Source organism: Delphinapterus leucas, unplaced genomic scaffold (assembly GCF_059928025.1).
Source record: "Delphinapterus leucas isolate spDelLeu-1000000601 "Yukka" unplaced genomic scaffold, BTC_Dleu_Yukka2 spDelLeu_asBTCV2_sq53, whole genome shotgun sequence".
Lineage (NCBI taxonomy): Eukaryota > Metazoa > Chordata > Mammalia > Artiodactyla > Monodontidae > Delphinapterus > Delphinapterus leucas.
In genome coordinates, this window is record NW_028322262.1 from 1,465,693 (window position 1) to 1,607,414 (window position 141,722).

The following is a 141,722-nucleotide window of genomic DNA, read 5'->3' on the forward strand; positions in this document are numbered from 1 at the left end:
ACACTGGACTACTAATAGTAGCAGTAGTAGCAGAAGTAGTAGCAGCAGAAGCAGGAATAGTAGTAGTATTTGCCATGCATTGACTAGTAGTAGTAGTAGCAGCACATAGAGCAGCAGCATCAGTAGAATTAGCAGCAACAGTGCTAGTAGTAGTAGCAGTAGTAGTAGCAGTAGTAGCAGCAGCCTGAGCAGTAGTATTAATAGTATTTGCCATTCACTGCACTACCTGTAGTAGCAGAAGTAGTATCAGAAGTAGCAGCAGCTGCGGTAGTAGTAATAGTACTAGTATTTGACATACACTGAACTAATAGTAGTAGTAGTAGCAGCAGCAATCAAATTAGCATCAGCAGTACTAGTAGTAGCAGCAGTAATCATCATAGTAGTAGTATTGGCCATGCGCTGGGCTACTAGTAGAAGTTGTAGTAGTAGTGGAAGCAGCAGCAGTAGAACGGACAGCAGAAGCAGTAGTAGTAGCAGAAGATTTGCCCTGCAGTGGGCCAGTAGTAATAGTAGCGGAAGCAGGAATAGCAGTATTAGTAGTATATTTGACATGCACTGGGCTAGTAGTATTTATAGTAGTAGTAGCAGCAGCAGCAGTATTACTATTAATAATATTTGCCATGCACTGGATTACTAGTAGTAGCAGTAGTAGGAGCATCAGTAGTAGCAGCAGCAGTAATAGAAATAGTAGTAGAATTTTAAATGCACTGGACTGCTAGTACTAGCAGTAGGAATAGCAGAAGCAGCAGTAGTAATAATAGTAGTACCATTTGCCATGCACTGGGCTAGTAGTACGCTAGTAGTAGCAGCAGCAGTAGAAATAGCAGCTGCTGTAGTAGAACCAGTAGTGGTAATTGTAGTAGTATTTGCCATGCACTGGACTAGTCGTCGTAGTAGTAGTAGTGGGATCAGCATCAGTAGATGTGACAGCAGCAACAGTAGTAGTAGCAGCTAACTTGCACTGCAGTTGGCAGTAGTAGTAGGACAAAAAGCAGCAATAGCAGTAGGAGTAATAGATTGGGCTAGTAGTATTGATGGTAGTAGTAGCAGTAGTAACAGCATCAGAAGCAGTAGTAAGAGTAGTAGTATTTGCCATTTACTGGACAAATAGTAGTAGCAGTAGTAGCACCAGAAGCAGCAGTAATATTAATAGTAGTAGTATTGTTGATGCACTAGTCAATAGTTGTAATAGTAGTAGCTGTAGCAGCAGCAATAGAAGTGGCAGGGGCAGCACTAGAAGTAGCAGCAGATTTTCCCTGCACTGGGCCAGTAGTAGTAGTAAAAGTGTTAGGAATAGAAGTAGAAATAGTAGATTTGCCTTGCAATGGGCTAGTAATATTCATAGTAGTAGTAGAAGTAGTAGCAGCGGCAGTAGTGGTAATATTAGTAGTATTTGAAACGCACTGGACTACTATTAGCAGCAGTAGTAGCAGCAGCAGCAGCAGTAGTGGTAATAGTAGTAGCATCTGCCATGCACTGGGTTAGCAGTAGTAGTAGCAGCAGCAGCAATAGCAAGAGTAGTCGTAGGTTTGCCATGAAATTGGCTGGTACTATTGATATTAGTAGTAGCAGTAGTAGCAGCATCAGCAGTAGTAGTAATAGAATAATATTTGCAATACACTGGACTAGCAGTAGTAGCAGTAGTAGCAGTAACACTAGAAGCTGCATCAGCAGTAGTACTAGTAGTATTAGGATTTACCATACACTGGACTACTAGTAGTAGCAGTAGTAGTAGTTGTAGCAAGAGCAGTAGAAGTGGCAGCAGCAACAGAAGTAGTAGCAGCAGATTTGCCCTGGAGCTGGCCAGTAGTAGTAGTAGTAGCGGTAGCAGATACAGCAGTAGTAGTAGCAGATTTCCCATGCACTAAGCTAGTAGTATTGGTAGTAGTAGTAGCAGTAGTAGCAGCAGCAGCAGGAGTAGTAATAGAAGTAGTATTTCCCATGCACTAGACTACAAGTAATAGAAGTACTAGTAGAAGTAGTAGCAGCAGCAGCAGTAGTAATAATAGTAGTAGTATTTGCCATGCCCTGGGCTAGTAGTAGTAGCAGCAACAGTAGAATTAGAAGCGGTAGCAGTAGTAGTAGCAGAAGTAGTCGTAAGAGCAAGAGCAGTAATAGTAGCAGAAGTAGCAGCAGTGGTAATAGTCGTAGTATTTGGCATGGACTGGGCTAGTAATAGTACTAGTAGCAGCAGCAGTAGTAGTAGCAACAGTACTGGTAATATTGGTAGTATTTGAAATGCACTGGGGTACTAGGAGTAGTAGTTGTATTGGTAGCAGCAGAAGTAGAATTAGCAGCAACGTCGGTAGTAGTAGCAGCAGATTGGCCCTGCAGTGTGCAAGTAGCAGTATTAGCATTAGCACTAATAGGTGTAGTACTAGTAGATTTGCCATGCACTGGGATAGTAGTATTGATACTAGTAGTAGCAGTAGTAGCAGCAGCAGAAGTAGTAGTAATAGTAGTATTTGCCATGCACTAGACTACTAGTAGTAGCAGCAGTAGTAGAGGTAGCACCAGGAATAGAAATGGCATAAGCAGCAGTAAGAGTAGCAGCAGATATGCCCTGCAGTGGGCCACTAGTAGTAGTAGCAGTAGCAGCTATAGCAGTAGTAGTAGTATATTGGCCATGCACTGGGCTAGTACTATTGATAGTAGTAGTAGCAACAGCAGCAGTAGTAGTATGAATAGTATTTGCGACACACTGGATTACTAGTAGTAGCAGTAGTACTAGAAGTCATAGCAACAGCAGCAGCGGTAGTAGTAATATTAGTACTATTTGCCACGCACTGTGCTAGTAGTAGAAGTAGTAATAGTAATAGCAGCAGCAGTAGATGTAGCTGCAGCAGCAGTAGAGGTAGCAGCAGCAGTGGTAATAGAAGTAGTATCTGCCATGCACTGGGTAAGATGTAGTAGTAGCAGTAGCAGCAATAGTAACAGTAGAGGTAGACTTGCCATGCACTGGGCTCGTAGTATTGATATTAGTAGTAGCAGTAGCCGCTGCTGCAGCAGTAGTAGTAATAGAGTAGCATTTGCCACGGACAGGATTAGTAGTAGTAGCAGTGGTAGCATTAGCAGCAGTCATAGTCATAGTAGTAGTATTTGCCAAGGACTGGACTACTAGTAGTTGCAGTAGAAGGAGCAGTAGTAGTAGCAGCAGCAGCAGTAGTAGTGATAGTAGTAGTAGTATTTGCCATTCCCTGGACTACTAGTAATAGCAGTAGTAGTAGCAGTAGTAGCAGCAGCAGCAGTAGTAGTAATAGTAGTAGTATTTGCCACACACTGGTCTACTAGTAGTAGCAGTAGCAGAAGCAGTAGTAGAAAAAGCAGACGTAGGAGTAGCTTTACTAGTAGTACATTCCGTGCACTGGGATAGTAATAGTACAAGTAGCAGCAGTAATAGGACTAGCAGGAGTAGTAGGACTAACAGCAGTAGTGGTAATAGTAGTAGTATTTGAGATGCAATGGGCTAGTAGTAGTAGTAGTAGTAGTAGTTGTAGCAGCAGCAGCAGTAGAAGTGGCAGATGATTTGCCCAGCAGTGGGCCAGTAGTAGTAGTGGAAGTAGCAGCAATAGCAGCAGTAGTAGTATATTTGCCATGCACTGGCTAGTAGCATTGATAGTAGTATTAGCAGTAGTAGAGGCAACATCAGTAGTAGTAATATTTGTTGTATTTGCCATGCACTGGATCACTAGTAGTAGCAGTAGTAGCAGCAGTAGTAGCAGCAGCTGCAGCAGTAGTAGTAATAGTATTTTTCATGCACTGGACTACCAGTAGTAGCAGTAGTAGCAGCAGTATTAGCAGAAGCAGCAGTAGTCGTAATAATCGTATTATTTACCTTGCACTGGGACTAGTAGTGGTAGTAGTAGAAGCAGCAGCAGGAGAAGTAGAAGCAGTAGCAGTAGTATCAGTAGAAGCAGCAGCAGCAGTAGAAGTAATAGTTGTAATGTTTGCAATTTACTGGGTGCAAGTTGTAGCAGTAGTAGTAGCAGTAGCAGCAACGGCAGCAGTAGTAGTAATAGAAGCAGTATTTGCCATACACTGGGGTACTAGTAGTAGCAGTAGTGGTAGTGACAGCAATAAAAGTGGCAGCAGCAGTAGTAGAAACAGTAGTAGTACTTGCCATGCACTGCACTACTATCAGTAGCAGGAGTAGTAGTAGTAGCAGCAGCAGCAGCACTAGTAGTAATAGTAGAAGTATTTGCCATGCACGGAGATAGTAGTTGTAGCAGCAGCAGCAGCAGCACTACTAGTTGCTGCAGTAGTAATAGCAGCAGCAGTAGTGGTAATAGTAGTAGTATTTGCTATTCACTGGGCTGCTACTAGTAGGAGCAGTCACAGCACTAGCAAGAGTAATAGTAGATTTGCCATGCACTGGTCGAGTAGTTTTGGTATTAGTAGTGGCAGTAGTAGCAGCAGCATCAGTAGTAGTAATAGTAGCAGTATTTTCCACGAACAGGGCTAGGATGAGTAGTAGTAGCAGCAGCAGCTGTAGAAGAAGCAGCAGCCGTAGTAGAAGCAGCAGTACTAGAAGTAGAAGCAATAGTGGTAATAGTAGTAGTATCTGCCATGCACTGGTCTAGCAGTAGTAGTAGCAGTAGCCGCAATAGAAGTAGTAATAGTAGATTTGCCATGCACTGGGTTAGTATTATAGATCATTGTAGTAGCAGTACTAGCAGCAGCAGTAGTAATACTAGTAGTATTTGCAATGCAAAGGACTGCTAGTAGTAGCAGTAATAGTAGAAGTAGGAGGAGCAGCAGCAGCAGTATTAGTAATAGCACTAGTGTTTGCCATGCACTGGACTAGTAGTAGTAGTAGAAATAGCAGCAGCAGTAGTAGTAGCAGCAGTTGTGGTAATAGTAGTAGTATTTGCCATGCACTGGACTACTAGTAGTAGCAGTAGTAATAATGGGAGCAACAGCATTAGAATTGACCGCAGCAGCAGTAGTAGTAGCACCAGAGTTGCCCTGCAGTGTGACATTAGGTGTAGTAGCAGTAGTAGCAATAGAAGTACTAGTAGTAGATTTGCCATGCACTGAGCTAGTAGGATGGATAGTAGTAGCAGTAGCAGCAGTAGTAATAATAGAAGTAGTATTTGCCATGCACTGGACTGCTAGTACTAGCAGAAGTAGTAGCAGTAGAATCAGCAGCAGCAGCAGTAGTAATATTAGTAGTATTTGCCATGCACTGGACTACTAGTAGTAGCAGTAGTAATAATGGGAGCAACAGCATTAGAATTGACCGCAGCAGCAGTAGTAGTAGCACCAGAGTTGCCCTGCAGTGTGACATTAGGAGTAGTAGCAGTAGTAGCAATAGAAGTACTAGTAGTAGATTTGCCATGCACTGAGCTAGTAGGATGGATAGTAGTAGCAGTAGCAGCAGTAGTAATAATAGAAGTAGTATTTGCCATGCACTGGACTGCTAGTACTAGCAGAAGTAGTAGCAGTAGAATCAGCAGCAGCAGCAGTAGTAATATTAGTAGTATTTGCCATGCACTGGACTACTAGTAGTAGCAGTAGTAATAATGGGAGCAACAGCATTAGAATTGACCGCAGCAGCAGTATTAGTAGCACCAGAGTTGCCCTGCAGTGTGACATTAGGAGTAGTAGCAGTAGTAGCAATAGAAGTACTAGTAGTAGATTTGCCATGCACTGAGCTAGTAGGATGGATAGTAGTAGCAGTAGCAGCAGTAGTAATAATAGAAGTAGTATTTGCCATGCACTGGACTGCTAGTACTAGCAGAAGTAGTAGCAGTAGAATCAGCAGCAGCAGCAGTAGTAATAGTAGTAGTATTTGCCATGCAATGGTCTACTAGTAGTAGCTGCAGTGGTAGCAGTAATAGAAACAGTAGACACAGGAGTAGTTATACAAGTAGTATTCTCCATGCACTGAGCTACTAAGGGTACAAGTAGCAGCAGTAGTAGGAGTAGCAGCAGTAGTGGGAGTAGCAGCAGTAGTGTTAATAGTAGTAGTATTTGCAATGCAATAGGCTAGTATTTGTAGTAGTACTAGTGGTCGCACCAGCAGTAGAAGTGGTAGAAGATTTGCCTGGCAGTGGGCCAGTAGTAGGAGTGGAAGTAGCAGCAATAGCAGTAGTAGTAGTAGATTTGCCATGCACTGAGCTAGTAGTATTGATGGTAGTAGTAGCAGTAGTATCAGCAGCAGCAGTAGTAGTAATAGTTGTAGTATTTGCCATGCACTGGACTACTAGTACTAGCAGAAGTAGTAGCAGTAGTATCAGCAGCAGCAGAAGTAGTAGTAGTAGTAGTATTTGCCATGCACTGGTCTACTAGGAGTAGCAGTTGTAGTAGCAGTAATATAAACTGCAGACATAAGCGTAGTTATAGAAGTACTATATTCCATGCACTGGGCTACTAAGAGAAAAAGTAGCAGCAGTAGTAGTCGTAGCAGCAGTAGGAGGAGTAGCAGCAGTAGTGTTAATACTAGTAGTATTTGATATGCAATAGGCTAGTATTTGTAGTAGTACCAGTGATCGCAGCAGCAGAAGTGGTAGAAGATTTGCCTGGCAGTTGGCCAGTAGTAGGAGTGGAAGTAGCAGCAATAGCAGTAGTAGTAGTAGACTTGCCATGCACTGGCTAGTAGTATTGATAGCAGTAGTAGCCGTAGTAGCAGCAGCAGCAGCAGTAGTAATAATAGTAGTATTATTTGCCATGCCCTGGGATAGTAGTAGTAGTAGTAGTAGCAAAAGCAGTAGAATTAGAAACAGTAGCAGTAGTAGTTGCAGCAGTAGTAGCAGCAGTAGTGGTAACAGTAGTTGTATTTGGCACGCCCTGGGTAAGTAGTAGTAGTAGCAGTAGCAGCAATAGCAATTGTAGTAGTAGATTTGCCATGCTCTGGCCTAGTGGTATTCATATTAGTAGTAGCAGTAGTAGCAACAGCAGTTGTAGTAATATTAGTTGTATTTGCCATGCACTTTACTACTAGTAGTAGCAGTGGTAGCAGCAGCAGCATTAGTATTAATTGTAGTTGTATTTACCATGCACTGTACTACTAGTAGTAACAGTAGTAGCAGCAGACGTAGTAATTATAGTAGTATTTTAAATGCAATGCACTACTAGTAATAGCAATGTGTTTGCAATGCACTGGACTTGTAGTAGTAGCAATAGTAGCTGCAGAAGCAGCAGTGGTAGTAATAGTAGTAGTATTTACCACGCACTGGGCTAGTAGTAGCTGTAGTAATACGAGCAGCAGGAGAAGTAGCAGCGGCAGTCGAAGTAGTAGCAGCAGTCGTGGTGATACTAGTAGTATTTGATATACACTGGACTACTAATAGTAGCAGTAGTAGCAGAAGTAGTAGCAGCAGAAGCAGTAATAGTAGTAGTATTTGCCATGCATTGACTAGTAGTAGTAGTAGCAGCACATAGAGCAGCAGCATCAGTAGAATTAGCAGCAACAGTGCTAGTAGTAGTAGCAGTAGTAGTAGCAGTAGTAGCAGCAGCCTGAGCAGTAGTATTAATAGTATTTGCCATTCACTGCACTACCTGTAGTAGCAGAAGTAGTATCAGAAGTAGCAGCAGCTGCGGTAGTAGTAATAGTACTAGCATTTGACATACACTGAACTAATAGTAGTAGTAGTAGCAGCAGCAATCAAATTAGCATCAGCAGTACTAGTAGTAGCAGCAGTAATCATCATAGTAGTAGTATTGGCCATGCGCTGGGCTACTAGTAGAAGTTGTAGTAGTAGTGGAAGCAGCAGCAGTAGAACGGACAGCAGAAGCAGTAGTAGTAGCAGAAGATTTGCCCTGCAGTGGGCCAGTAGTAATAGTAGGGGAAGCAGGAATAGCAGTATTAGTAGTATATTTGACATGCACTGGGCTAGTAGTATTTATAGTAGTAGTAGCAGCAGCAGCAGTATTACTATTAATAATATTTGCCATGCACTGGATTACTAGTAGTAGCAGTAGTAGGAGCATCAGTAGTAGCAGCAGCAGTAATAGAAATAGTAGTAGAATTTTAAATGCACTGGACTGCTAGTACTAGCAGTAGGAGTAGCAGAAGCAGCAGTAGTAATAATAGTAGTACCATTTGCCATGCACTGGGCTAGTAGTACGCTAGTAGTAGCAGCAGCAGTAGAAATAGCAGCTGCTGTAGTAGAACCAGTAGTGGTAATTGTAGTAGTATTTGCCATGCACTGGACTAGTCGTCGTAGTAGTAGTAGTGGGATCAGCATCAGTAGATGTGACAGCAGCAACAGTAGTAGTAGCAGCTAACTTGCACTGCAGTTGGCAGTAGTAGTAGGACAAGAAGCAGCAATAGCAGTAGGAGTAATAGATTGGGCTAGTAGTATTGATGGTAGTAGTAGCAGTAGTAACAGCATCAGAAGCAGTAGTAAGAGTAGTAGTATTTGCCATTTACTGGACAAATAGTAGTAGCAGTAGTAGCACCAGAAGCAGCAGTAATATTAATAGTAGTAGTATTGTTGATGCACTAGTCAATAGTTGTAATAGTAGTAGCTGTAGCAGCAGCAATAGAAGTGGCAGGGGCAGCACTAGAAGTAGCAGCAGATTTTCCCTGCACTGGGCCAGTAGTAGTAGTAAAAGTGTTAGGAATAGAAGTAGAAATAGTAGATTTGCCTTGCAATGGGCTAGTAATATTCATAGTAGTAGTAGAAGTAGTAGCAGCGGCAGTAGTGGTAATATTAGTAGTATTTGAAACGCACTGGACTACTATTAGCAGCAGTAGTAGCAGCAGCAGCAGTAGTGGTAATAGTAGTAGCATCTGCCATGCACTGGGTTAGCAGTAGTAGTAGCAGCAGCAGCAATAGCAAGAGTAGTCGTAGGTTTGCCATGAAATTGGCTGGTACTATTGATATTAGTAGTAGCAGTAGTAGCAGCATCAGCAGTAGTAGTAATAGAATAATATTTGCAATACACTGGACTAGCAGTAGTAGCAGTAGTAGCAGTAACACTAGAAGCTGCATCAGCAGTAGTACTAGTAGTATTAGGATTTACCATACACTGGACTACTAGTAGTAGCAGTAGTAGTAGTTGTAGCAAGAGCAGTAGAAGTGGCAGCAGCAACAGAAGTAGTAGCAGCAGATTTGCCCTGGAGCTGGCCAGTAGTAGTAGTAGTAGCGGTAGCAGATACAGCAGTAGTAGTAGCAGATTTCCCATGCACTAAGCTAGTAGTATTGGTAGTAGTAGTAGCAGTATTAGCAGCAGCAGCAGGAGTAGTAATAGAAGTAGTATTTCCCATGCACTAGACTACAAGTAATAGAAGTACTAGTAGAAGTAGTAGCAGCAGCAGCAGTAGTAATAATAGTAATAGTATTTGCCATGCCCTGGGCTAGTAGTAGTAGCAGCAACAGTAGAATTAGAAGCGGTAGCAGTAGTAGTAGCAGAAGTAGTCGTAAGAGCAAGAGCAGTAATAGTAGCAGAAGTAGCAGCAGTGGTAATAGTCGTAGTATTTGGCATGGACTGGGCTAGTAATAGTACTAGTAGCAGCAGCAGTAGTAGTAGCAACAGTACTGGTAATATTGGTAGTATTTGAAATGCACTGGGGTACTAGGAGTAGTAGTTGTATTGGTAGCAGCAGAAGTAGAATTAGCAGCAACGTCGGTAGTAGTAGCAGCAGATTGGCCCTGCAGTGTGCAAGTAGCAGTATTAGCATTAGCACTAATAGGTGTAGTACTAGTAGATTTGCCATGCACTGGGATAGTAGTATTGATACTAGTAGTAGCAGTAGTAGCAGCAGCAGAAGTAGTAGTAATAGTAGTATTTGCCATGCACTAGACTACTAGTAGTAGCAGCAGTAGTAGAGGTAGCACCAGGAATAGAAGTGGCATAAGCAGCAGTAAGAGTAGCAGCAGATTTGCCCTGCAGTGGGCCACTAGTAGTAGTAGCAGTAGCAGCTATAGCAGTAGTAGTAGTATATTGGCCATGCACTGGGCTAGTAGTATTGATAGTAGTAGTAGCAACAGCAGCAGTAGTAGTATGAATAGTATTTGTGACACACTGGATTACTAGTAGTAGCAGTAGTACTAGAAGTCATAGCAACAGCAGCAGCGGTAGTAGTAATCCTAGTACAATTTGCCACGCACTGTGCTAGTAGTAGAAGTAGTAATAGTAATAGCAGCAGCAGTAGATGTAGCTGCAGCAGCAGTAGAGGTAGCAGCAGCAGTGGTAATAGAAGTAGTATCTGCCATGCACTGGGTAAGATGTAGTAGTAGCAGTAGCAGCAATAGTAACAGTAGAGGTAGACTTGCCATGCACTGGGCTCGTAGTATTGATATTAGTAGTAGCAGTAGCCGCTGCTGCAGCAGTAGTAGTAATAGAGTAGCATTTGCCACGGACAGGATTAGTAGTAGTAGCAGTGGTAGCATTAGCAGCAGTCATAGTCATAGTAGTAGTATTTGCCAAGGACTGGACTACTAGTAGTTGCAGTAGAAGGAGCAGTAGTAGTAGCAGCAGCAGCAGTAGTAGTGATAGTAGTAGTAGTATTTGCCATTCCCTGGACTACTAGTAATAGCAGTAGTAGTAGCAGTAGTAGCAGCAGCAGCAGTAGTAGTAATAGTAGTAGTATTTGCCACACACTGGTCTACTAGTAGTAGCAGTAGCAGAAGCAGTAGTAGAAAAAGCAGACGTAGGAGTAGCTTTACTAGTAGTACATTCCGTGCACTGGGATAGTAATAGTACAAGTAGCAGCAGTAATAGGACTAGCAGGAGTAGTAGGACTAACAGCAGTAGTGGTAATAGTAGTAGTATTTGAGATGCAATGGGCTAGTAGTAGTAGTAGTAGTAATAGTTGTAGCAGCAGCAGCAGTAGAAGTGGCAGATGATTTGCCCAGCAGTGGGCCAGTAGTAGTAGTGGAAGTAGCAGCAATAGCAGCAGTAGTAGTATATTTGCCATGCACTGGCTAGTAGCATTGATAGTAGTATTAGCAGTAGTAGAGGCAACATCAGTAGTAGTAATATTTGTTGTATTTGCCATGCACTGGATCACTAGTAGTAGCAGTAGTAGCAGCAGTAGTAGCAGCAGCTGCAGCAGTAGTAGTAATAGTATTTTTCATGCACTGGACTACCAGTAGTAGCAGTAGTAGCAGCAGTATTAGCAGAAGCAGCAGTAGTCGTAATAATCGTATTATTTACCTTGCACTGGGACTAGTAGTGGTAGTAGTAGAAGCAGCAGCAGGAGAAGTAGAAGCAGTAGCAGTAGTATCAGTAGAAGCAGCAGCAGCAGTAGAAGTAATAGTTGTAATGTTTGCAATTTACTGGGTGCAAGTTGTAGCAGTAGTAGTAGCAGTAGCAGCAACGGCAGCAGTAGTAGTAATAGAAGCAGTATTTGCCATACACTGGGGTACTAGTAGTAGCAGTAGTGGTAGTGACAGCAATAAAAGTGGCAGCAGCAGTAGTAGAAACAGTAGTAGTACTTGCCATGCACTGCACTACTATCAGTAGCAGGAGTAGTAGTAGTAGCAGCAGCAGCAGCACTAGTAGTAATAGTAGAAGTATTTGCCATGCACGGAGATAGTAGTTGTAGCAGCAGCAGCAGCAGCACTACTAGTTGCTGCAGTAGTAATAGCAGCAGCAGTAGTGGTAATAGTAGTAGTATTTGCTATTCACTGGGCTGCTACTAGTAGGAGCAGTCAGAGCACTAGCAAGAGTAGTAGTAGATTTACCATGCACTGGTCGAGTAGTATTGGTATTAGTAGTGGCAGTAGTAGCAGCAGCATCAGTAGTAGTAATAGTAGCAGTATTTTCCACGAACAGGGCTAGGATGAGTAGTAGTAGCAGCAGCAGCTGTAGAAGAAGCAGCAGCCGTAGTAGAAGCAGCAGTACTAGAAGTAGAAGCAATAGTGGTAATAGTAGTAGTATCTGCCATGCACTGGTCTAGCAGTAGTAGTAGCAGTAGCCGCAATAGAAGTAGTAATAGTAGATTTGCCATGCACTGGGTTAGTATTATAGATCATTGTAGTAGCAGTACTAGCAGCAGCAGTAGTAATACTAGTAGTATTTGCAATGCAAAGGACTGCTAGTAGTAGCAGTAATAGTAGAAGTAGGAGGAGCAGCAGCAGCAGTATTAGTAATAGCACTAGTGTTTGCCATGCACTGGACTAGTAGTAGTAGTAGAAATAGCAGCAGCAGTAGTAGTAGCAGCAGTTGTGGTAATAGTAGTAGTATTTGCCATGCACTGGACTACTAGTAGTAGCAGTAGTAATAATGGGAGCAACAGCATTAGAATTGACCGCAGCAGCAGTAGTAGTAGCACCAGAGTTGCCCTGCAGTGTGACATCAGGTGTAGTAGCAGTAGTAGCAATAGAAGTACTAGTAGTAGATTTGCCATGCACTGAGCTAGTAGGATGGATAGTAGTAGCAGTAGCAGCAGTAGTAATAATAGAAGTAGTATTTGCCATGCACTGGACTGCTAGTACTAGCAGAAGTAGTAGCAGTAGAATCAGCAGCAGCAGCAGTAGTAATATTAGTAGTATTTGCCATGCACTGGACTACTAGTAGTAGCAGTAGTAATAATGGGAGCAATAGCATTAGAATTGACCGCAGCAGCAGTAGTAGTAGCACCAGAGTTGCCCTGCAGTGTGACATTAGGAGTAGTAGCAGTAGTAGCAATAGAAGTACTAGTAGTAGATTTGCCATGCACTGAGGTAGTAGGATGGATAGTAGTAGCAGTAGCAGCAGTAGTAATAATAGAAGTAGTATTTGCCATGCACTGGACTGCTAGTACTAGCAGAAGTAGTAGCAGTAGAATCAGCAGCAGCAGCAGTAGTAATAGTAGTAGTATTTGCCATGCAATGGTCTACTAGTAGTAGCTGCAGTGGTAGCAGTAATAGAAACAGTAGACACAGGAGTAGTTATACAAGTAGTATTCTCCATGCACTGAGCTACTAAGGGTACAAGTAGCAGCAGTAGTAGGAGTAGCAGCAGTAGTGGGAGTAGCAGCAGTAGTGTTAATAGTAGTAGTATTTGCAATGCAATAGGCTAGTATTTGTAGTAGTACTAGTGGTCGCACCAGCAGTAGAAGTGGTAGAAGATTTGCCTGGCAGTGGGCCAGTAGTAGGAGTGGAAGTAGCAGCAATAGCAGTAGTAGTAGTAGATTTGCCATGCACTGAGCTAGTAGTATTGATGGTAGTAGTAGCAGTAGTATCAGCAGCAGCAGTAGTAGTAATAGTTGTAGTATTTGCCATGCACTGGACTACTAGTACTAGCAGAAGTAGTAGCAGTAGTATCAGCAGCAGCAGAAGTAGTAGTAGTAGTAGTATTTGCCATGCACTGGTCTACTAGGAGTAGCAGTTGTAGTAGCAGTAATATAAACTGCAGACATAAGCGTAGTTATAGAAGTACTATATTCCATGCACTGGGCTACTAAGAGAAAAAGTAGCAGCAGTAGTAGTCGTAGCAGCAGTAGGAGGAGTAGCAGCAGTAGTGTTAATACTAGTAGTATTTGATATGCAATAGGCTAGTATTTGTAGTAGTACCAGTGATCGCAGCAGCAGAAGTGGTAGAAGATTTGCCTGGCAGTTGGCCAGTAGTAGGAGTGGAAGTAGCAGCAATAGCAGTAGTAGTAGTAGACTTGCCATGCACTGGCTAGTAGTATTGATAGCAGTAGTAGCCGTAGTAGCAGCAGCAGCAGCAGTAGTAATAATAGTAGTATTATTTGCCATGCCCTGGGATAGTAGTAGTAGTAGTAGTAGCAAAAGCAGTAGAATTAGAAACAGTAGCAGTAGTAGTTGCAGCAGTAGTAGCAGCAGTAGTGGTAACAGTAGTTGTATTTGGCACGCCCTGGGTAAGTAGTAGTAGTAGCAGTAGCAGCAATAGCAATTGTAGTAGTAGATTTGCCATGCTCTGGCCTAGTGGTATTCATATTAGTAGTAGCAGTAGTAGCAACAGCAGTTGTAGTAATATTAGTTGTATTTGCCATGCACTTTACTACTAGTAGTAGCAGTGGTAGCAGCAGCAGCATTAGTATTAATTGTAGTTGTATTTACCATGCACTGTACTACTAGTAGTAACAGTAGTAGCAGCAGACGTAGTATTTTAAATGCAATGCACTACTAGTAATAGCAATGTGTTTGCAATGCACTGGACTTGTAGTAGTAGCAATAGTAGCTGCAGAAGCAGCAGTGGTAGTAATAGTAGTAGTATTTACCACGCACTGGGCTAGTAGTAGCTGTAGTAATACGAGCAGCAGGAGAAGTAGCAGCGGCAGTCGAAGTAGTAGCAGCAGTCGTGGTGATACTAGTAGTATTTGATATACACTGGACTACTAATAGTAGCAGTAGTAGCAGAAGTAGTAGCAGCAGAAGCAGGAATAGTAGTAGTATTTGCCATGCATTGACTAGTAGTAGTAGTAGCAGCACATAGAGCAGCAGCATCAGTAGAATTAGCAGCAACAGTGCTAGTAGTAGTAGCAGTAGTAGTAGCAGTAGTAGCAGCAGCCTGAGCAGTAGTATTAATAGTATTTGCCATTCACTGCACTACCTGTAGTAGCAGAAGTAGTATCAGAAGTAGCAGCAGCTGCGGTAGTAGTAATAGTACTAGTATTTGACATACACTGAACTAATAGTAGTAGTAGTAGCAGCAGCAATCAAATTAGCATCAGCAGTACTAGTAGTAGCAGCAGTAATCATCATAGTAGTAGTATTGGCCATGCGCTGGGCTACTAGTAGAAGTTGTAGTAGTAGTGGAAGCAGCAGCAGTAGAACGGACAGCAGAAGCAGTAGTAGTAGCAGAAGATTTGCCCTGCAGTGGGCCAGTAGTAATAGTAGCGGAAGCAGGAATAGCAGTATTAGTAGTATATTTGACATGCACTGGGCTAGTAGTATTTATAGTAGTAGTAGCAGCAGCAGCAGTATTACTATTAATAATATTTGCCATGCACTGGATTACTAGTAGTAGCAGTAGTAGGAGCATCAGTAGTAGCAGCAGCAGTAATAGAAATAGTAGTAGAATTTTAAATGCACTGGACTGCTAGTACTAGCAGTAGGAATAGCAGAAGCAGCAGTAGTAATAATAGTAGTACCATTTGCCATGCACTGGGCTAGTAGTACGCTAGTAGTAGCAGCAGCAGTAGAAATAGCAGCTGCTGTAGTAGAACCAGTAGTGGTAATTGTAGTAGTATTTGCCATGCACTGGACTAGTCGTCGTAGTAGTAGTAGTGGGATCAGCATCAGTAGATGTGACAGCAGCAACAGTAGTAGTAGCAGCTAACTTGCACTGCAGTTGGCAGTAGTAGTAGGACAAAAAGCAGCAATAGCAGTAGGAGTAATAGATTGGGCTAGTAGTATTGATGGTAGTAGTAGCAGTAGTAACAGCATCAGAAGCAGTAGTAAGAGTAGTAGTATTTGCCATTTACTGGACAAATAGTAGTAGCAGTAGTAGCACCAGAAGCAGCAGTAATATTAATAGTAGTAGTATTGTTGATGCACTAGTCAATAGTTGTAATAGTAGTAGCTGTAGCAGCAGCAATAGAAGTGGCAGGGGCAGCACTAGAAGTAGCAGCAGATTTTCCCTGCACTGGGCCAGTAGTAGTAGTAAAAGTGTTAGGAATAGAAGTAGAAATAGTAGATTTGCCTTGCAATGGGCTAGTAATATTCATAGTAGTAGTAGAAGTAGTAGCAGCGGCAGTAGTGGTAATATTAGTAGTATTTGAAACGCACTGGACTACTATTAGCAGCAGTAGTAGCAGCAGCAGCAGCAGTAGTGGTAATAGTAGTAGCATCTGCCATGCACTGGGTTAGCAGTAGTAGTAGCAGCAGCAGCAATAGCAAGAGTAGTCGTAGGTTTGCCATGAAATTGGCTGGTACTATTGATATTAGTAGTAGCAGTAGTAGCAGCATCAGCAGTAGTAGTAATAGAATAATATTTGCAATACACTGGACTAGCAGTAGTAGCAGTAGTAGCAGTAACACTAGAAGCTGCATCAGCAGTAGTACTAGTAGTATTAGGATTTACCATACACTGGACTACTAGTAGTAGCAGTAGTAGTAGTTGTAGCAAGAGCAGTAGAAGTGGCAGCAGCAACAGAAGTAGTAGCAGCAGATTTGCCCTGGAGCTGGCCAGTAGTAGTAGTAGTAGCGGTAGCAGATACAGCAGTAGTAGTAGCAGATTTCCCATGCACTAAGCTAGTAGTATTGGTAGTAGTAGTAGCAGTAGTAGCAGCAGCAGCAGGAGTAGTAATAGAAGTAGTATTTCCCATGCACTAGACTACAAGTAATAGAAGTACTAGTAGAAGTAGTAGCAGCAGCAGCAGTAGTAATAATAGTAGTAGTATTTGCCATGCCCTGGGCTAGTAGTAGTAGCAGCAACAGTAGAATTAGAAGCGGTAGCAGTAGTAGTAGCAGAAGTAGTCGTAAGAGCAAGAGCAGTAATAGTAGCAGAAGTAGCAGCAGTGGTAATAGTCGTAGTATTTGGCATGGACTGGGCTAGTAATAGTACTAGTAGCAGCAGCAGTAGTAGTAGCAACAGTACTGGTAATATTGGTAGTATTTGAAATGCACTGGGGTACTAGGAGTAGTAGTTGTATTGGTAGCAGCAGAAGTAGAATTAGCAGCAACGTCGGTAGTAGTAGCAGCAGATTGGCCCTGCAGTGTGCAAGTAGCAGTATTAGCATTAGCACTAATAGGTGTAGTACTAGTAGATTTGCCATGCACTGGGATAGTAGTATTGATACTAGTAGTAGCAGTAGTAGCAGCAGCAGAAGTAGTAGTAATAGTAGTATTTGCCATGCACTAGACTACTAGTAGTAGCAGCAGTAGTAGAGGTAGCACCAGGAATAGAAATGGCATAAGCAGCAGTAAGAGTAGCAGCAGATATGCCCTGCAGTGGGCCACTAGTAGTAGTAGCAGTAGCAGCTATAGCAGTAGTAGTAGTATATTGGCCATGCACTGGGCTAGTACTATTGATAGTAGTAGTAGCAACAGCAGCAGTAGTAGTATGAATAGTATTTGCGACACACTGGATTACTAGTAGTAGCAGTAGTACTAGAAGTCATAGCAACAGCAGCAGCGGTAGTAGTAATATTAGTACTATTTGCCACGCACTGTGCTAGTAGTAGAAGTAGTAATAGTAATAGCAGCAGCAGTAGATGTAGCTGCAGCAGCAGTAGAGGTAGCAGCAGCAGTGGTAATAGAAGTAGTATCTGCCATGCACTGGGTAAGATGTAGTAGTAGCAGTAGCAGCAATAGTAACAGTAGAGGTAGACTTGCCATGCACTGGGCTCGTAGTATTGATATTAGTAGTAGCAGTAGCCGCTGCTGCAGCAGTAGTAGTAATATAGTAGCATTTGCCACGGACAGGATTAGTAGTAGTAGCAGTGGTAGCATTAGCAGCAGTCATAGTCATAGTAGTAGTATTTGCCAAGGACTGGACTACTAGTAGTTGCAGTAGAAGGAGCAGTAGTAGTAGCAGCAGCAGCAGTAGTAGTGATAGTAGTAGTAGTATTTGCCATTCCCTGGACTACTAGTAATAGCAGTAGTAGTAGCAGTAGTAGCAGCAGCAGCAGTAGTAGTAATAGTAGTAGTATTTGCCACACACTGGTCTACTAGTAGTAGCAGTAGCAGAAGCAGTAGTAGAAAAAGCAGACGTAGGAGTAGCTTTACTAGTAGTACATTCCGTGCACTGGGATAGTAATAGTACAAGTAGCAGCAGTAATAGGACTAGCAGGAGTAGTAGGACTAACAGCAGTAGTGGTAATAGTAGTAGTATTTGAGATGCAATGGGCTAGTAGTAGTAGTAGTAGTAGTAGTTGTAGCAGCAGCAGCAGTAGAAGTGGCAGATGATTTGCCCAGCAGTGGGCCAGTAGTAGTAGTGGAAGTAGCAGCAATAGCAGCAGTAGTAGTATATTTGCCATGCACTGGCTAGTAGCATTGATAGTAGTATTAGCAGTAGTAGAGGCAACATCAGTAGTAGTAATATTTGTTGTATTTGCCATGCACTGGATCACTAGTAGTAGCAGTAGTAGCAGCAGTAGTAGCAGCAGCTGCAGCAGTAGTAGTAATAGTATTTTTCATGCACAGGACTACCAGTAGTAGCAGTAGTAGCAGCAGTATTAGCAGAAGCAGCAGTAGTCGTAATAATCGTATTATTTACCTTGCACTGGGACTAGTAGTGGTAGTAGTAGAAGCAGCAGCAGGAGAAGTAGAAGCAGTAGCAGTAGTATCAGTAGAAGCAGCAGCAGCAGTAGAAGTAATAGTTGTAATGTTTGCAATTTACTGGGTGCAAGTTGTAGCAGTAGTAGTAGCAGTAGCAGCAACGGCAGCAGTAGTAGTAATAGAAGCAGTATTTGCCATACACTGGGGTACTAGTAGTAGCAGTAGTGGTAGTGACAGCAATAAAAGTGGCAGCAGCAGTAGTAGAAACAGTAGTAGTACTTGCCATGCACTGCACTACTATCAGTAGCAGGAGTAGTAGTAGTAGCAGCAGCAGCAGCACTAGTAGTAATAGTAGAAGTATTTGCCATGCACGGAGATAGTAGTTGTAGCAGCAGCAGCAGCAGCACTACTAGTTGCTGCAGTAGTAATAGCAGCAGCAGTAGTGGTAATAGTAGTAGTATTTGCTATTCACTGGGCTGCTACTAGTAGGAGCAGTCACAGCACTAGCAAGAGTAATAGTAGATTTGCCATGCACTGGTCGAGTAGTTTTGGTATTAGTAGTGGCAGTAGTAGCAGCAGCATCAGTAGTAGTAATAGTAGCAGTATTTTCCACGAACAGGGCTAGGATGAGTAGTAGTAGCAGCAGCAGCTGTAGAAGAAGCAGCAGCCGTAGTAGAAGCAGCAGTACTAGAAGTAGAAGCAATAGTGGTAATAGTAGTAGTATCTGCCATGCACTGGTCTAGCAGTAGTAGTAGCAGTAGCCGCAATAGAAGTAGTAATAGTAGATTTGCCATGCACTGGGTTAGTATTATAGATCATTGTAGTAGCAGTACTAGCAGCAGCAGTAGTAATACTAGTAGTATTTGCAATGCAAAGGACTGCTAGTAGTAGCAGTAATAGTAGAAGTAGGAGGAGCAGCAGCAGCAGTATTAGTAATAGCACTAGTGTTTGCCATGCACTGGACTAGTAGTAGTAGTAGAAATAGCAGCAGCAGTAGTAGTAGCAGCAGTTGTGGTAATAGTAGTAGTATTTGCCATGCACTGGACTACTAGTAGTAGCAGTAGTAATAATGGGAGCAACAGCATTAGAATTGACCGCAGCAGCAGTAGTAGTAGCACCAGAGTTGCCCTGCAGTGTGACATTAGGTGTAGTAGCAGTAGTAGCAATAGAAGTACTAGTAGTAGATTTGCCATGCACTGAGCTAGTAGGATGGATAGTAGTAGCAGTAGCAGCAGTAGTAATAATAGAAGTAGTATTTGCCATGCACTGGACTGCTAGTACTAGCAGAAGTAGTAGCAGTAGAATCAGCAGCAGCAGCAGTAGTAATATTAGTAGTATTTGCCATGCACTGGACTACTAGTAGTAGCAGTAGTAATAATGGGAGCAACAGCATTAGAATTGACCGCAGCAGCAGTAGTAGTAGCACCAGAGTTGCCCTGCAGTGTGACATTAGGAGTAGTAGCAGTAGTAGCAATAGAAGTACTAGTAGTAGATTTGCCATGCACTGAGCTAGTAGGATGGATAGTAGTAGCAGTAGCAGCAGTAGTAATAATAGAAGTAGTATTTGCCATGCACTGGACTGCTAGTACTAGCAGAAGTAGTAGCAGTAGAATCAGCAGCAGCAGCAGTAGTAATATTAGTAGTATTTGCCATGCACTGGACTACTAGTAGTAGCAGTAGTAATAATGGGAGCAACAGCATTAGAATTGACCGCAGCAGCAGTATTAGTAGCACCAGAGTTGCCCTGCAGTGTGACATTAGGAGTAGTAGCAGTAGTAGCAATAGAAGTACTAGTAGTAGATTTGCCATGCACTGAGCTAGTAGGATGGATAGTAGTAGCAGTAGCAGCAGTAGTAATAATAGAAGTAGTATTTGCCATGCACTGGACTGCTAGTACTAGCAGAAGTAGTAGCAGTAGAATCAGCAGCAGCAGCAGTAGTAATAGTAGTAGTATTTGCCATGCAATGGTCTACTAGTAGTAGCTGCAGTGGTAGCAGTAATAGAAACAGTAGACACAGGAGTAGTTATACAAGTAGTATTCTCCATGCACTGAGCTACTAAGGGTACAAGTAGCAGCAGTAGTAGGAGTAGCAGCAGTAGTGGGAGTAGCAGCAGTAGTGTTAATAGTAGTAGTATTTGCAATGCAATAGGCTAGTATTTGTAGTAGTACTAGTGGTCGCACCAGCAGTAGAAGTGGTAGAAGATTTGCCTGGCAGTGGGCCAGTAGTAGGAGTGGAAGTAGCAGCAATAGCAGTAGTAGTAGTAGATTTGCCATGCACTGAGCTAGTAGTATTGATGGTAGTAGTAGCAGTAGTATCAGCAGCAGCAGTAGTAGTAATAGTTGTAGTATTTGCCATGCACTGGACTACTAGTACTAGCAGAAGTAGTAGCAGTAGTATCAGCAGCAGCAGAAGTAGTAGTAGTAGTAGTATTTGCCATGCACTGGTCTACTAGGAGTAGCAGTTGTAGTAGCAGTAATATAAACTGCAGACATAAGCGTAGTTATAGAAGTACTATATTCCATGCACTGGGCTACTAAGAGAAAAAGTAGCAGCAGTAGTAGTCGTAGCAGCAGTAGGAGGAGTAGCAGCAGTAGTGTTAATACTAGTAGTATTTGATATGCAATAGGCTAGTATTTGTAGTAGTACCAGTGATCGCAGCAGCAGAAGTGGTAGAAGATTTGCCTGGCAGTTGGCCAGTAGTAGGAGTGGAAGTAGCAGCAATAGCAGTAGTAGTAGTAGACTTGCCATGCACTGGCTAGTAGTATTGATAGCAGTAGTAGCCGTAGTAGCAGCAGCAGCAGCAGTAGTAATAATAGTAGTATTATTTGCCATGCCCTGGGATAGTAGTAGTAGTAGTAGTAGCAAAAGCAGTAGAATTAGAAACAGTAGCAGTAGTAGTTGCAGCAGTAGTAGCAGCAGTAGTGGTAACAGTAGTTGTATTTGGCACGCCCTGGGTAAGTAGTAGTAGTAGCAGTAGCAGCAATAGCAATTGTAGTAGTAGATTTGCCATGCTCTGGCCTAGTGGTATTCATATTAGTAGTAGCAGTAGTAGCAACAGCAGTTGTAGTAATATTAGTTGTATTTGCCATGCACTTTACTACTAGTAGTAGCAGTGGTAGCAGCAGCAGCATTAGTATTAATTGTAGTTGTATTTACCATGCACTGTACTACTAGTAGTAACAGTAGTAGCAGCAGACGTAGTAATTATAGTAGTATTTTAAATGCAATGCACTACTAGTAATAGCAATGTGTTTGCAATGCACTGGACTTGTAGTAGTAGCAATAGTAGCTGCAGAAGCAGCAGTGGTAGTAATAGTAGTAGTATTTACCACGCACTGGGCTAGTAGTAGCTGTAGTAATACGAGCAGCAGGAGAAGTAGCAGCGGCAGTCGAAGTAGTAGCAGCAGTCGTGGTGATACTAGTAGTATTTGATATACACTGGACTACTAATAGTAGCAGTAGTAGCAGAAGTAGTAGCAGCAGAAGCAGTAATAGTAGTAGTATTTGCCATGCATTGACTAGTAGTAGTAGTAGCAGCACATAGAGCAGCAGCATCAGTAGAATTAGCAGCAACAGTGCTAGTAGTAGTAGCAGTAGTAGTAGCAGTAGTAGCAGCAGCCTGAGCAGTAGTATTAATAGTATTTGCCATTCACTGCACTACCTGTAGTAGCAGAAGTAGTATCAGAAGTAGCAGCAGCTGCGGTAGTAGTAATAGTACTAGCATTTGACATACACTGAACTAATAGTAGTAGTAGTAGCAGCAGCAATCAAATTAGCATCAGCAGTACTAGTAGTAGCAGCAGTAATCATCATAGTAGTAGTATTGGCCATGCGCTGGGCTACTAGTAGAAGTTGTAGTAGTAGTGGAAGCAGCAGCAGTAGAACGGACAGCAGAAGCAGTAGTAGTAGCAGAAGATTTGCCCTGCAGTGGGCCAGTAGTAATAGTAGGGGAAGCAGGAATAGCAGTATTAGTAGTATATTTGACATGCACTGGGCTAGTAGTATTTATAGTAGTAGTAGCAGCAGCAGCAGTATTACTATTAATAATATTTGCCATGCACTGGATTACTAGTAGTAGCAGTAGTAGGAGCATCAGTAGTAGCAGCAGCAGTAATAGAAATAGTAGTAGAATTTTAAATGCACTGGACTGCTAGTACTAGCAGTAGGAGTAGCAGAAGCAGCAGTAGTAATAATAGTAGTACCATTTGCCATGCACTGGGCTAGTAGTACGCTAGTAGTAGCAGCAGCAGTAGAAATAGCAGCTGCTGTAGTAGAACCAGTAGTGGTAATTGTAGTAGTATTTGCCATGCACTGGACTAGTCGTCGTAGTAGTAGTAGTGGGATCAGCATCAGTAGATGTGACAGCAGCAACAGTAGTAGTAGCAGCTAACTTGCACTGCAGTTGGCAGTAGTAGTAGGACAAGAAGCAGCAATAGCAGTAGGAGTAATAGATTGGGCTAGTAGTATTGATGGTAGTAGTAGCAGTAGTAACAGCATCAGAAGCAGTAGTAAGAGTAGTAGTATTTGCCATTTACTGGACAAATAGTAGTAGCAGTAGTAGCACCAGAAGCAGCAGTAATATTAATAGTAGTAGTATTGTTGATGCACTAGTCAATAGTTGTAATAGTAGTAGCTGTAGCAGCAGCAATAGAAGTGGCAGGGGCAGCACTAGAAGTAGCAGCAGATTTTCCCTGCACTGGGCCAGTAGTAGTAGTAAAAGTGTTAGGAATAGAAGTAGAAATAGTAGATTTGCCTTGCAATGGGCTAGTAATATTCATAGTAGTAGTAGAAGTAGTAGCAGCGGCAGTAGTGGTAATATTAGTAGTATTTGAAACGCACTGGACTACTATTAGCAGCAGTAGTAGCAGCAGCAGCAGTAGTGGTAATAGTAGTAGCATCTGCCATGCACTGGGTTAGCAGTAGTAGTAGCAGCAGCAGCAATAGCAAGAGTAGTCGTAGGTTTGCCATGAAATTGGCTGGTACTATTGATATTAGTAGTAGCAGTAGTAGCAGCATCAGCAGTAGTAGTAATAGAATAATATTTGCAATACACTGGACTAGCAGTAGTAGCAGTAGTAGCAGTAACACTAGAAGCTGCATCAGCAGTAGTACTAGTAGTATTAGGATTTACCATACACTGGACTACTAGTAGTAGCAGTAGTAGTAGTTGTAGCAAGAGCAGTAGAAGTGGCAGCAGCAACAGAAGTAGTAGCAGCAGATTTGCCCTGGAGCTGGCCAGTAGTAGTAGTAGTAGCGGTAGCAGATACAGCAGTAGTAGTAGCAGATTTCCCATGCACTAAGCTAGTAGTATTGGTAGTAGTAGTAGCAGTATTAGCAGCAGCAGCAGGAGTAGTAATAGAAGTAGTATTTCCCATGCACTAGACTACAAGTAATAGAAGTACTAGTAGAAGTAGTAGCAGCAGCAGCAGTAGTAATAATAGTAATAGTATTTGCCATGCCCTGGGCTAGTAGTAGTAGCAGCAACAGTAGAATTAGAAGCGGTAGCAGTAGTAGTAGCAGAAGTAGTCGTAAGAGCAAGAGCAGTAATAGTAGCAGAAGTAGCAGCAGTGGTAATAGTCGTAGTATTTGGCATGGACTGGGCTAGTAATAGTACTAGTAGCAGCAGCAGTAGTAGTAGCAACAGTACTGGTAATATTGGTAGTATTTGAAATGCACTGGGGTACTAGGAGTAGTAGTTGTATTGGTAGCAGCAGAAGTAGAATTAGCAGCAACGTCGGTAGTAGTAGCAGCAGATTGGCCCTGCAGTGTGCAAGTAGCAGTATTAGCATTAGCACTAATAGGTGTAGTACTAGTAGATTTGCCATGCACTGGGATAGTAGTATTGATACTAGTAGTAGCAGTAGTAGCAGCAGCAGAAGTAGTAGTAATAGTAGTATTTGCCATGCACTAGACTACTAGTAGTAGCAGCAGTAGTAGAGGTAGCACCAGGAATAGAAGTGGCATAAGCAGCAGTAAGAGTAGCAGCAGATTTGCCCTGCAGTGGGCCACTAGTAGTAGTAGCAGTAGCAGCTATAGCAGTAGTAGTAGTATATTGGCCATGCACTGGGCTAGTAGTATTGATAGTAGTAGTAGCAACAGCAGCAGTAGTAGTATGAATAGTATTTGTGACACACTGGATTACTAGTAGTAGCAGTAGTACTAGAAGTCATAGCAACAGCAGCAGCGGTAGTAGTAATCCTAGTACAATTTGCCACGCACTGTGCTAGTAGTAGAAGTAGTAATAGTAATAGCAGCAGCAGTAGATGTAGCTGCAGCAGCAGTAGAGGTAGCAGCAGCAGTGGTAATAGAAGTAGTATCTGCCATGCACTGGGTAAGATGTAGTAGTAGCAGTAGCAGCAATAGTAACAGTAGAGGTAGACTTGCCATGCACTGGGCTCGTAGTATTGATATTAGTAGTAGCAGTAGCCGCTGCTGCAGCAGTAGTAGTAATAGAGTAGCATTTGCCACGGACAGGATTAGTAGTAGTAGCAGTGGTAGCATTAGCAGCAGTCATAGTCATAGTAGTAGTATTTGCCAAGGACTGGACTACTAGTAGTTGCAGTAGAAGGAGCAGTAGTAGTAGCAGCAGCAGCAGTAGTAGTGATAGTAGTAGTAGTATTTGCCATTCCCTGGACTACTAGTAATAGCAGTAGTAGTAGCAGTAGTAGCAGCAGCAGCAGTAGTAGTAATAGTAGTAGTATTTGCCACACACTGGTCTACTAGTAGTAGCAGTAGCAGAAGCAGTAGTAGAAAAAGCAGACGTAGGAGTAGCTTTACTAGTAGTACATTCCGTGCACTGGGATAGTAATAGTACAAGTAGCAGCAGTAATAGGACTAGCAGGAGTAGTAGGACTAACAGCAGTAGTGGTAATAGTAGTAGTATTTGAGATGCAATGGGCTAGTAGTAGTAGTAGTAGTAATAGTTGTAGCAGCAGCAGCAGTAGAAGTGGCAGATGATTTGCCCAGCAGTGGGCCAGTAGTAGTAGTGGAAGTAGCAGCAATAGCAGCAGTAGTAGTATATTTGCCATGCACTGGCTAGTAGCATTGATAGTAGTATTAGCAGTAGTAGAGGCAACATCAGTAGTAGTAATATTTGTTGTATTTGCCATGCACTGGATCACTAGTAGTAGCAGTAGTAGCAGCAGTAGTAGCAGCAGCTGCAGCAGTAGTAGTAATAGTATTTTTCATGCACTGGACTACCAGTAGTAGCAGTAGTAGCAGCAGTATTAGCAGAAGCAGCAGTAGTCGTAATAATCGTATTATTTACCTTGCACTGGGACTAGTAGTGGTAGTAGTAGAAGCAGCAGCAGGAGAAGTAGAAGCAGTAGCAGTAGTATCAGTAGAAGCAGCAGCAGCAGTAGAAGTAATAGTTGTAATGTTTGCAATTTACTGGGTGCAAGTTGTAGCAGTAGTAGTAGCAGTAGCAGCAACGGCAGCAGTAGTAGTAATAGAAGCAGTATTTGCCATACACTGGGGTACTAGTAGTAGCAGTAGTGGTAGTGACAGCAATAAAAGTGGCAGCAGCAGTAGTAGAAACAGTAGTAGTACTTGCCATGCACTGCACTACTATCAGTAGCAGGAGTAGTAGTAGTAGCAGCAGCAGCAGCACTAGTAGTAATAGTAGAAGTATTTGCCATGCACGGAGATAGTAGTTGTAGCAGCAGCAGCAGCAGCACTACTAGTTGCTGCAGTAGTAATAGCAGCAGCAGTAGTGGTAATAGTAGTAGTATTTGCTATTCACTGGGCTGCTACTAGTAGGAGCAGTCAGAGCACTAGCAAGAGTAGTAGTAGATTTACCATGCACTGGTCGAGTAGTATTGGTATTAGTAGTGGCAGTAGTAGCAGCAGCATCAGTAGTAGTAATAGTAGCAGTATTTTCCACGAACAGGGCTAGGATGAGTAGTAGTAGCAGCAGCAGCTGTAGAAGAAGCAGCAGCCGTAGTAGAAGCAGCAGTACTAGAAGTAGAAGCAATAGTGGTAATAGTAGTAGTATCTGCCATGCACTGGTCTAGCAGTAGTAGTAGCAGTAGCCGCAATAGAAGTAGTAATAGTAGATTTGCCATGCACTGGGTTAGTATTATAGATCATTGTAGTAGCAGTACTAGCAGCAGCAGTAGTAATACTAGTAGTATTTGCAATGCAAAGGACTGCTAGTAGTAGCAGTAATAGTAGAAGTAGGAGGAGCAGCAGCAGCAGTATTAGTAATAGCACTAGTGTTTGCCATGCACTGGACTAGTAGTAGTAGTAGAAATAGCAGCAGCAGTAGTAGTAGCAGCAGTTGTGGTAATAGTAGTAGTATTTGCCATGCACTGGACTACTAGTAGTAGCAGTAGTAATAATGGGAGCAACAGCATTAGAATTGACCGCAGCAGCAGTAGTAGTAGCACCAGAGTTGCCCTGCAGTGTGACATCAGGTGTAGTAGCAGTAGTAGCAATAGAAGTACTAGTAGTAGATTTGCCATGCACTGAGCTAGTAGGATGGATAGTAGTAGCAGTAGCAGCAGTAGTAATAATAGAAGTAGTATTTGCCATGCACTGGACTGCTAGTACTAGCAGAAGTAGTAGCAGTAGAATCAGCAGCAGCAGCAGTAGTAATATTAGTAGTATTTGCCATGCACTGGACTACTAGTAGTAGCAGTAGTAATAATGGGAGCAATAGCATTAGAATTGACCGCAGCAGCAGTAGTAGTAGCACCAGAGTTGCCCTGCAGTGTGACATTAGGAGTAGTAGCAGTAGTAGCAATAGAAGTACTAGTAGTAGATTTGCCATGCACTGAGCTAGTAGGATGGATAGTAGTAGCAGTAGCAGCAGTAGTAATAATAGAAGTAGTATTTGCCATGCACTGGACTGCTAGTACTAGCAGAAGTAGTAGCAGTAGAATCAGCAGCAGCAGCAGTAGTAATAGTAGTAGTATTTGCCATGCAATGGTCTACTAGTAGTAGCTGCAGTGGTAGCAGTATTAGAAACAGTAGACACAGGAGTAGTTATACAAGTAGTATTCTCCATGCACTGAGCTACTAAGGGTACAAGTAGCAGCAGTAGTAGGAGTAGCAGCAGTAGTGGGAGTAGCAGCAGTAGTGTTAATAGTAGTAGTATTTGCAATGCAATAGGCTAGTATTTGTAGTAGTACTAGTGGTCGCACCAGCAGTAGAAGTGGTAGAAGATTTGCCTGGCAGTGGGCCAGTAGTAGGAGTGGAAGTAGCAGCAATAGCAGTAGTAGTAGTAGATTTGCCATGCACTGAGCTAGTAGTATTGATGGTAGTAGTAGCAGTAGTATCAGCAGCAGCAGTAGTAGTAATAGTTGTAGTATTTGCCATGCACTGGACTACTAGTACTAGCAGAAGTAGTAGCAGTAGTATCAGCAGCAGCAGAAGTAGTAGTAGTAGTAGTATTTGCCATGCACTGGTCTACTAGGAGTAGCAGTTGTAGTAGCAGTAATATAAACTGCAGACATAAGCGTAGTTATAGAAGTACTATATTCCATGCACTGGGCTACTAAGAGAAAAAGTAGCAGCAGTAGTAGTTGTAGCAGCAGTAGGAGGAGTAGCAGCAGTAGTGTTAATACTAGTAGTATTTGATATGCAATAGGCTAGTATTTGTAGTAGTACCAGTGATCGCAGCAGCAGAAGTGGTAGAAGATTTGCCTGGCAGTTGGCCAGTAGTAGGAGTGGAAGTAGCAGCAATAGCAGTAGTAGTAGTAGACTTGCCATGCACTGGCTAGTAGTATTGATAGCAGTAGTAGCCGTAGTAGCAGCAGCAGCAGCAGTAGTAATAATAGTAGTATTATTTGCCATGCCCTGGGATAGTAGTAGTAGTAGTAGTAGCAAAAGCAGTAGAATTAGAAACAGTAGCAGTAGTAGTTGCAGCAGTAGTAGCAGCAGTAGTGGTAACAGTAGTTGTATTTGGCACGCCCTGGGTAAGTAGTAGTAGTAGCAGTAGCAGCAATAGCAATTGTAGTAGTAGATTTGCCATGCTCTGGCCTAGTGGTATTCATATTAGTAGTAGCAGTAGTAGCAACAGCAGTTGTAGTAATATTAGTTGTATTTGCCATGCACTTTACTACTAGTAGTAGCAGTGGTAGCAGCAGCAGCATTAGTATTAATTGTAGTTGTATTTACCATGCACTGTACTACTAGTAGTAACAGTAGTAGCAGCAGACGTAGTATTTTAAATGCAATGCACTACTAGTAATAGCAATGTGTTTGCAATGCACTGGACTTGTAGTAGTAGCAATAGTAGCTGCAGAAGCAGCAGTGGTAGTAATAGTAGTAGTATTTACCACGCACTGGGCTAGTAGTAGCTGTAGTAATACGAGCAGCAGGAGAAGTAGCAGCGGCAGTCGAAGTAGTAGCAGCAGTCGTGGTGATACTAGTAGTATTTGATATACACTGGACTACTAATAGTAGCAGTAGTAGCAGAAGTAGTAGCAGCAGAAGCAGGAATAGTAGTAGTATTTGCCATGCATTGACTAGTAGTAGTAGTAGCAGCACATAGAGCAGCAGCATCAGTAGAATTAGCAGCAACAGTGCTAGTAGTAGTAGCAGTAGTAGTAGCAGTAGTAGCAGCAGCCTGAGCAGTAGTATTAATAGTATTTGCCATTCACTGCACTACCTGTAGTAGCAGAAGTAGTATCAGAAGTAGCAGCAGCTGCGGTAGTAGTAATAGTACTAGTATTTGACATACACTGAACTAATAGTAGTAGTAGTAGCAGCAGCAATCAAATTAGCATCAGCAGTACTAGTAGTAGCAGCAGTAATCATCATAGTAGTAGTATTGGCCATGCGCTGGGCTACTAGTAGAAGTTGTAGTAGTAGTGGAAGCAGCAGCAGTAGAACGGACAGCAGAAGCAGTAGTAGTAGCAGAAGATTTGCCCTGCAGTGGGCCAGTAGTAATAGTAGCGGAAGCAGGAATAGCAGTATTAGTAGTATATTTGACATGCACTGGGCTAGTAGTATTTATAGTAGTAGTAGCAGCAGCAGCAGTATTACTATTAATAATATTTGCCATGCACTGGATTACTAGTAGTAGCAGTAGTAGGAGCATCAGTAGTAGCAGCAGCAGTAATAGAAATAGTAGTAGAATTTTAAATGCACTGGACTGCTAGTACTAGCAGTAGGAATAGCAGAAGCAGCAGTAGTAATAATAGTAGTACCATTTGCCATGCACTGGGCTAGTAGTACGCTAGTAGTAGCAGCAGCAGTAGAAATAGCAGCTGCTGTAGTAGAACCAGTAGTGGTAATTGTAGTAGTATTTGCCATGCACTGGACTAGTCGTCGTAGTAGTAGTAGTGGGATCAGCATCAGTAGATGTGACAGCAGCAACAGTAGTAGTAGCAGCTAACTTGCACTGCAGTTGGCAGTAGTAGTAGGACAAGAAGCAGCAATAGCAGTAGGAGTAATAGATTGGGCTAGTAGTATTGATGGTAGTAGTAGCAGTAGTAACAGCATCAGAAGCAGTAGTAAGAGTAGTAGTATTTGCCATTTACTGGACAAATAGTAGTAGCAGTAGTAGCACCAGAAGCAGCAGTAATATTAATAGTAGTAGTATTGTTGATGCACTAGTCAATAGTTGTAATAGTAGTAGCTGTAGCAGCAGCAATAGAAGTGGCAGGGGCAGCACTAGAAGTAGCAGCAGATTTTCCCTGCACTGGGCCAGTAGTAGTAGTAAAAGTGTTAGGAATAGAAGTAGAAATAGTAGATTTGCCTTGCAATGGGCTAGTAATATTCATAGTAGTAGTAGAAGTAGTAGCAGCGGCAGTAGTGGTAATATTAGTAGTATTTGAAACGCACTGGACTACTATTAGCAGCAGTAGTAGCAGCAGCAGCAGCAGTAGTGGTAATAGTAGTAGCATCTGCCATGCACTGGGTTAGCAGTAGTAGTAGCAGCAGCAGCAATAGCAAGAGTAGTCGTAGGTTTGCCATGAAATTGGCTGGTACTATTGATATTAGTAGTAGCAGTAGTAGCAGCATCAGCAGTAGTAGTAATAGAATAATATTTGCAATACACTGGACTAGCAGTAGTAGCAGTAGTAGCAGTAACACTAGAAGCTGCATCAGCAGTAGTACTAGTAGTATTAGGATTTACCATACACTGGACTACTAGTAGTAGCAGTAGTAGTAGTTGTAGCAAGAGCAGTAGAAGTGGCAGCAGCAACAGAAGTAGTAGCAGCAGATTTGCCCTGGAGCTGGCCAGTAGTAGTAGTAGTAGCGGTAGCAGATACAGCAGTAGTAGTAGCAGATTTCCCATGCACTAAGCTAGTAGTATTGGTAGTAGTAGTAGCAGTAGTAGCAGCAGCAGCAGGAGTAGTAATAGAAGTAGTATTTCCCATGCACTAGACTACAAGTAATAGAAGTACTAGTAGAAGTAGTAGCAGCAGCAGCAGTAGTAATAATAGTAGTAGTATTTGCCATGCCCTGGGCTAGTAGTAGTAGCAGCAACAGTAGAATTAGAAGCGGTAGCAGTAGTAGTAGCAGAAGTAGTCGTAAGAGCAAGAGCAGTAATAGTAGCAGAAGTAGCAGCAGTGGTAATAGTCGTAGTATTTGGCATGGACTGGGCTAGTAATAGTACTAGTAGCAGCAGCAGTAGTAGTAGCAACAGTACTGGTAATATTGGTAGTATTTGAAATGCACTGGGGTACTAGGAGTAGTAGTTGTATTGGTAGCAGCAGAAGTAGAATTAGCAGCAACGTCGGTAGTAGTAGCAGCAGATTGGCCCTGCAGTGTGCAAGTAGCAGTATTAGCATTAGCACTAATAGGTGTAGTACTAGTAGATTTGCCATGCACTGGGATAGTAGTATTGATACTAGTAGTAGCAGTAGTAGCAGCAGCAGAAGTAGTAGTAATAGTAGTATTTGCCATGCACTAGACTACTAGTAGTAGCAGCAGTAGTAGAGGTAGCACCAGGAATAGAAATGGCATAAGCAGCAGTAAGAGTAGCAGCAGATATGCCCTGCAGTGGGCCACTAGTAGTAGTAGCAGTAGCAGCTATAGCAGTAGTAGTAGTATATTGGCCATGCACTGGGCTAGTACTATTGATAGTAGTAGTAGCAACAGCAGCAGTAGTAGTATGAATAGTATTTGCGACACACTGGATTACTAGTAGTAGCAGTAGTACTAGAAGTCATAGCAACAGCAGCAGCGGTAGTAGTAATATTAGTACTATTTGCCACGCACTGTGCTAGTAGTAGAAGTAGTAATAGTAATAGCAGCAGCAGTAGATGTAGCTGCAGCAGCAGTAGAGGTAGCAGCAGCAGTGGTAATAGAAGTAGTATCTGCCATGCACTGGGTAAGATGTAGTAGTAGCAGTAGCAGCAATAGTAACAGTAGAGGTAGACTTGCCATGCACTGGGCTCGTAGTATTGATATTAGTAGTAGCAGTAGCCGCTGCTGCAGCAGTAGTAGTAATATAGTAGCATTTGCCACGGACAGGATTAGTAGTAGTAGCAGTGGTAGCATTAGCAGCAGTCATAGTCATAGTAGTAGTATTTGCCAAGGACTGGACTACTAGTAGTTGCAGTAGAAGGAGCAGTAGTAGTAGCAGCAGCAGCAGTAGTAGTGATAGTAGTAGTAGTATTTGCCATTCCCTGGACTACTAGTAATAGCAGTAGTAGTAGCAGTAGTAGCAGCAGCAGCAGTAGTAGTAATAGTAGTAGTATTTGCCACACACTGGTCTACTAGTAGTAGCAGTAGCAGAAGCAGTAGTAGAAAAAGCAGACGTAGGAGTAGCTTTACTAGTAGTACATTCCGTGCACTGGGATAGTAATAGTACAAGTAGCAGCAGTAATAGGACTAGCAGGAGTAGTAGGACTAACAGCAGTAGTGGTAATAGTAGTAGTATTTGAGATGCAATGGGCTAGTAGTAGTAGTAGTAGTAGTAGTTGTAGCAGCAGCAGCAGTAGAAGTGGCAGATGATTTGCCCAGCAGTGGGCCAGTAGTAGTAGTGGAAGTAGCAGCAATAGCAGCAGTAGTAGTATATTTGCCATGCACTGGCTAGTAGCATTGATAGTAGTATTAGCAGTAGTAGAGGCAACATCAGTAGTAGTAATATTTGTTGTATTTGCCATGCACTGGATCACTAGTAGTAGCAGTAGTAGCAGCAGTAGTAGCAGCAGCTGCAGCAGTAGTAGTAATAGTATTTTTCATGCACTGGACTACCAGTAGTAGCAGTAGTAGCAGCAGTATTAGCAGAAGCAGCAGTAGTCGTAATAATCGTATTATTTACCTTGCACTGGGACTAGTAGTGGTAGTAGTAGAAGCAGCAGCAGGAGAAGTAGAAGCAGTAGCAGTAGTATCAGTAGAAGCAGCAGCAGCAGTAGAAGTAATAGTTGTAATGTTTGCAATTTACTGGGTGCAAGTTGTAGCAGTAGTAGTAGCAGTAGCAGCAACGGCAGCAGTAGTAGTAATAGAAGCAGTATTTGCCATACACTGGGGTACTAGTAGTAGCAGTAGTGGTAGTGACAGCAATAAAAGTGGCAGCAGCAGTAGTAGAAACAGTAGTAGTACTTGCCATGCACTGCACTACTATCAGTAGCAGGAGTAGTAGTAGTAGCAGCAGCAGCAGCACTAGTAGTAATAGTAGAAGTATTTGCCATGCACGGAGATAGTAGTTGTAGCAGCAGCAGCAGCAGCACTACTAGTTGCTGCAGTAGTAATAGCAGCAGCAGTAGTGGTAATAGTAGTAGTATTTGCTATTCACTGGGCTGCTACTAGTAGGAGCAGTCACAGCACTAGCAAGAGTAATAGTAGATTTGCCATGCACTGGTCGAGTAGTTTTGGTATTAGTAGTGGCAGTAGTAGCAGCAGCATCAGTAGTAGTAATAGTAGCAGTATTTTCCACGAACAGGGCTAGGATGAGTAGTAGTAGCAGCAGCAGCTGTAGAAGAAGCAGCAGCCGTAGTAGAAGCAGCAGTACTAGAAGTAGAAGCAATAGTGGTAATAGTAGTAGTATCTGCCATGCACTGGTCTAGCAGTAGTAGTAGCAGTAGCCGCAATAGAAGTAGTAATAGTAGATTTGCCATGCACTGGGTTAGTATTATAGATCATTGTAGTAGCAGTACTAGCAGCAGCAGTAGTAATACTAGTAGTATTTGCAATGCAAAGGACTGCTAGTAGTAGCAGTAATAGTAGAAGTAGGAGGAGCAGCAGCAGCAGTATTAGTAATAGCACTAGTGTTTGCCATGCACTGGACTAGTAGTAGTAGTAGAAATAGCAGCAGCAGTAGTAGTAGCAGCAGTTGTGGTAATAGTAGTAGTATTTGCCATGCACTGGACTACTAGTAGTAGCAGTAGTAATAATGGGAGCAACAGCATTAGAATTGACCGCAGCAGCAGTAGTAGTAGCACCAGAGTTGCCCTGCAGTGTGACATTAGGTGTAGTAGCAGTAGTAGCAATAGAAGTACTAGTAGTAGATTTGCCATGCACTGAGCTAGTAGGATGGATAGTAGTAGCAGTAGCAGCAGTAGTAATAATAGAAGTAGTATTTGCCATGCACTGGACTGCTAGTACTAGCAGAAGTAGTAGCAGTAGAATCAGCAGCAGCAGCAGTAGTAATATTAGTAGTATTTGCCATGCACTGGACTACTAGTAGTAGCAGTAGTAATAATGGGAGCAACAGCATTAGAATTGACCGCAGCAGCAGTAGTAGTAGCACCAGAGTTGCCCTGCAGTGTGACATTAGGAGTAGTAGCAGTAGTAGCAATAGAAGTACTAGTAGTAGATTTGCCATGCACTGAGCTAGTAGGATGGATAGTAGTAGCAGTAGCAGCAGTAGTAATAATAGAAGTAGTATTTGCCATGCACTGGACTGCTAGTACTAGCAGAAGTAGTAGCAGTAGAATCAGCAGCAGCAGCAGTAGTAATATTAGTAGTATTTGCCATGCACTGGACTACTAGTAGTAGCAGTAGTAATAATGGGAGCAACAGCATTAGAATTGACCGCAGCAGCAGTATTAGTAGCACCAGAGTTGCCCTGCAGTGTGACATTAGGAGTAGTAGCAGTAGTAGCAATAGAAGTACTAGTAGTAGATTTGCCATGCACTGAGCTAGTAGGATGGATAGTAGTAGCAGTAGCAGCAGTAGTAATAATAGAAGTAGTATTTGCCATGCACTGGACTGCTAGTACTAGCAGAAGTAGTAGCAGTAGAATCAGCAGCAGCAGCAGTAGTAATAGTAGTAGTATTTGCCATGCAATGGTCTACTAGTAGTAGCTGCAGTGGTAGCAGTAATAGAAACAGTAGACACAGGAGTAGTTATACAAGTAGTATTCTCCATGCACTGAGCTACTAAGGGTACAAGTAGCAGCAGTAGTAGGAGTAGCAGCAGTAGTGGGAGTAGCAGCAGTAGTGTTAATAGTAGTAGTATTTGCAATGCAATAGGCTAGTATTTGTAGTAGTACTAGTGGTCGCACCAGCAGTAGAAGTGGTAGAAGATTTGCCTGGCAGTGGGCCAGTAGTAGGAGTGGAAGTAGCAGCAATAGCAGTAGTAGTAGTAGATTTGCCATGCACTGAGCTAGTAGTATTGATGGTAGTAGTAGCAGTAGTATCAGCAGCAGCAGTAGTAGTAATAGTTGTAGTATTTGCCATGCACTGGACTACTAGTACTAGCAGAAGTAGTAGCAGTAGTATCAGCAGCAGCAGAAGTAGTAGTAGTAGTAGTATTTGCCATGCACTGGTCTACTAGGAGTAGCAGTTGTAGTAGCAGTAATATAAACTGCAGACATAAGCGTAGTTATAGAAGTACTATATTCCATGCACTGGGCTACTAAGAGAAAAAGTAGCAGCAGTAGTAGTCGTAGCAGCAGTAGGAGGAGTAGCAGCAGTAGTGTTAATACTAGTAGTATTTGATATGCAATAGGCTAGTATTTGTAGTAGTACCAGTGATCGCAGCAGCAGAAGTGGTAGAAGATTTGCCTGGCAGTTGGCCAGTAGTAGGAGTGGAAGTAGCAGCAATAGCAGTAGTAGTAGTAGACTTGCCATGCACTGGCTAGTAGTATTGATAGCAGTAGTAGCCGTAGTAGCAGCAGCAGCAGCAGTAGTAATAATAGTAGTATTATTTGCCATGCCCTGGGATAGTAGTAGTAGTAGTAGTAGCAAAAGCAGTAGAATTAGAAACAGTAGCAGTAGTAGTTGCAGCAGTAGTAGCAGCAGTAGTGGTAACAGTAGTTGTATTTGGCACGCCCTGGGTAAGTAGTAGTAGTAGCAGTAGCAGCAATAGCAATTGTAGTAGTAGATTTGCCATGCTCTGGCCTAGTGGTATTCATATTAGTAGTAGCAGTAGTAGCAACAGCAGTTGTAGTAATATTAGTTGTATTTGCCATGCACTTTACTACTAGTAGTAGCAGTGGTAGCAGCAGCAGCATTAGTATTAATTGTAGTTGTATTTACCATGCACTGTACTACTAGTAGTAACAGTAGTAGCAGCAGACGTAGTAATTATAGTAGTATTTTAAATGCAATGCACTACTAGTAATAGCAATGTGTTTGCAATGCACTGGACTTGTAGTAGTAGCAATAGTAGCTGCAGAAGCAGCAGTGGTAGTAATAGTAGTAGTATTTACCACGCACTGGGCTAGTAGTAGCTGTAGTAATACGAGCAGCAGGAGAAGTAGCAGCGGCAGTCGAAGTAGTAGCAGCAGTCGTGGTGATACTAGTAGTATTTGATATACACTGGACTACTAATAGTAGCAGTAGTAGCAGAAGTAGTAGCAGCAGAAGCAGTAATAGTAGTAGTATTTGCCATGCATTGACTAGTAGTAGTAGTAGCAGCACATAGAGCAGCAGCATCAGTAGAATTAGCAGCAACAGTGCTAGTAGTAGTAGCAGTAGTAGTAGCAGTAGTAGCAGCAGCCTGAGCAGTAGTATTAATAGTATTTGCCATTCACTGCACTACCTGTAGTAGCAGAAGTAGTATCAGAAGTAGCAGCAGCTGCGGTAGTAGTAATAGTACTAGCATTTGACATACACTGAACTAATAGTAGTAGTAGTAGCAGCAGCAATCAAATTAGCATCAGCAGTACTAGTAGTAGCAGCAGTAATCATCATAGTAGTAGTATTGGCCATGCGCTGGGCTACTAGTAGAAGTTGTAGTAGTAGTGGAAGCAGCAGCAGTAGAACGGACAGCAGAAGCAGTAGTAGTAGCAGAAGATTTGCCCTGCAGTGGGCCAGTAGTAATAGTAGGGGAAGCAGGAATAGCAGTATTAGTAGTATATTTGACATGCACTGGGCTAGTAGTATTTATAGTAGTAGTAGCAGCAGCAGCAGTATTACTATTAATAATATTTGCCATGCACTGGATTACTAGTAGTAGCAGTAGTAGGAGCATCAGTAGTAGCAGCAGCAGTAATAGAAATAGTAGTAGAATTTTAAATGCACTGGACTGCTAGTACTAGCAGTAGGAGTAGCAGAAGCAGCAGTAGTAATAATAGTAGTACCATTTGCCATGCACTGGGCTAGTAGTACGCTAGTAGTAGCAGCAGCAGTAGAAATAGCAGCTGCTGTAGTAGAACCAGTAGTGGTAATTGTAGTAGTATTTGCCATGCACTGGACTAGTCGTCGTAGTAGTAGTAGTGGGATCAGCATCAGTAGATGTGACAGCAGCAACAGTAGTAGTAGCAGCTAACTTGCACTGCAGTTGGCAGTAGTAGTAGGACAAGAAGCAGCAATAGCAGTAGGAGTAATAGATTGGGCTAGTAGTATTGATGGTAGTAGTAGCAGTAGTAACAGCATCAGAAGCAGTAGTAAGAGTAGTAGTATTTGCCATTTACTGGACAAATAGTAGTAGCAGTAGTAGCACCAGAAGCAGCAGTAATATTAATAGTAGTAGTATTGTTGATGCACTAGTCAATAGTTGTAATAGTAGTAGCTGTAGCAGCAGCAATAGAAGTGGCAGGGGCAGCACTAGAAGTAGCAGCAGATTTTCCCTGCACTGGGCCAGTAGTAGTAGTAAAAGTGTTAGGAATAGAAGTAGAAATAGTAGATTTGCCTTGCAATGGGCTAGTAATATTCATAGTAGTAGTAGAAGTAGTAGCAGCGGCAGTAGTGGTAATATTAGTAGTATTTGAAACGCACTGGACTACTATTAGCAGCAGTAGTAGCAGCAGCAGCAGTAGTGGTAATAGTAGTAGCATCTGCCATGCACTGGGTTAGCAGTAGTAGTAGCAGCAGCAGCAATAGCAAGAGTAGTCGTAGGTTTGCCATGAAATTGGCTGGTACTATTGATATTAGTAGTAGCAGTAGTAGCAGCATCAGCAGTAGTAGTAATAGAATAATATTTGCAATACACTGGACTAGCAGTAGTAGCAGTAGTAGCAGTAACACTAGAAGCTGCATCAGCAGTAGTACTAGTAGTATTAGGATTTACCATACACTGGACTACTAGTAGTAGCAGTAGTAGTAGTTGTAGCAAGAGCAGTAGAAGTGGCAGCAGCAACAGAAGTAGTAGCAGCAGATTTGCCCTGGAGCTGGCCAGTAGTAGTAGTAGTAGCGGTAGCAGATACAGCAGTAGTAGTAGCAGATTTCCCATGCACTAAGCTAGTAGTATTGGTAGTAGTAGTAGCAGTATTAGCAGCAGCAGCAGGAGTAGTAATAGAAGTAGTATTTCCCATGCACTAGACTACAAGTAATAGAAGTACTAGTAGAAGTAGTAGCAGCAGCAGCAGTAGTAATAATAGTAATAGTATTTGCCATGCCCTGGGCTAGTAGTAGTAGCAGCAACAGTAGAATTAGAAGCGGTAGCAGTAGTAGTAGCAGAAGTAGTCGTAAGAGCAAGAGCAGTAATAGTAGCAGAAGTAGCAGCAGTGGTAATAGTCGTAGTATTTGGCATGGACTGGGCTAGTAATAGTACTAGTAGCAGCAGCAGTAGTAGTAGCAACAGTACTGGTAATATTGGTAGTATTTGAAATGCACTGGGGTACTAGGAGTAGTAGTTGTATTGGTAGCAGCAGAAGTAGAATTAGCAGCAACGTCGGTAGTAGTAGCAGCAGATTGGCCCTGCAGTGTGCAAGTAGCAGTATTAGCATTAGCACTAATAGGTGTAGTACTAGTAGATTTGCCATGCACTGGGATAGTAGTATTGATACTAGTAGTAGCAGTAGTAGCAGCAGCAGAAGTAGTAGTAATAGTAGTATTTGCCATGCACTAGACTACTAGTAGTAGCAGCAGTAGTAGAGGTAGCACCAGGAATAGAAGTGGCATAAGCAGCAGTAAGAGTAGCAGCAGATTTGCCCTGCAGTGGGCCACTAGTAGTAGTAGCAGTAGCAGCTATAGCAGTAGTAGTAGTATATTGGCCATGCACTGGGCTAGTAGTATTGATAGTAGTAGTAGCAACAGCAGCAGTAGTAGTATGAATAGTATTTGTGACACACTGGATTACTAGTAGTAGCAGTAGTACTAGAAGTCATAGCAACAGCAGCAGCGGTAGTAGTAATCCTAGTACAATTTGCCACGCACTGTGCTAGTAGTAGAAGTAGTAATAGTAATAGCAGCAGCAGTAGATGTAGCTGCAGCAGCAGTAGAGGTAGCAGCAGCAGTGGTAATAGAAGTAGTATCTGCCATGCACTGGGTAAGATGTAGTAGTAGCAGTAGCAGCAATAGTAACAGTAGAGGTAGACTTGCCATGCACTGGGCTCGTAGTATTGATATTAGTAGTAGCAGTAGCCGCTGCTGCAGCAGTAGTAGTAATAGAGTAGCATTTGCCACGGACAGGATTAGTAGTAGTAGCAGTGGTAGCATTAGCAGCAGTCATAGTCATAGTAGTAGTATTTGCCAAGGACTGGACTACTAGTAGTTGCAGTAGAAGGAGCAGTAGTAGTAGCAGCAGCAGCAGTAGTAGTGATAGTAGTAGTAGTATTTGCCATTCCCTGGACTACTAGTAATAGCAGTAGTAGTAGCAGTAGTAGCAGCAGCAGCAGTAGTAGTAATAGTAGTAGTATTTGCCACACACTGGTCTACTAGTAGTAGCAGTAGCAGAAGCAGTAGTAGAAAAAGCAGACGTAGGAGTAGCTTTACTAGTAGTACATTCCGTGCACTGGGATAGTAATAGTACAAGTAGCAGCAGTAATAGGACTAGCAGGAGTAGTAGGACTAACAGCAGTAGTGGTAATAGTAGTAGTATTTGAGATGCAATGGGCTAGTAGTAGTAGTAGTAGTAATAGTTGTAGCAGCAGCAGCAGTAGAAGTGGCAGATGATTTGCCCAGCAGTGGGCCAGTAGTAGTAGTGGAAGTAGCAGCAATAGCAGCAGTAGTAGTATATTTGCCATGCACTGGCTAGTAGCATTGATAGTAGTATTAGCAGTAGTAGAGGCAACATCAGTAGTAGTAATATTTGTTGTATTTGCCATGCACTGGATCACTAGTAGTAGCAGTAGTAGCAGCAGTAGTAGCAGCAGCTGCAGCAGTAGTAGTAATAGTATTTTTCATGCACTGGACTACCAGTAGTAGCAGTAGTAGCAGCAGTATTAGCAGAAGCAGCAGTAGTCGTAATAATCGTATTATTTACCTTGCACTGGGACTAGTAGTGGTAGTAGTAGAAGCAGCAGCAGGAGAAGTAGAAGCAGTAGCAGTAGTATCAGTAGAAGCAGCAGCAGCAGTAGAAGTAATAGTTGTAATGTTTGCAATTTACTGGGTGCAAGTTGTAGCAGTAGTAGTAGCAGTAGCAGCAACGGCAGCAGTAGTAGTAATAGAAGCAGTATTTGCCATACACTGGGGTACTAGTAGTAGCAGTAGTGGTAGTGACAGCAATAAAAGTGGCAGCAGCAGTAGTAGAAACAGTAGTAGTACTTGCCATGCACTGCACTACTATCAGTAGCAGGAGTAGTAGTAGTAGCAGCAGCAGCAGCACTAGTAGTAATAGTAGAAGTATTTGCCATGCACGGAGATAGTAGTTGTAGCAGCAGCAGCAGCAGCACTACTAGTTGCTGCAGTAGTAATAGCAGCAGCAGTAGTGGTAATAGTAGTAGTATTTGCTATTCACTGGGCTGCTACTAGTAGGAGCAGTCAGAGCACTAGCAAGAGTAGTAGTAGATTTACCATGCACTGGTCGAGTAGTATTGGTATTAGTAGTGGCAGTAGTAGCAGCAGCATCAGTAGTAGTAATAGTAGCAGTATTTTCCACGAACAGGGCTAGGATGAGTAGTAGTAGCAGCAGCAGCTGTAGAAGAAGCAGCAGCCGTAGTAGAAGCAGCAGTACTAGAAGTAGAAGCAATAGTGGTAATAGTAGTAGTATCTGCCATGCACTGGTCTAGCAGTAGTAGTAGCAGTAGCCGCAATAGAAGTAGTAATAGTAGATTTGCCATGCACTGGGTTAGTATTATAGATCATTGTAGTAGCAGTACTAGCAGCAGCAGTAGTAATACTAGTAGTATTTGCAATGCAAAGGACTGCTAGTAGTAGCAGTAATAGTAGAAGTAGGAGGAGCAGCAGCAGCAGTATTAGTAATAGCACTAGTGTTTGCCATGCACTGGACTAGTAGTAGTAGTAGAAATAGCAGCAGCAGTAGTAGTAGCAGCAGTTGTGGTAATAGTAGTAGTATTTGCCATGCACTGGACTACTAGTAGTAGCAGTAGTAATAATGGGAGCAACAGCATTAGAATTGACCGCAGCAGCAGTAGTAGTAGCACCAGAGTTGCCCTGCAGTGTGACATCAGGTGTAGTAGCAGTAGTAGCAATAGAAGTACTAGTAGTAGATTTGCCATGCACTGAGCTAGTAGGATGGATAGTAGTAGCAGTAGCAGCAGTAGTAATAATAGAAGTAGTATTTGCCATGCACTGGACTGCTAGTACTAGCAGAAGTAGTAGCAGTAGAATCAGCAGCAGCAGCAGTAGTAATATTAGTAGTATTTGCCATGCACTGGACTACTAGTAGTAGCAGTAGTAATAATGGGAGCAATAGCATTAGAATTGACCGCAGCAGCAGTAGTAGTAGCACCAGAGTTGCCCTGCAGTGTGACATTAGGAGTAGTAGCAGTAGTAGCAATAGAAGTACTAGTAGTAGATTTGCCATGCACTGAGCTAGTAGGATGGATAGTAGTAGCAGTAGCAGCAGTAGTAATAATAGAAGTAGTATTTGCCATGCACTGGACTGCTAGTACTAGCAGAAGTAGTAGCAGTAGAATCAGCAGCAGCAGCAGTAGTAATAGTAGTAGTATTTGCCATGCAATGGTCTACTAGTAGTAGCTGCAGTGGTAGCAGTAATAGAAACAGTAGACACAGGAGTAGTTATACAAGTAGTATTCTCCATGCACTGAGCTACTAAGGGTACAAGTAGCAGCAGTAGTAGGAGTAGCAGCAGTAGTGGGAGTAGCAGCAGTAGTGTTAATAGTAGTAGTATTTGCAATGCAATAGGCTAGTATTTGTAGTAGTACTAGTGGTCGCACCAGCAGTAGAAGTGGTAGAAGATTTGCCTGGCAGTGGGCCAGTAGTAGGAGTGGAAGTAGCAGCAATAGCAGTAGTAGTAGTAGATTTGCCATGCACTGAGCTAGTAGTATTGATGGTAGTAGTAGCAGTAGTATCAGCAGCAGCAGTAGTAGTAATAGTTGTAGTATTTGCCATGCACTGGACTACTAGTACTAGCAGAAGTAGTAGCAGTAGTATCAGCAGCAGCAGAAGTAGTAGTAGTAGTAGTATTTGCCATGCACTGGTCTACTAGGAGTAGCAGTTGTAGTAGCAGTAATATAAACTGCAGACATAAGCGTAGTTATAGAAGTACTATATTCCATGCACTGGGCTACTAAGAGAAAAAGTAGCAGCAGTAGTAGTCGTAGCAGCAGTAGGAGGAGTAGCAGCAGTAGTGTTAATACTAGTAGTATTTGATATGCAATAGGCTAGTATTTGTAGTAGTACCAGTGATCGCAGCAGCAGAAGTGGTAGAAGATTTGCCTGGCAGTTGGCCAGTAGTAGGAGTGGAAGTAGCAGCAATAGCAGTAGTAGTAGTAGACTTGCCATGCACTGGCTAGTAGTATTGATAGCAGTAGTAGCCGTAGTAGCAGCAGCAGCAGCAGTAGTAATAATAGTAGTATTATTTGCCATGCCCTGGGATAGTAGTAGTAGTAGTAGTAGCAAAAGCAGTAGAATTAGAAACAGTAGCAGTAGTAGTTGCAGCAGTAGTAGCAGCAGTAGTGGTAACAGTAGTTGTATTTGGCACGCCCTGGGTAAGTAGTAGTAGTAGCAGTAGCAGCAATAGCAATTGTAGTAGTAGATTTGCCATGCTCTGGCCTAGTGGTATTCATATTAGTAGTAGCAGTAGTAGCAACAGCAGTTGTAGTAATATTAGTTGTATTTGCCATGCACTTTACTACTAGTAGTAGCAGTGGTAGCAGCAGCAGCATTAGTATTAATTGTAGTTGTATTTACCATGCACTGTACTACTAGTAGTAACAGTAGTAGCAGCAGACGTAGTATTTTAAATGCAATGCACTACTAGTAATAGCAATGTGTTTGCAATGCACTGGACTTGTAGTAGTAGCAATAGTAGCTGCAGAAGCAGCAGTGGTAGTAATAGTAGTAGTATTTACCACGCACTGGGCTAGTAGTAGCTGTAGTAATACGAGCAGCAGGAGAAGTAGCAGCGGCAGTCGAAGTAGTAGCAGCAGTCGTGGTGATACTAGTAGTATTTGATATACACTGGACTACTAATAGTAGCAGTAGTAGCAGAAGTAGTAGCAGCAGAAGCAGGAATAGTAGTAGTATTTGCCATGCATTGACTAGTAGTAGTAGTAGCAGCACATAGAGCAGCAGCATCAGTAGAATTAGCAGCAACAGTGCTAGTAGTAGTAGCAGTAGTAGTAGCAGTAGTAGCAGCAGCCTGAGCAGTAGTATTAATAGTATTTGCCATTCACTGCACTACCTGTAGTAGCAGAAGTAGTATCAGAAGTAGCAGCAGCTGCGGTAGTAGTAATAGTACTAGTATTTGACATACACTGAACTAATAGTAGTAGTAGTAGCAGCAGCAATCAAATTAGCATCAGCAGTACTAGTAGTAGCAGCAGTAATCATCATAGTAGTAGTATTGGCCATGCGCTGGGCTACTAGTAGAAGTTGTAGTAGTAGTGGAAGCAGCAGCAGTAGAACGGACAGCAGAAGCAGTAGTAGTAGCAGAAGATTTGCCCTGCAGTGGGCCAGTAGTAATAGTAGCGGAAGCAGGAATAGCAGTATTAGTAGTATATTTGACATGCACTGGGCTAGTAGTATTTATAGTAGTAGTAGCAGCAGCAGCAGTATTACTATTAATAATATTTGCCATGCACTGGATTACTAGTAGTAGCAGTAGTAGGAGCATCAGTAGTAGCAGCAGCAGTAATAGAAATAGTAGTAGAATTTTAAATGCACTGGACTGCTAGTACTAGCAGTAGGAATAGCAGAAGCAGCAGTAGTAATAATAGTAGTACCATTTGCCATGCACTGGGCTAGTAGTACGCTAGTAGTAGCAGCAGCAGTAGAAATAGCAGCTGCTGTAGTAGAACCAGTAGTGGTAATTGTAGTAGTATTTGCCATGCACTGGACTAGTCGTCGTAGTAGTAGTAGTGGGATCAGCATCAGTAGATGTGACAGCAGCAACAGTAGTAGTAGCAGCTAACTTGCACTGCAGTTGGCAGTAGTAGTAGGACAAAAAGCAGCAATAGCAGTAGGAGTAATAGATTGGGCTAGTAGTATTGATGGTAGTAGTAGCAGTAGTAACAGCATCAGAAGCAGTAGTAAGAGTAGTAGTATTTGCCATTTACTGGACAAATAGTAGTAGCAGTAGTAGCACCAGAAGCAGCAGTAATATTAATAGTAGTAGTATTGTTGATGCACTAGTCAATAGTTGTAATAGTAGTAGCTGTAGCAGCAGCAATAGAAGTGGCAGGGGCAGCACTAGAAGTAGCAGCAGATTTTCCCTGCACTGGGCCAGTAGTAGTAGTAAAAGTGTTAGGAATAGAAGTAGAAATAGTAGATTTGCCTTGCAATGGGCTAGTAATATTCATAGTAGTAGTAGAAGTAGTAGCAGCGGCAGTAGTGGTAATATTAGTAGTATTTGAAACGCACTGGACTACTATTAGCAGCAGTAGTAGCAGCAGCAGCAGCAGTAGTGGTAATAGTAGTAGCATCTGCCATGCACTGGGTTAGCAGTAGTAGTAGCAGCAGCAGCAATAGCAAGAGTAGTCGTAGGTTTGCCATGAAATTGGCTGGTACTATTGATATTAGTAGTAGCAGTAGTAGCAGCATCAGCAGTAGTAGTAATAGAATAATATTTGCAATACACTGGACTAGCAGTAGTAGCAGTAGTAGCAGTAACACTAGAAGCTGCATCAGCAGTAGTACTAGTAGTATTAGGATTTACCATACACTGGACTACTAGTAGTAGCAGTAGTAGTAGTTGTAGCAAGAGCAGTAGAAGTGGCAGCAGCAACAGAAGTAGTAGCAGCAGATTTGCCCTGGAGCTGGCCAGTAGTAGTAGTAGTAGCGGTAGCAGATACAGCAGTAGTAGTAGCAGATTTCCCATGCACTAAGCTAGTAGTATTGGTAGTAGTAGTAGCAGTAGTAGCAGCAGCAGCAGGAGTAGTAATAGAAGTAGTATTTCCCATGCACTAGACTACAAGTAATAGAAGTACTAGTAGAAGTAGTAGCAGCAGCAGCAGTAGTAATAATAGTAGTAGTATTTGCCATGCCCTGGGCTAGTAGTAGTAGCAGCAACAGTAGAATTAGAAGCGGTAGCAGTAGTAGTAGCAGAAGTAGTCGTAAGAGCAAGAGCAGTAATAGTAGCAGAAGTAGCAGCAGTGGTAATAGTCGTAGTATTTGGCATGGACTGGGCTAGTAATAGTACTAGTAGCAGCAGCAGTAGTAGTAGCAACAGTACTGGTAATATTGGTAGTATTTGAAATGCACTGGGGTACTAGGAGTAGTAGTTGTATTGGTAGCAGCAGAAGTAGAATTAGCAGCAACGTCGGTAGTAGTAGCAGCAGATTGGCCCTGCAGTGTGCAAGTAGCAGTATTAGCATTAGCACTAATAGGTGTAGTACTAGTAGATTTGCCATGCACTGGGATAGTAGTATTGATACTAGTAGTAGCAGTAGTAGCAGCAGCAGAAGTAGTAGTAATAGTAGTATTTGCCATGCACTAGACTACTAGTAGTAGCAGCAGTAGTAGAGGTAGCACCAGGAATAGAAATGGCATAAGCAGCAGTAAGAGTAGCAGCAGATATGCCCTGCAGTGGGCCACTAGTAGTAGTAGCAGTAGCAGCTATAGCAGTAGTAGTAGTATATTGGCCATGCACTGGGCTAGTACTATTGATAGTAGTAGTAGCAACAGCAGCAGTAGTAGTATGAATAGTATTTGCGACACACTGGATTACTAGTAGTAGCAGTAGTACTAGAAGTCATAGCAACAGCAGCAGCGGTAGTAGTAATATTAGTACTATTTGCCACGCACTGTGCTAGTAGTAGAAGTAGTAATAGTAATAGCAGCAGCAGTAGATGTAGCTGCAGCAGCAGTAGAGGTAGCAGCAGCAGTGGTAATAGAAGTAGTATCTGCCATGCACTGGGTAAGATGTAGTAGTAGCAGTAGCAGCAATAGTAACAGTAGAGGTAGACTTGCCATGCACTGGGCTCGTAGTATTGATATTAGTAGTAGCAGTAGCCGCTGCTGCAGCAGTAGTAGTAATATAGTAGCATTTGCCACGGACAGGATTAGTAGTAGTAGCAGTGGTAGCATTAGCAGCAGTCATAGTCATAGTAGTAGTATTTGCCAAGGACTGGACTACTAGTAGTTGCAGTAGAAGGAGCAGTAGTAGTAGCAGCAGCAGCAGTAGTAGTGATAGTAGTAGTAGTATTTGCCATTCCCTGGACTACTAGTAATAGCAGTAGTAGTAGCAGTAGTAGCAGCAGCAGCAGTAGTAGTAATAGTAGTAGTATTTGCCACACACTGGTCTACTAGTAGTAGCAGTAGCAGAAGCAGTAGTAGAAAAAGCAGACGTAGGAGTAGCTTTACTAGTAGTACATTCCGTGCACTGGGATAGTAATAGTACAAGTAGCAGCAGTAATAGGACTAGCAGGAGTAGTAGGACTAACAGCAGTAGTGGTAATAGTAGTAGTATTTGAGATGCAATGGGCTAGTAGTAGTAGTAGTAGTAGTAGTTGTAGCAGCAGCAGCAGTAGAAGTGGCAGATGATTTGCCCAGCAGTGGGCCAGTAGTAGTAGTGGAAGTAGCAGCAATAGCAGCAGTAGTAGTATATTTGCCATGCACTGGCTAGTAGCATTGATAGTAGTATTAGCAGTAGTAGAGGCAACATCAGTAGTAGTAATATTTGTTGTATTTGCCATGCACTGGATCACTAGTAGTAGCAGTAGTAGCAGCAGTAGTAGCAGCAGCTGCAGCAGTAGTAGTAATAGTATTTTTCATGCACTGGACTACCAGTAGTAGCAGTAGTAGCAGCAGTATTAGCAGAAGCAGCAGTAGTCGTAATAATCGTATTATTTACCTTGCACTGGGACTAGTAGTGGTAGTAGTAGAAGCAGCAGCAGGAGAAGTAGAAGCAGTAGCAGTAGTATCAGTAGAAGCAGCAGCAGCAGTAGAAGTAATAGTTGTAATGTTTGCAATTTACTGGGTGCAAGTTGTAGCAGTAGTAGTAGCAGTAGCAGCAACGGCAGCAGTAGTAGTAATAGAAGCAGTATTTGCCATACACTGGGGTACTAGTAGTAGCAGTAGTGGTAGTGACAGCAATAAAAGTGGCAGCAGCAGTAGTAGAAACAGTAGTAGTACTTGCCATGCACTGCACTACTATCAGTAGCAGGAGTAGTAGTAGTAGCAGCAGCAGCAGCACTAGTAGTAATAGTAGAAGTATTTGCCATGCACGGAGATAGTAGTTGTAGCAGCAGCAGCAGCAGCACTACTAGTTGCTGCAGTAGTAATAGCAGCAGCAGTAGTGGTAATAGTAGTAGTATTTGCTATTCACTGGGCTGCTACTAGTAGGAGCAGTCACAGCACTAGCAAGAGTAATAGTAGATTTGCCATGCACTGGTCGAGTAGTTTTGGTATTAGTAGTGGCAGTAGTAGCAGCAGCATCAGTAGTAGTAATAGTAGCAGTATTTTCCACGAACAGGGCTAGGATGAGTAGTAGTAGCAGCAGCAGCTGTAGAAGAAGCAGCAGCCGTAGTAGAAGCAGCAGTACTAGAAGTAGAAGCAATAGTGGTAATAGTAGTAGTATCTGCCATGCACTGGTCTAGCAGTAGTAGTAGCAGTAGCCGCAATAGAAGTAGTAATAGTAGATTTGCCATGCACTGGGTTAGTATTATAGATCATTGTAGTAGCAGTACTAGCAGCAGCAGTAGTAATACTAGTAGTATTTGCAATGCAAAGGACTGCTAGTAGTAGCAGTAATAGTAGAAGTAGGAGGAGCAGCAGCAGCAGTATTAGTAATAGCACTAGTGTTTGCCATGCACTGGACTAGTAGTAGTAGTAGAAATAGCAGCAGCAGTAGTAGTAGCAGCAGTTGTGGTAATAGTAGTAGTATTTGCCATGCACTGGACTACTAGTAGTAGCAGTAGTAATAATGGGAGCAACAGCATTAGAATTGACCGCAGCAGCAGTAGTAGTAGCACCAGAGTTGCCCTGCAGTGTGACATTAGGTGTAGTAGCAGTAGTAGCAATAGAAGTACTAGTAGTAGATTTGCCATGCACTGAGCTAGTAGGATGGATAGTAGTAGCAGTAGCAGCAGTAGTAATAATAGAAGTAGTATTTGCCATGCACTGGACTGCTAGTACTAGCAGAAGTAGTAGCAGTAGAATCAGCAGCAGCAGCAGTAGTAATATTAGTAGTATTTGCCATGCACTGGACTACTAGTAGTAGCAGTAGTAATAATGGGAGCAACAGCATTAGAATTGACCGCAGCAGCAGTAGTAGTAGCACCAGAGTTGCCCTGCAGTGTGACATTAGGAGTAGTAGCAGTAGTAGCAATAGAAGTACTAGTAGTAGATTTGCCATGCACTGAGCTAGTAGGATGGATAGTAGTAGCAGTAGCAGCAGTAGTAATAATAGAAGTAGTATTTGCCATGCACTGGACTGCTAGTACTAGCAGAAGTAGTAGCAGTAGAATCAGCAGCAGCAGCAGTAGTAATATTAGTAGTATTTGCCATGCACTGGACTACTAGTAGTAGCAGTAGTAATAATGGGAGCAACAGCATTAGAATTGACCGCAGCAGCAGTATTAGTAGCACCAGAGTTGCCCTGCAGTGTGACATTAGGAGTAGTAGCAGTAGTAGCAATAGAAGTACTAGTAGTAGATTTGCCATGCACTGAGCTAGTAGGATGGATAGTAGTAGCAGTAGCAGCAGTAGTAATAATAGAAGTAGTATTTGCCATGCACTGGACTGCTAGTACTAGCAGAAGTAGTAGCAGTAGAATCAGCAGCAGCAGCAGTAGTAATAGTAGTAGTATTTGCCATGCAATGGTCTACTAGTAGTAGCTGCAGTGGTAGCAGTAATAGAAACAGTAGACACAGGAGTAGTTATACAAGTAGTATTCTCCATGCACTGAGCTACTAAGGGTACAAGTAGCAGCAGTAGTAGGAGTAGCAGCAGTAGTGGGAGTAGCAGCAGTAGTGTTAATAGTAGTAGTATTTGCAATGCAATAGGCTAGTATTTGTAGTAGTACTAGTGGTCGCACCAGCAGTAGAAGTGGTAGAAGATTTGCCTGGCAGTGGGCCAGTAGTAGGAGTGGAAGTAGCAGCAATAGCAGTAGTAGTAGTAGATTTGCCATGCACTGAGCTAGTAGTATTGATGGTAGTAGTAGCAGTAGTATCAGCAGCAGCAGTAGTAGTAATAGTTGTAGTATTTGCCATGCACTGGACTACTAGTACTAGCAGAAGTAGTAGCAGTAGTATCAGCAGCAGCAGAAGTAGTAGTAGTAGTAGTATTTGCCATGCACTGGTCTACTAGGAGTAGCAGTTGTAGTAGCAGTAATATAAACTGCAGACATAAGCGTAGTTATAGAAGTACTATATTCCATGCACTGGGCTACTAAGAGAAAAAGTAGCAGCAGTAGTAGTCGTAGCAGCAGTAGGAGGAGTAGCAGCAGTAGTGTTAATACTAGTAGTATTTGATATGCAATAGGCTAGTATTTGTAGTAGTACCAGTGATCGCAGCAGCAGAAGTGGTAGAAGATTTGCCTGGCAGTTGGCCAGTAGTAGGAGTGGAAGTAGCAGCAATAGCAGTAGTAGTAGTAGACTTGCCATGCACTGGCTAGTAGTATTGATAGCAGTAGTAGCCGTAGTAGCAGCAGCAGCAGCAGTAGTAATAATAGTAGTATTATTTGCCATGCCCTGGGATAGTAGTAGTAGTAGTAGTAGCAAAAGCAGTAGAATTAGAAACAGTAGCAGTAGTAGTTGCAGCAGTAGTAGCAGCAGTAGTGGTAACAGTAGTTGTATTTGGCACGCCCTGGGTAAGTAGTAGTAGTAGCAGTAGCAGCAATAGCAATTGTAGTAGTAGATTTGCCATGCTCTGGCCTAGTGGTATTCATATTAGTAGTAGCAGTAGTAGCAACAGCAGTTGTAGTAATATTAGTTGTATTTGCCATGCACTTTACTACTAGTAGTAGCAGTGGTAGCAGCAGCAGCATTAGTATTAATTGTAGTTGTATTTACCATGCACTGTACTACTAGTAGTAACAGTAGTAGCAGCAGACGTAGTAATTATAGTAGTATTTTAAATGCAATGCACTACTAGTAATAGCAATGTGTTTGCAATGCACTGGACTTGTAGTAGTAGCAATAGTAGCTGCAGAAGCAGCAGTGGTAGTAATAGTAGTAGTATTTACCACGCACTGGGCTAGTAGTAGCTGTAGTAATACGAGCAGCAGGAGAAGTAGCAGCGGCAGTCGAAGTAGTAGCAGCAGTCGTGGTGATACTAGTAGTATTTGATATACACTGGACTACTAATAGTAGCAGTAGTAGCAGAAGTAGTAGCAGCAGAAGCAGTAATAGTAGTAGTATTTGCCATGCATTGACTAGTAGTAGTAGTAGCAGCACATAGAGCAGCAGCATCAGTAGAATTAGCAGCAACAGTGCTAGTAGTAGTAGCAGTAGTAGTAGCAGTAGTAGCAGCAGCCTGAGCAGTAGTATTAATAGTATTTGCCATTCACTGCACTACCTGTAGTAGCAGAAGTAGTATCAGAAGTAGCAGCAGCTGCGGTAGTAGTAATAGTACTAGCATTTGACATACACTGAACTAATAGTAGTAGTAGTAGCAGCAGCAATCAAATTAGCATCAGCAGTACTAGTAGTAGCAGCAGTAATCATCATAGTAGTAGTATTGGCCATGCGCTGGGCTACTAGTAGAAGTTGTAGTAGTAGTGGAAGCAGCAGCAGTAGAACGGACAGCAGAAGCAGTAGTAGTAGCAGAAGATTTGCCCTGCAGTGGGCCAGTAGTAATAGTAGGGGAAGCAGGAATAGCAGTATTAGTAGTATATTTGACATGCACTGGGCTAGTAGTATTTATAGTAGTAGTAGCAGCAGCAGCAGTATTACTATTAATAATATTTGCCATGCACTGGATTACTAGTAGTAGCAGTAGTAGGAGCATCAGTAGTAGCAGCAGCAGTAATAGAAATAGTAGTAGAATTTTAAATGCACTGGACTGCTAGTACTAGCAGTAGGAGTAGCAGAAGCAGCAGTAGTAATAATAGTAGTACCATTTGCCATGCACTGGGCTAGTAGTACGCTAGTAGTAGCAGCAGCAGTAGAAATAGCAGCTGCTGTAGTAGAACCAGTAGTGGTAATTGTAGTAGTATTTGCCATGCACTGGACTAGTCGTCGTAGTAGTAGTAGTGGGATCAGCATCAGTAGATGTGACAGCAGCAACAGTAGTAGTAGCAGCTAACTTGCACTGCAGTTGGCAGTAGTAGTAGGACAAGAAGCAGCAATAGCAGTAGGAGTAATAGATTGGGCTAGTAGTATTGATGGTAGTAGTAGCAGTAGTAACAGCATCAGAAGCAGTAGTAAGAGTAGTAGTATTTGCCATTTACTGGACAAATAGTAGTAGCAGTAGTAGCACCAGAAGCAGCAGTAATATTAATAGTAGTAGTATTGTTGATGCACTAGTCAATAGTTGTAATAGTAGTAGCTGTAGCAGCAGCAATAGAAGTGGCAGGGGCAGCACTAGAAGTAGCAGCAGATTTTCCCTGCACTGGGCCAGTAGTAGTAGTAAAAGTGTTAGGAATAGAAGTAGAAATAGTAGATTTGCCTTGCAATGGGCTAGTAATATTCATAGTAGTAGTAGAAGTAGTAGCAGCGGCAGTAGTGGTAATATTAGTAGTATTTGAAACGCACTGGACTACTATTAGCAGCAGTAGTAGCAGCAGCAGCAGTAGTGGTAATAGTAGTAGCATCTGCCATGCACTGGGTTAGCAGTAGTAGTAGCAGCAGCAGCAATAGCAAGAGTAGTCGTAGGTTTGCCATGAAATTGGCTGGTACTATTGATATTAGTAGTAGCAGTAGTAGCAGCATCAGCAGTAGTAGTAATAGAATAATATTTGCAATACACTGGACTAGCAGTAGTAGCAGTAGTAGCAGTAACACTAGAAGCTGCATCAGCAGTAGTACTAGTAGTATTAGGATTTACCATACACTGGACTACTAGTAGTAGCAGTAGTAGTAGTTGTAGCAAGAGCAGTAGAAGTGGCAGCAGCAACAGAAGTAGTAGCAGCAGATTTGCCCTGGAGCTGGCCAGTAGTAGTAGTAGTAGCGGTAGCAGATACAGCAGTAGTAGTAGCAGATTTCCCATGCACTAAGCTAGTAGTATTGGTAGTAGTAGTAGCAGTATTAGCAGCAGCAGCAGGAGTAGTAATAGAAGTAGTATTTCCCATGCACTAGACTACAAGTAATAGAAGTACTAGTAGAAGTAGTAGCAGCAGCAGCAGTAGTAATAATAGTAATAGTATTTGCCATGCCCTGGGCTAGTAGTAGTAGCAGCAACAGTAGAATTAGAAGCGGTAGCAGTAGTAGTAGCAGAAGTAGTCGTAAGAGCAAGAGCAGTAATAGTAGCAGAAGTAGCAGCAGTGGTAATAGTCGTAGTATTTGGCATGGACTGGGCTAGTAATAGTACTAGTAGCAGCAGCAGTAGTAGTAGCAACAGTACTGGTAATATTGGTAGTATTTGAAATGCACTGGGGTACTAGGAGTAGTAGTTGTATTGGTAGCAGCAGAAGTAGAATTAGCAGCAACGTCGGTAGTAGTAGCAGCAGATTGGCCCTGCAGTGTGCAAGTAGCAGTATTAGCATTAGCACTAATAGGTGTAGTACTAGTAGATTTGCCATGCACTGGGATAGTAGTATTGATACTAGTAGTAGCAGTAGTAGCAGCAGCAGAAGTAGTAGTAATAGTAGTATTTGCCATGCACTAGACTACTAGTAGTAGCAGCAGTAGTAGAGGTAGCACCAGGAATAGAAGTGGCATAAGCAGCAGTAAGAGTAGCAGCAGATTTGCCCTGCAGTGGGCCACTAGTAGTAGTAGCAGTAGCAGCTATAGCAGTAGTAGTAGTATATTGGCCATGCACTGGGCTAGTAGTATTGATAGTAGTAGTAGCAACAGCAGCAGTAGTAGTATGAATAGTATTTGTGACACACTGGATTACTAGTAGTAGCAGTAGTACTAGAAGTCATAGCAACAGCAGCAGCGGTAGTAGTAATCCTAGTACAATTTGCCACGCACTGTGCTAGTAGTAGAAGTAGTAATAGTAATAGCAGCAGCAGTAGATGTAGCTGCAGCAGCAGTAGAGGTAGCAGCAGCAGTGGTAATAGAAGTAGTATCTGCCATGCACTGGGTAAGATGTAGTAGTAGCAGTAGCAGCAATAGTAACAGTAGAGGTAGACTTGCCATGCACTGGGCTCGTAGTATTGATATTAGTAGTAGCAGTAGCCGCTGCTGCAGCAGTAGTAGTAATAGAGTAGCATTTGCCACGGACAGGATTAGTAGTAGTAGCAGTGGTAGCATTAGCAGCAGTCATAGTCATAGTAGTAGTATTTGCCAAGGACTGGACTACTAGTAGTTGCAGTAGAAGGAGCAGTAGTAGTAGCAGCAGCAGCAGTAGTAGTGATAGTAGTAGTAGTATTTGCCATTCCCTGGACTACTAGTAATAGCAGTAGTAGTAGCAGTAGTAGCAGCAGCAGCAGTAGTAGTAATAGTAGTAGTATTTGCCACACACTGGTCTACTAGTAGTAGCAGTAGCAGAAGCAGTAGTAGAAAAAGCAGACGTAGGAGTAGCTTTACTAGTAGTACATTCCGTGCACTGGGATAGTAATAGTACAAGTAGCAGCAGTAATAGGACTAGCAGGAGTAGTAGGACTAACAGCAGTAGTGGTAATAGTAGTAGTATTTGAGATGCAATGGGCTAGTAGTAGTAGTAGTAGTAATAGTTGTAGCAGCAGCAGCAGTAGAAGTGGCAGATGATTTGCCCAGCAGTGGGCCAGTAGTAGTAGTGGAAGTAGCAGCAATAGCAGCAGTAGTAGTATATTTGCCATGCACTGGCTAGTAGCATTGATAGTAGTATTAGCAGTAGTAGAGGCAACATCAGTAGTAGTAATATTTGTTGTATTTGCCATGCACTGGATCACTAGTAGTAGCAGTAGTAGCAGCAGTAGTAGCAGCAGCTGCAGCAGTAGTAGTAATAGTATTTTTCATGCACTGGACTACCAGTAGTAGCAGTAGTAGCAGCAGTATTAGCAGAAGCAGCAGTAGTCGTAATAATCGTATTATTTACCTTGCACTGGGACTAGTAGTGGTAGTAGTAGAAGCAGCAGCAGGAGAAGTAGAAGCAGTAGCAGTAGTATCAGTAGAAGCAGCAGCAGCAGTAGAAGTAATAGTTGTAATGTTTGCAATTTACTGGGTGCAAGTTGTAGCAGTAGTAGTAGCAGTAGCAGCAACGGCAGCAGTAGTAGTAATAGAAGCAGTATTTGCCATACACTGGGGTACTAGTAGTAGCAGTAGTGGTAGTGACAGCAATAAAAGTGGCAGCAGCAGTAGTAGAAACAGTAGTAGTACTTGCCATGCACTGCACTACTATCAGTAGCAGGAGTAGTAGTAGTAGCAGCAGCAGCAGCACTAGTAGTAATAGTAGAAGTATTTGCCATGCACGGAGATAGTAGTTGTAGCAGCAGCAGCAGCAGCACTACTAGTTGCTGCAGTAGTAATAGCAGCAGCAGTAGTGGTAATAGTAGTAGTATTTGCTATTCACTGGGCTGCTACTAGTAGGAGCAGTCAGAGCACTAGCAAGAGTAGTAGTAGATTTACCATGCACTGGTCGAGTAGTATTGGTATTAGTAGTGGCAGTAGTAGCAGCAGCATCAGTAGTAGTAATAGTAGCAGTATTTTCCACGAACAGGGCTAGGATGAGTAGTAGTAGCAGCAGCAGCTGTAGAAGAAGCAGCAGCCGTAGTAGAAGCAGCAGTACTAGAAGTAGAAGCAATAGTGGTAATAGTAGTAGTATCTGCCATGCACTGGTCTAGCAGTAGTAGTAGCAGTAGCCGCAATAGAAGTAGTAATAGTAGATTTGCCATGCACTGGGTTAGTATTATAGATCATTGTAGTAGCAGTACTAGCAGCAGCAGTAGTAATACTAGTAGTATTTGCAATGCAAAGGACTGCTAGTAGTAGCAGTAATAGTAGAAGTAGGAGGAGCAGCAGCAGCAGTATTAGTAATAGCACTAGTGTTTGCCATGCACTGGACTAGTAGTAGTAGTAGAAATAGCAGCAGCAGTAGTAGTAGCAGCAGTTGTGGTAATAGTAGTAGTATTTGCCATGCACTGGACTACTAGTAGTAGCAGTAGTAATAATGGGAGCAACAGCATTAGAATTGACCGCAGCAGCAGTAGTAGTAGCACCAGAGTTGCCCTGCAGTGTGACATCAGGTGTAGTAGCAGTAGTAGCAATAGAAGTACTAGTAGTAGATTTGCCATGCACTGAGCTAGTAGGATGGATAGTAGTAGCAGTAGCAGCAGTAGTAATAATAGAAGTAGTATTTGCCATGCACTGGACTGCTAGTACTAGCAGAAGTAGTAGCAGTAGAATCAGCAGCAGCAGCAGTAGTAATATTAGTAGTATTTGCCATGCACTGGACTACTAGTAGTAGCAGTAGTAATAATGGGAGCAATAGCATTAGAATTGACCGCAGCAGCAGTAGTAGTAGCACCAGAGTTGCCCTGCAGTGTGACATTAGGAGTAGTAGCAGTAGTAGCAATAGAAGTACTAGTAGTAGATTTGCCATGCACTGAGCTAGTAGGATGGATAGTAGTAGCAGTAGCAGCAGTAGTAATAATAGAAGTAGTATTTGCCATGCACTGGACTGCTAGTACTAGCAGAAGTAGTAGCAGTAGAATCAGCAGCAGCAGCAGTAGTAATAGTAGTAGTATTTGCCATGCAATGGTCTACTAGTAGTAGCTGCAGTGGTAGCAGTAATAGAAACAGTAGACACAGGAGTAGTTATACAAGTAGTATTCTCCATGCACTGAGCTACTAAGGGTACAAGTAGCAGCAGTAGTAGGAGTAGCAGCAGTAGTGGGAGTAGCAGCAGTAGTGTTAATAGTAGTAGTATTTGCAATGCAATAGGCTAGTATTTGTAGTAGTACTAGTGGTCGCACCAGCAGTAGAAGTGGTAGAAGATTTGCCTGGCAGTGGGCCAGTAGTAGGAGTGGAAGTAGCAGCAATAGCAGTAGTAGTAGTAGATTTGCCATGCACTGAGCTAGTAGTATTGATGGTAGTAGTAGCAGTAGTATCAGCAGCAGCAGTAGTAGTAATAGTTGTAGTATTTGCCATGCACTGGACTACTAGTACTAGCAGAAGTAGTAGCAGTAGTATCAGCAGCAGCAGAAGTAGTAGTAGTAGTAGTATTTGCCATGCACTGGTCTACTAGGAGTAGCAGTTGTAGTAGCAGTAATATAAACTGCAGACATAAGCGTAGTTATAGAAGTACTATATTCCATGCACTGGGCTACTAAGAGAAAAAGTAGCAGCAGTAGTAGTTGTAGCAGCAGTAGGAGGAGTAGCAGCAGTAGTGTTAATACTAGTAGTATTTGATATGCAATAGGCTAGTATTTGTAGTAGTACCAGTGATCGCAGCAGCAGAAGTGGTAGAAGATTTGCCTGGCAGTTGGCCAGTAGTAGGAGTGGAAGTAGCAGCAATAGCAGTAGTAGTAGTAGACTTGCCATGCACTGGCTAGTAGTATTGATAGCAGTAGTAGCCGTAGTAGCAGCAGCAGCAGCAGTAGTAATAATAGTAGTATTATTTGCCATGCCCTGGGATAGTAGTAGTAGTAGTAGTAGCAAAAGCAGTAGAATTAGAAACAGTAGCAGTAGTAGTTGCAGCAGTAGTAGCAGCAGTAGTGGTAACAGTAGTTGTATTTGGCACGCCCTGGGTAAGTAGTAGTAGTAGCAGTAGCAGCAATAGCAATTGTAGTAGTAGATTTGCCATGCTCTGGCCTAGTGGTATTCATATTAGTAGTAGCAGTAGTAGCAACAGCAGTTGTAGTAATATTAGTTGTATTTGCCATGCACTTTACTACTAGTAGTAGCAGTGGTAGCAGCAGCAGCATTAGTATTAATTGTAGTTGTATTTACCATGCACTGTACTACTAGTAGTAACAGTAGTAGCAGCAGACGTAGTATTTTAAATGCAATGCACTACTAGTAATAGCAATGTGTTTGCAATGCACTGGACTTGTAGTAGTAGCAATAGTAGCTGCAGAAGCAGCAGTGGTAGTAATAGTAGTAGTATTTACCACGCACTGGGCTAGTAGTAGCTGTAGTAATACGAGCAGCAGGAGAAGTAGCAGCGGCAGTCGAAGTAGTAGCAGCAGTCGTGGTGATACTAGTAGTATTTGATATACACTGGACTACTAATAGTAGCAGTAGTAGCAGAAGTAGTAGCAGCAGAAGCAGGAATAGTAGTAGTATTTGCCATGCATTGACTAGTAGTAGTAGTAGCAGCACATAGAGCAGCAGCATCAGTAGAATTAGCAGCAACAGTGCTAGTAGTAGTAGCAGTAGTAGTAGCAGTAGTAGCAGCAGCCTGAGCAGTAGTATTAATAGTATTTGCCATTCACTGCACTACCTGTAGTAGCAGAAGTAGTATCAGAAGTAGCAGCAGCTGCGGTAGTAGTAATAGTACTAGTATTTGACATACACTGAACTAATAGTAGTAGTAGTAGCAGCAGCAATCAAATTAGCATCAGCAGTACTAGTAGTAGCAGCAGTAATCATCATAGTAGTAGTATTGGCCATGCGCTGGGCTACTAGTAGAAGTTGTAGTAGTAGTGGAAGCAGCAGCAGTAGAACGGACAGCAGAAGCAGTAGTAGTAGCAGAAGATTTGCCCTGCAGTGGGCCAGTAGTAATAGTAGCGGAAGCAGGAATAGCAGTATTAGTAGTATATTTGACATGCACTGGGCTAGTAGTATTTATAGTAGTAGTAGCAGCAGCAGCAGTATTACTATTAATAATATTTGCCATGCACTGGATTACTAGTAGTAGCAGTAGTAGGAGCATCAGTAGTAGCAGCAGCAGTAATAGAAATAGTAGTAGAATTTTAAATGCACTGGACTGCTAGTACTAGCAGTAGGAATAGCAGAAGCAGCAGTAGTAATAATAGTAGTACCATTTGCCATGCACTGGGCTAGTAGTACGCTAGTAGTAGCAGCAGCAGTAGAAATAGCAGCTGCTGTAGTAGAACCAGTAGTGGTAATTGTAGTAGTATTTGCCATGCACTGGACTAGTCGTCGTAGTAGTAGTAGTGGGATCAGCATCAGTAGATGTGACAGCAGCAACAGTAGTAGTAGCAGCTAACTTGCACTGCAGTTGGCAGTAGTAGTAGGACAAAAAGCAGCAATAGCAGTAGGAGTAATAGATTGGGCTAGTAGTATTGATGGTAGTAGTAGCAGTAGTAACAGCATCAGAAGCAGTAGTAAGAGTAGTAGTATTTGCCATTTACTGGACAAATAGTAGTAGCAGTAGTAGCACCAGAAGCAGCAGTAATATTAATAGTAGTAGTATTGTTGATGCACTAGTCAATAGTTGTAATAGTAGTAGCTGTAGCAGCAGCAATAGAAGTGGCAGGGGCAGCACTAGAAGTAGCAGCAGATTTTCCCTGCACTGGGCCAGTAGTAGTAGTAAAAGTGTTAGGAATAGAAGTAGAAATAGTAGATTTGCCTTGCAATGGGCTAGTAATATTCATAGTAGTAGTAGAAGTAGTAGCAGCGGCAGTAGTGGTAATATTAGTAGTATTTGAAACGCACTGGACTACTATTAGCAGCAGTAGTAGCAGCAGCAGCAGCAGTAGTGGTAATAGTAGTAGCATCTGCCATGCACTGGGTTAGCAGTAGTAGTAGCAGCAGCAGCAATAGCAAGAGTAGTCGTAGGTTTGCCATGAAATTGGCTGGTACTATTGATATTAGTAGTAGCAGTAGTAGCAGCATCAGCAGTAGTAGTAATAGAATAATATTTGCAATACACTGGACTAGCAGTAGTAGCAGTAGTAGCAGTAACACTAGAAGCTGCATCAGCAGTAGTACTAGTAGTATTAGGATTTACCATACACTGGACTACTAGTAGTAGCAGTAGTAGTAGTTGTAGCAAGAGCAGTAGAAGTGGCAGCAGCAACAGAAGTAGTAGCAGCAGATTTGCCCTGGAGCTGGCCAGTAGTAGTAGTAGTAGCGGTAGCAGATACAGCAGTAGTAGTAGCAGATTTCCCATGCACTAAGCTAGTAGTATTGGTAGTAGTAGTAGCAGTAGTAGCAGCAGCAGCAGGAGTAGTAATAGAAGTAGTATTTCCCATGCACTAGACTACAAGTAATAGAAGTACTAGTAGAAGTAGTAGCAGCAGCAGCAGTAGTAATAATAGTAGTAGTATTTGCCATGCCCTGGGCTAGTAGTAGTAGCAGCAACAGTAGAATTAGAAGCGGTAGCAGTAGTAGTAGCAGAAGTAGTCGTAAGAGCAAGAGCAGTAATAGTAGCAGAAGTAGCAGCAGTGGTAATAGTCGTAGTATTTGGCATGGACTGGGCTAGTAATAGTACTAGTAGCAGCAGCAGTAGTAGTAGCAACAGTACTGGTAATATTGGTAGTATTTGAAATGCACTGGGGTACTAGGAGTAGTAGTTGTATTGGTAGCAGCAGAAGTAGAATTAGCAGCAACGTCGGTAGTAGTAGCAGCAGATTGGCCCTGCAGTGTGCAAGTAGCAGTATTAGCATTAGCACTAATAGGTGTAGTACTAGTAGATTTGCCATGCACTGGGATAGTAGTATTGATACTAGTAGTAGCAGTAGTAGCAGCAGCAGAAGTAGTAGTAATAGTAGTATTTGCCATGCACTAGACTACTAGTAGTAGCAGCAGTAGTAGAGGTAGCACCAGGAATAGAAATGGCATAAGCAGCAGTAAGAGTAGCAGCAGATATGCCCTGCAGTGGGCCACTAGTAGTAGTAGCAGTAGCAGCTATAGCAGTAGTAGTAGTATATTGGCCATGCACTGGGCTAGTACTATTGATAGTAGTAGTAGCAACAGCAGCAGTAGTAGTATGAATAGTATTTGCGACACACTGGATTACTAGTAGTAGCAGTAGTACTAGAAGTCATAGCAACAGCAGCAGCGGTAGTAGTAATATTAGTACTATTTGCCACGCACTGTGCTAGTAGTAGAAGTAGTAATAGTAATAGCAGCAGCAGTAGATGTAGCTGCAGCAGCAGTAGAGGTAGCAGCAGCAGTGGTAATAGAAGTAGTATCTGCCATGCACTGGGTAAGATGTAGTAGTAGCAGTAGCAGCAATAGTAACAGTAGAGGTAGACTTGCCATGCACTGGGCTCGTAGTATTGATATTAGTAGTAGCAGTAGCCGCTGCTGCAGCAGTAGTAGTAATATAGTAGCATTTGCCACGGACAGGATTAGTAGTAGTAGCAGTGGTAGCATTAGCAGCAGTCATAGTCATAGTAGTAGTATTTGCCAAGGACTGGACTACTAGTAGTTGCAGTAGAAGGAGCAGTAGTAGTAGCAGCAGCAGCAGTAGTAGTGATAGTAGTAGTAGTATTTGCCATTCCCTGGACTACTAGTAATAGCAGTAGTAGTAGCAGTAGTAGCAGCAGCAGCAGTAGTAGTAATAGTAGTAGTATTTGCCACACACTGGTCTACTAGTAGTAGCAGTAGCAGAAGCAGTAGTAGAAAAAGCAGACGTAGGAGTAGCTTTACTAGTAGTACATTCCGTGCACTGGGATAGTAATAGTACAAGTAGCAGCAGTAATAGGACTAGCAGGAGTAGTAGGACTAACAGCAGTAGTGGTAATAGTAGTAGTATTTGAGATGCAATGGGCTAGTAGTAGTAGTAGTAGTAGTAGTTGTAGCAGCAGCAGCAGTAGAAGTGGCAGATGATTTGCCCAGCAGTGGGCCAGTAGTAGTAGTGGAAGTAGCAGCAATAGCAGCAGTAGTAGTATATTTGCCATGCACTGGCTAGTAGCATTGATAGTAGTATTAGCAGTAGTAGAGGCAACATCAGTAGTAGTAATATTTGTTGTATTTGCCATGCACTGGATCACTAGTAGTAGCAGTAGTAGCAGCAGTAGTAGCAGCAGCTGCAGCAGTAGTAGTAATAGTATTTTTCATGCACTGGACTACCAGTAGTAGCAGTAGTAGCAGCAGTATTAGCAGAAGCAGCAGTAGTCGTAATAATCGTATTATTTACCTTGCACTGGGACTAGTAGTGGTAGTAGTAGAAGCAGCAGCAGGAGAAGTAGAAGCAGTAGCAGTAGTATCAGTAGAAGCAGCAGCAGCAGTAGAAGTAATAGTTGTAATGTTTGCAATTTACTGGGTGCAAGTTGTAGCAGTAGTAGTAGCAGTAGCAGCAACGGCAGCAGTAGTAGTAATAGAAGCAGTATTTGCCATACACTGGGGTACTAGTAGTAGCAGTAGTGGTAGTGACAGCAATAAAAGTGGCAGCAGCAGTAGTAGAAACAGTAGTAGTACTTGCCATGCACTGCACTACTATCAGTAGCAGGAGTAGTAGTAGTAGCAGCAGCAGCAGCACTAGTAGTAATAGTAGAAGTATTTGCCATGCACGGAGATAGTAGTTGTAGCAGCAGCAGCAGCAGCACTACTAGTTGCTGCAGTAGTAATAGCAGCAGCAGTAGTGGTAATAGTAGTAGTATTTGCTATTCACTGGGCTGCTACTAGTAGGAGCAGTCACAGCACTAGCAAGAGTAATAGTAGATTTGCCATGCACTGGTCGAGTAGTTTTGGTATTAGTAGTGGCAGTAGTAGCAGCAGCATCAGTAGTAGTAATAGTAGCAGTATTTTCCACGAACAGGGCTAGGATGAGTAGTAGTAGCAGCAGCAGCTGTAGAAGAAGCAGCAGCCGTAGTAGAAGCAGCAGTACTAGAAGTAGAAGCAATAGTGGTAATAGTAGTAGTATCTGCCATGCACTGGTCTAGCAGTAGTAGTAGCAGTAGCCGCAATAGAAGTAGTAATAGTAGATTTGCCATGCACTGGGTTAGTATTATAGATCATTGTAGTAGCAGTACTAGCAGCAGCAGTAGTAATACTAGTAGTATTTGCAATGCAAAGGACTGCTAGTAGTAGCAGTAATAGTAGAAGTAGGAGGAGCAGCAGCAGCAGTATTAGTAATAGCACTAGTGTTTGCCATGCACTGGACTAGTAGTAGTAGTAGAAATAGCAGCAGCAGTAGTAGTAGCAGCAGTTGTGGTAATAGTAGTAGTATTTGCCATGCACTGGACTACTAGTAGTAGCAGTAGTAATAATGGGAGCAACAGCATTAGAATTGACCGCAGCAGCAGTAGTAGTAGCACCAGAGTTGCCCTGCAGTGTGACATTAGGTGTAGTAGCAGTAGTAGCAATAGAAGTACTAGTAGTAGATTTGCCATGCACTGAGCTAGTAGGATGGATAGTAGTAGCAGTAGCAGCAGTAGTAATAATAGAAGTAGTATTTGCCATGCACTGGACTGCTAGTACTAGCAGAAGTAGTAGCAGTAGAATCAGCAGCAGCAGCAGTAGTAATATTAGTAGTATTTGCCATGCACTGGACTACTAGTAGTAGCAGTAGTAATAATGGGAGCAACAGCATTAGAATTGACCGCAGCAGCAGTAGTAGTAGCACCAGAGTTGCCCTGCAGTGTGACATTAGGAGTAGTAGCAGTAGTAGCAATAGAAGTACTAGTAGTAGATTTGCCATGCACTGAGCTAGTAGGATGGATAGTAGTAGCAGTAGCAGCAGTAGTAATAATAGAAGTAGTATTTGCCATGCACTGGACTGCTAGTACTAGCAGAAGTAGTAGCAGTAGAATCAGCAGCAGCAGCAGTAGTAATATTAGTAGTATTTGCCATGCACTGGACTACTAGTAGTAGCAGTAGTAATAATGGGAGCAACAGCATTAGAATTGACCGCAGCAGCAGTATTAGTAGCACCAGAGTTGCCCTGCAGTGTGACATTAGGAGTAGTAGCAGTAGTAGCAATAGAAGTACTAGTAGTAGATTTGCCATGCACTGAGCTAGTAGGATGGATAGTAGTAGCAGTAGCAGCAGTAGTAATAATAGAAGTAGTATTTGCCATGCACTGGACTGCTAGTACTAGCAGAAGTAGTAGCAGTAGAATCAGCAGCAGCAGCAGTAGTAATAGTAGTAGTATTTGCCATGCAATGGTCTACTAGTAGTAGCTGCAGTGGTAGCAGTAATAGAAACAGTAGACACAGGAGTAGTTATACAAGTAGTATTCTCCATGCACTGAGCTACTAAGGGTACAAGTAGCAGCAGTAGTAGGAGTAGCAGCAGTAGTGGGAGTAGCAGCAGTAGTGTTAATAGTAGTAGTATTTGCAATGCAATAGGCTAGTATTTGTAGTAGTACTAGTGGTCGCACCAGCAGTAGAAGTGGTAGAAGATTTGCCTGGCAGTGGGCCAGTAGTAGGAGTGGAAGTAGCAGCAATAGCAGTAGTAGTAGTAGATTTGCCATGCACTGAGCTAGTAGTATTGATGGTAGTAGTAGCAGTAGTATCAGCAGCAGCAGTAGTAGTAATAGTTGTAGTATTTGCCATGCACTGGACTACTAGTACTAGCAGAAGTAGTAGCAGTAGTATCAGCAGCAGCAGAAGTAGTAGTAGTAGTAGTATTTGCCATGCACTGGTCTACTAGGAGTAGCAGTTGTAGTAGCAGTAATATAAACTGCAGACATAAGCGTAGTTATAGAAGTACTATATTCCATGCACTGGGCTACTAAGAGAAAAAGTAGCAGCAGTAGTAGTCGTAGCAGCAGTAGGAGGAGTAGCAGCAGTAGTGTTAATACTAGTAGTATTTGATATGCAATAGGCTAGTATTTGTAGTAGTACCAGTGATCGCAGCAGCAGAAGTGGTAGAAGATTTGCCTGGCAGTTGGCCAGTAGTAGGAGTGGAAGTAGCAGCAATAGCAGTAGTAGTAGTAGACTTGCCATGCACTGGCTAGTAGTATTGATAGCAGTAGTAGCCGTAGTAGCAGCAGCAGCAGCAGTAGTAATAATAGTAGTATTATTTGCCATGCCCTGGGATAGTAGTAGTAGTAGTAGTAGCAAAAGCAGTAGAATTAGAAACAGTAGCAGTAGTAGTTGCAGCAGTAGTAGCAGCAGTAGTGGTAACAGTAGTTGTATTTGGCACGCCCTGGGTAAGTAGTAGTAGTAGCAGTAGCAGCAATAGCAATTGTAGTAGTAGATTTGCCATGCTCTGGCCTAGTGGTATTCATATTAGTAGTAGCAGTAGTAGCAACAGCAGTTGTAGTAATATTAGTTGTATTTGCCATGCACTTTACTACTAGTAGTAGCAGTGGTAGCAGCAGCAGCATTAGTATTAATTGTAGTTGTATTTACCATGCACTGTACTACTAGTAGTAACAGTAGTAGCAGCAGACGTAGTAATTATAGTAGTATTTTAAATGCAATGCACTACTAGTAATAGCAATGTGTTTGCAATGCACTGGACTTGTAGTAGTAGCAATAGTAGCTGCAGAAGCAGCAGTGGTAGTAATAGTAGTAGTATTTACCACGCACTGGGCTAGTAGTAGCTGTAGTAATACGAGCAGCAGGAGAAGTAGCAGCGGCAGTCGAAGTAGTAGCAGCAGTCGTGGTGATACTAGTAGTATTTGATATACACTGGACTACTAATAGTAGCAGTAGTAGCAGAAGTAGTAGCAGCAGAAGCAGTAATAGTAGTAGTATTTGCCATGCATTGACTAGTAGTAGTAGTAGCAGCACATAGAGCAGCAGCATCAGTAGAATTAGCAGCAACAGTGCTAGTAGTAGTAGCAGTAGTAGTAGCAGTAGTAGCAGCAGCCTGAGCAGTAGTATTAATAGTATTTGCCATTCACTGCACTACCTGTAGTAGCAGAAGTAGTATCAGAAGTAGCAGCAGCTGCGGTAGTAGTAATAGTACTAGCATTTGACATACACTGAACTAATAGTAGTAGTAGTAGCAGCAGCAATCAAATTAGCATCAGCAGTACTAGTAGTAGCAGCAGTAATCATCATAGTAGTAGTATTGGCCATGCGCTGGGCTACTAGTAGAAGTTGTAGTAGTAGTGGAAGCAGCAGCAGTAGAACGGACAGCAGAAGCAGTAGTAGTAGCAGAAGATTTGCCCTGCAGTGGGCCAGTAGTAATAGTAGGGGAAGCAGGAATAGCAGTATTAGTAGTATATTTGACATGCACTGGGCTAGTAGTATTTATAGTAGTAGTAGCAGCAGCAGCAGTATTACTATTAATAATATTTGCCATGCACTGGATTACTAGTAGTAGCAGTAGTAGGAGCATCAGTAGTAGCAGCAGCAGTAATAGAAATAGTAGTAGAATTTTAAATGCACTGGACTGCTAGTACTAGCAGTAGGAGTAGCAGAAGCAGCAGTAGTAATAATAGTAGTACCATTTGCCATGCACTGGGCTAGTAGTACGCTAGTAGTAGCAGCAGCAGTAGAAATAGCAGCTGCTGTAGTAGAACCAGTAGTGGTAATTGTAGTAGTATTTGCCATGCACTGGACTAGTCGTCGTAGTAGTAGTAGTGGGATCAGCATCAGTAGATGTGACAGCAGCAACAGTAGTAGTAGCAGCTAACTTGCACTGCAGTTGGCAGTAGTAGTAGGACAAGAAGCAGCAATAGCAGTAGGAGTAATAGATTGGGCTAGTAGTATTGATGGTAGTAGTAGCAGTAGTAACAGCATCAGAAGCAGTAGTAAGAGTAGTAGTATTTGCCATTTACTGGACAAATAGTAGTAGCAGTAGTAGCACCAGAAGCAGCAGTAATATTAATAGTAGTAGTATTGTTGATGCACTAGTCAATAGTTGTAATAGTAGTAGCTGTAGCAGCAGCAATAGAAGTGGCAGGGGCAGCACTAGAAGTAGCAGCAGATTTTCCCTGCACTGGGCCAGTAGTAGTAGTAAAAGTGTTAGGAATAGAAGTAGAAATAGTAGATTTGCCTTGCAATGGGCTAGTAATATTCATAGTAGTAGTAGAAGTAGTAGCAGCGGCAGTAGTGGTAATATTAGTAGTATTTGAAACGCACTGGACTACTATTAGCAGCAGTAGTAGCAGCAGCAGCAGTAGTGGTAATAGTAGTAGCATCTGCCATGCACTGGGTTAGCAGTAGTAGTAGCAGCAGCAGCAATAGCAAGAGTAGTCGTAGGTTTGCCATGAAATTGGCTGGTACTATTGATATTAGTAGTAGCAGTAGTAGCAGCATCAGCAGTAGTAGTAATAGAATAATATTTGCAATACACTGGACTAGCAGTAGTAGCAGTAGTAGCAGTAACACTAGAAGCTGCATCAGCAGTAGTACTAGTAGTATTAGGATTTACCATACACTGGACTACTAGTAGTAGCAGTAGTAGTAGTTGTAGCAAGAGCAGTAGAAGTGGCAGCAGCAACAGAAGTAGTAGCAGCAGATTTGCCCTGGAGCTGGCCAGTAGTAGTAGTAGTAGCGGTAGCAGATACAGCAGTAGTAGTAGCAGATTTCCCATGCACTAAGCTAGTAGTATTGGTAGTAGTAGTAGCAGTAGTAGCAGCAGCAGCAGGAGTAGTAATAGAAGTAGTATTTCCCATGCACTAGACTACAAGTAATAGAAGTACTAGTAGAAGTAGTAGCAGCAGCAGCAGTAGTAATAATAGTAGTAGTATTTGCCATGCCCTGGGCTAGTAGTAGTAGCAGCAACAGTAGAATTAGAAGCGGTAGCAGTAGTAGTAGCAGAAGTAGTCGTAAGAGCAAGAGCAGTAATAGTAGCAGAAGTAGCAGCAGTGGTAATAGTCGTAGTATTTGGCATGGACTGGGCTAGTAATAGTACTAGTAGCAGCAGCAGTAGTAGTAGCAACAGTACTGGTAATATTGGTAGTATTTGAAATGCACTGGGGTACTAGGAGTAGTAGTTGTATTAGTAGCAGCAGAAGTAGAATTAGCAGCAACGTCGGTAGTAGTAGCAGCAGATTGGCCCTGCAGTGTGCAAGTAGCAGTATTAGCATTAGCACTAATAGGTGTAGTACTAGTAGATTTGCCATGCACTGGGATAGTAGTATTGATACTAGTAGTAGCAGTAGTAGCAGCAGCAGAAGTAGTAGTAATAGTAGTATTTGCCATGCACTAGACTACTAGTAGTAGCAGCAGTAGTAGAGGTAGCACCAGGAATAGAAGTGGCATAAGCAGCAGTAAGAGTAGCAGCAGATTTGCCCTGCAGTGGGCCACTAGTAGTAGTAGCAGTAGCAGCTATAGCAGTAGTAGTAGTATATTGGCCATGAACTGGGCTAGTAGTATTGATAGTAGTAGTAGCAACAGCAGCAGTAGTAGTATGAATAGTATTTGTGACACACTGGATTACTAGTAGTAGCAGTAGTACTAGAAGTCATAGCAACAGCAGCAGCGGTAGTAGTAATCCTAGTACAATTTGCCACGCACTGTGCTAGTAGTAGAAGTAGTAATAGTAATAGCAGCAGCAGCAGTAGAGGTAGCAGCAGCAGTGGTAATAGAAGTAGTATCTGCCATGCACTGGGTAAGAAGTAGTAGTAGCAGTAGCAGCAATAGTAACAGTAGAGGTAGACTTGCCATGCACTGGGCTCGTAGTATTGATATTAGTAGTAGCAGTAGCCGCTGCTGCAGCAGTAGTAGTAATAGAGTAGCATTTGCCACGGACAGGATTAGTAGTAGTAGCAGTGGTAGCATTAGCAGCAGTCATAGTCATAGTAGTAGTATTTGCCAAGGGCTGGACTACTAGTAGTTGCAGTAGAAGGAGCAGTAGTAGTAGCAGCAGCAGCAGTAGTAGTGATAGTAGTAGTAGTATTTGCCATTCCCTGGACTACTAGTAATAGCAGTAGTAGTAGCAGTAGTAGCAGCAGCAGCAGTAGTAGTAATAGTAGTAGTATTTGCCACACACTGGTCTACTAGTAGTAGCAGTAGCAGAAGCAGTAGTAGAAAAAGCAGACGTAGGAGTCGCTTTACTAGTAGTACATTCCGTGCACTGGGATAGTAATAGTACAAGTAGCAGCTGTAATAGGACTAGCAGCAGTAGTAGGACTAACAGCAGTAGTGGTAATAGTAGTAGTATTTGAGATGCAATGGGCTAGTAGTAGTAGTAGTAGTTGTAGCAGCAGCAGCAGTAGAAGTGGCAGATGATTTGCCCAGCAGTGGGCCAGTAGTAGTAGTGGAAGTAGCAGCAATAGCAGCAGTAGTAGTATATTTGCCATGCACTGGCTAGTAGCATTGATAGTAGTATTAGCAGTAGTAGAGGCAACATCAGTAGTAGTAATATTTGTTGTATTTGCCATGCACTGGATCACTAGTAGTAGCAGTAGTAGCAGCAGTAGTAGCAGCAGCTGCAGCAGTAGTAGTAATAGTATTTTTCATGCACTAGACTACCAGTAGTAGCAGTAGTAGCAGCAGTACTAGCAGAAGCAGCAGTAGTCGTAATAATCGTATTATTTACCTTGCACTGGGACTAGTAGTGGTAGTAGTAGAAGCAGCAGCAGGAGAAGTAGAAGCAGTAGCAGTAGTATCAGTAGAAGCAGCAGCAGCAGTAGAAGTAATAGTTGTAATGTTTGCAATTTACTGGGTGCAAGTTGTAGCAGTAGTAGTAGCAGTAGCAGCAACGGCAGCAGTAGTAGTAATAGAAGCAGTATTTGCCATACACTGGAGTACTAGTAGTAGCAGTAGTGGTAGTGACAGCAATAAAAGTGGCAGCAGCAGTAGTAGAAACAGTAGTAGTACTTGCCATGCACTGCACTACTATCAGTAGCAGGAGTAGTAGTAGTAGTAGCAGCAGCAGCAGCAGTAGTAGTAATAGTAGAAGTATTTGCCATGCACGGAGATAGTAGTAGTAGCAGCAGCAGCACTACTAGTTGCTGCAGTAGTAATAGCAGCAGCAGTAGTGGTAATAGTAGTAGTATTTGCTATTCACTGGGCTGCTACTAGTAGGAGCAGTCGCAGCACTAGCAAGGGTAGTAGTAGATTTACCATGCACTGGTCGAGTAGTATTGGTATTAGTAGTGGCAGTAGTAGCAGCAGCATCAGTAGTAGTAATAGTAGCAGTATTTTCCACGAACAGGGCTAGGATGAGTAGTAGTAGCAGCAGCAGCTGTAGAAGAAGCAGCAGCCGTAGTAGAAGCAGCAGTACTAGAAGTAGAAGCAATAGTGGTAATAGTAGTAGTATCTGCCATGCACTGGTCTAGCAGTAGTAGTAGCAGTAGCCGCAATAGAAGTAGTAATAGTAGATTTGCCATGCACTGGGTTAGTATTATAGATCATTGTAGTAGCAGTACTAGCAGCAGCAGTAGTAATACTAGTAGTATTTGCAATGCAAAGGACTGCTAGTAGTAGCAGTAATAGTAGAAGTAGAAGGAGCAGCAGCAGCAGTATTAGTAATAGCACTAGTGTTTGCCATGCACTGGACTAGTAGTAGTAGTAGAAATAGCAGCAGCAGTAGTAGTAGCAGCAGTTGTGGTAATAGTAGTAGTATTTGCCATGCACTGGACTACTAGTAGTAGCAGTAGTAATAATGGGAGCAACAGCATTAGAATTGACCGCAGCAGCAGTAGTAGTAGCACCAGAGTTGCCCTGCAGTGTGACATTAGGTGTAGTAGCAGTAGTAGCAATAGAAGTACTAGTACTAGATTTGCCATGCACTGAGCTAGTAGGATGGATAGTAGTAGCAGTAGCAGCAGTAGTAATAATTGAAGTAGTATTTGCCATGCACTGGACTGCTAGTACTAGCAGAAGTAGTAGCAGTAGAATCAGCAGCAGCAGCAGTAGTAATATTAGTAGTATTTGCCATGCACTGGACTACTAGTAGTAGCAGTAGTAATAATGGGAGCAATAGCATTAGAATTGACCGCAGCAGCAGTAGTAGTAGCACCAGAGTTGCCCTGCAGTGTGACATTAGGAGTAGTAGCAGTAGTAGCAATAGAAGTACTAGTAGTAGATTTGCCATGCACTGAGCTAGTAGGATGGATAGTAGTAGCAGTAGCAGCAGTAGTAATAATAGAAGTAGTATTTGCCATGCACTGGACTGCTAGTACTAGCAGAAGTAGTAGCAGTAAAATCAGCAGCAGCAGCAGTAGTAATAGTAGTAGTATTTGCCATGCAATGGTCTACTAGTAGTAGCTGCAGTGGTAGCAGTAATAGAAACAGTAGACACAGGAGTAGTTATACAAGTAGTATTCTCCATGCACTGAGCTACTAAGGGTACAAGTAGCAGCAGTAGTAGGAGTAGCAGCAGTAGTGGGAGTAGCAGCAGTAGTGTTAATAGTAGTAGTATTTGCAATGCAATAGGCTAGTATTTGTAGTAGTACTAGTGGTCGCACCAGCAGTAGAAGTGGTAGAAGATTTGCCTGGCAGTGGGCCAGTAGTAGGAGTGGAAGTAGCAGCAATAGCAGTAGTAGTAGTAGATTTGCCATGCACTGAGCTAGTAGTATTGATGGTAGTAGTAGCAGTAGTATCAGCAGCAGCAGTAGTAGTAATAGTTGTAGTATTTGCCATGCACTGGACTACTAGTACTAGCAGAAGTAGTAGCAGTAGTATCAGCAGCAGCAGAAGTAGTAGTAGTAGTAGTATTTGCCATGCACTGGTCTACTAGGAGTAGCAGTTGTAGTAGCAGTAATATAAACTGCAGACATAAGCGTAGTTATAGAAGTACTATATTCCATGCACTGGGCTACTAAGAGAAAAAGTAGCAGCAGTAGTAGTCGTAGCAGCAGTAGGAGGAGTAGCAGCAGTAGTGTTAATACTAGTAGTATTTGATATGCAATAGGCTAGTATTTGTAGTAGTACCAGTGATCGCAGCAGCAGAAGTGGTAGAAGATTTGCCTGGCAGTTGGCCAGTAGTAGGAGTGGAAGTAGCAGCAATAGCAGTAGTAGTAGTAGACTTGCCATGCACTGGCTAGTAGTATTGATAGCAGTAGTAGCCGTAGTAGCAGCAGCAGCAGCAGTAGTAATAATAGTAGTATTATTTGCCATGCCCTGGGATAGTAGTAGTAGTAGTAGTAGCAAAAGCAGTAGAATTAGAAAGAGTAGCAGTAGTAGTTGCAGCAGTAGTAGCAGCAGTAGTGGTAACAGTAGTTGTATTTGGCACGCCCTGGGTAAGTAGTAGTAGTAGCAGTAGCAGCAATAGCAATTGTAGTAGTAGATTTGCCATGCTCTGGCCTAGTGGTATTCATATTAGTAGTAGCAGTAGTAGCAACAGCAGTTGTAGTAATATTAGTTGTATTTGCCATGCACTTTACTACTAGTAGTAGCAGTGGTAGCAGCAGCAGCATTAGTATTAATTGTAGTTGTATTTACCATGCACTGTACTACTAGTAGTAACAGTAGTAGCAGCAGACGTAGTAATTATAGTAGTATTTTAAATGCAATGCACTACTAGTAATAGCAATGTGTTTGCAATGCACTGGACTTGTAGTAGTAGCAATAGTAGCTGCAGAAGCAGCAGTGGTAGTAATAGTAGTAGTATTTACCACGCACTGGGCTAGTAGTAGCTGTAGTAATACGAGCAGCAGGAGAAGTAGCAGCGGCAGTCGAAGTAGTAGCAGCAGTCGTGGTGATACTAGTAGTATTTGATATACACTGGACTACTAATAGTAGCAGTAGTAGCAGAAGTAGTAGCAGCAGAAGCAGGAATAGTAGTAGTATTTGCCATGCATTGACTAGTAGTAGTAGTAGCAGCACATAGAGCAGCAGCATCAGTAGAATTAGCAGCAACAGTGCTAGTAGTAGTAGCAGTAGTAGTAGCAGTAGTAGCAGCAGCCTGAGCAGTAGTATTAATAGTATTTGCCATTCACTGCACTACCTGTATTAGCAGAAGTAGTATCAGAAGTAGCAGCAGCTGCGGTAGTAGTAATAGTACTAGTATTTGACATACACTGAACTAATAGTAGTAGTAGTAGCAGCAGCAATCAAATTAGCATCAGCAGTACTAGTAGTAGCAGCAGTAATCATCATAGTAGTAGTATTGGCCATGCGCTGGGCTACTAGTAGAAGTTGTAGTAGTAGTGGAAGCAGCAGCAGTAGAACGGACAGCAGAAGCAGTAGTAGTAGCAGAAGATTTGCCCTGCAGTGGGCCAGTAGTAATAGTAGCGGAAGCAGGAATAGCAGTATTAGTAGTATATTTGACATGCACTGGGCTAGTAGTATTTATAGTAGTAGTAGCAGCAGCAGCAGTATTACTATTAATAATATTTGCCATGCACTGGATTACTAGTAGTAGCAGTAGTAGGAGCATCAGTAGTAGCAGCAGCAGTAATAGAAATAGTAGTAGAATTTTAAATGCACTGGACTGCTAGTACTAGCAGTAGGAGTAGCAGAAGCAGCAGTAGTAATAATAGTAGTACCATTTGCCATGCACTGGGCTAGTAGTACGCTAGTAGTAGCAGCAGCAGTAGAAATAGCAGCTGCTGTAGTAGAACCAGTAGTGGTAATTGTAGTAGTATTTGCCATGCACTGGACTAGTCGTCGTAGTAGTAGTAGTGGGATCAGCATCAGTAGATGTGACAGCAGCAACAGTAGTAGTAGCAGCTAACTTGCACTGCAGTTGGCAGTAGTAGTAGGACAAAAAGCAGCAATAGCAGTAGGAGTAATAGATTGGGCTAGTAGTATTGATGGTAGTAGTAGCAGTAGTAACAGCATCAGAAGCAGTAGTAAGAGTAGTAGTATTTGCCATTTACTGGACAAATAGTAGTAGCAGTAGTAGCACCAGAAGCAGCAGTAATATTAATAGTAGTAGTATTGTTGATGCACTAGTCAATAGTTGTAATAGTAGTAGCTGTAGCAGCAGCAATAGAAGTGGCAGGGGCAGCACTAGAAGTAGCAGCAGATTTTCCCTGCACTGGGCCAGTAGTAGTAGTAAAAGTGTTAGGAATAGAAGTAGAAATAGTAGATTTGCCTTGCAATGGGCTAGTAATATTCATAGTAGTAGTAGAAGTAGTAGCAGCGGCAGTAGTGGTAATATTAGTAGTATTTGAAACGCACTGGACTACTATTAGCAGCAGTAGTAGCAGCAGCAGCAGCAGTAGTGGTAATAGTAGTAGCATCTGCCATGCACTGGGTTAGCAGTAGTAGTAGCAGCAGCAGCAATAGCAAGAGTAGTCGTAGGTTTGCCATGAAATTGGCTGGTACTATTGATATTAGTAGTAGCAGTAGTAGCAGCATCAGCAGTAGTAGTAATAGAATAATATTTGCAATACACTGGACTAGCAGTAGTAGCAGTAGTAGCAGTAACACTAGAAGCTGCATCAGCAGTAGTACTAGTAGTATTAGGATTTACCATACACTGGACTACTAGTAGTAGCAGTAGTAGTAGTTGTAGCAAGAGCAGTAGAAGTGGCAGCAGCAACAGAAGTAGTAGCAGCAGATTTGCCCTGGAGCTGGCCAGTAGTAGTAGTAGTAGCGGTAGCAGATACAGCAGTAGTAGTAGCAGATTTCCCATGCACTAAGCTAGTAGTATTGGTAGTAGTAGTAGCAGTAGTAGCAGCAGCAGCAGGAGTAGTAATAGAAGTAGTATTTCCCATGCACTAGACTACAAGTAATAGAAGTACTAGTAGAAGTAGTAGCAGCAGCAGCAGTAGTAATAATAGTAATAGTATTTGCCATGCCCTGGGCTAGTAGTAGTAGCAGCAACAGTAGAATTAGAAGCGGTAGCAGTAGTAGTAGCAGAAGTAGTCGTAAGAGCAAGAGCAGTAATAGTAGCAGAAGTAGCAGCAGTGGTAATAGTCGTAGTATTTGGCATGGACTGGGCTAGTAATAGTACTAGTAGCAGCAGCAGTAGTAGTAGCAACAGTACTGGTAATATTGGTAGTATTTGAAATGCACTGGGGTACTAGGAGTAGTAGTTGTATTGGTAGCAGCAGAAGTAGAATTAGCAGCAACGTCGGTAGTAGTAGCAGCAGATTGGCCCTGCAGTGTGCAAGTAGCAGTATTAGCATTAGCACTAATAGGTGTAGTACTAGTAGATTTGCCATGCACTGGGATAGTAGTATTGATACTAGTAGTAGCAGTAGTAGCAGCAGCAGAAGTAGTAGTAATAGTAGTATTTGCCATGCACTAGACTACTAGTAGTAGCAGCAGTAGTAGAGGTAGCACCAGGAATAGAAGTGGCATAAGCAGCAGTAAGAGTAGCAGCAGATTTGCCCTGCAGTGGGCCACTAGTAGTAGTAGCAGTAGCAGCTATAGCAGTAGTAGTAGTATATTGGCCATGAACTGGGCTAGTAGTATTGATAGTAGTAGTAGCAACAGCAGCAGTAGTAGTAGGAATAGTATTTGTGACACACTGGATTACTAGTAGTAGCAGTAGTACTAGAAGTCATAGCAACAGCAGCAGCGGTAGTAGTAATCCTAGTACAATTTGCCACGCACTGTGCTAGTAGTAGAAGTAGTAATAGTAATAGCAGCAGCAGCAGTAGAGGTAGCAGCAGCAGTGGTAATAGAAGTAGTATCTGCCATGCACTGGGTAAGAAGTAGTAGTAGCAGTAGCAGCAATAGTAACAGTAGAGGTAGACTTGCCACGCACTGGGCTCGTAGTATTGATATTAGTAGTAGCAGTAGACGCTGCTGCAGCAGTAGTAGTAATAGAGTAGCATTTGCCACGGACAGGATTAGTAGTAGTAGCAGTGGTAGCATTAGCAGCAGTCATAGTCATAGTAGTAGTATTTGCCAAGGGCTGGACTACTAGTAGTTGCAGTAGAAGGAGCAGTAGTAGTAGCAGCAGCAGCAGTAGTAGTGATAGTAGTAGTAGTATTTGCCATTCCCTGGACTACTAGTAATAGCAGTAGTAGTAGCAGTAGTAGCAGCAGCAGCAGTAGTAGTAATAGTAGTAGTATTTGCCACACACTGGTCTACTAGTAGTAGCAGTAGCAGAAGCAGTAGTAGAAAAAGCAGACGTAGGAGTCGCTTTACTAGTAGTACATTCCGTGCACTGGGATAGTAATAGTACAAGTAGCAGCTGTAATAGGACTAGCAGCAGTAGTAGGACTAACAGCAGTAGTGGTAATAGTAGTAGTATTTGAGATGCAATGGGCTAGTAGTAGTAGTAGTAGTTGTAGCAGCAGCAGCAGTAGAAGTGGCAGATGATTTGCCCAGCAGTGGGCCAGTAGTAGTAGTGGAAGTAGCAGCAATAGCAGCAGTAGTAGTATATTTGCCATGCACTGGCTAGTAGCATTGATAGTAGTATTAGCAGTAGTAGAGGCAACATCAGTAGTAGTAATATTTGTTGTATTTGCCATGCACTGGATCACTAGTAGTAGCAGTAGTAGCAGCAGTAGTAGCAGCAGCTGCAGCAGTAGTAGTAATAGTATTTTTCATGCACTGGACTACCAGTAGTAGCAGTAGTAGCAGCAGTACTAGCAGAAGCAGCAGTAGTCGTAATAATCGTATTATTTACCTTGCACTGGGACTAGTAGTGGTAGTAGTAGAAGCAGCAGCAGGAGAAGTAGAAGCAGTAGCAGTAGTATCAGTAGAAGCAGCAGCAGCAGTAGAAGTAATAGTTGTAATGTTTGCAATTTACTGGGTGCAAGTTGTAGCAGTAGTAGTAGCAGTAGCAGCAACGGCAGCAGTAGTAGTAATAGAAGCAGTATTTGCCATACACTGGAGTACTAGTAGTAGCAGTAGTGGTAGTGACAGCAATAAAAGTGGCAGCAGCAGTAGTAGAAACAGTAGTAGTACTTGCCATGCACTGCACTACTATCAGTAGCAGGAGTAGTAGTAGTAGTAGCAGCAGCAGCAGCAGTAGTAGTAATAGTAGAAGTATTTGCCATGCACGGAGATAGTAGTAGTAGCAGCAGCAGCACTACTAGTTGCTGCAGTAGTAATAGCAGCAGCAGTAGTGGTAATAGTAGTAGTATTTGCTATTCACTGGGCTGCTACTAGTAGGAGCAGTCGCAGCACTAGCAAGGGTAGTAGTAGATTTACCATGCACTGGTCGAGTAGTATTGGTATTAGTAGTGGCAGTAGTAGCAGCAGCATCAGTAGTAGTAATAGTAGCAGTATTTTCCACGAACAGGGCTAGGATGAGTAGTAGTAGCAGCAGCAGCTGTAGAAGAAGCAGCAGCCGTAGTAGAAGCAGCAGTACTAGAAGTAGAAGCAATAGTGGTAATAGTAGTAGTATCTGCCATGCACTGGTCTAGCAGTAGTAGTAGCAGTAGCCGCAATAGAAGTAGTAATAGTAGATTTGCCATGCACTGGGTTAGTATTATAGATCATTGTAGTAGCAGTACTAGCAGCAGCAGTAGTAATACTAGTAGTATTTGCAATGCAAAGGACTGCTAGTAGTAGCAGTAATAGTAGAAGTAGGAGGAGCAGCAGCAGCAGTATTAGTAATAGCACTAGTGTTTGCCATGCACTGGACTAGTAGTAGTAGTAGAAATAGCAGCAGCAGTAGTAGTAGCAGCAGTTGTGGTAATAGTAGTAGTATTTGCCATGCACTGGACTACTAGTAGTAGCAGTAGTAATAATGGGAGCAACAGCATTAGAATTGACCGCAGCAGCAGTAGTAGTAGCACCAGAGTTGCCCTGCAGTGTGACATTAGGTGTAGTAGCAGTAGTAGCAATAGAAGTACTAGTACTAGATTTGCCATGCACTGAGCTAGTAGGATGGATAGTAGTAGCAGTAGCAGCAGTAGTAATAATTGAAGTAGTATTTGCCATGCACTGGACTGCTAGTACTAGCAGAAGTAGTAGCAGTAGAATCAGCAGCAGCAGCAGTAGTAATATTAGTAGTATTTGCCATGCACTGGACTACTAGTAGTAGCAGTAGTAATAATGGGAGCAATAGCATTAGAATTGACCGCAGCAGCAGTAGTGGTAGCACCAGAGTTGCCCTGCAGTGTGACATTAGGAGTAGTAGCAGTAGTAGCAATAGAAGTACTAGTAGTAGATTTGCCATGCACTGAGCTAGTAGGATGGATAGTAGTAGCAGTAGCAGCAGTAGTAATAATAGAAGTAGTATTTGCCATGCACTGGACTGCTAGTACTAGCAGAAGTAGTAGCAGTAGAATCAGCAGCAGCAGCAGTAGTAATAGTAGTAGTATTTGCCATGCAATGGTCTACTAGTAGTAGCTGCAGTGGTAGCAGTAATAGAAACAGTAGACACAGGAGTAGTTATACAAGTAGTATTCTCCATGCACTGAGCTACTAAGGGTACAAGTAGCAGCAGTAGTAGGAGTAGCAGCAGTAGTGGGAGTAGCAGCAGTAGTGTTAATAGTAGTAGTATTTGCAATGCAATAGGCTAGTATTTGTAGTAGTACTAGTGGTCGCACCAGCAGTAGAAGTGGTAGAAGATTTGCCTGGCAGTGGGCCAGTAGTAGGAGTGGAAGTAGCAGCAATAGCAGTAGTAGTAGTAGATTTGCCATGCACTGAGCTAGTAGTATTGATGGTAGTAGTAGCAGTAGTATCAGCAGCAGCAGTAGTAGTAATAGTTGTAGTATTTGCCATGCACTGGACTACTAGTACTAGCAGAAGTAGTAGCAGTAGTATCAGCAGCAGCAGAAGTAGTAGTAGTAGTAGTATTTGCCATGCACTGGTCTACTAGGAGTAGCAGTTGTAGTAGCAGTAATATAAACTGCAGACATAAGCGTAGTTATAGAAGTACTATATTCCATGCACTGGGCTACTAAGAGAAAAAGTAGCAGCAGTAGTAGTCGTAGCAGCAGTAGGAGGAGTAGCAGCAGTAGTGTTAATACTAGTAGTATTTGATATGCAATAGGCTAGTATTTGTAGTAGTACCAGTGATCGCAGCAGCAGAAGTGGTAGAAGATTTGCCTGGCAGTTGGCCAGTAGTAGGAGTGGAAGTAGCAGCAATAGCAGTAGTAGTAGTAGACTTGCCATGCACTGGCTAGTAGTATTGATAGCAGTAGTAGCCGTAGTAGCAGCAGCAGCAGCAGTAGTAATAATAGTAGTATTATTTGCCATGCCCTGGGATAGTAGTAGTAGTAGTAGTAGCAAAAGCAGTAGAATTAGAAACAGTAGCAGTAGTAGTTGCAGCAGTAGTAGCAGCAGTAGTGGTAACAGTAGTTGTATTTGGCACGCCCTGGGTAAGTAGTAGTAGTAGCAGTAGCAGCAATAGCAATTGTAGTAGTAGATTTGCCATGCTCTGGCCTAGTGGTATTCATATTAGTAGTAGCAGTAGTAGCAACAGCAGTTGTAGTAATATTAGTTGTATTTGCCATGCACTTTACTACTAGTAGTAGCAGTGGTAGCAGCAGCAGCATTAGTATTAATTGTAGTTGTATTTACCATGCACTGTACTACTAGTAGTAACAGTAGTAGCAGCAGACGTAGTAATTATAGTAGTATTTTAAATGCAATGCACTACTAGTAATAGCAATGTGTTTGCAATGCACTGGACTTGTAGTAGTAGCAATAGTAGCTGCAGAAGCAGCAGTGGTAGTAATAGTAGTAGTATTTACCACGCACTGGGCTAGCAGTAGCTGTAGTAATACGAGCAGCAGGAGAAGTAGCAGCGGCAGTCGAAGTAGTAGCAGCAGTCGTGGTGATACTAGTAGTATTTGATATACACTGGACTACTAATAGTAGCAGTAGTAGCAGAAGTAGTAGCAGCAGAAGCAGGAATAGTAGTAGTATTTGCCATGCATTGACTAGTAGTAGTAGTAGCAGCACATAGAGCAGCAGCATCAGTAGAATTAGCAGCAACAGTGCTAGTAGTAGTAGCAGTAGTAGTAGCAGTAGTAGCAGCAGCCTGAGCAGTAGTATTAATAGTATTTGCCATTCACTGCACTACCTGTATTAGCAGAAGTAGTATCAGAAGTAGCAGCAGCTGCGGTAGTAGTAATAGTACTAGTATTTGACATACACTGAACTAATAGTAGTAGTAGTAGCAGCAGCAATCAAATTAGCATCAGCAGTACTAGTAGTAGCAGCAGTAATCATCATAGTAGTAGTATTGGCCATGCGCTGGGCTACTAGTAGAAGTTGTAGTAGTAGTGGAAGCAGCAGCAGTAGAACGGACAGCAGAAGCAGTAGTAGTAGCAGAAGATTTGCCCTGCAGTGGGCCAGTAGTAATAGTAGCGGAAGCAGGAATAGCAGTATTAGTAGTATATTTGACATGCACTGGGCTAGTAGTATTTATAGTAGTAGTAGCAGCAGCAGCAGTATTACTATTAATAATATTTGCCATGCACTGGATTACTAGTAGTAGCAGTAGTAGGAGCATCAGTAGTAGCAGCAGCAGTAATAGAAATAGTAGTAGAATTTTAAATGCACTGGACTGCTAGTACTAGCAGTAGGAGTAGCAGAAGCAGCAGTAGTAATAATAGTAGTACCATTTGCCATGCACTGGGCTAGTAGTACGCTAGTAGTAGCAGCAGCAGTAGAAATAGCAGCTGCTGTAGTAGAACCAGTAGTGGTAATTGTAGTAGTATTTGCCATGCACTGGACTAGTCGTCGTAGTAGTAGTAGTGGGATCAGCATCAGTAGATGTGACAGCAGCAACAGTAGTAGTAGCAGCTAACTTGCACTGCAGTTGGCAGTAGTAGTAGGACAAAAAGCAGCAATAGCAGTAGGAGTAATAGATTGGGCTAGTAGTATTGATGGTAGTAGTAGCAGTAGTAACAGCATCAGAAGCAGTAGTAAGAGTAGTAGTATTTGCCATTTACTGGACAAATAGTAGTAGCAGTAGTAGCACCAGAAGCAGCAGTAATATTAATAGTAGTAGTATTGTTGATGCACTAGTCAATAGTTGTAATAGTAGTAGCTGTAGCAGCAGCAATAGAAGTGGCAGGGGCAGCACTAGAAGTAGCAGCAGATTTTCCCTGCACTGGGCCAGTAGTAGTAGTAAAAGTGTTAGGAATAGAAGTAGAAATAGTAGATTTGCCTTGCAATGGGCTAGTAATATTCATAGTAGTAGTAGAAGTAGTAGCAGCGGCAGTAGTGGTAATATTAGTAGTATTTGAAACGCACTGGACTACTATTAGCAGCAGTAGTAGCAGCAGCAGCAGCAGTAGTGGTAATAGTAGTAGCATCTGCCATGCACTGGGTTAGCAGTAGTAGTAGCAGCAGCAGCAATAGCAAGAGTAGTCGTAGGTTTGCCATGAAATTGGCTGGTACTATTGATATTAGTAGTAGCAGTAGTAGCAGCATCAGCAGTAGTAGTAATAGAATAATATTTGCAATACACTGGACTAGCAGTAGTAGCAGTAGTAGCAGTAACACTAGAAGCTGCATCAGCAGTAGTACTAGTAGTATTAGGATTTACCATACACTGGACTACTAGTAGTAGCAGTAGTAGTAGTTGTAGCAAGAGCAGTAGAAGTGGCAGCAGCAACAGAAGTAGTAGCAGCAGATTTGCCCTGGAGCTGGCCAGTAGTAGTAGTAGTAGCGGTAGCAGATACAGCAGTAGTAGTAGCAGATTTCCCATGCACTAAGCTAGTAGTATTGGTAGTAGTAGTAGCAGTAGTAGCAGCAGCAGCAGGAGTAGTAATAGAAGTAGTATTTCCCATGCACTAGACTACAAGTAATAGAAGTACTAGTAGAAGCAGTAGCAGCAGCAGCAGTAGTAATAATAGTAATAGTATTTGCCATGCCCTGGGCTAGTAGTAGTAGCAGCAACAGTAGAATTAGAAGCGGTAGCAGTAGTAGTAGCAGAAGTAGTCACAAGAGCAAGAGCAGTAATAGTAGCAGAAGTAGCAGCAGTGGTAATAGTCGTAGTATTTGGCATGGACTGGGCTAGTAATAGTACTAGTAGCAGCAGCAGTAGTAGTAGCAACAGTACTGGTAATATTGGTAGTATTTGAAATGCACTGGGGTACTAGGAGTAGTAGTTGTATTGGTAGCAGCAGAAGTAGAATTAGCAGCAACGTCGGTAGTAGTAGCAGCAGATTGGCCCTGCAGTGTGCAAGTAGCAGTATTAGCATTAGCACTAATAGGTGTAGTACTAGTAGATTTGCCATGCACTGGGATAGTAGTATTGATACTAGTAGTAGCAGTAGTAGCAGCAGCAGAAGTAGTAGTAATAGTAGTATTTGCCATGCACTAGACTACTAGTAGTAGCAGCAGTAGTAGAGGTAGCACCAGGAATAGAAGTGGCATAAGCAGCAGTAAGAGTAGCAGCAGATTTGCCCTGCAGTGGGCCACTAGTAGTAGTAGCAGTAGCAGCTATAGCAGTAGTAGTAGTATATTGGCCATGAACTGGGCTAGTAGTATTGATAGTAGTAGTAGCAACAGCAGCAGTAGTAGTAGGAATAGTATTTGTGACACACTGGATTACTAGTAGTAGCAGTAGTACTAGAAGTCATAGCAACAGCAGCAGCGGTAGTAGTAATCCTAGTACAATTTGCCACGCACTGTGCTAGTAGTAGAAGTAGTAATAGTAATAGCAGCAGCAGCAGTAGAGGTAGCAGCAGCAGTGGTAATAGAAGTAGTATCTGCCATGCACTGGGTAAGAAGTAGTAGTAGCAGTAGCAGCAATAGTAACAGTAGAGGTAGACTTGCCATGCACTGGGCTCGTAGTATTGATATTAGTAGTAGCAGTAGCCGCTGCTGCAGCAGTAGTAGTAATAGAGTAGCATTTGCCACGGACAGGATTAGTAGTAGTAGCAGTGGTAGCATTAGCAGCAGTCATAGTCATAGTAGTAGTATTTGCCAAGGGCTGGACTACTAGTAGTTGCAGTAGAAGGAGCAGTAGTAGTAGCAGCAGCAGCAGTAGTAGTGATAGTAGTAGTAGTATTTGCCATTCCCTGGACTACTAGTAATAGCAGTAGTAGTAGCAGTAGTAGCAGCAGCAGCAGTAGTAGTAATAGTAGTAGTATTTGCCACACACTGGTCTACTAGTAGTAGCAGTAGCAGAAGCAGTAGTAGAAAAAGCAGACGTAGGAGTCGCTTTACTAGTAGTACATTCCGTGCACTGGGATAGTAATAGTACAAGTAGCAGCTGTAATAGGACTAGCAGGAGTAGTAGGACTAACAGCAGTAGTGGTAATAGTAGTAGTATTTGAGATGCAATGGGCTAGTAGTAGTAGTAGTAGTTGTAGCAGCAGCAGCAGTAGAAGTGGCAGATGATTTGCCCAGCAGTGGGCCAGTAGTAGTAGTGGAAGTAGCAGCAATAGCAGCAGTAGTAGTATATTTGCCATGCACTGGCTAGTAGCATTGATAGTAGTATTAGCAGTAGTAGAGGCAACATCAGTAGTAGTAATATTTGTTGTATTTGCCATGCACTGGATCACTAGTAGTAGCAGTAGTAGCAGCAGTAGTAGCAGCAGCTGCAGCAGTAGTAGTAATAGTATTTTTCATGCACTGGACTACCAGTAGTAGCAGTAGTAGCAGCAGTACTAGCAGAAGCAGCAGTAGTCGTAATAATCGTATTATTTACCTTGCACTGGGACTAGCAGTGGTAGTAGTAGAAGCAGCAGCAGGAGAAGTAGAAGCAGTAGCAGTAGTATCAGTAGAAGCAGCAGCAGCAGTAGAAGTAATAGTTGTAATGTTTGCAATTTACTGGGTGCAAGTTGTAGCAGTAGTAGTAGCAGTAGCAGCAACGGCAGCAGTAGTAGTAATAGAAGCAGTATTTGCCATACACTGGAGTACTAGTAGTAGCAGTAGTGGTAGTGACAGCAATAAAAGTGGCAGCAGCAGTAGTAGAAACAGTAGTAGTACTTGCCATGCACTGCACTACTATCAGTAGCAGGAGTAGTAGTAGTAGTAGCAGCAGCAGCAGCAGTAGTAGTAATAGTAGAAGTATTTGCCATGCACGGAGATAGTAGTAGTAGCAGCAGCAGCAGCAGCACTACTAGTTGCTGCAGTAGTAATAGCAGCAGCAGTAGTGGTAATAGTAGTAGTATTTGCTATTCACTGGGCTGCTACTAGTAGGAGCAGTCGCAGCACTAGCAAGGGTAGTAGTAGATTTACCATGCACTGGTCGAGTAGTATTGGTATTAGTAGTGGCAGTAGTAGCAGCAGCATCAGTAGTAGTAATAGTAGCAGTATTTTCCACGAACAGGGCTAGGATGAGTAGTAGTAGCAGCAGCAGCTGTAGAAGAAGCAGCAGCCGTAGTAGAAGCAGCAGTACTAGAAGTAGAAGCAATAGTGGTAATAGTAGTAGTATCTGCCATGCACTGGTCTAGCAGTAGTAGTAGCAGTAGCCGCAATAGAAGTAGTAATAGTAGATTTGCCATGCACTGGGTTAGTATTATAGATCATTGTAGTAGCAGTACTAGCAGCAGCAGTAGTAATACTAGTAGTATTTGCAATGCAAAGGACTGCTAGTAGTAGCAGTAATAGTAGAAGTAGGAGGAGCAGCAGCAGCAGTATTAGTAATAGCACTAGTGTTTGCCATGCACTGGACTAGTAGTAGTAGTAGAAATAGCAGCAGCAGTAGTAGTAGCAGCAGTTGTGGTAATAGTAGTAGTATTTGCCATGCACTGGACTACTAGTAGTAGCAGTAGTAATAATGGGAGCAACAGCATTAGAATTGACCGCAGCAGCAGTAGTAGTAGCACCAGAGTTGCCCTGCAGTGTGACATTAGGTGTAGTAGCAGTAGTAGCAATAGAAGTACTAGTACTAGATTTGCCATGCACTGAGCTAGTAGGATGGATAGTAGTAGCAGTAGCAGCAGTAGTAATAATTGAAGTAGTATTTGCCATGCACTGGACTGCTAGTACTAGCAGAAGTAGTAGCAGTAGAATCAGCAGCAGCAGCAGTAGTAATATTAGTAGTATTTGCCATGCACTGGACTACTAGTAGTAGCAGTAGTAATAATGGGAGCAATAGCATTAGAATTGACCGCAGCAGCAGTAGTAGTAGCACCAGAGTTGCCCTGCAGTGTGACATTAGGAGTAGTAGCAGTAGTAGCAATAGAAGTACTAGTAGTAGATTTGCCATGCACTGAGCTAGTAGGATGGATAGTAGTAGCAGTAGCAGCAGTAGTAATAATAGAAGTAGTATTTGCCATGCACTGGACTGCTAGTACTAGCAGAAGTAGTAGCAGTAGAATCAGCAGCAGCAGCAGTAGTAATAGTAGTAGTATTTGCCATGCAATGGTCTACTAGTAGTAGCTGCAGTGGTAGCAGTAATAGAAACAGTAGACACAGGAGTAGTTATACAAGTAGTATTCTCCATGCACTGAGCTACTAAGGGTACAAGTAGCAGCAGTAGTAGGAGTAGCAGCAGTAGTGGGAGTAGCAGCAGTAGTGTTAATAGTAGTAGTATTTGCAATGCAATAGGCTAGTATTTGTAGTAGTACTAGTGGTCGCACCAGCAGTAGAAGTGGTAGAAGATTTGCCTGGCAGTGGGCCAGTAGTAGGAGTGGAAGTAGCAGCAATAGCAGTAGTAGTAGTAGATTTGCCATGCACTGAGCTAGTAGTATTGATGGTAGTAGTAGCAGTAGTATCAGCAGCAGCAGTAGTAGTAATAGTTGTAGTATTTGCCATGCACTGGACTACTAGTACTAGCAGAAGTAGTAGCAGTAGTATCAGCAGCAGCAGAAGTAGTAGTAGTAGTAGTATTTGCCATGCACTGGTCTACTAGGAGTAGCAGTTGTAGTAGCAGTAATATAAACTGCAGACATAAGCGTAGTTATAGAAGTACTATATTCCATGCACTGGGCTACTAAGAGAAAAAGTAGCAGCAGTAGTAGTCGTAGCAGCAGTAGGAGGAGTAGCAGCAGTAGTGTTAATACTAGTAGTATTTGATATGCAATAGGCTAGTATTTGTAGTAGTACCAGTGATCGCAGCAGCAGAAGTGGTAGAAGATTTGCCTGGCAGTTGGCCAGTAGTAGTAGGACAAAAAGCAGCAATAGCAGTAGGAGTAATAGATTGGGCTAGTAGTATTGATGGTAGTAGTAGCAGTAGTAACAGCATCAGAAGCAGTAGTAAGAGTAGTAGTATTTGCCATTTACTGGACAAATAGTAGTAGCAGTAGTAGCACCAGAAGCAGCAGTAATATTAATAGTAGTAGTATTGTTGATGCACTAGTCAATAGTTGTAATAGTAGTAGCTGTAGCAGCAGCAATAGAAGTGGCAGGGGCAGCACTAGAAGTAGCAGCAGATTTTCCCTGCACTGGGCCAGTAGTAGTAGTAAAAGTGTTAGGAATAGAAGTAGAAATAGTAGATTTGCCTTGCAATGGGCTAGTAATATTCATAGTAATAGTAGAAGTAGTAGCAGCGGCAGTAGTGGTAATATTAGTAGTATTTGAAACGCACTGGACTACTATTAGCAGCAGTAGTAGCAGCAGCAGCAGCAGTAGTGGTAATAGTAGTAGCATCTGCCATGCACTGGGTTAGCAGTAGTAGTAGCAGCAGCAGCAATAGCAAGAGTAGTCGTAGGTTTGCCATGAAATTGGCTGGTACTATTGATATTAGTAGTAGCAGTAGTAGCAGCATCAGCAGTAGTAGTAATAGAATAATATTTGCAATACACTGGACTAGCAGTAGTAGCAGTAGTAGCAGTAACACTAGAAGCTGCATCAGCAGTAGTACTAGTAGTATTAGGATTTACCATACACTGGACTACTAGTAGTAGCAGTAGTAGTAGTTGTAGCAAGAGCAGTAGAAGTGGCAGCAGCAACAGAAGTAGTAGCAGCAGATTTGCCCTGGAGCTGGCCAGTAGTAGTAGTAGTAGCGGTAGCAGATACAGCAGTAGTAGTAGCAGATTTCCCATGCACTAAGCTAGTAGTATTGGTAGTAGTAGTAGCAGTAGTAGCAGCAGCAGCAGGAGTAGTAATAGAAGTAGTATTTCCCATGCACTAGACTACAAGTAATAGAAGTACTAGTAGAAGTAGTAGCAGCAGCAGCAGTAGTAATAATAGTAGTAGTATTTGCCATGCCCTGGGCTAGTAGTAGTAGCAGCAACAGTAGAATTAGAAGCGGTAGCAGTAGTAGTAGCAGAAGTAGTCGTAAGAGCAAGAGCAGTAATAGTAGCAGAAGTAGCAGCAGTGGTAATAGTCGTAGTATTTGGCATGGACTGGGCTAGTAATACTACTAGTAGCAGCAGCAGTAGTAGTAGCAACAGTACTGGTAATATTGGTAGTATTTGAAATGCACTGGGGTACTAGGAGTAGTAGTTGTATTGGTAGCAGCAGAAGTAGAATTAGCAGCAACGTCGGTAGTAGTAGCAGCAGATTGGCCCTGCAGTGTGCAAGTAGCAGTATTAGCATTAGCACTAATAGGTGTAGTACTAGTAGATTTGCCATGCACTGGGATAGTAGTATTGATACTAGTAGTAGCAGTAGTAGCAGCAGCAGAAGTAGTAGTAATAGTAGTATTTGCCATGCACTAGACTACTAGTAGTAGCAGCAGTAGTAGAGGTAGCACCAGGAATAGAAGTGGCATAAGCAGCAGTAAGAGTAGCAGCAGATTTGCCCTGCAGTGGGCCACTAGTAGTAGTAGCAGTAGCAGCTATAGCAGTAGTAGTAGTATATTGGCCATGAACTGGGCTAGTAGTATTGATAGTAGTAGTAGCAACAGCAGCAGTAGTAGTAGGAATAGTATTTGTGACACACTGGATTACTAGTAGTAGCAGTAGTACTAGAAGTCATAGCAACAGCAGCAGCGGTAGTAGTAATCCTAGTACAATTTGCCACGCACTGTGCTAGTAGTAGAAGTAGTAATAGTAATAGCAGCAGCAGCAGTAGAGGTAGCAGCAGCAGTGGTAATAGAAGTAGTATCTGCCATGCACTGGGTAAGAAGTAGTAGTAGCAGTAGCAGCAATAGTAACAGTAGAGGTAGACTTGCCACGCACTGGGCTCGTAGTATTGATATTAGTAGTAGCAGTAGACGCTGCTGCAGCAGTAGTAGTAATATAGTAGCATTTGCCACGGACAGGATTAGTAGTAGTAGCAGTGGTAGCATTAGCAGCAGTCATAGTCATAGTAGTAGTATTTGCCAAGGGCTGGACTACTAGTAGTTGCAGTAGAAGGAGCAGTAGTAGTAGCAGCAGCAGCAGTAGTAGTGATAGTAGTAGTAGTATTTGCCATTCCCTGGACTACTAGTAATAGCAGTAGTAGTAGCAGTAGTAGCAGCAGCAGCAGTAGTAGTAATAGTAGTAGTATTTGCCACACACTGGTCTACTAGTAGTAGCAGTAGCAGAAGCAGTAGTAGAAAAAGCAGACGTAGGAGTCGCTTTACTAGTAGTACATTCCGTGCACTGGGATAGTAATAGTACAAGTAGCAGCTGTAATAGGACTAGCAGCAGTAGTAGGACTAACAGCAGTAGTGGTAATAGTAGTAGTATTTGAGATGCAATGGGCTAGTAGTAGTAGTAGTAGTTGTAGCAGCAGCAGCAGTAGAAGTGGCAGATGATTTGCCCAGCAGTGGGCCAGTAGTAGTAGTGGAAGTAGCAGCAATAGCAGCAGTAGTAGTATATTTGCCATGCACTGGCTAGTAGCATTGATAGTAGTATTAGCAGTAGTAGAGGCAACATCAGTAGTAGTAATATTTGTTGTATTTGCCATGCACTGGATCACTAGTAGTAGCAGTAGTAGCAGCAGTAGTAGCAGCAGCTGCAGCAGTAGTAGTAAGAGTATTTTTCATGCACTGGACTACCAGTAGTAGCAGTAGTAGCAGCAGTACTAGCAGAAGCAGCAGTAGTCGTAATAATCGTATTATTTACCTTGCACTGGGACTAGTAGTGGTAGTAGTAGAAGCAGCAGCAGGAGAAGTAGAAGCAGTAGCAGTAGTATCAGTAGAAGCAGCAGCAGCAGTAGAAGTAATAGTTGTAATGTTTGCAATTTACTGGGTGCAAGTTGTAGCAGTAGTAGTAGCAGTAGCAGCAACGGCAGCAGTAGTAGTAATAGAAGCAGTATTTGCCATACACTGGAGTACTAGTAGTAGCAGTAGTGGTAGTGACAGCAATAAAAGTGGCAGCAGCAGTAGTAGAAACAGTAGTAGTACTTGCCATGCACTGCACTACTATCAGTAGCAGGAGTAGTAGTAGTAGTAGCAGCAGCAGCAGCAGTAGTAGTAATAGTAGAAGTATTTGCCATGCACGGAGATAGTAGTAGTAGCAGCAGCAGCAGCAGCACTACTAGTTGCTGCAGTAGTAATAGCAGCAGCAGTAGTGGTAATAGTAGTAGTATTTGCTATTCACTGGGCTGCTACTAGTAGGAGCAGTCGCAGCACTAGCAAGGGTAGTAGTAGATTTACCATGCACTGGTCGAGTAGTATTGGTATTAGTAGTGGCAGTAGTAGCAGCAGCATCAGTAGTAGTAATAGTAGCAGTATTTTCCACGAACAGGGCTAGGATGAGTAGTAGTAGCAGCAGCAGCTGTAGAAGAAGCAGCAGCCGTAGTAGAAGCAGCAGTACTAGAAGTAGAAGCAATAGTGGTAATAGTAGTAGTATCTGCCATGCACTGGTCTAGCAGTAGTAGTAGCAGTAGCCGCAATAGAAGTAGTAATAGTAGATTTGCCATGCACTGGGTTAGTATTATAGATCATTGTAGTAGCAGTACTAGCAGCAGCAGTAGTAATACTAGTAGTATTTGCAATGCAAAGGACTGCTAGTAGTAGCAGTAATAGTAGAAGTAGGAGGAGCAGCAGCAGCAGTATTAGTAATAGCACTAGTGTTTGCCATGCACTGGACTAGTAGTAGTAGTAGAAATAGCAGCAGCAGTAGTAGTAGCAGCAGTTGTGGTAATAGTAGTAGTATTTGCCATGCACTGGACTACTAGTAGTAGCAGTAGTAATAATGGGAGCAACAGCATTAGAATTGACCGCAGCAGCAGTAGTAGTAGCACCAGAGTTGCCCTGCAGTGTGACATTAGGTGTAGTAGCAGTAGTAGCAATAGAAGTACTAGTACTAGATTTGCCATGCACTGAGCTAGTAGGATGGATAGTAGTAGCAGTAGCAGCAGTAGTAATAATTGAAGTAGTATTTGCCATGCACTGGACTGCTAGTACTAGCAGAAGTAGTAGCAGTAGAATCAGCAGCAGCAGCAGTAGTAATATTAGTAGTATTTGCCATGCACTGGACTACTAGTAGTAGCAGTAGTAATAATGGGAGCAATAGCATTAGAATTGACCGCAGCAGCAGTAGTGGTAGCACCAGAGTTGCCCTGCAGTGTGACATTAGGAGTAGTAGCAGTAGTAGCAATAGAAGTACTAGTAGTAGATTTGCCATGCACTGAGCTAGTAGGATGGATAGTAGTAGCAGTAGCAGCAGTAGTAATAATAGAAGTAGTATTTGCCATGCACTGGACTGCTAGTACTAGCAGAAGTAGTAGCAGTAGAATCAGCAGCAGCAGCAGTAGTAATAGTAGTAGTATTTGCCATGCAATGGTCTACTAGTAGTAGCTGCAGTGGTAGCAGTAATAGAAACAGTAGACACAGGAGTAGTTATACAAGTAGTATTCTCCATGCACTGAGCTACTAAGGGTACAAGTAGCAGCAGTAGTAGGAGTAGCAGCAGTAGTGGGAGTAGCAGCAGTAGTGTTAATAGTAGTAGTATTTGCAATGCAATAGGCTAGTATTTGTAGTAGTACTAGTGGTCGCACCAGCAGTAGAAGTGGTAGAAGATTTGCCTGGCAGTGGGCCAGTAGTAGGAGTGGAAGTAGCAGCAATAGCAGTAGTAGTAGTAGATTTGCCATGCACTGAGCTAGTAGTATTGATGGTAGTAGTAGCAGTAGTATCAGCAGCAGCAGTAGTAGTAATAGTTGTAGTATTTGCCATGCACTGGACTACTAGTACTAGCAGAAGTAGTAGCAGTAGTATCAGCAGCAGCAGAAGTAGTAGTAGTAGTAGTATTTGCCATGCACTGGTCTACTAGGAGTAGCAGTTGTAGTAGCAGTAATATAAACTGCAGACATAAGCGTAGTTATAGAAGTACTATATTCCATGCACTGGGCTACTAAGAGAAAAAGTAGCAGCAGTAGTAGTCGTAGCAGCAGTAGGAGGAGTAGCAGCAGTAGTGTTAATACTAGTAGTATTTGATATGCAATAGGCTAGTATTTGTAGTAGTACCAGTGATCGCAGCAGCAGAAGTGGTAGAAGATTTGCCTGGCAGTTGGCCAGTAGTAGGAGTGGAAGTAGCAGCAATAGCAGTAGTAGTAGTAGACTTGCCATGCACTGGCTAGTAGTATTGATAGCAGTAGTAGCCGTAGTAGCAGCAGCAGCAGCAGTAGTAATAATAGTAGTATTATTTGCCATGCCCTGGGATAGTAGTAGTAGTAGTAGTAGCAAAAGCAGTAGAATTAGAAAGAGTAGCAGTAGTAGTTGCAGCAGTAGTAGCAGCAGTAGTGGTAACAGTAGTTGTATTTGGCACGCCCTGGGTAAGTAGTAGTAGTAGCAGTAGCAGCAATAGCAATTGTAGTAGTAGATTTGCCATGCTCTGGCCTAGTGGTATTCATATTAGTAGTAGCAGTAGTAGCAACAGCAGTTGTAGTAATATTAGTTGTATTTGCCATGCACTTTACTACTAGTAGTAGCAGTGGTAGCAGCAGCAGCATTAGTATTAATTGTAGTTGTATTTACCATGCACTGTACTACTAGTAGTAACAGTAGTAGCAGCAGACGTAGTAATTATAGTAGTATTTTAAATGCAATGCACTACTAGTAATAGCAATGTGTTTGCAATGCACTGGACTTGTAGTAGTAGCAATAGTAGCTGCAGAAGCAGCAGTGGTAGTAATAGTAGTAGTATTTACCACGCACTGGGCTAGCAGTAGCTGTAGTAATACGAGCAGCAGGAGAAGTAGCAGCGGCAGTCGAAGTAGTAGCAGCAGTCGTGGTGATACTAGTAGTATTTGATATACACTGGACTACTAATAGTAGCAGTAGTAGCAGAAGTAGTAGCAGCAGAAGCAGGAATAGTAGTAGTATTTGCCATGCATTGACTAGTAGTAGTAGTAGCAGCACATAGAGCAGCAGCATCAGTAGAATTAGCAGCAACAGTGCTAGTAGTAGTAGCAGTAGTAGTAGCAGTAGTAGCAGCAGCCTGAGCAGTAGTATTAATAGTATTTGCCATTCACTGCACTACCTGTATTAGCAGAAGTAGTATCAGAAGTAGCAGCAGCTGCGGTAGTAGTAATAGTACTAGTATTTGACATACACTGAACTAATAGTAGTAGTAGTAGCAGCAGCAATCAAATTAGCATCAGCAGTACTAGTAGTAGCAGCAGTAATCATCATAGTAGTAGTATTGGCCATGCGCTGGGCTACTAGTAGAAGTTGTAGTAGTAGTGGAAGCAGCAGCAGTAGAACGGACAGCAGAAGCAGTAGTAGTAGCAGAAGATTTGCCCTGCAGTGGGCCAGTAGTAATAGTAGCGGAAGCAGGAATAGCAGTATTAGTAGTATATTTGACATGCACTGGGCTAGTAGTATTTATAGTAGTAGTAGCAGCAGCAGCAGTATTACTATTAATAATATTTGCCATGCACTGGATTACTAGTAGTAGCAGTAGTAGGAGCATCAGTAGTAGCAGCAGCAGTAATAGAAATAGTAGTAGAATTTTAAATGCACTGGACTGCTAGTACTAGCAGTAGGAGTAGCAGAAGCAGCAGTAGTAATAATAGTAGTACCATTTGCCATGCACTGGGCTAGTAGTACGCTAGTAGTAGCAGCAGCAGTAGAAATAGCAGCTGCTGTAGTAGAACCAGTAGTGGTAATTGTAGTAGTATTTGCCATGCACTGGACTAGTCGTCGTAGTAGTAGTAGTGGGATCAGCATCAGTAGATGTGACAGCAGCAACAGTAGTAGTAGCAGCTAACTTGCACTGCAGTTGGCAGTAGTAGTAGGACAAAAAGCAGCAATAGCAGTAGGAGTAATAGATTGGGCTAGTAGTATTGATGGTAGTAGTAGCAGTAGTAACAGCATCAGAAGCAGTAGTAAGAGTAGTAGTATTTGCCATTTACTGGACAAATAGTAGTAGCAGTAGTAGCACCAGAAGCAGCAGTAATATTAATAGTAGTAGTATTGTTGATGCACTAGTCAATAGTTGTAATAGTAGTAGCTGTAGCAGCAGCAATAGAAGTGGCAGGGGCAGCACTAGAAGTAGCAGCAGATTTTCCCTGCACTGGGCCAGTAGTAGTAGTAAAAGTGTTAGGAATAGAAGTAGAAATAGTAGATTTGCCTTGCAATGGGCTAGTAATATTCATAGTAGTAGTAGAAGTAGTAGCAGCGGCAGTAGTGGTAATATTAGTAGTATTTGAAACGCACTGGACTACTATTAGCAGCAGTAGTAGCAGCAGCAGCAGCAGTAGTGGTAATAGTAGTAGCATCTGCCATGCACTGGGTTAGCAGTAGTAGTAGCAGCAGCAGCAATAGCAAGAGTAGTCGTAGGTTTGCCATGAAATTGGCTGGTACTATTGATATTAGTAGTAGCAGTAGTAGCAGCATCAGCAGTAGTAGTAATAGAATAATATTTGCAATACACTGGACTAGCAGTAGTAGCAGTAGTAGCAGTAACACTAGAAGCTGCATCAGCAGTAGTACTAGTAGTATTAGGATTTACCATACACTGGACTACTAGTAGTAGCAGTAGTAGTAGTTGTAGCAAGAGCAGTAGAAGTGGCAGCAGCAACAGAAGTAGTAGCAGCAGATTTGCCCTGGAGCTGGCCAGTAGTAGTAGTAGTAGCGGTAGCAGATACAGCAGTAGTAGTAGCAGATTTCCCATGCACTAAGCTAGTAGTATTGGTAGTAGTAGTAGCAGTAGTAGCAGCAGCAGCAGGAGTAGTAATAGAAGTAGTATTTCCCATGCACTAGACTACAAGTAATAGAAGTACTAGTAGAAGCAGTAGCAGCAGCAGCAGTAGTAATAATAGTAATAGTATTTGCCATGCCCTGGGCTAGTAGTAGTAGCAGCAACAGTAGAATTAGAAGCGGTAGCAGTAGTAGTAGCAGAAGTAGTCACAAGAGCAAGAGCAGTAATAGTAGCAGAAGTAGCAGCAGTGGTAATAGTCGTAGTATTTGGCATGGACTGGGCTAGTAATAGTACTAGTAGCAGCAGCAGTAGTAGTAGCAACAGTACTGGTAATATTGGTAGTATTTGAAATGCACTGGGGTACTAGGAGTAGTAGTTGTATTGGTAGCAGCAGAAGTAGAATTAGCAGCAACGTCGGTAGTAGTAGCAGCAGATTGGCCCTGCAGTGTGCAAGTAGCAGTATTAGCATTAGCACTAATAGGTGTAGTACTAGTAGATTTGCCATGCACTGGGATAGTAGTATTGATACTAGTAGTAGCAGTAGTAGCAGCAGCAGAAGTAGTAGTAATAGTAGTATTTGCCATGCACTAGACTACTAGTAGTAGCAGCAGTAGTAGAGGTAGCACCAGGAATAGAAGTGGCATAAGCAGCAGTAAGAGTAGCAGCAGATTTGCCCTGCAGTGGGCCACTAGTAGTAGTAGCAGTAGCAGCTATAGCAGTAGTAGTAGTATATTGGCCATGAACTGGGCTAGTAGTATTGATAGTAGTAGTAGCAACAGCAGCAGTAGTAGTAGGAATAGTATTTGTGACACACTGGATTACTAGTAGTAGCAGTAGTACTAGAAGTCATAGCAACAGCAGCAGCGGTAGTAGTAATCCTAGTACAATTTGCCACGCACTGTGCTAGTAGTAGAAGTAGTAATAGTAATAGCAGCAGCAGCAGTAGAGGTAGCAGCAGCAGTGGTAATAGAAGTAGTATCTGCCATGCACTGGGTAAGAAGTAGTAGTAGCAGTAGCAGCAATAGTAACAGTAGAGGTAGACTTGCCATGCACTGGGCTCGTAGTATTGATATTAGTAGTAGCAGTAGCCGCTGCTGCAGCAGTAGTAGTAATAGAGTAGCATTTGCCACGGACAGGATTAGTAGTAGTAGCAGTGGTAGCATTAGCAGCAGTCATAGTCATAGTAGTAGTATTTGCCAAGGGCTGGACTACTAGTAGTTGCAGTAGAAGGAGCAGTAGTAGTAGCAGCAGCAGCAGTAGTAGTGATAGTAGTAGTAGTATTTGCCATTCCCTGGACTACTAGTAATAGCAGTAGTAGTAGCAGTAGTAGCAGCAGCAGCAGTAGTAGTAATAGTAGTAGTATTTGCCACACACTGGTCTACTAGTAGTAGCAGTAGCAGAAGCAGTAGTAGAAAAAGCAGACGTAGGAGTCGCTTAACTAGTAGTACATTCCGTGCACTGGGATAGTAATAGTACAAGTAGCAGCTGTAATAGGACTAGCAGCAGTAGTAGGACTAACAGCAGTAGTGGTAATAGTAGTAGTATTTGAGATGCAATGGGCTAGTAGTAGTAGTAGTAGTTGTAGCAGCAGCAGCAGTAGAAGTGGCAGATGATTTGCCCAGCAGTGGGCCAGTAGTAGTAGTGGAAGTAGCAGCAATAGCAGCAGTAGTAGTATATTTGCCATGCACTGGCTAGTAGCATTGATAGTAGTATTAGCAGTAGTAGAGGCAACATCAGTAGTAGTAATATTTGTTGTATTTGCCATGCACTGGATCACTAGTAGTAGCAGTAGTAGCAGCAGTAGTAGCAGCAGCTGCAGCAGTAGTAGTAATAGTATTTTTCATGCACTGGACTACCAGTAGTAGCAGTAGTAGCAGCAGTACTAGCAGAAGCAGCAGTAGTCGTAATAATCGTATTATTTACCTTGCACTGGGACTAGCAGTGGTAGTAGTAGAAGCAGCAGCAGGAGAAGTAGAAGCAGTAGCAGTAGTATCAGTAGAAGCAGCAGCAGCAGTAGAAGTAATAGTTGTAATGTTTGCAATTTACTGGGTGCAAGTTGTAGCAGTAGTAGTAGCAGTAGCAGCAACGGCAGCAGTAGTAGTAATAGAAGCAGTATTTGCCATACACTGGAGTACTAGTAGTAGCAGTAGTGGTAGTGACAGCAATAAAAGTGGCAGCAGCAGTAGTAGAAACAGTAGTAGTACTTGCCATGCACTGCACTACTATCAGTAGCAGGAGTAGTAGTAGTAGTAGCAGCAGCAGCAGCAGTAGTAGTAATAGTAGAAGTATTTGCCATGCACGGAGATAGTAGTAGTAGCAGCAGCAGCAGCAGCACTACTAGTTGCTGCAGTAGTAATAGCAGCAGCAGTAGTGGTAATAGTAGTAGTATTTGCTATTCACTGGGCTGCTACTAGTAGGAGCAGTCGCAGCACTAGCAAGGGTAGTAGTAGATTTACCATGCACTGGTCGAGTAGTATTGGTATTAGTAGTGGCAGTAGTAGCAGCAGCATCAGTAGTAGTAATAGTAGCAGTATTTTCCACGAACAGGGCTAGGATGAGTAGTAGTAGCAGCAGCAGCTGTAGAAGAAGCAGCAGCCGTAGTAGAAGCAGCAGTACTAGAAGTAGAAGCAATAGTGGTAATAGTAGTAGTATCTGCCATGCACTGGTCTAGCAGTAGTAGTAGCAGTAGCCGCAATAGAAGTAGTAATAGTAGATTTGCCATGCACTGGGTTAGTATTATAGATCATTGTAGTAGCAGTACTAGCAGCAGCAGTAGTAATACTAGTAGTATTTGCAATGCAAAGGACTGCTAGTAGTAGCAGTAATAGTAGAAGTAGGAGGAGCAGCAGCAGCAGTATTAGTAATAGCACTAGTGTTTGCCATGCACTGGACTAGTAGTAGTAGTAGAAATAGCAGCAGCAGTAGTAGTAGCAGCAGTTGTGGTAATAGTAGTAGTATTTGCCATGCACTGGACTACTAGTAGTAGCAGTAGTAATAATGGGAGCAACAGCATTAGAATTGACCGCAGCAGCAGTAGTAGTAGCACCAGAGTTGCCCTGCAGTGTGACATTAGGTGTAGTAGCAGTAGTAGCAATAGAAGTACTAGTACTAGATTTGCCATGCACTGAGCTAGTAGGATGGATAGTAGTAGCAGTAGCAGCAGTAGTAATAATTGAAGTAGTATTTGCCATGCACTGGACTGCTAGTACTAGCAGAAGTAGTAGCAGTAGAATCAGCAGCAGCAGCAGTAGTAATATTAGTAGTATTTGCCATGCACTGGACTACTAGTAGTAGCAGTAGTAATAATGGGAGCAATAGCATTAGAATTGACCGCAGCAGCAGTAGTAGTAGCACCAGAGTTGCCCTGCAGTGTGACATTAGGAGTAGTAGCAGTAGTAGCAATAGAAGTACTAGTAGTAGATTTGCCATGCACTGAGCTAGTAGGATGGATAGTAGTAGCAGTAGCAGCAGTAGTAATAATAGAAGTAGTATTTGCCATGCACTGGACTGCTAGTACTAGCAGAAGTAGTAGCAGTAGAATCAGCAGCAGCAGCAGTAGTAATAGTAGTAGTATTTGCCATGCAATGGTCTACTAGTAGTAGCTGCAGTGGTAGCAGTAATAGAAACAGTAGACACAGGAGTAGTTATACAAGTAGTATTCTCCATGCACTGAGCTACTAAGGGTACAAGTAGCAGCAGTAGTAGGAGTAGCAGCAGTAGTGGGAGTAGCAGCAGTAGTGTTAATAGTAGTAGTATTTGCAATGCAATAGGCTAGTATTTGTAGTAGTACTAGTGGTCGCACCAGCAGTAGAAGTGGTAGAAGATTTGCCTGGCAGTGGGCCAGTAGTAGGAGTGGAAGTAGCAGCAATAGCAGTAGTAGTAGTAGATTTGCCATGCACTGAGCTAGTAGTATTGATGGTAGTAGTAGCAGTAGTATCAGCAGCAGCAGTAGTAGTAATAGTTGTAGTATTTGCCATGCACTGGACTACTAGTACTAGCAGAAGTAGTAGCAGTAGTATCAGCAGCAGCAGAAGTAGTAGTAGTAGTAGTATTTGCCATGCACTGGTCTACTAGGAGTAGCAGTTGTAGTAGCAGTAATATAAACTGCAGACATAAGCGTAGTTATAGAAGTACTATATTCCATGCACTGGGCTACTAAGAGAAAAAGTAGCAGCAGTAGTAGTCGTAGCAGCAGTAGGAGGAGTAGCAGCAGTAGTGTTAATACTAGTAGTATTTGATATGCAATAGGCTAGTATTTGTAGTAGTACCAGTGATCGCAGCAGCAGAAGTGGTAGAAGATTTGCCTGGCAGTTGGCCAGTAGTAGGAGTGGAAGTAGCAGCAATAGCAGTAGTAGTAGTAGACTTGCCATGCACTGGCTAGTAGTATTGATAGCAGTAGTAGCCGTAGTAGCAGCAGCAGCAGCAGTAGTAATAATAGTAGTATTATTTGCCATGCCCTGGGATAGTAGTAGTAGTAGTAGTAGCAAAAGCAGTAGAATTAGAAACAGTAGCAGTAGTAGTTGCAGCAGTAGTAGCAGCAGTAGTGGTAACAGTAGTTGTATTTGGCACGCCCTGGGTAAGTAGTAGTAGTAGCAGTAGCAGCAATAGCAATTGTAGTAGTAGATTTGCCATGCTCTGGCCTAGTGGTATTCATATTAGTAGTAGCAGTAGTAGCAACAGCAGTTGTAGTAATATTAGTTGTATTTGCCATGCACTTTACTACTAGTAGTAGCAGTGGTAGCAGCAGCAGCATTAGTATTAATTGTAGTTGTATTTACCATGCACTGTACTACTAGTAGTAACAGTAGTAGCAGCAGACGTAGTAATTATAGTAGTATTTTAAATGCAATGCACTACTAGTAATAGCAATGTGTTTGCAATGCACTGGACTTGTAGTAGTAGCAATAGTAGCTGCAGAAGCAGCAGTGGTAGTAATAGTAGTAGTATTTACCACGCACTGGGCTAGTAGTAGCTGTAGTAATACGAGCAGCAGGAGAAGTAGCAGCGGCAGTCGAAGTAGTAGCAGCAGTCGTGGTGATACTAGTAGTATTTGATATACACTGGACTACTAATAGTAGCAGTAGTAGCAGAAGTAGTAGCAGCAGAAGCAGGAATAGTAGTAGTATTTGCCATGCATTGACTAGTAGTAGTAGTAGCAGCACATAGAGCAGCAGCATCAGTAGAATTAGCAGCAACAGTGCTAGTAGTAGTAGCAGTAGTAGTAGCAGTAGTAGCAGCAGCCTGAGCAGTAGTATTAATAGTATTTGCCATTCACTGCACTACCTGTAGTAGCAGAAGTAGTATCAGAAGTAGCAGCAGCTGCGGTAGTAGTAATAGTACTAGTATTTGACATACACTGAACTAATAGTAGTAGTAGTAGCAGCAGCAATCAAATTAGCATCAGCAGTACTAGTAGTAGCAGCAGTAATCATCATAGTAGTAGTATTGGCCATGCGCTGGGCTACTAGTAGAAGTTGTAGTAGTAGTGGAAGCAGCAGCAGTAGAACGGACAGCAGAAGCAGTAGTAGTAGCAGAAGATTTGCCCTGCAGTGGGCCAGTAGTAATAGTAGCGGAAGCAGGAATAGCAGTATTAGTAGTATATTTGACATGCACTGGGCTAGTAGTATTTATAGTAGTAGTAGCAGCAGCAGCAGTATTACTATTAATAATATTTGCCATGCACTGGATTACTAGTAGTAGCAGTAGTAGGAGCATCAGTAGTAGCAGCAGCAGTAATAGAAATAGTAGTAGAATTTTAAATGCACTGGACTGCTAGTACTAGCAGTAGGAGTAGCAGAAGCAGCAGTAGTAATAATAGTAGTACCATTTGCCATGCACTGGGCTAGTAGTACGCTAGTAGTAGCAGCAGCAGTAGAAATAGCAGCTGCTGTAGTAGAACCAGTAGTGGTAATTGTAGTAGTATTTGCCATGCACTGGACTAGTCGTCGTAGTAGTAGTAGTGGGATCAGCATCAGTAGATGTGACAGCAGCAACAGTAGTAGTAGCAGCTAACTTGCACTGCAGTTGGCAGTAGTAGTAGGACAAAAAGCAGCAATAGCAGTAGGAGTAATAGATTGGGCTAGTAGTATTGATGGTAGTAGTAGCAGTAGTAACAGCATCAGAAGCAGTAGTAAGAGTAGTAGTATTTGCCATTTACTGGACAAATAGTAGTAGCAGTAGTAGCACCAGAAGCAGCAGTAATATTAATAGTAGTAGTATTGTTGATGCACTAGTCAATAGTTGTAATAGTAGTAGCTGTAGCAGCAGCAATAGAAGTGGCAGGGGCAGCACTAGAAGTAGCAGCAGATTTTCCCTGCACTGGGCCAGTAGTAGTAGTAAAAGTGTTAGGAATAGAAGTAGAAATAGTAGATTTGCCTTGCAATGGGCTAGTAATATTCATAGTAGTAGTAGAAGTAGTAGCAGCGGCAGTAGTGGTAATATTAGTAGTATTTGAAACGCACTGGACTACTATTAGCAGCAGTAGTAGCAGCAGCAGCAGCAGTAGTGGTAATAGTAGTAGCATCTGCCATGCACTGGGTTAGCAGTAGTAGTAGCAGCAGCAGCAATAGCAAGAGTAGTCGTAGGTTTGCCATGAAATTGGCTGGTACTATTGATATTAGTAGTAGCAGTAGTAGCAGCATCAGCAGTAGTAGTAATAGAATAATATTTGCAATACACTGGACTAGCAGTAGTAGCAGTAGTAGCAGTAACACTAGAAGCTGCATCAGCAGTAGTACTAGTAGTATTAGGATTTACCATACACTGGACTACTAGTAGTAGCAGTAGTAGTAGTTGTAGCAAGAGCAGTAGAAGTGGCAGCAGCAACAGAAGTAGTAGCAGCAGATTTGCCCTGGAGCTGGCCAGTAGTAGTAGTAGTAGCGGTAGCAGATACAGCAGTAGTAGTAGCAGATTTCCCATGCACTAAGCTAGTAGTATTGGTAGTAGTAGTAGCAGTAGTAGCAGCAGCAGCAGGAGTAGTAATAGAAGTAGTATTTCCCATGCACTAGACTACAAGTAATAGAAGTACTAGTAGAAGTAGTAGCAGCAGCAGCAGTAGTAATAATAGTAGTAGTATTTGCCATGCCCTGGGCTAGTAGTAGTAGCAGCAACAGTAGAATTAGAAGCGGTAGCAGTAGTAGTAGCAGAAGTAGTCGTAAGAGCAAGAGCAGTAATAGTAGCAGAAGTAGCAGCAGTGGTAATAGTCGTAGTATTTGGCATGGACTGGGCTAGTAATAGTACTAGTAGCAGCAGCAGTAGTAGTAGCAACAGTACTGGTAATATTGGTAGTATTTGAAATGCACTGGGGTACTAGGAGTAGTAGTTGTATTGGTAGCAGCAGAAGTAGAATTAGCAGCAACGTCGGTAGTAGTAGCAGCAGATTGGCCCTGCAGTGTGCAAGTAGCAGTATTAGCATTAGCACTAATAGGTGTAGTACTAGTAGATTTGCCATGCACTGGGATAGTAGTATTGATACTAGTAGTAGCAGTAGTAGCAGCAGCAGAAGTAGTAGTAATAGTAGTATTTGCCATGCACTAGACTACTAGTAGTAGCAGCAGTAGTAGAGGTAGCACCAGGAAAAGAAATGGCATAAGCAGCAGTAAGAGTAGCAGCAGATATGCCCTGCAGTGGGCCACTAGTAGTAGTAGCAGTAGCAGCTATAGCAGTAGTAGTAGTATATTGGCCATGCACTGGGCTAGTAGTATTGATAGTAGTAGTAGCAACAGCAGCAGTAGTAGTATGAATAGTATTTGCGACACACTGGATTACTAGTAGTAGCAGTAGTACTAGAAGTCATAGCAACAGCAGCAGCGGTAGTAGTAATATTAGTACTATTTGCCACGCACTGTGCTAGTAGTAGAAGTAGTAATAGTAATAGCAGCAGCAGTAGATGTAGCTGCAGCAGCAGTAGAGGTAGCAGCAGCAGTGGTAATAGAAGTAGTATCTGCCATGCACTGGGTAAGATGTAGTAGTAGCAGTAGCAGCAATAGTAACAGTAGAGGTAGACTTGCCATGCACTGGGCTCGTAGTATTGATATTAGTAGTAGCAGTAGCCGCTGCTGCAGCAGTAGTAGTAATATAGTAGCATTTGCCACGGACAGGATTAGTAGTAGTAGCAGTGGTAGCATTAGCAGCAGTCATAGTCATAGTAGTAGTATTTGCCAAGGACTGGACTACTAGTAGTTGCAGTAGAAGGAGCAGTAGTAGTAGCAGCAGCAGCAGTAGTAGTGATAGTAGTAGTAGTATTTGCCATTCCCTGGACTACTAGTAATAGCAGTAGTAGTAGCAGTAGTAGCAGCAGCAGCAGTAGTAGTAATAGTAGTAGTATTTGCCACACACTGGTCTACTAGTAGTAGCAGTAGCAGAAGCAGTAGTAGAAAAAGCAGACGTAGGAGTAGCTTTACTAGTAGTACATTCCGTGCACTGGGATAGTAATAGTACAAGTAGCAGCAGTAATAGGACTAGCAGGAGTAGTAGGACTAACAGCAGTAGTGGTAATAGTAGTAGTATTTGAGATGCAATGGGCTAGTAGTAGTAGTAGTAGTAGTAGTTGTAGCAGCAGCAGCAGTAGAAGTGGCAGATGATTTGCCCAGCAGTGGGCCAGTAGTAGTAGTGGAAGTAGCAGCAATAGCAGCAGTAGTAGTATATTTGCCATGCACTGGCTAGTAGCATTGATAGTAGTATTAGCAGTAGTAGAGGCAACATCAGTAGTAGTAATATTTGTTGTATTTGCCATGCACTGGATCACTAGTAGTAGCAGTAGTAGCAGCAGTAGTAGCAGCAGCCGCAGCAGTAGTAGTAATAGTATTTTTCATGCACTGGACTACCAGTAGTAGCAGTAGTAGCAGCAGTATTAGCAGAAGCAGCAGTAGTCGTAATAATCGTATTATTTACCTTGCACTGGGACTAGTAGTGGTAGTAGTAGAAGCAGCAGCAGGAGAAGTAGAAGCAGTAGCAGTAGTATCAGTAGAAGCAGCAGCAGCAGTAGAAGTAATAGTTGTAATGTTTGCAATTTACTGGGTGCAAGTTGTAGCAGTAGTAGTAGCAGTAGCAGCAACGGCAGCAGTAGTAGTAATAGAAGCAGTATTTGCCATACACTGGGGTACTAGTAGTAGCAGTAGTGGTAGTGACAGCAATAAAAGTGGCAGCAGCAGTAGTAGAAACAGTAGTAGTACTTGCCATGCACTGCACTACTATCAGTAGCAGGAGTAGTAGTAGTAGCAGCAGCAGCAGCACTAGTAGTAATAGTAGAAGTATTTGCCATGCACGGAGATAGTAGTTGTAGCAGCAGCAGCAGCAGCACTACTAGTTGCTGCAGTAGTAATAGCAGCAGCAGTAGTGGTAATAGTAGTAGTATTTGCTATTCACTGGGCTGCTACTAGTAGGAGCAGTCACAGCACTAGCAAGGGTAGTAGTAGATTTACCATGCACTGGTCGAGTAGTATTGGTATTAGTAGTGGCAGTAGTAGCAGCAGCATCAGCATCAGTTGTAGTAGCAGTATTTTCCACGAACAGGGCTAGGATGAGTAGTAGTAGCAGCAGCAGCTGTAGAAGAAGCAGCAGCCGTAGTAGAAGCAGCAGTACTAGAAGTAGAAGCAATAGTGGTAATAGTAGTAGTATCTGCCATGCACTGGTCTAGCAGTAGTAGTAGCAGTAGCCGCAATAGAAGTAGTAATAGTAGATTTGTCATGCACTGGGTTAGTATTATAGATCATTGTAGTAGCCGTACTAGCAGCAGTAGTAGTAATAGTAGTAGTATTTACAATGCAAAGGACTGCTAGTAGTAGCAGTAATAGTAGAAGTAGGAGGAGCAGCAGCAGCAGTATTAGTAATAGCACTAGTGTTTGCCATGCACTGGACTAGTAGTAGTAGTAGAAATAGCAGCAGCAGTAGTAGTAGCAGCAGTTGTGGTAATAGTAGTAGTATTTGCCATGCACTGGACTACTAGTAGTAGCAGTAGTAATAATGGGAGCAACAGCATTAGAATTGACCGCAGCAGCAGTAGTAGTAGCACCAGAGTTGCCCTGCAGTGTGACATTAGGAGTAGTAGCAGTAGTAGCAATAGAAGTACTAGTAGTAGATTTGCCATGCACTGAGCTAGTAGGATGGATAGTAGTAGCAGTAGTAATAATAGAAGTAGTATTTGCCATGCACTGGACTACTAGTACTAGCAGAAGTAGTAGCAGAAGTATCAGCAGCAGCAGCAGTAGTAATAGTAGTAGTATTTGCCATGCAATGGTCTACTAGTAGTAGCTGCAGTGGTAGCAGTAATAGAAACAGTAGACACAGGAGTAGTTATACAAGTAGTATTCTCCATGCACTGAGCTACTAAGGGTACAAGTAGCAGCAGTAGTAGGAGTAGCAGCAGTAGTGGGAGTAGCAGCAGTAGTGTTAATAGTAGTAGTATTTGCAATGCAATAGGCTAGTATTTGTAGTAGTACTAGTGGTCGCACCAGCAGTAGAAGTGGTAGAAGATTTGCCTGGCAGTGGGCCAGTAGTAGGAGTGGAAGTAGCAGCAATAGCAGTAGTAGTAGTAGATTTGCCATGCACTGAGCTAGTAGTATTGATGGTAGTAGTAGCAGTAGTATCAGCAGCAGCAGTAGTAGTAATAGTTGTAGTATTTGCCATGCACTGGACTACTAGTACTAGCAGAAGTAGTAGCAGTAGTATCAGCAGCAGCAGAAGTAGTAGTAGTAGTAGTATTTGCCATGCACTGGTCTACTAGGAGTAGCAGTTGTAGTAGCAGTAATATAAACTGCAGACATAAGCGTAGTTATAGAAGTACTATATTCCATGCACTGGGCTACTAAGAGAAAAAGTAGCAGCAGTAGTAGTCGTAGCAGCAGTAGGAGGAGTAGCAGCAGTAGTGTTAATACTAGTAGTATTTGATATGCAATAGGCTAGTATTTGTAGTAGTACCAGTGATCGCAGCAGCAGAAGTGGTAGAAGATTTGCCTGGCAGTTGGCCAGTAGTAGGAGTGGAAGTAGCAGCAATAGCAGTAGTAGTAGTAGACTTGCCATGCACTGGCTAGTAGTATTGATAGCAGTAGTAGCCGTAGTAGCAGCAGCAGCAGCAGTAGTAATAATAGTAGTATTATTTGCCGTGCCCTGGGATAGTAGTAGTAGTAGTAGTAGCAAAAGCAGTAGAATTAGAAACAGTAGCAGTAGTAGTTGCAGCAGTAGTAGCAGCAGTAGTGGTAACAGTAGTTGTATTTGGCACGCCCTGGGTAAGTAGTAGTAGTAGCAGTAGCAGCAATAGCAATTGTAGTAGTAGATTTGCCATGCTCTGGCCTAGTGGTATTCATATTAGTAGTAGCAGTAGTAGCAACAGCAGTTGTAGTAATATTAGTTGTATTTGCCATGCACTTTACTACTAGTAGTAGCAGTGGTAGCAGCAGCAGCATTAGTATTAATTGTAGTTGTATTTACCATGCACTGTACTACTAGTAGTAACAGTAGTAGCAGCAGACGTAGTAATTATAGTAGTATTTTAAATGCAATGCACTACTAGTAATAGCAATGTGTTTGCAATGCACTGGACTTGTAGTAGTAGCAATAGTAGCTGCAGAAGCAGCAGTGGTAGTAATAGTAGTAGTATTTACCACGCACTGGGCTAGTAGTAGCTGTAGTAATACGAGCAGCAGGAGAAGTAGCAGCGGCAGTCGAAGTAGTAGCAGCAGTCGTGGTGATACTAGTAGTATTTGATATACACTGGACTACTAATAGTAGCAGTAGTAGCAGAAGTAGTAGCAGCAGAAGCAGGAATAGTAGTAGTATTTGCCATGCATTGACTAGTAGTAGTAGTAGCAGCACATAGAGCAGCAGCATCAGTAGAATTAGCAGCAACAGTGCTAGTAGTAGTAGCAGTAGTAGTAGCAGTAGTAGCAGCAGCCTGAGCAGTAGTGTTAATAGTATTTGCCATTCACTGCACTACCTGTAGTAGCAGAAGTAGTATCAGAAGTAGCAGCAGCTGCGGTAGTAGTAATAGTACTAGCATTTGACATACACTGAACTAATAGTAGTAGTAGTAGCAGCAGCAATCAAATTAGCATCAGCAGTACTAGTAGTAGCAGCAGTAATCATCATAGTAGTAGTATTGGCCATGCGCTGGGCTACTAGTAGAAGTTGTAGTAGTAGTGGAAGCAGCAGCAGTAGAACGGACAGCAGAAGCAGTAGTAGTAGCAGAAGATTTGCCCTGCAGTGGGCCAGTAGTAATAGTAGCGGAAGCAGGAATAGCAGTATTAGTAGTATATTTGACATGCACTGGGCTAGTAGTATTTATAGTAGTAGTAGCAGCAGCAGCAGTATTACTATTAATAATATTTGCCATGCACTGGATTACTAGTAGTAGCAGTAGTAGGAGCATCAGTAGTAGCAGCAGCAGTAATAGAAATAGTAGTAGAATTTTAAATGCACTGGACTGCTAGTACTAGCAGTAGGAGTAGCAGAAGCAGCAGTAGTAATAATAGTAGTACCATTTGCCATGCACTGGGCTAGTAGTACGCTAGTAGTAGCAGCAGCAGTAGAAATAGCAGCTGCTGTAGTAGAACCAGTAGTGGTAATTGTAGTAGTATTTGCCATGCACTGGACTAGTCGTCGTAGTAGTAGTAGTGGGATCAGCATCAGTAGATGTGACAGCAGCAACAGTAGTAGTAGCAGCTAACTTGCACTGCAGTTGGCAGTAGTAGTAGGACAAAAAGCAGCAATAGCAGTAGGAGTAATAGATTGGGCTAGTAGTATTGATGGTAGTAGTAGCAGTAGTAACAGCATCAGAAGCAGTAGTAAGAGTAGTAGTATTTGCCATTTACTGGACAAATAGTAGTAGCAGTAGTAGCACCAGAAGCAGCAGTAATATTAATAGTAGTAGTATTGTTGATGCACTAGTCAATAGTTGTAATAGTAGTAGCTGTAGCAGCAGCAATAGAAGTGGCAGGGGCAGCACTAGAAGTAGCAGCAGATTTTCCCTGCACTGGGCCAGTAGTAGTAGTAAAAGTGTTAGGAATAGAAGTAGAAATAGTAGATTTGCCTTGCAATGGGCTAGTAATATTCATAGTAGTAGTAGAAGTAGTAGCAGCGGCAGTAGTGGTAATATTAGTAGTATTTGAAACGCACTGGACTACTATTAGCAGCAGTAGTAGCAGCAGCAGCAGCAGTAGTGGTAATAGTAGTAGCATCTGCCATGCACTGGGTTAGCAGTAGTAGTAGCAGCAGCAGCAATAGCAAGAGTAGTCGTAGGTTTGCCATGAAATTGGCTGGTACTATTGATATTAGTAGTAGCAGTAGTAGCAGCATCAGCAGTAGTAGTAATAGAATAATATTTGCAATACACTGGACTAGCAGTAGTAGCAGTAGTAGCAGTAACACTAGAAGCTGCATCAGCAGTAGTACTAGTAGTATTAGGATTTACCATACACTGGACTACTAGTAGTAGCAGTAGTAGTAGTTGTAGCAAGAGCAGTAGAAGTGGCAGCAGCAACAGAAGTAGTAGCAGCAGATTTGCCCTGGAGCTGGCCAGTAGTAGTAGTAGTAGCGGTAGCAGATACAGCAGTAGTAGTAGCAGATTTCCCATGCACTAAGCTAGTAGTATTGGTAGTAGTAGTAGCAGTAGTAGCAGCAGCAGCAGGAGTAGTAATAGAAGTAGTATTTCCCATGCACTAGACTACAAGTAATAGAAGTACTAGTAGAAGTAGTAGCAGCAGCAGCAGTAGTAATAATAGTAGTAGTATTTGCCATGCCCTGGGCTAGTAGTAGTAGCAGCAACAGTAGAATTAGAAGCGGTAGCAGTAGTAGTAGCAGAAGTAGTCGTAAGAGCAAGAGCAGTAATAGTAGCAGAAGTAGCAGCAGTGGTAATAGTCGTAGTATTTGGCATGGACTGGGCTAGTAATAGTACTAGTAGCAGCAGCAGTAGTAGTAGCAACAGTACTGGTAATATTGGTAGTATTTGAAATGCACTGGGGTACTAGGAGTAGTAGTTGTATTGGTAGCAGCAGAAGTAGAATTAGCAGCAACGTCGGTAGTAGTAGCAGCAGATTGGCCCTGCAGTGTGCAAGTAGCAGTATTAGCATTAGCACTAATAGGTGTAGTACTAGTAGATTTGCCATGCACTGGGATAGTAGTATTGATACTAGTAGTAGCAGTAGTAGCAGCAGCAGAAGTAGTAGTAATAGTAGTATTTGCCATGCACTAGACTACTAGTAGTAGCAGCAGTAGTAGAGGTAGCACCAGGAAAAGAAATGGCATAAGCAGCAGTAAGAGTAGCAGCAGATATGCCCTGCAGTGGGCCACTAGTAGTAGTAGCAGTAGCAGCTATAGCAGTAGTAGTAGTATATTGGCCATGCACTGGGCTAGTAGTATTGATAGTAGTAGTAGCAACAGCAGCAGTAGTAGTATGAATAGTATTTGCGACACACTGGATTACTAGTAGTAGCAGTAGTACTAGAAGTCATAGCAACAGCAGCAGCGGTAGTAGTAATATTAGTACTATTTGCCACGCACTGTGCTAGTAGTAGAAGTAGTAATAGTAATAGCAGCAGCAGTAGATGTAGCTGCAGCAGCAGTAGAGGTAGCAGCAGCAGTGGTAATAGAAGTAGTATCTGCCATGCACTGGGTAAGATGTAGTAGTAGCAGTAGCAGCAATAGTAACAGTAGAGGTAGACTTGCCATGCACTGGGCTCGTAGTATTGATATTAGTAGTAGCAGTAGCCGCTGCTGCAGCAGTAGTAGTAATAGAGTAGCATTTGCCACGGACAGGATTAGTAGTAGTAGCAGTGGTAGCATTAGCAGCAGTCATAGTCATAGTAGTAGTATTTGCCAAGGACTGGACTACTAGTAGTTGCAGTAGAAGGAGCAGTAGTAGTAGCAGCAGCAGCAGTAGTAGTGATAGTAGTAGTAGTATTTGCCATTCCCTGGACTACTAGTAATAGCAGTAGTAGTAGCAGTAGTAGCAGCAGCAGCAGTAGTAGTAATAGTAGTAGTATTTGCCACACACTGGTCTACTAGTAGTAGCAGTAGCAGAAGCAGTAGTAGAAAAAGCAGACGTAGGAGTAGCTTTACTAGTAGTACATTCCGTGCACTGGGATAGTAATAGTACAAGTAGCAGCAGTAATAGGACTAGCAGGAGTAGTAGGACTAACAGCAGTAGTGGTAATAGTAGTAGTATTTGAGATGCAATGGGCTAGTAGTAGTAGTAGTAGTAGTAGTTGTAGCAGCAGCAGCAGTAGAAGTGGCAGATGATTTGCCCAGCAGTGGGCCAGTAGTAGTAGTGGAAGTAGCAGCAATAGCAGCAGTAGTAGTATATTTGCCATGCACTGGCTAGTAGCATTGATAGTAGTATTAGCAGTAGTAGAGGCAACATCAGTAGTAGTAATATTTGTTGTATTTGCCATGCACTGGATCACTAGTAGTAGCAGTAGTAGCAGCAGTAGTAGCAGCAGCTGCAGCAGTAGTAGTAATAGTATTTTTCATGCACTGGACTACCAGTAGTAGCAGTAGTAGCAGCAGTATTAGCAGAAGCAGCAGTAGTCGTAATAATCGTATTATTTACCTTGCACTGGGACTAGTAGTGGTAGTAGTAGAAGCAGCAGCAGGAGAAGTAGAAGCAGTAGCAGTAGTATCAGTAGAAGCAGCAGCAGCAGTAGAAGTAATAGTTGTAATGTTTGCAATTTACTGGGTGCAAGTTGTAGCAGTAGTAGTAGCAGTAGCAGCAACGGCAGCAGTAGTATTAATAGAAGCAGTATTTGCCATACACTGGGGTACTAGTAGTAGCAGTAGTGGTAGTGACAGCAATAAAAGTGGCAGCAGCAGTAGTAGAAACAGTAGTAGTACTTGCCATGCACTGCACTACTATCAGTAGCAGGAGTAGTAGTAGTAGCAGCAGCAGCAGCACTAGTAGTAATAGTAGAAGTATTTGCCATGCACGGAGATAGTAGTTGTAGCAGCAGCAGCAGCAGCACTACTAGTTGCTGCAGTAGTAATAGCAGCAGCAGTAGTGGTAATAGTAGTAGTATTTGCTATTCACTGGGCTGCTACTAGTAGGAGCAGTCACAGCACTAGCAAGGGTAGTAGTAGATTTACCATGCACTGGTCGAGTAGTATTGGTATTAGTAGTGGCAGTAGTAGCAGCAGCATCAGCATCAGTTGTAGTAGCAGTATTTTCCACGAACAGGGCTAGGATGAGTAGTAGTAGCAGCAGCAGCTGTAGAAGAAGCAGCAGCCGTAGAACGGACAGCAGAAGCAGTAGTAGTAACAGAAGATTTGCCCTGCAGTGGGCCAGTAGTAATAGTAGCGGAAGCAGGAATAGCAGTATTAGTAGTATATTTGACATGCACTGGGCTAGTAGTATTTATAGTAGTAGTAGCAGCAGCAGCAGTATTACTATTAATAATATTTGCCATGCACTGGATTACTAGTAGTAGCAGTAGTAGGAGCATCAGTAGTAGCAGCAGCAGTAATAGAAATAGTAGTAGAATTTTAAATGCACTGGACTGCTAGTACTAGCAGTAGGAGTAGCAGAAGCAGCAGTAGTAATAATAGTAGTACCATTTGCCATGCACTGGGCTGGTAGTACACTAGTAGTAGCAGCAGCAGTAGAAATAGCAGCTGCTGTAGTAGAACCAGTAGTGGTAATTGTAGTAGTATTTGCCATGCACTGCACTAGTCGTCGTAGTAGTAGTAGTGGGATCAGCATCAGTAGATGTGACAGCAGCAACAGTAGTAGTAGCAGCTAACTTGCACTGCAGTTGGCAGTAGTAGTAGGACAAGAAGCAGCAATAGCAGTAGGAGTAATAGATTGGGCTAGTAGTATTGATGGTAGTAGTAGCAGTAGTAACAGCATCAGAAGCAGTAGTAAGAGTAGTAGTATTTGCCATTTACTGGACAAATAGTAGTAGCAGTAGTAGCACCAGAAGCAGCAGTAATATTAATAGTAGTAGTATTGTTGATGCACTAGTCAATAGTTGTAATAGTAGTAGCTGTAGCAGCAGCAATAGAAGTGGCAGGGGCAGCACTAGAAGTAGCAGCAGATTTTCCCTGCACTGGGCCAGTAGTAGTAGTAAAAGTGTTAGGAATAGAAGTAGAAATAGTAGATTTGCCTTGCAATGGGCTAGTAATATTCATAGTAGTAGTAGAAGTAGTAGCAGCGGCAGTAGTGGTAATATTAGTAGTATTTGAAACGCACTGGACTACTATTAGCAGCAGTAGTAGCAGCAGCAGCAGCAGTAGTGGTAATAGTAGTAGCATCTGCCATGCACTGGGTTAGCAGTAGTAGTAGCAGCAGCAGCAATAGCAAGAGTAGTCGTAGGTTTGCCATGAAATTGGCTGGTACTATTGATATTAGTAGTAGCAGTAGTAGCAGCATCAGCAGTAGTAGTAATAGAATAATATTTGCAATACACTGGACTAGCAGTAGTAGCAGTAGTAGCAGTAACACTAGAAGCTGCATCAGCAGTAGTACTAGTAGTATTAGGATTTACCATACACTGGACTACTAGTAGTAGCAGTAGTAGTAGTTGTAGCAAGAGCAGTAGAAGTGGCAGCAGCAACAGAAGTAGTAGCAGCAGATTTGCCCTGGAGCTGGCCAGTAGTAGTAGTAGTAGCGGTAGCAGATACAGCAGTAGTAGTAGCAGATTTCCCATGCACTAAGCTAGTAGTATTGGTAGTAGTAGTAGCAGTAGTAGCAGCAGCAGCAGGAGTAGTAATAGAAGTAGTATTTCCCATGCACTAGACTACAAGTAATAGAAGTACTAGTAGAAGTAGTAGCAGCAGCAGCAGTAGTAATAATAGTAGTAGTATTTGCCATGCCCTGGGCTAGTAGTAGTAGCAGCAACAGTAGAATTAGAAGCGGTAGCAGTAGTAGTAGCAGAAGTAGTCGTAAGAGCAAGAGCAGTAATAGTAGCAGAAGTAGCAGCAGTGGTAATAGTCGTAGTATTTGGCATGGACTGGGCTAGTAATAGTACTAGTAGCAGCAGCAGTAGTAGTAGCAACAGTACTGGTAATATTGGTAGTATTTGAAATGCACTGGGGTACTAGGAGTAGTAGTTGTATTGGTAGCAGCAGAAGTAGAATTAGCAGCAACGTCGGTAGTAGTAGCAGCAGATTGGCCCTGCAGTGTGCAAGTAGCAGTATTAGCATTAGCACTAATAGGTGTAGTACTAGTAGATTTGCCATGCACTGGGATAGTAGTATTGATACTAGTAGTAGCAGTAGTAGCAGCAGCAGAAGTAGTAGTAATAGTAGTATTTGCCATGCACTAGACTACTAGTAGTAGCAGCAGTAGTAGAGGTAGCACCAGGAAAAGAAATGGCATAAGCAGCAGTAAGAGTAGCAGCAGATATGCCCTGCAGTGGGCCACTAGTAGTAGTAGCAGTAGCAGCTATAGCAGTAGTAGTAGTATATTGGCCATGCACTGGGCTAGTAGTATTGATAGTAGTAGTAGCAACAGCAGCAGTAGTAGTATGAATAGTATTTGCGACACACTGGATTACTAGTAGTAGCAGTAGTACTAGAAGTCATAGCAACAGCAGCAGCGGTAGTAGTAATATTAGTACTATTTGCCACGCACTGTGCTAGTAGTAGAAGTAGTAATAGTAATAGCAGCAGCAGTAGATGTAGCTGCAGCAGCAGTAGAGGTAGCAGCAGCAGTGGTAATAGAAGTAGTATCTGCCATGCACTGGGTAAGATGTAGTAGTAGCAGTAGCAGCAATAGTAACAGTAGAGGTAGACTTGCCATGCACTGGGCTCGTAGTATTGATATTAGTAGTAGCAGTAGCCGCTGCTGCAGCAGTAGTAGTAATAGAGTAGCATTTGCCACGGACAGGATTAGTAGTAGTAGCAGTGGTAGCATTAGCAGCAGTCATAGTCATAGTAGTAGTATTTGCCAAGGACTGGACTACTAGTAGTTGCAGTAGAAGGAGCAGTAGTAGTAGCAGCAGCAGCAGTAGTAGTGATAGTAGTAGTAGTATTTGCCATTCCCTGGACTACTAGTAATAGCAGTAGTAGTAGCAGTAGTAGCAGCAGCAGCAGTAGTAGTAATAGTAGTAGTATTTGCCACACACTGGTCTACTAGTAGTAGCAGTAGCAGAAGCAGTAGTAGAAAAAGCAGACGTAGGAGTAGCTTTACTAGTAGTACATTCCGTGCACTGGGATAGTAATAGTACAAGTAGCAGCAGTAATAGGACTAGCAGGAGTAGTAGGACTAACAGCAGTAGTGGTAATAGTAGTAGTATTTGAGATGCAATGGGCTAGTAGTAGTAGTAGTAGTAGTAGTTGTAGCAGCAGCAGCAGTAGAAGTGGCAGATGATTTGCCCAGCAGTGGGCCAGTAGTAGTAGTGGAAGTAGCAGCAATAGCAGCAGTAGTAGTATATTTGCCATGCACTGGCTAGTAGCATTGATAGTAGTATTAGCAGTAGTAGAGGCAACATCAGTAGTAGTAATATTTGTTGTATTTGCCATGCACTGGATCACTAGTAGTAGCAGTAGTAGCAGCAGTAGTAGCAGCAGCTGCAGCAGTAGTAGTAATAGTATTTTTCATGCACTGGACTACCAGTAGTAGCAGTAGTAGCAGCAGTATTAGCAGAAGCAGCAGTAGTCGTAATAATCGTATTATTTACCTTGCACTGGGACTAGTAGTGGTAGTAGTAGAAGCAGCAGCAGGAGAAGTAGAAGCAGTAGCAGTAGTATCAGTAGAAGCAGCAGCAGCAGTAGAAGTAATAGTTGTAATGTTTGCAATTTACTGGGTGCAAGTTGTAGCAGTAGTAGTAGCAGTAGCAGCAACGGCAGCAGTAGTATTAATAGAAGCAGTATTTGCCATACACTGGGGTACTAGTAGTAGCAGTAGTGGTAGTGACAGCAATAAAAGTGGCAGCAGCAGTAGTAGAAACAGTAGTAGTACTTGCCATGCACTGCACTACTATCAGTAGCAGGAGTAGTAGTAGTAGCAGCAGCAGCAGCACTAGTAGTAATAGTAGAAGTATTTGCCATGCACGGAGATAGTAGTTGTAGCAGCAGCAGCAGCAGCACTACTAGTTGCTGCAGTAGTAATAGCAGCAGCAGTAGTGGTAATAGTAGTAGTATTTGCTATTCACTGGGCTGCTACTAGTAGGAGCAGTCACAGCACTAGCAAGGGTAGTAGTAGATTTACCATGCACTGGTCGAGTAGTATTGGTATTAGTAGTGGCAGTAGTAGCAGCAGCATCAGCATCAGTTGTAGTAGCAGTATTTTCCACGAACAGGGCTAGGATGAGTAGTAGTAGCAGCAGCAGCTGTAGAAGAAGCAGCAGCCGTAGTAGAAGCAGCAGTACTAGAAGTAGAAGCAATAGTGGTAATAGTAGTAGTATCTGCCATGCACTGGTCTAGCAGTAGTAGTAGCAGTAGCCGCAATAGAAGTAGTAATAGTAGATTTGTCATGCACTGGGTTAGTATTATAGATCATTGTAGTAGCCGTACTAGCAGCAGTAGTAGTAATAGTAGTAGTATTTACAATGCAAAGGACTGCTAGTAGTAGCAGTAATAGTAGAAGTAGGAGGAGCAGCAGCAGCAGTATTAGTAATAGCACTAGTGTTTGCCATGCACTGGACTAGTAGTAGTAGTAGAAATAGCAGCAGCAGTAGTAGTAGCAGCAGTTGTGGTAATAGTAGTAGTATTTGCCATGCACTGGACTACTAGTAGTAGCAGTAGTAATAATGGGAGCAACAGCATTAGAATTGACCGCAGCAGCAGTAGTAGTAGCACCAGAGTTGCCCTGCAGTGTGACATTAGGAGTAGTAGCAGTAGTAGCAATAGAAGTACTAGTAGTAGATTTGCCATGCACTGAGCTAGTAGGATGGATAGTAGTAGCAGTAGCAGCAGTAGTAATAATAGAAGTAGTATTTGCCATGCACTGGACTACTAGTACTAGCAGAAGTAGTAGCAGAAGTATCAGCAGCAGCAGCAGTAGTAATAGTAGTAGTATTTGCCATGCAATGGTCTACTAGTAGTAGCTGCAGTGGTAGCAGTAATAGAAACAGTAGACACAGGAGTAGTTATACAAGTAGTATTCTCCATGCACTGAGCTACTAAGGGTACAAGTAGCAGCAGTAGTAGGAGTAGCAGCAGTAGTGGGAGTAGCAGCAGTAGTGTTAATAGTAGTAGTATTTGCAATGCAATAGGCTAGTATTTGTAGTAGTACTAGTGGTCGCACCAGCAGTAGAAGTGGTAGAAGATTTGCCTGGCAGTGGGCCAGTAGTAGGAGTGGAAGTAGCAGCAATAGCAGTAGTAGTAGTAGATTTGCCATGCACTGAGCTAGTAGTATTGATGGTAGTAGTAGCAGTAGTATCAGCAGCAGCAGTAGTAGTAATAGTTGTAGTATTTGCCATGCACTGGACTACTAGTACTAGCAGAAGTAGTAGCAGTAGTATCAGCAGCAGCAGAAGTAGTAGTAGTAGTAGTATTTGCCATGCACTGGTCTACTAGGAGTAGCAGTTGTAGTAGCAGTAATATAAACTGCAGACATAAGCGTAGTTATAGAAGTACTATATTCCATGCACTGGGCTACTAAGAGAAAAAGTAGCAGCAGTAGTAGTCGTAGCAGCAGTAGGAGGAGTAGCAGCAGTAGTGTTAATACTAGTAGTATTTGATATGCAATAGGCTAGTATTTGTAGTAGTACCAGTGATCGCAGCAGCAGAAGTGGTAGAAGATTTGCCTGGCAGTTGGCCAGTAGTAGGAGTGGAAGTAGCAGCAATAGCAGTAGTAGTAGTAGACTTGCCATGCACTGGCTAGTAGTATTGATAGCAGTAGTAGCCGTAGTAGCAGCAGCAGCAGCAGTAGTAATAATAGTAGTATTATTTGCCGTGCCCTGGGATAGTAGTAGTAGTAGTAGTAGCAAAAGCAGTAGAATTAGAAACAGTAGCAGTAGTAGTTGCAGCAGTAGTAGCAGCAGTAGTGGTAACAGTAGTTGTATTTGGCACGCCCTGGGTAAGTAGTAGTAGTAGCAGTAGCAGCAATAGCAATTGTAGTAGTAGATTTGCCATGCTCTGGCCTAGTGGTATTCATATTAGTAGTAGCAGTAGTAGCAACAGCAGTTGTAGTAATATTAGTTGTATTTGCCATGCAATTTACTACTAGTAGTAGCAGTGGTAGCAGCAGCAGCATTAGTATTAATTGTAGTTGTATTTACCATGCACTGTACTACTAGTAGTAACAGTAGTAGCAGCAGACGTAGTAATTATAGTAGTATTTTAAATGCAATGCACTACTAGTAATAGCAATGTGTTTGCAATGCACTGGACTTGTAGTAGTAGCAATAGTAGCTGCAGAAGCAGCAGTGGTAGTAATAGTAGTAGTATTTACCACGCACTGGGCTAGTAGTAGCTGTAGTAATACGAGCAGCAGGAGAAGTAGCAGCGGCAGTCGAAGTAGTAGCAGCAGTCGTGGTGATACTAGTAGTATTTGATATACACTGGACTACTAATAGTAGCAGTAGTAGCAGAAGTAGTAGCAGCAGAAGCAGGAATAGTAGTAGTATTTGCCATGCATTGACTAGTAGTAGTAGTAGCAGCACATAGAGCAGCAGCATCAGTAGAATTAGCAGCAACAGTGCTAGTAGTAGTAGCAGTAGTAGTAGCAGTAGTAGCAGCAGCCTGAGCAGTAGTGTTAATAGTATTTGCCATTCACTGCACTACCTGTAGTAGCAGAAGTAGTATCAGAAGTAGCAGCAGCTGCGGTAGTAGTAATAGTACTAGCATTTGACATACACTGAACTAATAGTAGTAGTAGTAGCAGCAGCAATCAAATTAGCATCAGCAGTACTAGTAGTAGCAGCAGTAATCATCATAGTAGTAGTATTGGCCATGCGCTGGGCTACTAGTAGAAGTTGTAGTAGTAGTGGAAGCAGCAGCAGTAGAACGGACAGCAGAAGCAGTAGTAGTAACAGAAGATTTGCCCTGCAGTGGGCCAGTAGTAATAGTAGCGGAAGCAGGAATAGCAGTATTAGTAGTATATTTGACATGCACTGGGCTAGTAGTATTTATAGTAGTAGTAGCAGCAGCAGCAGTATTACTATTAATAATATTTGCCATGCACTGGATTACTAGTAGTAGCAGTAGTAGGAGCATCAGTAGTAGCAGCAGCAGTAATAGAAATAGTAGTAGAATTTTAAATGCACTGGACTGCTAGTACTAGCAGTAGGAGTAGCAGAAGCAGCAGTAGTAATAATAGTAGTACCATTTGCCATGCACTGGGCTGGTAGTACACTAGTAGTAGCAGCAGCAGTAGAAATAGCAGCTGCTGTAGTAGAACCAGTAGTGGTAATTGTAGTAGTATTTGCCATGCACTGCACTAGTCGTCGTAGTAGTAGTAGTGGGATCAGCATCAGTAGATGTGACAGCAGCAACAGTAGTAGTAGCAGCTAACTTGCACTGCAGTTGGCAGTAGTAGTAGGACAAGAAGCAGCAATAGCAGTAGGAGTAATAGATTGGGCTAGTAGTATTGATGGTAGTAGTAGCAGTAGTAACAGCATCAGAAGCAGTAGTAAGAGTAGTAGTATTTGCCATTTACTGGACAAATAGTAGTAGCAGTAGTAGCACCAGAAGCAGCAGTAATATTAATAGTAGTAGTATTGTTGATGCACTAGTCAATAGTTGTAATAGTAGTAGCTGTAGCAGCAGCAATAGAAGTGGCAGGGGCAGCACTAGAAGTAGCAGCAGATTTTCCCTGCACTGGGCCAGTAGTAGTAGTAAAAGTGTTAGGAATAGAAGTAGAAATAGTAGATTTGCCTTGCAATGGGCTAGTAATATTCATAGTAGTAGTAGAAGTAGTAGCAGCGGCAGTAGTGGTAATATTAGTAGTATTTGAAACGCACTGGACTACTATTAGCAGCAGTAGTAGCAGCAGCAGCAGCAGTAGTGGTAATAGTAGTAGCATCTGCCATGCACTGGGTTAGCAGTAGTAGTAGCAGCAGCAGCAATAGCAAGAGTAGTCGTAGGTTTGCCATGAAATTGGCTGGTACTATTGATATTAGTAGTAGCAGTAGTAGCAGCATCAGCAGTAGTAGTAATAGAATTATATTTGCAATACACTGGACTAGCAGTAGTAGCAGTAGTAGCAGTAACACTAGAAGCTGCATCAGCAGTAGTACTAGTAGTATTAGGATTTACCATACACTGGACTACTAGTAGTAGCAGTAGTAGTAGTTGTAGCAAGAGCAGTAGAAGTGGCAGCAGCAACAGAAGTAGTAGCAGCAGATTTGCCCTGGAGCTGGCCAGTAGTAGTAGTAGTAGCGGTAGCAGATACAGCAGTAGTAGTAGCAGATTTCCCATGCACTAAGCTAGTAGTATTGGTAGTAGTAGTAGCAGTAGTAGCAGCAGCAGCAGGAGTAGTAATAGAAGTAGTATTTCCCATGCACTAGACTACAAGTAATAGAAGTACTAGTAGAAGTAGTAGCAGCAGCAGCAGTAGTAATAATAGTAGTAGTATTTGCCATGCCCTGGGCTAGTAGTAGTAGCAGCAACAGTAGAATTAGAAGCGGTAGCAGTAGTAGTAGCAGAAGTAGTCGTAAGAGCAAGAGCAGTAATAGTAGCAGAAGTAGCAGCAGTGGTAATAGTCGTAGTATTTGGCATGGACTGGGCTAGTAATAGTACTAGTAGCAGCAGCAGTAGTAGTAGCAACAGTACTGGTAATATTGGTAGTATTTGAAATGCACTGGGGTACTAGGAGTAGTAGTTGTATTGGTAGCAGCAGAAGTAGAATTAGCAGCAACGTCGGTAGTAGTAGCAGCAGATTGGCCCTGCAGTGTGCAAGTAGCAGTATTAGCATTAGCACTAATAGGTGTAGTACTAGTAGATTTGCCATGCACTGGGATAGTAGTATTGATACTAGTAGTAGCAGTAGTAGCAGCAGCAGAAGTAGTAGTAATAGTAGTATTTGCCATGCACTAGACTACTAGTAGTAGCAGCAGTAGTAGAGGTAGCACCAGGAAAAGAAATGGCATAAGCAGCAGTAAGAGTAGCAGCAGATATGCCCTGCAGTGGGCCACTAGTAGTAGTAGCAGTAGCAGCTATAGCAGTAGTAGTAGTATATTGGCCATGCACTGGGCTAGTAGTATTGATAGTAGTAGTAGCAACAGCAGCAGTAGTAGTATGAATAGTATTTGCGACACACTGGATTACTAGTAGTAGCAGTAGTACTAGAAGTCATAGCAACAGCAGCAGCGGTAGTAGTAATATTAGTACTATTTGCCACGCACTGTGCTAGTAGTAGAAGTAGTAATAGTAATAGCAGCAGCAGTAGATGTAGCTGCAGCAGCAGTAGAGGTAGCAGCAGCAGTGGTAATAGAAGTAGTATCTGCCATGCACTGGGTAAGATGTAGTAGTAGCAGTAGCAGCAATAGTAACAGTAGAGGTAGACTTGCCATGCACTGGGCTCGTAGTATTGATATTAGTAGTAGCAGTAGCCGCTGCTGCAGCAGTAGTAGTAATAGAGTAGCATTTGCCACGGACAGGATTAGTAGTAGTAGCAGTGGTAGCATTAGCAGCAGTCATAGTCATAGTAGTAGTATTTGCCAAGGACTGGACTACTAGTAGTTGCAGTAGAAGGAGCAGTAGTAGTAGCAGCAGCAGCAGTAGTAGTGATAGTAGTAGTAGTATTTGCCATTCCCTGGACTACTAGTAATAGCAGTAGTAGTAGCAGTAGTAGCAGCAGCAGCAGTAGTAGTAATAGTAGTAGTATTTGCCACACACTGGTCTACTAGTAGTAGCAGTAGCAGAAGCAGTAGTAGAAAAAGCAGACGTAGGAGTAGCTTTACTAGTAGTACATTCCGTGCACTGGGATAGTAATAGTACAAGTAGCAGCAGTAATAGGACTAGCAGGAGTAGTAGGACTAACAGCAGTAGTGGTAATAGTAGTAGTATTTGAGATGCAATGGGCTAGTAGTAGTAGTAGTAGTAGTAGTTGTAGCAGCAGCAGCAGTAGAAGTGGCAGATGATTTGCCCAGCAGTGGGCCAGTAGTAGTAGTGGAAGTAGCAGCAATAGCAGCAGTAGTAGTATATTTGCCATGCACTGGCTAGTAGCATTGATAGTAGTATTAGCAGTAGTAGAGGCAACATCAGTAGTAGTAATATTTGTTGTATTTGCCATGCACTGGATCACTAGTAGTAGCAGTAGTAGCAGCAGTAGTAGCAGCAGCTGCAGCAGTAGTAGTAATAGTATTTTTCATGCACTGGACTACCAGTAGTAGCAGTAGTAGCAGCAGTATTAGCAGAAGCAGCAGTAGTCGTAATAATCGTATTATTTACCTTGCACTGGGACTAGTAGTGGTAGTAGTAGAAGCAGCAGCAGGAGAAGTAGAAGCAGTAGCAGTAGTATCAGTAGAAGCAGCAGCAGCAGTAGAAGTAATAGTTGTAATGTTTGCAATTTACTGGGTGCAAGTTGTAGCAGTAGTAGTAGCAGTAGCAGCAACGGCAGCAGTAGTATTAATAGAAGCAGTATTTGCCATACACTGGGGTACTAGTAGTAGCAGTAGTGGTAGTGACAGCAATAAAAGTGGCAGCAGCAGTAGTAGAAACAGTAGTAGTACTTGCCATGCACTGCACTACTATCAGTAGCAGGAGTAGTAGTAGTAGCAGCAGCAGCAGCACTAGTAGTAATAGTAGAAGTATTTGCCATGCACGGAGATAGTAGTTGTAGCAGCAGCAGCAGCAGCACTACTAGTTGCTGCAGTAGTAATAGCAGCAGCAGTAGTGGTAATAGTAGTAGTATTTGCTATTCACTGGGCTGCTACTAGTAGGAGCAGTCACAGCACTAGCAAGGGTAGTAGTAGATTTACCATGCACTGGTCGAGTAGTATTGGTATTAGTAGTGGCAGTAGTAGCAGCAGCATCAGCATCAGTTGTAGTAGCAGTATTTTCCACGAACAGGGCTAGGATGAGTAGTAGTAGCAGCAGCAGCTGTAGAAGAAGCAGCAGCCGTAGTAGAAGCAGCAGTACTAGAAGTAGAAGCAATAGTGGTAATAGTAGTAGTATCTGCCATGCACTGGTCTAGCAGTAGTAGTAGCAGTAGCCGCAATAGAAGTAGTAATAGTAGATTTGTCATGCACTGGGTTAGTATTATAGATCATTGTAGTAGCCGTACTAGCAGCAGTAGTAGTAATAGTAGTAGTATTTACAATGCAAAGGACTGCTAGTAGTAGCAGTAATAGTAGAAGTAGGAGGAGCAGCAGCAGCAGTATTAGTAATAGCACTAGTGTTTGCCATGCACTGGACTAGTAGTAGTAGTAGAAATAGCAGCAGCAGTAGTAGTAGCAGCAGTTGTGGTAATAGTAGTAGTATTTGCCATGCACTGGACTACTAGTAGTAGCAGTAGTAATAATGGGAGCAACAGCATTAGAATTGACCGCAGCAGCAGTAGTAGTAGCACCAGAGTTGCCCTGCAGTGTGACATTAGGAGTAGTAGCAGTAGTAGCAATAGAAGTACTAGTAGTAGATTTGCCATGCACTGAGCTAGTAGGATGGATAGTAGTAGCAGTAGCAGCAGTAGTAATAATAGAAGTAGTATTTGCCATGCACTGGACTACTAGTACTAGCAGAAGTAGTAGCAGAAGTATCAGCAGCAGCAGCAGTAGTAATAGTAGTAGTATTTGCCATGCAATGGTCTACTAGTAGTAGCTGCAGTGGTAGCAGTAATAGAAACAGTAGACACAGGAGTAGTTATACAAGTAGTATTCTCCATGCACTGAGCTACTAAGGGTACAAGTAGCAGCAGTAGTAGGAGTAGCAGCAGTAGTGGGAGTAGCAGCAGTAGTGTTAATAGTAGTAGTATTTGCAATGCAATAGGCTAGTATTTGTAGTAGTACTAGTGGTCGCACCAGCAGTAGAAGTGGTAGAAGATTTGCCTGGCAGTGGGCCAGTAGTAGGAGTGGAAGTAGCAGCAATAGCAGTAGTAGTAGTAGATTTGCCATGCACTGAGCTAGTAGTATTGATGGTAGTAGTAGCAGTAGTATCAGCAGCAGCAGTAGTAGTAATAGTTGTAGTATTTGCCATGCACTGGACTACTAGTACTAGCAGAAGTAGTAGCAGTAGTATCAGCAGCAGCAGAAGTAGTAGTAGTAGTAGTATTTGCCATGCACTGGTCTACTAGGAGTAGCAGTTGTAGTAGCAGTAATATAAACTGCAGACATAAGCGTAGTTATAGAAGTACTATATTCCATGCACTGGGCTACTAAGAGAAAAAGTAGCAGCAGTAGTAGTCGTAGCAGCAGTAGGAGGAGTAGCAGCAGTAGTGTTAATACTAGTAGTATTTGATATGCAATAGGCTAGTATTTGTAGTAGTACCAGTGATCGCAGCAGCAGAAGTGGTAGAAGATTTGCCTGGCAGTTGGCCAGTAGTAGGAGTGGAAGTAGCAGCAATAGCAGTAGTAGTAGTAGACTTGCCATGCACTGGCTAGTAGTATTGATAGCAGTAGTAGCCGTAGTAGCAGCAGCAGCAGCAGTAGTAATAATAGTAGTATTATTTGCCGTGCCCTGGGATAGTAGTAGTAGTAGTAGTAGCAAAAGCAGTAGAATTAGAAACAGTAGCAGTAGTAGTTGCAGCAGTAGTAGCAGCAGTAGTGGTAACAGTAGTTGTATTTGGCACGCCCTGGGTAAGTAGTAGTAGTAGCAGTAGCAGCAATAGCAATTGTAGTAGTAGATTTGCCATGCTCTGGCCTAGTGGTATTCATATTAGTAGTAGCAGTAGTAGCAACAGCAGTTGTAGTAATATTAGTTGTATTTGCCATGCAATTTACTACTAGTAGTAGCAGTGGTAGCAGCAGCAGCATTAGTATTAATTGTAGTTGTATTTACCATGCACTGTACTACTAGTAGTAACAGTAGTAGCAGCAGACGTAGTAATTATAGTAGTATTTTAAATGCAATGCACTACTAGTAATAGCAATGTGTTTGCAATGCACTGGACTTGTAGTAGTAGCAATAGTAGCTGCAGAAGCAGCAGTGGTAGTAATAGTAGTAGTATTTACCACGCACTGGGCTAGTAGTAGCTGTAGTAATACGAGCAGCAGGAGAAGTAGCAGCGGCAGTCGAAGTAGTAGCAGCAGTCGTGGTGATACTAGTAGTATTTGATATACACTGGACTACTAATAGTAGCAGTAGTAGCAGAAGTAGTAGCAGCAGAAGCAGGAATAGTAGTAGTATTTGCCATGCATTGACTAGTAGTAGTAGTAGCAGCACATAGAGCAGCAGCATCAGTAGAATTAGCAGCAACAGTGCTAGTAGTAGTAGCAGTAGTAGTAGCAGTAGTAGCAGCAGCCTGAGCAGTAGTGTTAATAGTATTTGCCATTCACTGCACTACCTGTAGTAGCAGAAGTAGTATCAGAAGTAGCAGCAGCTGCGGTAGTAGTAATAGTACTAGCATTTGACATACACTGAACTAATAGTAGTAGTAGTAGCAGCAGCAATCAAATTAGCATCAGCAGTACTAGTAGTAGCAGCAGTAATCATCATAGTAGTAGTATTGGCCATGCGCTGGGCTACTAGTAGAAGTTGTAGTAGTAGTGGAAGCAGCAGCAGTAGAACGGACAGCAGAAGCAGTAGTAGTAACAGAAGATTTGCCCTGCAGTGGGCCAGTAGTAATAGTAGCGGAAGCAGGAATAGCAGTATTAGTAGTATATTTGACATGCACTGGGCTAGTAGTATTTATAGTAGTAGTAGCAGCAGCAGCAGTATTACTATTAATAATATTTGCCATGCACTGGATTACTAGTAGTAGCAGTAGTAGGAGCATCAGTAGTAGCAGCAGCAGTAATAGAAATAGTAGTAGAATTTTAAATGCACTGGACTGCTAGTACTAGCAGTAGTAGTAGCAGAAGCAGCAGTAGTAATAATAGTAGTACCATTTGCCATGCACTGGGCTGGTAGTACACTAGTAGTAGCAGCAGCAGTAGAAATAGCAGCTGCTGTAGTAGAACCAGTAGTGGTAATTGTAGTAGTATTTGCCATGCACTGCACTAGTCGTCGTAGTAGTAGTAGTGGGATCAGCATCAGTAGATGTGACAGCAGCAACAGTAGTAGTAGCAGCTAACTTGCACTGCAGTTGGCAGTAGTAGTAGGACAAGAAGCAGCAATAGCAGTAGGAGTAATAGATTGGGCTAGTAGTATTGATGGTAGTAGTAGCAGTAGTAACAGCATCAGAAGCAGTAGTAAGAGTAGTAGTATTTGCCATTTACTGGACAAATAGTAGTAGCAGTAGTAGCACCAGAAGCAGCAGTAATATTAATAGTAGTAGTATTGTTGATGCACTAGTCAATAGTTGTAATAGTAGTAGCTGTAGCAGCAGCAATAGAAGTGGCAGGGGCAGCACTAGAAGTAGCAGCAGATTTTCCCTGCACTGGGCCAGTAGTAGTAGTAAAAGTGTTAGGAATAGAAGTAGAAATAGTAGATTTGCCTTGCAATGGGCTAGTAATATTCATAGTAGTAGTAGAAGTAGTAGCAGCGGCAGTAGTGGTAATATTAGTAGTATTTGAAACGCACTGGACTACTATTAGCAGCAGTAGTAGCAGCAGCAGCAGCAGTAGTGGTAATAGTAGTAGCATCTGCCATGCACTGGGTTAGCAGTAGTAGTAGCAGCAGCAGCAATAGCAAGAGTAGTCGTAGGTTTGCCATGAAATTGGCTGGTACTATTGATATTAGTAGTAGCAGTAGTAGCAGCATCAGCAGTAGTAGTAATAGAATTATATTTGCAATACACTGGACTAGCAGTAGTAGCAGTAGTAGCAGTAACACTAGAAGCTGCATCAGCAGTAGTACTAGTAGTATTAGGATTTACCATACACTGGACTACTAGTAGTAGCAGTAGTAGTAGTTGTAGCAAGAGCAGTAGAAGTGGCAGCAGCAACAGAAGTAGTAGCAGCAGATTTGCCCTGGAGCTGGCCAGTAGTAGTAGTAGTAGCGGTAGCAGATACAGCAGTAGTAGTAGCAGATTTCCCATGCACTAAGCTAGTAGTATTGGGAGTAGTAGTAGCAGTATTAGCAGCAGCAGCAGGAGTAGTAATAGAAGTAGTATTTCCCATGCACTAGACTACAAGTAATAGAAGTACTAGTAGAAGTAGTAGCAGCAGCAGCAGTAGTAAAAATAGTAGTAGTATTTGCCATGCCCTGGGCTAGTAGTAGTAGCAGCAACAGTAGAATTAGAAGCGGTAGCAGTAGTAGTAGCAGAAGTAGTCGTAAGAGCAAGAGCAGTAATAGTAGCAGAAGTAGCAGCAGTGGTAATAGTCGTAGTATTTGGCATGGACTGGGCTAGTAATAGTACTAGTAGCAGCAGCAGTAGTAGTAGCAACAGTACTGGTAATATTGGTAGTATTTGAAATGCACTGGGGTACTAGGAGTAGTAGTTGTATTGGTAGCAGCAGAAGTAGAATTAGCAGCAACGTCGGTAGTAGTAGCAGCAGATTGGCCCTGCAGTGTGCAAGTAGCAGTATTAGCATTAGCACTAATAGGTGTAGTACTAGTAGATTTGCCATGCACTGGGATAGTAGTATTGATACTAGTAGTAGCAGTAGTAGCAGCAGCAGAAGTAGTAGTAATAGTAGTATTTGCCATGCACTAGACTACTAGTAGTAGCAGCAGTAGTAGAGGTAGCACCAGGAATAGAAGTGGCATAAGCAGCAGTAAGAGTAGCAGCAGATTTGCCCTGCAGTGGGCCACTAGTAGTAGTAGCAGTAGCAGCTATAGCAGTAGTAGTAGTATATTGGCCATGCACTGGGCTAGTAGTATTGATAGTAGTAGTAGCAACAGCAGCAGTAGTAGTAGGAATAGTATTTGTGACACACTGGATTACTAGTAGTAGCAGTAGTACTAGAAGTCATAGCAACAGCAGCAGCGGTAGTAGTAATCCTAGTACTATTTGCCACGCACTGTGCTAGTAGTAGAAGTAGTAATAGTAATAGCAGCAGCAGCAGTAGAGGTAGCAGCAGCAGTGGTAATAGAAGTAGTATCTGCCATGCACTGGGTAAGAAGTAGTAGTAGCAGTAGCAGCAATAGTAACAGTAGAGGTAGACTTGCCACGCACTGGGCTCGTAGTATTGATATTAGTAGTAGCAGTAGCCGCTGCTGCAGCAGTAGTAGTAATATAGTAGCATTTGCCACGGACAGGATTAGTAGTAGTAGCAGTGGTAGCATTAGCAGCAGTCATAGTCATAGTAGTAGTATTTGCCAAGGACTGGACTACTAGTAGTTGCAGTAGAAGGAGCAGTAGTAGTAGCAGCAGCAGCAGTAGTAGTGATAGTAGTAGTAGTATTTGCCATTCCCTGGACTACTAGTAATAGCAGTAGTAGCAGCAGCAGCAGTAGTAATAGTAGTAGTATTTGCCACACACTGGTCTACTAGTAGTAGCAGTAGCAGAAGCAGTAGTAGAAAAAGCAGACGTAGGAGTAGCTTTACTAGTAGTACATTCCGTGCACTGGGATAGTAATAGTACAAGTAGCAGCTGTAATAGGACTAGCAGCAGTAGTAGGACTAACAGCAGTAGTGGTAATAGTAGTAGTATTTGAGATGCAATGGGCTAGTAGTAGTAGTAGTAGTAGTTGTAGCAGCAGCAGCAGTAGAAGTGGCAGATGATTTGCCCAGCAGTGGGCCAGTAGTAGTAGTGGAAGTAGCAGCAATAGCAGCAGTAGTAGTATATTTGCCATGCACTGGCTAGTAGCATTGATAGTAGTATTAGCAGTAGTAGAGGCAACATCAGTAGTAGTAATATTTGTTGTATTTGCCATGCACTGGATCACTAGTAGTAGCAGTAGTAGCAGCAGTAGTAGCAGCAGCTGCAGCAGTAGTAGTAATAGTATTTTTCATGCACTGGACTACCAGTAGTAGCAGTAGTAGCAGCAGTACTAGCAGAAGCAGCAGTAGTCGTAATAATCGTATTATTTACCTTGCACTGGGACTAGTAGTGGTAGTAGTAGAAGCAGCAGCAGGAGAAGTAGAAGCAGTAGCAGTAGTATCAGTAGAAGCAGCAGCAGCAGTAGAAGTAATAGTTGTAATGTTTGCAATTTACTGGGTGCAAGTTGTAGCAGTAGTAGTAGCAGTAGCAGCAACGGCAGCAGTAGTAGTAATAGAAGCAGTATTTGCCATACACTGGAGTACTAGTAGTAGCAGTAGTGGTAGTGACAGCAATAAAAGTGGCAGCAGCAGTAGTAGAAACAGTAGTAGTACTTGCCATGCACTGCACTACTATCAGTAGCAGGAGTAGTAGTAGTAGCAGCAGCAGCAGCACTAGTAGTAATAGTAGAAGTATTTGCCATGCACGGAGATAGTAGTTGTAGCAGCAGCAGCAGCAGCACTACTAGTTGCTGCAGTAGTAATAGCAGCAGCAGTAGTGGTAATAGTAGTAGTATTTGCTATTCACTGGGCTGCTACTAGTAGGAGCAGTCACAGCACTAGCAAGGGTAGTAGTAGATTTACCATGCACTGGTCGAGTAGTATTGGTATTAGTAGTGGCAGTAGTAGCAGCAGCATCAGCATCAGTTGTAGTAGCAGTATTTTCCACGAACAGGGCTAGGATGAGTAGTAGTAGCAGCAGCAGCTGTAGAAGAAGCAGCAGCCGTAGTAGAAGCAGCAGTACTAGAAGTAGAAGCAATAGTGGTAATAGTAGTAGTATCTGCCATGCACTGGTCTAGCAGTAGTAGTAGCAGTAGCCGCAATAGAAGTAGTAATAGTAGATTTGTCATGCACTGGGTTAGTATTATAGATCATTGTAGTAGCCGTACTAGCAGCAGTAGTAGTAATAGTAGTAGTATTTACAATGCAAAGGACTGCTAGTAGTAGCAGTAATAGTAGAAGTAGGAGGAGCAGCAGCAGCAGTATTAGTAATAGCACTAGTGTTTGCCATGCACTGGACTAGTAGTAGTAGTAGAAATAGCAGCAGCAGTAGTAGTAGCAGCAGTTGTGGTAATAGTAGTAGTATTTGCCATGCACTGGACTACTAGTAGTAGCAGTAGTAATAATGGGAGCAACAGCATTAGAATTGACCGCAGCAGCAGTAGTAGTAGCACCAGAGTTGCCCTGCAGTGTGACATTAGGAGTAGTAGCAGTAGTAGCAATAGAAGTACTAGTAGTAGATTTGCCATGCACTGAGCTAGTAGGATGGATAGTAGTAGCAGTAGCAGCAGTAGTAATAATAGAAGTAGTATTTGCCATGCACTGGACTACTAGTACTAGCAGAAGTAGTAGCAGAAGTATCAGCAGCAGCAGCAGTAGTAATAGTAGTAGTATTTGCCATGCAATGGTCTACTAGTAGTAGCTGCAGTGGTAGCAGTAATAGAAACAGTAGACACAGGAGTAGTTATACAAGTAGTATTCTCCATGCACTGAGCTACTAAGGGTACAAGTAGCAGCAGTAGTAGGAGTAGCAGCAGTAGTGGGAGTAGCAGCAGTAGTGTTAATAGTAGTAGTATTTGCAATGCAATAGGCTAGTATTTGTAGTAGTACTAGTGGTCGCACCAGCAGTAGAAGTGGTAGAAGATTTGCCTGGCAGTGGGCCAGTAGTAGGAGTGGAAGTAGCAGCAATAGCAGTAGTAGTAGTAGATTTGCCATGCACTGAGCTAGTAGTATTGATGGTAGTAGTAGCAGTAGTATCAGCAGCAGCAGTAGTAGTAATAGTTGTAGTATTTGCCATGCACTGGACTACTAGTACTAGCAGAAGTAGTAGCAGTAGTATCAGCAGCAGCAGAAGTAGTAGTAGTAGTAGTATTTGCCATGCACTGGTCTACTAGGAGTAGCAGTTGTAGTAGCAGTAATATAAACTGCAGACATAAGCGTAGTTATAGAAGTACTATATTCCATGCACTGGGCTACTAAGAGAAAAAGTAGCAGCAGTAGTAGTCGTAGCAGCAGTAGGAGGAGTAGCAGCAGTAGTGTTAATACTAGTAGTATTTGATATGCAATAGGCTAGTATTTGTAGTAGTACCAGTGATCGCAGCAGCAGAAGTGGTAGAAGATTTGCCTGGCAGTTGGCCAGTAGTAGGAGTGGAAGTAGCAGCAATAGCAGTAGTAGTAGTAGACTTGCCATGCACTGGCTAGTAGTATTGATAGCAGTAGTAGCCGTAGTAGCAGCAGCAGCAGCAGTAGTAATAATAGTAGTATTATTTGCCGTGCCCTGGGATAGTAGTAGTAGTAGTAGTAGCAAAAGCAGTAGAATTAGAAACAGTAGCAGTAGTAGTTGCAGCAGTAGTAGCAGCAGTAGTGGTAACAGTAGTTGTATTTGGCACGCCCTGGGTAAGTAGTAGTAGTAGCAGTAGCAGCAATAGCAATTGTAGTAGTAGATTTGCCATGCTCTGGCCTAGTGGTATTCATATTAGTAGTAGCAGTAGTAGCAACAGCAGTTGTAGTAATATTAGTTGTATTTGCCATGCAATTTACTACTAGTAGTAGCAGTGGTAGCAGCAGCAGCATTAGTATTAATTGTAGTTGTATTTACCATGCACTGTACTACTAGTAGTAACAGTAGTAGCAGCAGACGTAGTAATTATAGTAGTATTTTAAATGCAATGCACTACTAGTAATAGCAATGTGTTTGCAATGCACTGGACTTGTAGTAGTAGCAATAGTAGCTGCAGAAGCAGCAGTGGTAGTAATAGTAGTAGTATTTACCACGCACTGGGCTAGTAGTAGCTGTAGTAATACGAGCAGCAGGAGAAGTAGCAGCGGCAGTCGAAGTAGTAGCAGCAGTCGTGGTGATACTAGTAGTATTTGATATACACTGGACTACTAATAGTAGCAGTAGTAGCAGAAGTAGTAGCAGCAGAAGCAGGAATAGTAGTAGTATTTGCCATGCATTGACTAGTAGTAGTAGTAGCAGCACATAGAGCAGCAGCATCAGTAGAATTAGCAGCAACAGTGCTAGTAGTAGTAGCAGTAGTAGTAGCAGTAGTAGCAGCAGCCTGAGCAGTAGTGTTAATAGTATTTGCCATTCACTGCACTACCTGTAGTAGCAGAAGTAGTATCAGAAGTAGCAGCAGCTGCGGTAGTAGTAATAGTACTAGCATTTGACATACACTGAACTAATAGTAGTAGTAGTAGCAGCAGCAATCAAATTAGCATCAGCAGTACTAGTAGTAGCAGCAGTAATCATCATAGTAGTAGTATTGGCCATGCGCTGGGCTACTAGTAGAAGTTGTAGTAGTAGTGGAAGCAGCAGCAGTAGAACGGACAGCAGAAGCAGTAGTAGTAACAGAAGATTTGCCCTGCAGTGGGCCAGTAGTAATAGTAGCGGAAGCAGGAATAGCAGTATTAGTAGTATATTTGACATGCACTGGGCTAGTAGTATTTATAGTAGTAGTAGCAGCAGCAGCAGTATTACTATTAATAATATTTGCCATGCACTGGATTACTAGTAGTAGCAGTAGTAGGAGCATCAGTAGTAGCAGCAGCAGTAATAGAAATAGTAGTAGAATTTTAAATGCACTGGACTGCTAGTACTAGCAGTAGTAGTAGCAGAAGCAGCAGTAGTAATAATAGTAGTACCATTTGCCATGCACTGGGCTGGTAGTACACTAGTAGTAGCAGCAGCAGTAGAAATAGCAGCTGCTGTAGTAGAACCAGTAGTGGTAATTGTAGTAGTATTTGCCATGCACTGCACTAGTCGTCGTAGTAGTAGTAGTGGGATCAGCATCAGTAGATGTGACAGCAGCAACAGTAGTAGTAGCAGCTAACTTGCACTGCAGTTGGCAGTAGTAGTAGGACAAGAAGCAGCAATAGCAGTAGGAGTAATAGATTGGGCTAGTAGTATTGATGGTAGTAGTAGCAGTAGTAACAGCATCAGAAGCAGTAGTAAGAGTAGTAGTATTTGCCATTTACTGGACAAATAGTAGTAGCAGTAGTAGCACCAGAAGCAGCAGTAATATTAATAGTAGTAGTATTGTTGATGCACTAGTCAATAGTTGTAATAGTAGTAGCTGTAGCAGCAGCAATAGAAGTGGCAGGGGCAGCACTAGAAGTAGCAGCAGATTTTCCCTGCACTGGGCCAGTAGTAGTAGTAAAAGTGTTAGGAATAGAAGTAGAAATAGTAGATTTGCCTTGCAATGGGCTAGTAATATTCATAGTAGTAGTAGAAGTAGTAGCAGCGGCAGTAGTGGTAATATTAGTAGTATTTGAAACGCACTGGACTACTATTAGCAGCAGTAGTAGCAGCAGCAGCAGCAGTAGTGGTAATAGTAGTAGCATCTGCCATGCACTGGGTTAGCAGTAGTAGTAGCAGCAGCAGCAATAGCAAGAGTAGTCGTAGGTTTGCCATGAAATTGGCTGGTACTATTGATATTAGTAGTAGCAGTAGTAGCAGCATCAGCAGTAGTAGTAATAGAATTATATTTGCAATACACTGGACTAGCAGTAGTAGCAGTAGTAGCAGTAACACTAGAAGCTGCATCAGCAGTAGTACTAGTAGTATTAGGATTTACCATACACTGGACTACTAGTAGTAGCAGTAGTAGTAGTTGTAGCAAGAGCAGTAGAAGTGGCAGCAGCAACAGAAGTAGTAGCAGCAGATTTGCCCTGGAGCTGGCCAGTAGTAGTAGTAGTAGCGGTAGCAGATACAGCAGTAGTAGTAGCAGATTTCCCATGCACTAAGCTAGTAGTATTGGGAGTAGTAGTAGCAGTATTAGCAGCAGCAGCAGGAGTAGTAATAGAAGTAGTATTTCCCATGCACTAGACTACAAGTAATAGAAGTACTAGTAGAAGTAGTAGCAGCAGCAGCAGTAGTAAAAATAGTAGTAGTATTTGCCATGCCCTGGGCTAGTAGTAGTAGCAGCAACAGTAGAATTAGAAGCGGTAGCAGTAGTAGTAGCAGAAGTAGTCGTAAGAGCAAGAGCAGTAATAGTAGCAGAAGTAGCAGCAGTGGTAATAGTCGTAGTATTTGGCATGGACTGGGCTAGTAATAGTACTAGTAGCAGCAGCAGTAGTAGTAGCAACAGTACTGGTAATATTGGTAGTATTTGAAATGCACTGGGGTACTAGGAGTAGTAGTTGTATTGGTAGCAGCAGAAGTAGAATTAGCAGCAACGTCGGTAGTAGTAGCAGCAGATTGGCCCTGCAGTGTGCAAGTAGCAGTATTAGCATTAGCACTAATAGGTGTAGTACTAGTAGATTTGCCATGCACTGGGATAGTAGTATTGATACTAGTAGTAGCAGTAGTAGCAGCAGCAGAAGTAGTAGTAATAGTAGTATTTGCCATGCACTAGACTACTAGTAGTAGCAGCAGTAGTAGAGGTAGCACCAGGAATAGAAGTGGCATAAGCAGCAGTAAGAGTAGCAGCAGATTTGCCCTGCAGTGGGCCACTAGTAGTAGTAGCAGTAGCAGCTATAGCAGTAGTAGTAGTATATTGGCCATGAACTGGGCTAGTAGTATTGATAGTAGTAGTAGCAACAGCAGCAGTAGTAGTAGGAATAGTATTTGTGACACACTGGATTACTAGTAGTAGCAGTAGTACTAGAAGTCATAGCAACAGCAGCAGCGGTAGTAGTAATCCTAGTACTATTTGCCACGCACTGTGCTAGTAGTAGAAGTAGTAATAGTAATAGCAGCAGCAGCAGTAGAGGTAGCAGCAGCAGTGGTAATAGAAGTAGTATCTGCCATGCACTGGGTAAGAAGTAGTAGTAGCAGTAGCAGCAATAGTAACAGTAGAGGTAGACTTGCCACGCACTGGGCTCGTAGTATTGATATTAGTAGTAGCAGTAGCCGCTGCTGCAGCAGTAGTAGTAATATAGTAGCATTTGCCACGGACAGGATTAGTAGTAGTAGCAGTGGTAGCATTAGCAGCAGTCATAGTCATAGTAGTAGTATTTGCCAAGGACTGGACTACTAGTAGTTGCAGTAGAAGGAGCAGTAGTAGTAGCAGCAGCAGCAGTAGTAGTGATAGTAGTAGTAGTATTTGCCATTCCCTGGACTACTAGTAATAGCAGTAGTAGCAGCAGCAGCAGTAGTAATAGTAGTAGTATTTGCCACACACTGGTCTACTAGTAGTAGCAGTAGCAGAAGCAGTAGTAGAAAAAGCAGACGTAGGAGTAGCTTTACTAGTAGTACATTCCGTGCACTGGGATAGTAATAGTACAAGTAGCAGCTGTAATAGGACTAGCAGCAGTAGTAGGACTAACAGCAGTAGTGGTAATAGTAGTAGTATTTGAGATGCAATGGGCTAGTAGTAGTAGTAGTAGTAGTTGTAGCAGCAGCAGCAGTAGAAGTGGCAGATGATTTGCCCAGCAGTGGGCCAGTAGTAGTAGTGGAAGTAGCAGCAATAGCAGCAGTAGTAGTATATTTGCCATGCACTGGCTAGTAGCATTGATAGTAGTATTAGCAGTAGTAGAGGCAACATCAGTAGTAGTAATATTTGTTGTATTTGCCATGCACTGGATCACTAGTAGTAGCAGTAGTAGCAGCAGTAGTAGCAGCAGCTGCAGCAGTAGTAGTAATAGTATTTTTCATGCACTGGACTACCAGTAGTAGCAGTAGTAGCAGCAGTACTAGCAGAAGCAGCAGTAGTCGTAATAATCGTATTATTTACCTTGCACTGGGACTAGTAGTGGTAGTAGTAGAAGCAGCAGCAGGAGAAGTAGAAGCAGTAGCAGTAGTATCAGTAGAAGCAGCAGCAGCAGTAGAAGTAATAGTTGTAATGTTTGCAATTTACTGGGTGCAAGTTGTAGCAGTAGTAGTAGCAGTAGCAGCAACGGCAGCAGTAGTAGTAATAGAAGCAGTATTTGCCATACACTGGAGTACTAGTAGTAGCAGTAGTGGTAGTGACAGCAATAAAAGTGGCAGCAGCAGTAGTAGAAACAGTAGTAGTACTTGCCATGCACTGCACTACTATCAGTAGCAGGAGTAGTAGTAGTAGTAGCAGCAGCAGCAGCAGTAGTAGTAATAGTAGAAGTATTTGCCATGCACGGAGATAGTAGTAGTAGCAGCAGCAGCAGCAGCACTACTAGTTGCTGCAGTAGTAATAGCAGCAGCAGTAGTGGTAATAGTAGTAGTATTTGCTATTCACTGGGCTGCTACTAGTAGGAGCAGTCACAGCACTAGCAAGGGTAGTAGTAGATTTACCATGCACTGGTCGAGTAGTATTGGTATTAGTAGTGGCAGTAGTAGCAGCAGCATCAGCATCAGTTGTAGTAGCAGTATTTTCCACGAACAGGGCTAGGATGAGTAGTAGTAGCAGCAGCAGCTGTAGAAGAAGCAGCAGCCGTAGTAGAAGCAGCAGTACTAGAAGTAGAAGCAATAGTGGTAATAGTAGTAGTATCTGCCATGCACTGGTCTAGCAGTAGTAGTAGCAGTAGCCGCAATAGAAGTAGTAATAGTAGATTTGTCATGCACTGGGTTAGTATTATAGATCATTGTAGTAGCCGTACTAGCAGCAGTAGTAGTAATAGTAGTAGTATTTACAATGCAAAGGACTGCTAGTAGTAGCAGTAATAGTAGAAGTAGGAGGAGCAGCAGCAGCAGTATTAGTAATAGCACTAGTGTTTGCCATGCACTGGACTAGTAGTAGTAGTAGAAATAGCAGCAGCAGTAGTAGTAGCAGCAGTTGTGGTAATAGTAGTAGTATTTGCCATGCACTGGACTACTAGTAGTAGCAGTAGTAATAATGGGAGCAACAGCATTAGAATTGACCGCAGCAGCAGTAGTAGTAGCACCAGAGTTGCCCTGCAGTGTGACATTAGGAGTAGTAGCAGTAGTAGCAATAGAAGTACTAGTAGTAGATTTGCCATGCACTGAGCTAGTAGGATGGATAGTAGTAGCAGTAGCAGCAGTAGTAATAATAGAAGTAGTATTTGCCATGCACTGGACTACTAGTACTAGCAGAAGTAGTAGCAGAAGTATCATCAGCAGCAGCAGTAGTAATAGTAGTAGTATTTGCCATGCAATGGTCTACTAGTAGTAGCTGCAGTGGTAGCAGTAATAGAAACAGTAGACACAGGAGTAGTTATACAAGTAGTATTCTCCATGCACTGAGCTACTAAGGGTACAAGTAGCAGCAGTAGTAGGAGTAGCAGCAGTAGTGGGAGTAGCAGCAGTAGTGTTAATAGTAGTAGTATTTGCAATGCAATAGGCTAGTATTTGTAGTAGTACTAGTGGTCGCACCAGCAGTAGAAGTGGTAGAAGATTTGCCTGGCAGTGGGCCAGTAGTAGGAGTGGAAGTAGCAGCAATAGCAGTAGTAGTAGTAGATTTGCCATGCACTGAGCTAGTAGTATTGATGGTAGTAGTAGCAGTAGTATCAGCAGCAGCAGTAGTAGTAATAGTTGTAGTATTTGCCATGCACTGGACTACTAGTACTAGCAGAAGTAGTAGCAGTAGTATCAGCAGCAGCAGAAGTAGTAGTAGTAGTAGTATTTGCCATGCACTGGTCTACTAGGAGTAGCAGTTGTAGTAGCAGTAATATAAACTGCAGACATAAGCGTAGTTATAGAAGTACTATATTCCATGCACTGGGCTACTAAGAGAAAAAGTAGCAGCAGTAGTAGTCGTAGCAGCAGTAGGAGGAGTAGCAGCAGTAGTGTTAATACTAGTAGTATTTGATATGCAATAGGCTAGTATTTGTAGTAGTACCAGTGATCGCAGCAGCAGAAGTGGTAGAAGATTTGCCTGGCAGTTGGCCAGTAGTAGGAGTGGAAGTAGCAGCAATAGCAGTAGTAGTAGTAGACTTGCCATGCACTGGCTAGTAGTATTGATAGCAGTAGTAGCCGTAGTAGCAGCAGCAGCAGCAGTAGTAATAATAGTAGTATTATTTGCCATGCCCTGGGATAGTAGTAGTAGTAGTAGTAGCAAAAGCAGTAGAATTAGAAACAGTAGCAGTAGTAGTTGCAGCAGTAGTAGCAGCAGTAGTGGTAACAGTAGTTGTATTTGGCACGCCCTGGGTAAGTAGTAGTAGTAGCAGTAGCAGCAATAGCAATTGTAGTAGTAGATTTGCCATGCTCTGGCCTAGTGGTATTCATATTAGTAGTAGCAGTAGTAGCAACAGCAGTTGTAGTAATATTAGTTGTATTTGCCATGCACTTTACTACTAGTAGTAGCAGTGGTAGCAGCAGCAGCATTAGTATTAATTGTAGTTGTATTTACCATGCACTGTACTACTAGTAGTAACAGTAGTAGCAGCAGACGTAGTAATTATAGTAGTATTTTAAATGCAATGCACTACTAGTAATAGCAATGTGTTTGCAATGCACTGGACTTGTAGTAGTAGCAATAGTAGCTGCAGAAGCAGCAGTGGTAGTAATAGTAGTAGTATTTACCACGCACTGGGCTAGTAGTAGCTGTAGTAATACGAGCAGCAGGAGAAGTAGCAGCGGCAGTCGAAGTAGTAGCAGCAGTCGTGGTGATACTAGTAGTATTTGATATACACTGGACTACTAATAGTAGCAGTAGTAGCAGAAGTAGTAGCAGCAGAAGCAGGAATAGTAGTAGTATTTGCCATGCATTGACTAGTAGTAGTAGTAGCAGCACATAGAGCAGCAGCATCAGTAGAATTAGCAGCAACAGTGCTAGTAGTAGTAGCAGTAGTAGTAGCAGTAGTAGCAGCAGCCTGAGCAGTAGTATTAATAGTATTTGCCATTCACTGCACTACCTGTAGTAGCAGAAGTAGTATCAGAAGTAGCAGCAGCTGCGGTAGTAGTAATAGTACTAGTATTTGACATACACTGAACTAATAGTAGTAGTAGTAGCAGCAGCAATCAAATTAGCATCAGCAGTACTAGTAGTAGCAGCAGTAATCATCATAGTAGTAGTATTGGCCATGCGCTGGGCTACTAGTAGAAGTTGTAGTAGTAGTGGAAGCAGCAGCAGTAGAACGGACAGCAGAAGCAGTAGTAGTAGCAGAAGATTTGCCCTGCAGTGGGCCAGTAGTAATAGTAGCGGAAGCAGGAATAGCAGTATTAGTAGTATATTTGACATGCACTGGGCTAGTAGTATTTATAGTAGTAGTAGCAGCAGCAGCAGTATTACTATTAATAATATTTGCCATGCACTGGATTACTAGTAGTAGCAGTAGTAGGAGCATCAGTAGTAGCAGCAGCAGTAATAGAAATAGTAGTAGAATTTTAAATGCACTGGACTGCTAGTACTAGCAGTAGTAGTAGCAGAAGCAGCAGTAGTAATAATAGTAGTACCATTTGCCATGCACTGGGCTAGTAGTACGCTAGTAGTAGCAGCAGCAGTAGAAATAGCAGCTGCTGTAGTAGAACCAGTAGTGGTAATTGTAGTAGTATTTGCCATGCACTGGACTAGTCATCGTAGTAGTAGTAGTGGGATCAGCATCAGTAGATGTGACAGCAGCAACAGTAGTAGTAGCAGCTAACTTGCACTGCAGTTGGCAGTAGTAGTAGGACAAGAAGCAGCAATAGCAGTAGGAGTAATAGATTGGGCTAGTAGTATTGATGGTAGTAGTAGCAGTAGTAACAGCATCAGAAGCAGTAGTAAGAGTAGTAGTATTTGCCATTTACTGGACAAATAGTAGTAGCAGTAGTAGCACCAGAAGCAGCAGTAATATTAATAGTAGTAGTATTGTTGATGCACTAGTCAATAGTTGTAATAGTAGTAGCTGTAGCAGCAGCAATAGAAGTGGCAGGGGCAGCACTAGAAGTAGCAGCAGATTTTCCCTGCACTGGGCCAGTAGTAGTAGTAAAAGTGTTAGGAATAGAAGTAGAAATAGTAGATTTGCCTTGCAATGGGCTAGTAATATTCATAGTAGTAGTAGAAGTAGTAGCAGCGGCAGTAGTGGTAATATTAGTAGTATTTGAAACGCACTGGACTACTATTAGCAGCAGTAGTAGCAGCAGCAGCAGCAGTAGTGGTAATAGTAGTAGCATCTGCCATGCACTGGGTTAGCAGTAGTAGTAGCAGCAGCAGCAATAGCAAGAGTAGTCGTAGGTTTGCCATGAAATTGGCTGGTACTATTGATATTAGTAGTAGCAGTAGTAGCAGCATCAGCAGTAGTAGTAATAGAATAATATTTGCAATACACTGGACTAGCAGTAGTAGCAGTAGTAGCAGTAACACTAGAAGCTGCATCAGCAGTAGTACTAGTAGTATTAGGATTTACCATACACTGGACTACTAGTAGTAGCAGTAGTAGTAGTTGTAGCAAGAGCAGTAGAAGTGGCAGCAGCAACAGAAGTAGTAGCAGCAGATTTGCCCTGGAGCTGGCCAGTAGGAGTAGTAGTAGCGGTAGCAGATACAGCAGTAGTAGTAGCAGATTTCCCATGCACTAAGCTAGTAGTATTGGTAGTAGTAGTAGCAGTAGTAGCAGCAGCAGCAGGAGTAGTAATAGAAGTAGTATTTCCCATGCACTAGACTACAAGTAATAGAAGTACTAGTAGAAGTAGTAGCAGCAGCAGCAGTAGTAATAATAGTAATAGTATTTGCCATGCCCTGGGCTAGTAGTAGTAGCAGCAACAGTAGAATTAGAAGCAGTAGCAGTAGTAGTAGCAGAAGTAGTCGTAAGAGCAAGAGCAGTAATAGTAGCAGAAGTAGCAGCAGTGGTAATAGTCGTAGTATTTGGCATGGACTGGGCTAGTAATAGTACTAGTAGCAGCAGCAGTAGTAGTAGCAACAGTACTGGTAATATTGGTAGTATTTGAAATGCACTGGGGTACTAGGAGTAGTAGTTGTATTGGTAGCAGCAGAAGTAGAATTAGCAGCAACGTCGGTAGTAGTAGCAGCAGATTGGCCCTGCAGTGTGCAAGTAGCAGTATTAGCATTAGCACTAATAGGTGTAGTACTAGTAGATTTGCCATGCACTGGGATAGTAGTATTGATACTAGTAGTAGCAGTAGTAGCAGCAGCAGAAGTAGTAGTAATAGTAGTATTTGCCATGCACTAGACTACTAGTAGTAGCAGCAGTAGTAGAGGTAGCACCAGGAATAGAAGTGGCATAAGCAGCAGTAAGAGTAGCAGCAGATTTGCCCTGCAGTGGGCCACTAGTAGTAGTAGCAGTAGCAGCTATAGCAGTAGTAGTAGTATATTGGCCATGAACTGGGCTAGTAGTATTGATAGTAGTAGTAGCAACAGCAGCAATAGTAGTATGAATAGTATTTGTGACACACTGGATTACTAGTAGTAGCAGTAGTACTAGAAGTCATAGCAACAGCAGCAGCGGTAGTAGTAATCCTAGTACAATTTGCCACGCACTGTGCTAGTAGTAGAAGTAGTAATAGTAATAGCAGCAGCAGCTGTAGAGGTAGCAGCAGCAGTGGTAATAGAAGTAGTATCTGCCATGCACTGGGTAAGAAGTAGTAGTAGCAGTAGCAGCAATAGTAACAGTAGAGGTAGACTTGCCATGCACTGGGCTCGTAGTATTGATATTAGTAGTAGCAGTAGCCGCTGCTGCAGCAGTAGTAGTAATAGAGTAGCATTTGCCACGGACAGGATTAGTAGTAGTAGCAGCGGTAGCATTAGCAGCAGTCATAGTCATAGTAGTAGTATTTGCCAAGGACTGGACTACTAGTAGTTGCAGTAGAAGGAGCAGTAGTAGTAGCAGCAGCAGCAGTAGTAGTGATAGTAGTAGTAGTATTTGCCATTCCCTGGACTACTAGTAATAGCAGTAGTAGTAGCAGTAGTAGCAGCAGCAGCAGTAGTAGTAATAGTAGTAGTATTTGCCACACACTGGTCTACTAGTAGTAGCAGTAGCAGAAGCAGTAGTAGAAAAAGCAGACGTAGGAGTAGCTTTACTAGTAGTACATTCCGTGCACTGGGATAGTAATAGTACAAGTAGCAGCAGTAATAGGACTAGCAGGAGTAGTAGGACTAACAGCAGTAGTGGTAATAGTAGTAGTATTTGAGATGCAATGGGCTAGTAGTAGTAGTAGTAGTAGTAGTTGTAGCAGCAGCAGCAGTAGAAGTGGCAGATGATTTGCCCAGCAGTGGGCCAGTAGTAGTAGTGGAAGTAGCAGCAATAGCAGCAGTAGTAGTATATTTGCCATGCACTGGCTAGTAGCATTGATAGTAGTATTAGCAGTAGTAGAGGCAACATCAGTAGTAGTAATATTTGTTGTATTTGCCATGCACTGGATCACTAGTAGTAGCAGTAGTAGCAGCAGTAGTAGCAGCAGCTGCAGCAGTAGTAGTAATAGTATTTTTCATGCACTGGACTACCAGTAGTAGCAGTAGTAGCAGCAGTATTAGCAGAAGCAGCAGTAGTCGTAATAATCGTATTATTTACCTTGCACTGGGACTAGTAGTGGTAGTAGTAGAAGCAGCAGCAGGAGAAGTAGAAGCAGTAGCAGTAGTATCAGTAGAAGCAGCAGCAGCAGTAGAAGTAATAGTTGTAATGTTTGCAATTTACTGGGTGCAAGTTGTAGCAGTAGTAGTAGCAGTGGCAGCAACGGCAGCAGTAGTATTAATAGAAGCAGTATTTGCCATACACTGGGGTACTAGTAGTAGCAGTAGTGGTAGTGACAGCAATAAAAGTGGCAGCAGCAGTAGTAGAAACAGTAGTAGTACTTGCCATGCACTGCACTACTATCAGTAGCAGGAGTAGTAGTAGTAGCAGCAGCAGCAGCACTAGTAGTAATAGTAGAAGTATTTGCCATGCACGGAGATAGTAGTTGTAGCAGCAGCACTACTAGTTGCTGCAGTAGTAATAGCAGCAGCAGTAGTGGTAATAGTAGTAGTATTCGCTATTCACCGGGCTGCTACTAGTAGGAGCAGTCACAGCACTAGCAAGAGTAGTAGTAGATTTACCATGCACTGGTCGAGTAGTATTGGTATTAGTAGTGGCAGTAGTAGCAGCATCAGCAGTAGTAGTAATAGAATTATATTTGCAATACACTGGACTAGCAGTAGTAGCAGTAGTAGCAGTAACACTAGAAGCTGCATCAGCAGTAGTACTAGTAGTATTAGGATTTACCATACACTGGACTACTAGTAGTAGCAGTAGTAGTAGTTGTAGCAAGAGCAGTAGAAGTGGCAGCAGCAACAGAAGTAGTAGCAGCAGATTTGCCCTGGAGCTGGCCAGTAGTAGTAGTAGTAGCGGTAGCAGATACAGCAGTAGTAGTAGCAGATTTCCCATGCACTAAGCTAGTAGTATTGGGAGTAGTAGTAGCAGTATTAGCAGCAGCAGCAGGAGTAGTAATAGAAGTAGTATTTCCCATGCACTAGACTACAAGTAATAGAAGTACTAGTAGAAGTAGTAGCAGCAGCAGCAGTAGTAAAAATAGTAGTAGTATTTGCCATGCCCTGGGCTAGTAGTAGTAGCAGCAACAGTAGAATTAGAAGCGGTAGCAGTAGTAGTAGCAGAAGTAGTCGTAAGAGCAAGAGCAGTAATAGTAGCAGAAGTAGCAGCAGTGGTAATAGTCGTAGTATTTGGCGTGGACTGGGCTAGTAATAGTACTAGTAGCAGCAGCAGTAGTAGTAGCAACAGTACTGGTAATATTGGTAGTATTTGAAATGCACTGGAGTACTAGGAGTAGTAGTTGTATTGGTAGCAGCAGAAGTAGAATTAGCAGCAACGTCGGTAGTAGTAGCAGCAGATTGGCCCTGCAGTGTGCAAGTAGCAGTATTAGCATTAGCACTAATAGGTGTAGTACTAGTAGATTTGCCATGCACTGGGATAGTAGTATTGATACTAGTAGTAGCAGTAGTAGCAGCAGCAGAAGTAGTAGTAATAGTAGTATTTGCCATGCACTAGACTACTAGTAGTAGCAGCAGTAGTAGAGGTAGCACCAGGAATAGAAATGGCATAAGCAGCAGTAAGAGTAGCAGCAGATATGCCCTGCATTGGGCCACTAGTAGTAGTAGCAGTAGCAGCTATAGCAGTAGTAGTAGTATATTGGCCATGCACTGGGCTAGTAGTATTGATAGTAGTAGTAGCAACAGCAGCAGTAGTAGTATGAATAGTATTTGCGACACACTGGATTACTAGTAGTAGCAGTAGTACTAGAAGTCATAGCAACAGCAGCAGCGGTAGTAGTAATATTAGTACTATTTGCCACGCACTGTGCTAGTAGTAGAAGTAGTAATAGTAATAGCAGCAGCAGTAGAGGTAGCAGCAGCAGTGGTAATAGAAGTAGTATCTGCCATGCACTGGGTAAGATGTAGTAGTAGCAGTAGCAGGAATAGTAACAGTAGAGGTACACTTGCCATGCACTGGGCTCGTAGTATTGATATTAGTAGTAGCAGTAGCCGCTGTTGCAGCATTAGTAGTAATAGAGTAGCATTTGCCACGGACAGGATTAGTAGTAGTAGCAGTGGTAGCATTAGCAGCAGTCATAGTCATAGTAGTAGTATTTGCCAAGGACTGGACTACTAGTAGTTTCAGTAGAAGGAGCAGTAGTAGTAGCAGCAGCAGCAGTAGTAGTGATAGTAGTAGTAGTATTTGCCATTCCCTGGACTACTAGTAATAGCAGTAGTAGTAGCAGTAGTAGCAGCAAAAGCAGTAGTAGTAATAGTAGTAGTATTTGCCACACACTGGTCTACTAGTAGTAGCAGTAGCAGAAGCAGTAGTAGAAAAAGCAGACGTAGGAGTCGCTTTACTAGTAGTACATTCCGTTCACTGGGATAGTAATAGTACAAGTAGCGGCTGTAATAGGACTAGCAGCAGTAGTAGGACTAACAGCAGTAGTGGTAATAGTAGTAGTATTTGAGATGCAATGGGCTAGTAGTAGTAGTAGTAGTAGTTGTAGCAGCAGCAGCAGTAGAAGTGGCAGATGATTTGCCCAGCAGTGGGCCAGTAGTAGTAGTGGAAGTAGAAGCAATAGCAGCAGTAGTAGTATATTTGCCATGCACTGGCTAGTAGCATTGATAGTAGTATTAGCAGTAGTAGAGGCAACATCAGTAGTAGCAATATTTGTTGTATTTGCCATGCACTGGATCACTAGTAGTAGCAGTAGTAGCAGCAGTAGTAGCAGCAGCTGCAGCAGTAGTAGTAATAGTATTTTTCATGCGCTGGACTACCAGTAGTAGCAGTAGTAGCAGCAGTACTAGCAGAAGCAGCAGTAGTCGTAATAATCGTATTATTTACCTTGCACTGGGACTAGTAGTGGTAGTAGTAGAAGCAGCAGCAGGAGAAGTAGAAGCAGTAGCAGTAGTATCAGTAGAAGCAGCAGCAGCAGTAGAAGTAATAGTTGTAATGTTTGCAATTTACTGGGTGCAAGTTGTAGCAGTAGTAGTAGCAGTAGCAGCAACGGCAGCAGTCGTAGTAATAGAAGCAGTATTTCCCATACACTGGAGTACTAGTAGTAGCAGTAGTGGTAGTGACAGCAATAAAAGTGGCAGCAGCAGTAGTAGAAACAGTAGTAGTACTTGCCATGCACTGCACTACTATCAGTAGCAGGAGTAGTAGTAGTAGTAGCAGCAGCAGCAGCAGTAGTAGTAATAGTAGAAGTATTTGCCATGCACGGAGATAGTAGTAGTAGCAGCAGCAGCAGCAGCACTACTAGTTGCTGCAGTAGTAATAGCAGCAGCAGTAGTGGTAATAGTAGTAGTATTTGCTATTCACTGGGCTGCTACTAGTAGGAGCAGTCGCAGCACTAGCAAGGGTAGTAGTAGATTTACCATGCACTGGTCGAGTAGTATTGGTATTAGTAGTGGCAGTAGTAGCAGCAGCATCAGCATCAGTTGTAGTAGCAGTATTTTCCACGAACAGAGCTAGGATGAGTAGTAGTAGCAGCAGCAGCTGTA